Genomic DNA, 144,179 nt, shown 5'->3' on the forward strand with positions numbered 1-144,179 from the left:
AACAACTTCAGTTAGTTCAAAATGTGGCAGCAAGATTGGTTTCTGGGGCAACCTGGAGAGACCATATTATGCCTGTTTTGAAACAGTTACACTAGCTGCCAATATGTTTCCAGGCAAAATACAAAGTGCTGGTTATTACCTTTTAAAGCCCTAAACGGCTTAGGTCCAGGTTACCCCAGAAAGCGCCTTCTTCTGCAGGATCCCCACTGCACGTTAAGGTCATCTGAGGAGATCCGTCTCCAGTTACCACCGGTACGTCTGGTGGCGACTCAGAGGCGGGCCTTCTCTGTAGCTGCTCCTGGGCTGTGGAATGTACTCCCGGCAGAAATTTGTAATTTGATATCATTGCTTGTCCTTCAGGAGAGCCCTTAAAACCTATCTGTTTGGCCTGACCTTCCAGGGTTTTTAATGATTGACTAATTGTTTTAAAATTGTTGCCCTGATATCCAGGATTTTTAGCTGTACAATTGGTTTTATTGCATTTTAATAGTTTGATTTTAATTGTTTTGTTTTTATCGTGCTGTAAACCGCCCTGAGCCATTTTGGAAGGGCAGTATACAAATCAAATCAAATCAAATCAAATCAAATCAATCAATCAATAAATAAGGTTTGGCAGGAGGTGTTAAAAAGGGTGTTGGTCAGTCCCGCTTGGGACCCTCAAGACCTAACTATGAGCTGAGGGCAGGGGAGGAGACTGGTCCATCTCGATACTTACCTGTTATTATATTTTGATGAAAATATCCAATAAAGTATTTAAATCTTTAGCCTACTTTCCGGTAGGCTTATGAGATCACCCGGCATTCTGTGTGTGTGTCCGTGTGTCCCCCACTATAAACTTCACAACTCCTGGACCAATATGAACCAAATTGGGTACAGTTGTAGGGACATATAGGGACACTTCAACAGCATAGTTTATGATGATGTCATCCACCCCAGTCCAAGATGGCGGACATGTAAACTTTTGAGGCACAAGTGGGCTAACTTGTGAATCGCTTAACCAATTTGAACCAAATTTGCTACAGCTGTAGAGACACATAGGGATTCCCAAATGGCATAGTGAGTGATGATGTCATTTACTCCAATTCAAGATGGCGGTCATGTAAACATCTGAGGCACAGGCAGGCTAATTTGTGGACTGCCTAACCAATTTAAACCAAATTATGTACAGCTGCAGTGAGTGACACACAGGGACACCTCATTGGCATAGTTTGTAATGATGTCATCCACACCTATTCAAGATGATGGATGCGTGAACGTTTGAAGCTCAAGAGGGCTAACTTGTGAACCGCTTAACCTATTTGAACCAAATTTGCTACAGCTGTAGGGACACATAAGGACACCTCAATGGCATAGATTGTGACAATGTCATCCAACCCAATTCAAGATGGCAGACATGTAAACTTTAGAGGTGCAAGTGCACTAGCTTGTGGACTGTCTAACTGATTTGAACCAAATTTGCTACAGCTGTATGGACACATAGTGATGCCCCAATGGTATAGTTTGTGGTGATGTCATCCATCCCAATCCAAGATGGTGGATGTGTGAATTTTTGAGGTGCAAGTGTACTAACTTGAAGACTGTCTAGCCAATTTGAACCAAATTTGATACAACTGTAGTGAGTGACACACAGGGACACCTCAATGGTGTAGTTTGTAATAATGTCACCCACCCCGATCTAAGTGGTGGATGCATGAAAATTTGAGGCGCAAGAGATCTAACTTGTGGACCTTGATGTGAACCAAATTTAGTCCAGTTGTAGAGACAGTGAAAGGAAAGTAGGCTGATTAATTCTTACTAGAACAACTTGTTTTTTTAAAAAAATGTCTAAGCCCATAATCCTTCCCTCGACTCTCTTTCCCTTGATAGGCTAAACACACTGTTTGGGAGTAATCACATTGAACTCAATGGAACTTACTTCCAGGTAACATGCATAGAACTGAGTAAGCAGTTATTATTGTGCCACTGAAATCTTCTCCAGCTACTTTACACACAGCAGGCTTTACCCTGAGTTTACTGGGAGGCTTTACTGCGAACTTGAAGTTGTCCCCCAAAACCAACACAAATAGTGGATTTTTTTAAACCCCAGATATAAATCGGGCTACACTCTAAGTTGCTGTGAAAAACCTGAATTGTGTGTGAACTGCTCCCTGATAATTTGCAGGGACTTCAGGGTAAATCTGGCCGATATGTGAATGGAGCCCCTCAATTCTGGAGGAGATGTGAGTTAAAGAGCTTTAAAAGCCCTGTGTGAAAAACTTCCAGGGAGTTCTCCACACAGCAGGCTCTACTACCACAAAATTGCTGCAAGGTTTTACTGCTGCAATCTTAAATTTATCCCAAAAACCCGACACAAAAAGTGGATTTTTTTCACCCCGGATATAAATCAGGCTGCACTCTAATGTGCAGTGAAAAACCTGAATTATGTGAAGTGCTCTCCGATAGCTCGCAGGGACTTTGGGGTAAATCTGCACAATATGTGAATGCACACCCTATGTTCCGGAGGAGATGTGAGCTAAAGCGCTTTAAAAGCCTTGTGTGAAAAACTTCCTGGACAGATATGCTACCCATGCTCAGTGTTTCCAAGCTCGCTTGCTGCTGAGAACCGCAGCACCATTCCTCAGACACTGAGAACGGAACAGCCACCTTAACAGGGGCAGCCCTCCCATGAAGCCTGGTGAGGCGGTCGCCTCAGATGGAAGATTGGGGGCGGTGGTGCCCCTAAGGCTCTTGTGCTGCTGCTTTGGCTTCAGCTGCTTTTTCCCTGCTGCCACTGAAGCTCCCTTTTGTCTCCCTCACTAGTGGCTTCTAATTTTTAATATCACTTCCTCTTGCTCCATTCACCACCCTCTGCAAGCAGGGAGGGAAAACTAGAAGCAGCAGCTGAGAAACACAAGGATGAGCTTGAGCGGCGGAAGGGCCACCCTTTGCCCCAACAGGTAATGAGGAGGTACATGGGAGGGAGATGGGTGGGAAGGAAACTATTCCCTGGTGTGTCTGTGCACTGGGTGAAGGGGAAAGGTTAGTGCTTGAGTGGAAAGTCCAGAGAGGGGGAAAGGCTTGGGGGAGGAAGAGAAAAGAGAATGTAGGGACTTGGGATGGGGGCAGGAGGAGGAGGGAGAGGTCAGTGGGATTTTGAGGAGAATTGCTACTGTGAAGCCAGAGGTGGTGGTGATTTGGTCCAGTGCCTCACATGCTGGTTGAACTTGGGCTGGGTCTGCCAGTGTTCCCAGTAACGAGTTCCTGGGTGTTATTGACTACAACTCCCATAATCTTCATTTAAAGGCCATTTCAGCTTGGTATGCTGGGAGTTGTAGTCGACATTTGGGAATCCCTGTCACAGGGAGGGAACACTAGTCTGCACCTTACCTCCATACTGGAGGTGGTTTTTAAGACTCTCGGGCAGCAATCCTTATGTACACTTACTTGGGAGTCAATATAATTGAAATCAGTGGAACTGATTCCTGAATAACCAAGGATAGGATTGGGCTGCACATCCTGGAAGTAATATGGACACACTCTTTTGATTAAAATCCCTTGGGTTGACATTAGTTGTTCACATTCTAGAAGTTCATATTTTCTTACAATAAATGACATCCCAATAAGCAACAGTAAATATCACAGGAGTGATGAATGACTTATTATGTATCCGCCACAGTGAAGAATTAAATTAAAACAATACGCCTTCCATGCATATCACTGTGTCACTGTGATACCAGATAGGTGCATTTCCTTTGATGACGGGAAATTTGAGTTAAAAATTATGCAAAGGGGGAATTATTTAAGAAGATGCCCCAGCAAAATTACAGGGAAACTTGAGTTTGGCTTTTCCACGAGCATTTGCATATATATATACTGCAAACTTTCCTGGAAACTGGTTCTTTGAGTGGGGCTAGCTGGAGCTTTGAACTGGGGACTCTAGGAGCCAGACTAGCAGGCTTTACCTGCTGTCTTACTGTGATGGCTCCCCAGAGGAGGGAGCTGCTGACCTGCTTTAGGTGTTGGAAGTGAAGGACTTTGCGCTGTCTCTTGTCTCAATGACAGTGGAGGACTGACTAGTGAGTCAGAGGGCTAGAGGGTCAAGACATTGGTCATCCCTTCTCTACTGCTCTGACACTATCCCTTTGGAATGTAGATTGCTACTCTTAGGGACTAACTAACTTCCTTCCTGCTTTGCACTTCCTCTCTCTTCTCTTCCTGTTCCTTCTACCTTGCAACATGCAAGCTCCTCTCCCCTGCACCATGTGTGCAGAGATGCAGAATCCATCTGCATCCAGCTAGCTAGCTAGATTAGAGATCCTAACTCCTTACTTTCCTATCTAGAATGGAGTTCTTTAATAAATGCCATATATATTGATTTGAAACTATGAACTGGCTCCAAGTTACTTTACTCTCAGCATACACGCATGCCTAACCAAATTCCGCTGTGTTGCGCCTCTGTGCACTCTGCTATAATGAAAAGGGGCTTCTCGTACCAGAGAGAATTCCCAACGTTAGGAGCATAGGAAACTGCCTTATACTGTATCAGCAGAGGTGCTCTTACCCCCTGACCTTGGGGACCCGGTCCGTGGCCAAGGTCCAGGGGGGCCTCCAAAAGCCCAGTGGGGGGCCCTCTTGCTGCCACGTTGCCCCACAGCACTGATTCCGCAGTGCTGAAAACCGAAAAAAGTATTATAGCTGCACCATGTGTGTGGCCGGGGTGTGTGGCGGCGAGCCAAGTAGGCTTACCCCACCCCCGTGGCAGCATCGGTGGACGGAGTGGGAGCAGCCACTGGGCTCAACCATTTGGCCCAGTGGCCCTTAAAAACTGTGAGGACGCTCTGGCCAGTGCACTTGCTCAGAATAGTGTGTTGCAGGCTTGCATCAGCTCTCCAAGGTTTCAGGCAGGAGTCTTTCCCAGTCCTACCAGGAGATGCCAGGAGTTGAACTTGGGGCCTTCTGCATGCAATGCAGATCTTCGATCGCTGAGTTATGACCCCATCTACTGGTCTTAAGCAGTAACAGTGTAGACCAGGGATTCTCTACGTTGGGTCCCCAGATGTTATTGGACTTCAGCTCCCATAATCCCCACCCCCAATGGCCTTTGGTTAGAGATTATGGGAGCTGAAGTCCAATAACACCTGGGGACCCAACATTGAGAATCCCTGGTGTAGACAGCCAGGGGCAAAATAGCAGTTACCAATTCGGCAAGGATCAAGTCACTTAAGGAGCCAACGGAATCCTGCAGAGCCTTTGACTCTGGTTCTGGCCTAGTCCCCCAGTCTAGAGTACTCCTTGTTTTGATTGAGCTGCTTTCAGATCGTCTACCTGTGACCACTCACTGCACTGACCGTCCATCCTACCTACCTGCTTTCTCACAGTTTACTTTGAAGTAAATCCCACTGTGTTTCATGGAACTTACTACCTAGTACATGTGTGTAGGATGGGTACCTTAGTTGCTGCACTGTCCATCAGTTTACAGTCTGATCAGTTAAAAGTTGAAAAACCCATTTGTTTTTCACCCTGGCAATATGGGAATTGAAGATCCCTGTTCTATGTTAAGGTCAGCTTTGGAACCAGGTGCCGAAAGTAGAGGAATGGCTGAGGAAGGGGAGAGTCAAAGAGAGCACAGTGTGAGCAAGACCACCATAGTGAGTCACATGATAGCATCTTATTTATTTATTCTCTATGTAAACTGCCCTGAGCCATTTTTTGGAAGGGCAGTATAGAAATCGAATGAATGAATGAATGAATGAAGAGGACTGAGTCGAGGGGGAAACAGTGCCCAAGGCATGCCACTCCCCCACTCCCTGCCCTGGCCATGGTGATGTATTTTCTAGGACTAACTGCAACTTAAAGAGAACCCCACTGGATAAGACCAAAGGAGCATCTAGTCCTGCATCCTGTCAGCAGAAGTGGCCAGCCAAATGTTCCTGGGAAGGTTACGAGGAGGTCATGAATACAAATTTCTGGATCAGGAAGGAACAGGCATATAATTTGTGATCTGGAGCTTCCATTGAGCTGTCAGACATAATAACCATTGATAGACCCGTCCTCCATGGATGTGTCTAGTGGTCTAACTATGCCACATGCACACCAATAGGACAAAATCCTGATGGCCACTTCTAGGAGGGAAAAGCAACTTCAGGAGAGGGCAGTTCAAGATACTATGGAGCCTGAGGTGAGGCGCCAAGTGCTACCTTGCTCTATGCTAATCTTGTGGTAGTGAGCATGAATTGTCCCCTTTGCTAAGCAGGGTCTGCCCTCATTTGGATTTGGATGGGAGACTACATATGAGTGCTGTCTGCTGTAAGATTCCCTTTAGGGGATGGGGCCCTAGCTCAGTGGCGGAGCATCTGCGTGCATGCAGAAGGTCCCAGGCTCAGTCCCTGACTTCTGGGAGACACTCCTGCCTGCAGCTTTGGAGAGCGGCTGCCAGTCAGTGTAGACAATACAGAGCTAGATGGACCAAGGGTCTGACTCAGTATAAGGCAGTTTCCTATGTTCCGGTGGTGGAGGGGCAATCTTCTTTCAATACTGACCCTTGCGTTTTTTGAAAGGGGGCAGGGAGGAGTGGAGGGGACTGGCAGGCCCCTCGTCACTCCAAGTTATGCTTCTTGCAAACTTTGCAGGAAGCGTGGGGAGAGCTGCCGCTTGAAAAGCTTTCAGACATCAGATCAGCACTGACAAGCTGCTCCGATGGTGGCAGCAGGGGGCATCTTGCCTCCCTGCTGGCACTCTAATAATCTGCCACCTGAAGTGACCACCTCACTTTGCCTCATTAAAGAAGCACCCCTGCTTCAAGCGGAGGTGATATTCAGCAGAGAAGCAAGCAGCAGCTGAAACTGGTTGGGGAGGGAGAGAGGAGGGGTGTGCTTAACCCTTTCTCTGTCTGTTGCTTTTCGACTGCAGTCCCTTCTCTGCCCTCCCACAAAGCCACTTTTCACCCTGAAGGGTTTTTGTTTTTTTTAAAGGTTGATGTCCTGGAAAACCAGGATCCAAAGGTGGCAGCCCTAGTTGGTACCTTTTTCGTAGGCTAACTGTAAACTAGTGCCATCTTGACATTTTAATGCTGCTCCTTTCAGCCTTGTGATTTAATGAGGATCTGGTGTCAAAGTAGGCTCCATAAACCTCCTCGGGAGCTTCCTCATTCCGATGCTGCAGGTATAATTCATGCTCTGCCAGTCCTGAAGACAAGTGGCCTTTGGGAAACAAATTAGAGCCCATTATGCTAACGGAATCCGCCCCCCCCCCTTTCCCAAGCATTGTTGATCTGATGGTTCCCCACCCAGCTTTTAAGCCAGTAAAACAAGGCTGGCGGGCTGGGGTGACCTAAGAGTCCCAGAAGACTGGAATGTTTAGACTAAGTGTTTGAAGAAATTATGTGAATCACTCAATAAGCGCGTTCTCATGATTGGACAGTGCTAGTTTTGCCACCAAAAATTGGGAGCCAGAGCTGCGCACGCTCCTGTGAAACCCGGTAGAGTGTTAGTGCGATGGCTCTAATGTTGACTGGGTGCCACACCCTGCTGTAGGGATGTGCATGGAACTGGCGACTGCCAGTTCGAAGGTAGGTGTGTGTGTGTGTGTGTGTGTGCGTGCGTGCGCGCGCGCAAGCGTGCATATGTGCAGGGAGATGATACTTAAGTTGCATGGGGGATGGCGGGGGTGGGCTGGCTCCAAAGGCCTTTAGGTCCAGGCTCCAAAATTACCTAGGTGCACCTCTGACTCCTATTCTTACAGCAGTATGTAAGCTGGAAAGTCTTTGCTTCAAATCTCATTCTCAAATGAATTCCCTAGGTGGGCTTATGCAAGCTATTGCTTATCAGCCTCAGTCCCACATCTGCAATGTGGGTATAATGCCAACTTTGCAGGACAGTTGTAATGTACACACGTGGACAAATGTGTTGGTACCCCTCCACGATAAAAGGAGAACCCACAATTGTCTCTGAAATAACTTGAAACTAACAAAAGTAATTGACAAACATCATCGTTTATTCCGCATTTAACAAAAATCAGACTTTGCTTTAGAGTATTGATGCAACAGAATAATAACACAAATGAAAATGGCATGGACAAAAATGATGGGACTCTTAACCTAATATTTTGTTGCACAGCCTTTAGAGGCAATCACTGCAAACAAGCAATTCCTGTAACTCTCAGTGAGACTTCTGCACCTGTCAACAGGTAGTTTGGCCCACTCTTCCTGAGCAAACTGCTCCAGCTGTGTCAGGTTTGAAGGGTGCCTTCTCCAGACTGCATGTTTCAGTTCTTTCCATAGATGTTCAGTAGGATTCAAATCAGGGCTCATAGAAGGCCACTTCAAAATAGTCCAATGTTTTGTTCTTAGCCATTCTTGGGTGCTTTTAGCTGTGTGTTTTGGGTCATTATCCTGTTGGAGGATCCATGACCTGTGACTGAGACAGAGCTTTCTGACACTGAGCAGTATATTTTGCTCCAGAATGTTTTTTTTATAGTCTTGAGATTTCATTGTTCCCTGTACAAACTTAAGGCACCTTGTGCCAAATGCAGCAAAGCAGCCCCAAAACATAACCGAGCCTCCTCCATGTTTTACAGTAGGTATGGTGTTCTTTTTCTTAGAAAGCTTCATGTTTTCATCTGTGGACATAGAGCTGATGTGACTTGCCAAAAAGCTCCAGTTTTGTCTCATCTGTCTAAAGGACATTCTCCCAGAAGCATTGTGGCCTGTCAGTATTTTAGCAAATTCCTTTCTGTCTTTTTAATGTTTTTCTTTCAACAGTGGAGTCTTCCTGAGTCTTCTTCCATTGAGTCCACTCACTCAAAAAGTGATGGATGGTGCGATCAGACACTGATGGACCTTGACCTTGGAGTTCAGCTTGTATCTCTTGGGAAGTTGTCCTTGGCTTTTTGTCTGCCATTCTCACTATCCTTCTGCCCATTCTGGGGTTGATTTTCCTCTTGCAGCAGCATCCAGGGAGGTTGGCTACAGTCCCATGGAGCTTGAACTTCTTAATCATATTTGCAATTGTTGTCACAGGAACATCAAATTGCTTGGAGATGGGCTTATAGCCTTTGCCTTTAACATGCTTGTCTATAATTTTCTTTCTGATCTCCCCAGACAACTCTCTCCTTTGCTTTCTCTGGTCCATGTTCATTGTGGGACACATGATGATACCAAGCAGCAGAGTGACTACTTTTCTCCATTTAAATAGGCTGAATGACTGATTGCATGATTGGAGACGTGTGTGATACTAATTAAAGAAAACAGCTTATTTGAAAAATCACTCTAATCCAATTATTTATGATCTTTTCTAGGGGTACCAACAAATGTGTCCAGACCACTTTCGAATATCTTTGTAGAATAAGCCATACTTTATCTCTTTTCACACTTGCTTTGCTTTACTCGATGACATATCAAAGGCATGCAGGTATACATGGGACAATTGCTTTCCATTTAATTGCTTTCCAGGAGGCATACAACACTTTTTCAATGTGCTGTAAGAATACCAACAGATTTGTCCACGTGTGTATATGTGAAACGTTTTGATCAGTCCAAAGCCCTGTAAAAATGCTGAGTAGCAGTGTTTGGGATAGATGAGGTTTATGCTTCTAAATAAAAGGATGGTGAATTAATTTTTTAAAATGGCCTTAAAGACCAATCAAACAATACATGGATGTTTAAACATAATTGTATATATTGCATAAACTCTATGAAGGTGCCTTTTGAGGATCCTGATGGAAGGAGAAACTTCCCCTTAGTTCTGAGCTAGCTTTCTGTTTAGTAAATAAAAGCTTTACGATCAGGATTCTTGGATTCAAATCCCAGGATGTGGACTGAAGGCACACAATGCAGCAATTTTGCTGAAACGGTTCTGGGTCTGATCAATGCATGAATGGGAGATTCCTTGGGAATTCTGTTATACCTTCCTTGAGTTCTGTTGCTAAAAGTTGCATATTGGATATAAGTAAACCGAAGATATGAAGCTGCCTTCTATTGAGTCAGACCACTGGTGCAACTTCCTCCATGCTGTCTACACTGACTGGCAGCAGCTCTTTGGGGTTTCAGGCTGCGATCTTTCCTGTCTCTGCCTGAAGATGCCAGAGATTGAGCCTGAGATTTTCTGCATGCAAAACAGATGCCATCCCATTGAACTATGGCCTCTTCCTATAACTGACTTTGCACTGTCCATTTTCATTGCCAGTGGCCTTACTGTTCAAAGGAAAGCCATACCGTTTCATCTTGAAAGGCATATGATCTGGGTGCAAACTGAATGGAAAATCTGTGTTTTGTTGCACAAAGATGAGGGCACAAGCCATCAGTGCAGTTGCACAATAGAGGGTCTTTTGAAAGGGGAAAAAAAAACCCCAGTGCATAAATGTGAGGAAGTGGGGTTGCACTCCCCCATTAGTTATGAACCCGGCTGGGTGGCCTTGGGCATGTCTCTTAACCTCACTGCTTCCACAGGGCTGTAAGACTAAAATTCTGATCTCTGTGGAGAAAGAACAGAATGAAAACCGTGCCAGTGAGATAAACAAAAGCCCTGGTGTCTTTGCTTTTTGTTAGCTTCAACCATTAATCCAGGGTAATTATTCCTAATGGCTCCCCTGGTCTAATGTTGATCCAACTTGTACTTAACAGCAGCCCAGTGAAAAGAAGAACTCTCCAGATGTGACTTAGAACTTCCTTCTTGTCATTTAACCCTAATGCTATTTCCTGTAATTTAAGCCCATTCTGTTTTGTTTGCCCATTGGAAGCCACAAACGGTATACTTGTGTCTTACATTACAGCTGCCCTTCATGGATGGGAATCCCATTCTCCATGTTCCTGCCTCAGTGTTCTTTCCTAGAAGCTAAAGAGGCCAATTCTCTTGCCTTCTTTACTAATAGATTTGCTTTCTAAACTTGTTATTGACTCTCCTGCCTTCTTTTAAACCATCTCTGATTGATGTATGAACCTTGCTTTTTCCAGTTCTCTACTTGTAGCCCAGTACAATGTTGATTGTTTACTGATAGGTTTGTTAGATTACCATAGTGAGGACTCCCCCTAGAGTAGGGGTAGGCAACCTTGGCTCTCCAACTGTTGTTGAACTATGATTCCCATAATCCCCAGCCACAATAAATGGAGTTGTAATTCAACATCAGCAGGAGAACCAAGGTTGCCTAGTCCTGCTCTAGAAGGATGAGAGTAAACGTAGTTATAGGGGGTATTTTTACCCCTTTCCCCTATACCTGAGGTGTCCAGTAGGCACAAGTGAGCTCTCCTGGGTTCACTTCATATTAACTTGGCAATGATCTGGAACATAGGAAGCTGCCATACACTGAGTTGGACCATTGGTCTATCTAGCTCAGTATTGTCTTCACAGACTGGCAGCGGCTTCTCCAAGGTTGCAGGCAGGAATCTCTCTCAGCCCTATCTTGGAGAAGCCAGGGAGGGAACTTGGGACTTTCTGCTCTTCCCAGAGCGGCTCCATCCCCTGGGGGAATATCTTACAGTGCTCACAGATCAAGTCTTCCATTCATATGCAACCAGGACCCTGCTTAGCTAAGGGGACAAGGCATGCTTGCTACCCCAAGACCAGCTCTCCTCTCCATCTGCTTTCTTCCTGAGGAAACTGAGAATAAATTAGATCTTCTTCCAGGCTAATACAAGGCTTGGAAAAGTCCCCTCCTTTCCTACTAGCAATGCCCCCCCCAATATGCCTTTACTCAACCCTCCAGTAGTGAGCATATGGGGGTGGGGGGAGGTTCCTTGTGTATACCCCTGCGTTGCCCTGATGCATAGCACATTGGAGGTAAAGCATGAGGCATGAGGAGACTTTTTCTTCCCTCCATTTTCCTGATATGACTTGCCAGGTCTTCAACTTCTCTGAAAGCGACTCGTGGTGGTTGGTGGGAGTTGTCTCCTCTGGCATGTTGCATACTAGGGCCATGGAGTGGGGAAAGAATCCCATTCCTAACTCACTCCCTGCATTTCTCCTGTTGCCAGGAAGGTGAGTGAAGGGCGTGCTTTGTGAGCTGGGAGGGCTGATTGGGAGGGCTGGTAGGAGGGAGGCAAACCTTTTTGAGCTTGATTTCAAAAGTGAACCTCAGGGGGCTTTGGAAGTTTACCCTTACTTTGAAAGGGACTTTTTGAGCCCCCAGGTTTAATTTCTGAGCCTGAGTTGCAAATCAATACAATACAGTCATAGGAACATAGGAAGCCGCCATATACTGAGTCAGACCACTGGTCTATCTAGCTCAGTATTGTCTTCACAGACTGGCAGTGGCTTCTCTAAGGTTGCAGGCAGGAGTCGCTCTCAGCCCTACAATGGAGAAGCCAGGGAGGGAACTTGAAACCTTCTGCTCTTCCCAAAGCAGCTCCATCCCCTGAGGGGAATATCTTGCAGTGCTCACACATCATGTCTCCCATTCATATACAACCAGGGCAGACCCTGCTTAGCTAAGGGGACAAGTCATGCTTGCTATCACAAGACCAGCTCTCCTTTCACTTGGGGCCAGCAAGGGAGGCAATGTTTCACCACCCTTCTGCTTGCATGTTCTCAGTGCAGACTGTGGAACAAGACTGAGTCCCATTCAGGGAGTGTGGGTGGTGCTTAGGATAGCCACGTTATCCTGTCAGGGCTTCTTTCCTTTTTAACAGCTGACTGCTAGGCAGAAATTCAACAAAGCTTTCCCCATCTCTATGCTAGGTAAACATATACCTGCTGAACTACTGACAACCGCACAGCCTGACAACTGCGCAGCTGCTTAAGAGACGAGAATGATGACAGGAAAAAAAGATGGCAATTCTAATAGTGATGGCGGTGGTGTGGGGACAGCTCTCTACCTTCATTTTATATCATTTTCCCCTGCTTGGGGTATTTGGCTGCCTCTTTCTTTATTTCCTGCTTCTAAACCATCCCAGAAAACATAGACCACGATGACTCATCTCTGCTATAATTTAGTCTGTCTGACCTTGGAATAGTACAGGGCAAGGAGTTCCTTCCAGCTACTAGTAGATCAAGCCCATTAAAATGTATCTGGCTGAGAGATCCCTGCATGGATGCCATGCGCTCTCCATTTGGAAGCGGTTAGTGGTGCAAGGTCTACATTCTCTTTTGGCACCAGCTGAAGGGGAAATTGCCCTCATGGCTAATTGACCCCCCATCCCGCAAGCAAAACACATTTAAATCCAAATCTCAACTATGCATTTTATTTTATTTTATTCTTCCTCCCCTGGTGCTACCAAAACAACCTTTTAGTGCATAGACCTTCCTGCCTATCCAGGAGAAATGCTAAGTAGGTGAGATGATTATTGGGCCAACTTTTGTTGGTGTGAAGGCTCTGCATGCTTTGAAAAATGTGTATGAATGCTAGTCCTCTTGCTCTCTCGCTGTGGCTGAAATTTTGCTATTTTCATCTATAGAGAGTGCAAGGGAACTAACACATATACTGTCAGTCACTTTCAGTGCAATGCTGCACATGTTTACTCAGAAGTGTCCCACTGGCTGATATACAGGGCTAGAGTATCTATGTCTCGGAGGGTTGTGCAACCCTTAGGGACGTATTTTAGGGTGGCACAGAGGGCTTCCTGGAGAAGGGGAGCTTGTCAAAAATGGCCACTTCTCTACTGCACCAGTGCTGTTAGGCTGCTCTCCAGCTGCACTGGCACATCATTGCTCAATATGTCAACCACTGAGTTCAATGGGACTTAGTCCCAAGTAAGAGTGTATAGGATTTGGTGAACTAGATATTCTGTAAACAAATTACAGAAATCTCTATGAAACTTTCATGTCCACAAGATCCTGGGGTCTGCCTCACTATGGTATTTTTGCTTCTCTGAATGCACATCATGGGAAACATTGCTTAATTGGACTTGGACTTAATTCTGAGTGGCACCCAGGACCTGGTGCGTAATGTCAGTGTCATCAACCCTTTAGGGAACAGTGACCACAGTGCCATCAAATTCAGCATACATGCGGGGAGAGAATCACCAAGGAAGTCTAACACAGACATTTTGAATTTCAGAAGAGGAAACTTTTCCAAAATGAGGAGTATGGTGAAAAGAAAGCTGAAACAGAAAATCAGGAGAGTTACTTTTCTCCAGAGTGCATGGAGTTTACTCAAAACCACAATACTAGAAACCCAGTTAGATTGTATACCCAAAAGGAGGAAAGGTACCACTAAGTCCAGAAGAATGCCAGCATGGCGAAAGGGTACCGTCAAGGAAGCCATAAAAGGGAAGAAGACTTCCTTCTGAAATTGGAAGGACTGACCAAATGAAGAGAACAGAAAGGAACACAAACCCTGGCAAAAGAAATGCTAGGTGACCATAAGGGAGGCAAAAAGAGAGTTTGAGGAACTGAATTTAGCCAAAAGTATCAAGGGAATTTAGCCAAAAGTATTTATTTTTATTATTATATTATATTATATTATATTATATTATATTATATTATATTATATTATATTATATTATATTATTATATTATTATATTTTTTATTATATCAAAAGTATCAAGGGAATTTAGCCAAAAGTATTTATTTTTATTATTTAGCCAAAAGTATATTTCGCCAAAAGTATTTGAATTTAGCCAAAAGTATCAAGGGGAAAAACAAAAACATCTTTAAATACATCAGAAGCAGGAAACCTGCCAGGGAGGCGGTTGGACCATTAGACAATGAGGGAGTGAAAGGGATGATTAAGGAGGATATGGAGGTTGCAGAGAAGCTAAATGACTTCTTTGCATCTGTCTTCACAGCAGAGGATACTGAGTATATACCTGTTCCTGAACCAGGCTTTTTAGGGATGGAGGCTAAAGAACTGAGTCAGATAGAAGTGACAAGAGATGATGTTTTAAACTGTCTGGAAAAACTGAAAACTAACAAATCACCAGGGCCGGATGGCATCCATCCAGGAATCCTCAAAGAACTCAAATGTGAAATTGGCGACCTCCTTGCTAAAATATATAACTTATCCCTGAAATCAGGCTCTGTACCAGAGGACTGGAGAGTAGCAAATGTAACATCGATTTTCAAAAAGGGATCCAGGGGCGATCTGGGAAATTACATGCCAGTTAGCCTAACGTCCATTCCAGGCAAATTGATGGAAAGCATCCTCGAGGATAAAATTGTAAAGCACACAGAGAAAGAGGCCCTGCTGAGAGAACCAGCATGGCTTCCGCAAAGGGAAATCTTGCCTCACCAACCTTTTGGAGTTATTTGAGAGTGTCAACAAGTGTGTGGATCAAGGTGATCCAGTTGACATAGTCTACCTAGACTTCCAAAAAGCTTTTGACAAAGTTCCTCATCAAAGACTCCTGAGGAAACTTAGCGGTCATGGGATAAGGGGACAAGTACATGTGTGGATTGCTAACTGGTTGAAAGACAGGAAACAGAGGGTAGGTATAAATGGAGAGTTTTCACAGTGGAGGGAAGTAAGAAGTGGGGTCCGCCGGGGATCTGTACTGGGACCGGTGCTTTTTAATTTATTCATAAATGATCTAGAAGCAGGGGTAAGCAGCGAGGTGGCCAAATTTGCAGATGATACCAAACTCTTTCAGGTAGTAAAATCCAAAACGGATTGTGAAGAGCTCTAAAGGGGTCTCTCCAAACTGGGTGAGTGGGCGACAAAGTGGCAAATGCAGTTCAATGTTGGCAAGTGTAAAGTGATGCACATTGGGACGAAAAACCCCAACTTCAAGTATACGCTGATGGGATCTGAGCTGTTGGTGATTGACCAGGAGAGAGATCTTGGGGTTGTGGTAGGCAGCTCATTGAAAGTGTCAATTCAATGTGCGGCCGCTGTGAAAAAGGACAATTCCATGCTAGGGATCATTAGGAAGGGGATTGAAAATAAAACGGCTAATATTATAATGCCCTTATACAAAACTATAATGCCCTTATACAACACACTTGGAGTACTGCATACAATTCTGGTCACCACATCTAAAAAAGGACATTGTAGAACTGGAAAAGGTACAGAAGAGGGCAACCAATATGATCAGGGGCCTAGAGCACCTTTCTTATGAGGCAAGACTACAACACCTGCAGCTTTTTAGTTTAGAAAAAAGACAACTGCAGGGAGACATGATAGAGGTCTATAAAATCATGCATGGTGTGGAGAAAGTGGAGAGAGAGAAATTCTCCTCCCTCTCCCATAACACTAGAACCAGGGGTCATTCCATGAAATTGATTGCCGGGAAATCTAGGACCAACAAACAGAAGTACTTTTTCACACAATGCATAATACACTTGTGGAATTCTCTGCCACAAGATGTGGTGACAGCCAACTACCTGGATGGCTTTAAGAAGGGTTTGGATAACTTCATGGAGGAGAGGTCTATCAACAGCTACTAGTCGGAGGGCTGTGGGCCACCTTCAGCCTCAAAGGCAGGATGCCTCTGAGTACCAGTTGCAGGGGAGTGACAGCAGGAGGGAGGGCACGCCCTCAACTCCTGCCTGTGGCTTTCAGCGGCATCTGGTGGGCCACTGTGCAAAACAGGATGCTGGACTAGATGGGCATCCTTGGGCCTGATCCAGCAGGGCTGTTCTTATGTTCTTATGCTAGTCTTCCCCTCTCAACCCTTTCAGCCATCAGACTTAGTCTGGGTTCTTCTGTAGGCCCAGGTGGCAGAATTGGCAATCTGACCATGTATATAGATTATGGCTAAACTGATTGCATATAGACAGATATTGGATGAAAAACGTTGAAAAACCAAACTCTTGTGTGACAAATAGCCTTTTGAATAAGAAAATGAATGATCTAAACTGACAGTTTATGTATCTTTGGTTACTCCCGTTATCGCCATATGGCTTCGGACTGATGTCTGTAAGAAGGTAGAATTCAGCAGCCACTCTAGTGGCAGCTGTGGTGATATAAGATCATTTTTTGCTGCCTCAGCTCAAAGAATATATAGGAGTAAAGTATGTTTAGACAAGAAAGCATTATAAGGAACATAGTCTTATGATGGAACGATATGTCACGTGGTGTTCTGGGATTCTTTTTTTTCACTTTAAAAAATGCAGCTGCTGAAGTAGCAATTTGAAGCAGAAAACAAGCACAGGAGGAGAAATGATTCTTAACCCTTTCCCCTCATGCCATTTTTCAGCTGAAAACTACCTTTCCAACTCTTTAAAAACATAAAAAAAAAAAATCTTTCCCCGCAGGTGGCGGTGGTAGTGGGATTTTCCGCACAAAAATAATATGAGGAAAAGGGTAAAGAACCCTCCCGCACTGGTCTCGTGCTTCAAATTGCAGTCCTAGTGGCTGCACCATATAAAGGAGGCAGGGGAAGCCCACAAATCAAACATGGCACCACTCAGTTCTGGCCTCAATGCTTATTTGCATGTTTGGGGCATAGTTGTATGACTGTTCCCAATGTCAAGAAGATGTAATGTAGTACCAAGCACTGGGATAGCTGGGTTCAAATTCCTGCTCAGCCATGCCCTCTGGGTGACCTTGGGCAGTCATTGAGGTCGTTCTCACATCCAGCTCTACCAGGGCTCGTGCAGCCCTACCTGGTAGAGCTGGTCATGAGGAGGAGTGCTGGGATCAGTCCCGACCCCAGGGCTCCTCAGCTGGGTAGCTTAGGCTTGACACCTGAGCTAAAAGTGATGGAGGAGGGTCCGTGCGTACCGTTCTCCAGAGCCAGAGGGAGTTGCTGGGTGTCTGGCCTTTCAGTTTGGTCATGTGAACAACCTTATTATGACACAGCCGCACGTTTCACAAAATTATTGAGAGGATAAAATGGGCTAATAGCCTTATGTTCTCCACTGTGAACTTGGTGGAAAAGTCAGGTACAAACAAGAAAACTAAATCCGGCATGCCCTTGTAGCACTTGTCCTACTATTGCCCAGATGTACATAGATACTGGGAACATGATTATGCTGATTGGGATGAGTTAAAGTTGGTATTAAGCTGGTCACAGTCTGAAATAAAGAACTTGAATTGGAATAAGGGTCTCGCAGTCTTGTTGTCCTCTGCTCTCAGACATGCTAATCCACCTTTGCTTTGTAATATGTGTCTAACTGGGCTACCAGGTTGTGGCATTAGAGGTATGTGCCCTTGCCTGGGATGAAGATACAGCACTTGTCATGTTGTCAAGGAGGTATACTTTTATTGGACTAAGTGGACAAAAGGATGCTTATGCCATGCCATTGTACAGATCAACCTTCCTTGGAAATGAGCCGTATTGGCCGATTGTCAGTCTCGAATTGTCAACTCTGCTTCCTCCTAGGAGGGCCATTCAGCCTCAAGCAGGTTAGGTTGGGGCACAGGGAACAGATGGCAAAACAAAACAAAAAAGGCAACACTTACAGCTCCAGCAATCTTCTTTATTGTCAGTTCACAGTCCAGAGTTAGAGCTCACTCTGCCATTTACAGCTCTTATAGGTTCACCTCACCAGGGGACTTGTTTGCTATTTCTTCCCTTTTTCTTATCTCCTATACTTCTTCTTGGTTCTGTGGAATTACTTCACAGTGGTATAGCCTGGCTGTTGGGGTCAGGTCACCTTTTAAAGTCAGCTTCACAAGGATAACTTTCTGCTCCTCAACCTCCTGGTTCCCCTAGGCTGGGCCAACACCTCTATGGCTATAAAGTGTTTCCTTTTGGAGAGAGAATGTATGCAGGCAGACATACATACATTCATACATACGCCCTCTCTACTCTCCCTATTGATAATGAACTGGCTTCCTTATATACAGGTTTGTATGAGAGGTCCCAGACTATGAGAGACACCTATATCAGGTAGCAGTGATATAGGAAGATGCTGAAAGGCATCATCTCATACTGCATGGGAGCAGGCAATGGTAAACTAATCCTATATTCTACCAAAGACAACCACAGCGTTCTGTGGGCGCCAGGAGTCAACAGCAACTTGACAGCACACTTTGCCTTTATGAGAGGTCCTGACAAGCCATTCTATTCTTTAGGTGTGTGCCTGCAGTGGCAATCATCCTGCGAATACTTGGTGTGTCTCTTTCAGATATTAAAGGACCATGCTCTTTCCCTAGCTGGCTTGTCTCCCTACTTTCCCACAGTTCACCTCCAGGGGCTGCTGGCCCACAGGAATCCTCATCCAAGATGCTCAACATGGTTGTGTTTGTTACAAACTCTCTGTTGCCAGGGGAAGAAAAATAGCTGCAGCCTCTTCCAGATCCCCTTCTCTCACAGCAGCACCACAAATTCCTTCATCTCAGGAAAGTGTGTTGGAAGAGTATGGCCTCCATGCTTTCTCAAAGATTTTCTCTTCTCATCTCAGGCAGCAATGTTCCCAGCCATTCAAACTACTGTCCCTCTAGTTTAAAGATCTTCTCTGCCTTTTTCTACAACTTTTCTCTTTTCTTGTGAAAATCAAAAACCAAATTTGGCCTTAAAATTTAAAAAAAGATCTATCTATCTATCTATCTATCTATCTATCTATCTATCTATCTATCGATCTATGAACTGATTTGTCTACTTTCCTTTCACTATAATCTTAATTGTTTGATGTTTTAATTGTTTTAATAGTTTGGTGGTTTTTAATAGTTTTTTTTAACATTTTAAATTTTAAATGGTTGTAATGTTTTAACCTTTTCACTTGTTTTTATTGTTTTGTTGTAAACCACAAAGAGACTTGCATTTTGGGCAGTATATAAATATTTTAAATAAATAAATAAATTGCCATCCTAACAAGTTAGCCCATTTCAGCCTTAAAAATTCATACATCCACCATCTTGAATTGGGGTAGATGACATCGTCACAAACTACACCGTTGAGTTATCCCTAGGTGTCCCTACAACTGTACCAAATTTGGTCCAAATCAGTTCCTACTTGCACCTCAAATTTTCACTCATCTGCCATCTTAAATAGCTTTGGATGACATCATCACAAAGTATGTCACTGAGGTGTCCCAATTTGTCCCTACAGCTGTAGCAAATTTGGTTCAAATCAGTTAGGTGGTTCACAAGTTAGACCTCTTGTGCCTGAAACGTTCATGTGACCGCCATTTTGAATTTGGGTGGATGACATCATTACAAACTATGCCATTGAGGTGTCCCTTTGTGACACTCACTACAACTGCACTAAATTTGGTCCAAATCAATTAGGCAGTAGGGGTGTGCCAAACTGGCTCGATTCAAACGCTTCAATCATGAATTGGACTGGCAGCCAGTCCATGATCGAACTAAATCTGACCCGGTTCTGTATGTCAGGCCAACCTATTCCAGACATGAAGAGAAGAAAGAAGACTTAGTTATTATCAAGTAACTATGTGGGTTTTTTTTCCTCAGCACTGTTTAATATGCTTGCTGTGCTGCTGCTGCTGCTATGATGTATGACTATCTGGTTTTGCTGGATCTCATATGAACAAAGGCAAAACTTGGTTGCTTTCCTTCCTTGAGACTTGTTGAGGTTTGGTCTGTGAGATGATGTTGTGGTGAGAAATGGACAGTGGAGCTCAGCTCTCTCCTGTGTATAATATTTTCTTGGTGATTATTTGCTGTGAGATGAGCTCCATGTGTCCATTCTTGAGACTAACTAAGTTGTGCTCCACACTCACTGCTCTGGTCTGATGGTCTGCTCTGTCGGCAGTCTGCATTCTGCACTGCACACACAGTCAAAATGAGGCTGAAGAGGATGTTCTTCTATTTGAGCTCAGCTAATAGGCATGTTTGCAAAGGGTGCTGCTACCGTGCAATGGAGTCTTAATTGTGTGTAGGAAATCTTTAAAAGGTTTTTTAAAAAAATCTTCACTGACCCTAAGTTACAAAAAACCAACAACAACAAAAAACCAACCCGAAGCTGAGGGATATAAAACACATTTACACAAACACTCCACGTTCCCAGCAGCTCTTGCAGAAGAAGGAAGCAGCCTGTAATCCCCGTAAGCAAGCTGAAAAGGAAAAGAGAAGGAAGGAGATTTCCTTCTCCACACAGCAAGCCCACTAATGAGGCTGGGTGAGGCAGGCTGCCTCAGGCTGGGTGAAGGCAGTGGATTGCCCATCTGCTATCTCTACAGGTCTGCCACTTTGACCAGCCTGCCGCCTCCGGACCGACCCTCATGATGGTCTGCTACCTCATGCCTTTTTCCTCCTCCTCCTCCTCCTCTAAACCAGCTAGAAAGGAGCTGCTGTAGCTCAGCACTCTCCTCTTCTCCTCAGTGCCCTTCCTTCCATGCCTTTCCCTGGCCTCTGGCTTTTCAAACGTCAAAGTGGGAACAAAGTATTAGTAGTAGGAGGATGTGAAGAGTGATGGTGGCAGCTTGCACAGCAGGGTAAGATAAGGTGAGGGAAAATGTAGTAATGCCACCTGATTGGGTGGGAGGGAAGGAAGGGAGGACTGATAGGATAGAGGTGGGTATATAGGAAAGGCTGCTGGGACGAGTGATAGGGAAGTCCTATCAGGGTGGGCAGGGTTGCCAACTCTGGCTGAAGCAATTCCTAGAGGTTCTTTCCCCCAATATTTGCCCATAATGTCAACCCATTAAAATCTCCTGGATTGCTTTCCGTGGTCACCTGGAGATTGATGCTGTTTCCAGGAGACTCTGGGCAAGGGCTGCTGTGCTGGGGTGGGGAAGTGAGATGGGAGGGACCACGACCAGTATGGGAGGGTGGGGAAGGAGGATCTACTGGTGTGATGGAAAGTGCTGTGCACTTTGTGCACTGCTAAAAATATGTGTGAGAGAAGAATGCACCACCTCAGGCAGCAGCTGGGTGGGCCCTGCTCCTCCACACACACACATTTTGCTTCCAGAAGTGCTGCTACTAGGGGGTGGCATCACCAAAACTCTTCCTTGCAGTCAAATCACCCCAGACCGGGCTAACCAGAGCATTCAGTGGAAGAATCCTCGTTGTCCCTTCAGCCACCCAGCATTTCTCCTACTGAGACCTGTTACCGTTCTGCCCAAGATAGTGGTGCACTGAGTAACCTTGAATTCCTACATTTGTATAAGGGAGTGTAAGTGCTGACCTTGCCCCTGCCAATTCGCCAAGGCCTCAGACCAGAGGGAAGGGGAGGATTAGTGGGCCTTCTGCATTGTTTCCTGCATGAGCCCGCAGATACTGCAGGGCATACCCCTCTGGCCTGCACAATTGGTCACTCGCTTCCTGTCTTGCTGTACTCACACAACTAGTCTTGGTGGTGCTGGATCCTCTGGTGCAGAGGAGTCAGTCACTGTTTCACAAACCATTGCTGGCCTGCTGAGGAGACTGGGTGAGGCGGCCATCTCAGGCAGTAGATTGATGCAGGCGGCGGGTAAGAGGGTAAGAGTGAAGAAAGGGGGAACATCTGGAGTGGGGCAGAGGGGAGGCAGGGGCAAGAGTTAAACATTCTTGTGCACCATGGTGGGAGGAGGAAAGAGAAAAGCCAGGATGGGGAGAGAAGATTGGTGGAAAGGGGCTAGGCCAGGGCTGAACAACTTCAACCCTCCTGCAGATGCTGGCCTACAACTCCCATAATTCTTGACGATTGGTCACTGTGGCTGGGGAGGATGAAGGGAGTTGCAGTCCCCAAACAGCTGGAGGGCTGAAGTTGTGAAGCCCTGGAGTAGAGTGAAGCACTGGGTGGGTGAGGAGACCTGTCAGCATGAAGGGAGGGAAGAGCAGCACACTCCATGCACCACTGGGAAGATGAGGGAGGAGGAAGAGCCAGAGGTGTGGGCAGTGGTTCGCCGTCCCACCTTAGATGCTGGCAGGGCTTAAATCAGCCATGTTGGTCTTTGGGCTGGAAGAACAGGTGGTTCTTCCAATGCAGAGAGTGCAAAAGCTTTTCTGTCTCATAGGAGGACTTCACTTCTTGTCCATGAACAAAAATTCCTTGCACGTCTTGCAATGCTGGGAACGAGTGCTGTTAAAGAACTTGCTGTGAAAAGGGAAACTGTCTCTGAAGTCTTGAGGTATGGAGAGTGTCCTTTAGGTGGCAACAGGATAAAATGCAGGAGTGTCTGCCTACGCAGATCAGATGACAGAGATGATCGTTCCACATCCAGACACCTGAACTAAGCAACTTTTTCTTTGACGGATTGAACAGCTCCCTTCCTGCCCCCTTGCCACCATATATAACATAGTGAAAGGACGATCTGTCATCCTTTTTTCTGATGTGTTTCATATACATATTTAATATATTTTGCTGTTCGGCGATATATTAGACTGTATTACTTAGCCATAAAAATCTCCAGGAGACGTGCTCGTCACTGGTTTGGAAAATTACATTAGCAATATATATTCCATCTGTGTAGCGACTTGGCCCATTACAAATTTATGCCCTTAATAAATTTTGTTCTTGAAATGGAGTTGGTTTCATAGGGGAGGTTCATGCAGAATTGGGGTGGGGGGAGAGGGGTACTCTGAACAATAAACCAATAAATATTAAGCATCCCTCTCAAATTTGCTAATAAAACAAATTGATTACACATTTGCCATCTTAATTCTCGATCGGCGCAGGCACTAATTGCTTTCATGAAGAGCAACAAAACTTTCCCTTTTTTCCTTTTTTCAATTTTCAGGCTCTTCACCCCCATTTTAAATTAGTTCATTAAGAACATACATCTATTATTTATTGGTTTAATTTCCAAATATTGCCATGATACCAGGCCTAACGTGAGATTCTCAGGTCTGCACAGAAACGTGCTAACGATTTCATTAAGAGGACTAATTAATTAAAGATGAAGGGAAGCTGGTTCTCTCTTAACAGGGGAGAGGAGGGGTCAGGGAGAGGCAGCATCAAAGAAATCTCTTAATTGTGTGACATATTAAACTCCAAAAGGTTTCACCTTTTGCCCAGTTACATACCATTTCCAAGTTTTCAGTACTAAAAGCAGGCAGTGAAGAATCTGCAATTAGCAGTTGACATGAAGGGTATAACATGCCTAGGGATGCCACCCAAGGATACACTAGAGGCTTAAACTGGTTTAACAGCCCCCCCCCCCTTTCCAGGCAATTATAGTGCTTTGAGATTGAGGACCTAGAACAGAATTCTCAACACTTCCCTAAACTACACTCCACAGGATTCTTTGGGGAAAGCCATGGCAAGGGGGCATCAAAATGGTATACATTTGTAATAGAGATATCAGGCCTCTGCAAGTGATAGACTCCAGGTAGTTTGGTTTTTAGGATCAGAGAAGCTGAAGCTTGGTTCATATGGGCCAGAAGCAGGAGCGTTGTTCAAAACCTGGCAGGCCTCAAGAGCCACGGCTGTAATCAAGATCTAGGCACCTGGGCATCTCTCAGACTGAGGAGCAAGCATTGCAACCAGGCTTTGATAGGGATTGGCTCTTATGGTCAGCTGACTGGAAGCTTAAGCAGGTTGGTACTGCTGCTTCCATGGTACCTTTGAAGCACAATACTCCGCCTCTCGGGATTGCTGTGGAAACAGAGTGGTGGTGCAGGAAGCAGCTGGTAGTGCTGAAGTCTGACCATGGAAAGCTCCACTTTGGGATCCCCCTCTGACACCTTACAATCGATAGGGCCCACGTGAAGATTAAAACCTGCAGAGACAACACCCCTCTGCACCAGATACTGAGGGATTGGGCAAGATGTAAGGCGCTAATTGGGCATGGAATGGTAAAAATGTCAGAAGGATATGAATCATTACAACTGCAAAAATATCATGACTATGCAGATATAAAAAGCTTGTTGATGTCCGCGTTAAGTCAGTAAGATTCCACGGTGTGTGATGACCCTATGAAAGTTTCATCAAATGCATGGCAGATTCTAGTATGGCTGTCTGAATGCAGAAGGCATTGGATTCCTTATTTTCTTCATCCTAACCTAAAAACATCTGTGCTAAATAGGTTTTCCATTCCCAGAACAGGGAAGTGAAACAGAGATTCAAACATGTGTCGGAGGATAACCAGTGAGTATAACAGACATAATCTATAGTGAGTGTTCTATTTAAGTGATGGGCTGTAATTCTTTTGGTATTTTATTTTTTACTGGATTTCATTAAATTATCCAGGCTGGCATCCTGACTATGAAGCACACGTGCATTCTGCGGCATTCTGGACTAAAGCAGCATAGGTGCTTGCATGGAGGGCACAGTTTAAGCCAATCTCCCCTCCCCTATGAAGTACTATGTGCTGCCCTAAGCCTTGTCCCTGAGGGTTACACAGCCTTCAGGGACATATTTTAGGGTGACACAGAACACTTCAGAGGGAAGATTCGTGAAAATCACCCCCCATACAAGTGCCTGCACTGCTTTAGTTGAGAACGCAGTATGAGCCTCGCCACCCACCTCACCTTTGCTTGCCTCACCTCAAGCTTCCTGCCTCACCTTGCCTCATGCCTCGCTCACTTTGTGTCACTTCCAGCCTCGCCTAACCTCTGATGAGGCTGGAGGTGAGGCATGGAGGGAGGCTGGAGGTGAGGTGATGCAGAAGGCTTGGTCTGAGCCAGGGGCGGGGGGAGCAGCAGTGTCAGCACTCAGCAGCCATGCCTGGCTGGTAAGCTCTTCTAACTACTTCTTTCACTACCCTCCTGGCTGCCCTATAGAGGATCCCCCCACCCCTTTACTTGTAAAGTGGAATCCCCACCGGATTCCTCTTTACAAATATAGCCCCTTGATCTGCCAGACTGGTTCGGTGAAAAAGATTGGACCAGCTGGTCGGTTTGGGGACCACTGGTTCAGTTCTAATCCGGTCCAAATTTGAACCGAGCCACAATTTTAGGTTCGTGCACACCACAGTCTTCAGAGCAGTGGGGAAAGAAGCCATATCTAATTCTCCTTCTCAACTGCTAAGCTAATCAGGCAACCTTGTGTCTGTCCCCAAAAGCAAATTGATTTTTTTTAAAAAGTTTTTTCTTCCATTCCTTAAAACAAACTGTCTTTTTCAGAGAAGGCATGACTCTACCTCCCCTGCTAAGAGACACTAATTTCTGGTGCTAAGCTGGTAACTGCTGGTGATTGATTTGCAAAAAGGTACGGATTAACTTTTCATTTGAAAATGAAGCATGAGAATTATTCGGAGAACATTCTAAGAATACTTGGAAGTACAGTAGGATATTCTTGGGATTTCCTACCTCACATATTTGCCATGAGAATCATTCAAGAATACTTTGTGGCATATTTGTCCCAAGTCTAACTTTGGTATTATTTCCCACCCTCATCCAATGTGCCACACTTTGAGAAATCCTACAGTTTCTTCTCACCACAACCAGATGTTACTGTGGGGAACCTGGGCTTACAATAATAAATGATGAATAAAGTCTAATATCATCTTGGAACTCGTTATTTCAAAATATTGTGAAGGTTGACTGTCTCTGCATGCATGCACGCACGCACACAAACACAAACACACCTCTCAAGCCTGTGCATAATATGTTAGTTTAGGCATAATTGCCATATTCCATATTGGGTAATACCAGTGACATAGTGATGTAATATACTTTTTCGATTATGATACCATTGAAATTTTAGCAGCTGTCAATCTGTGCATGATTTTTTTCTAAATCTAAATCTTCTACACAATCATTACCATGTAAATAATTCCAAAGAACACAGGAACACAGGAAGCTGCCTTATACCGAGTCAGACCATTGGTCCATCTAGCTCAGTATTGTCTACACAGACTGGCAGTGGCTTCTACAAGGCTACAGGCAGGAATCTCTCTCAGCCCTATCTTGGAGATGCCAGGGAGGCAACTTGGGACCTTCTACATGCAAGCAGGCAGATGTTCTTCTCAGGTGGCCCCATCCCCTGAGGGGAATATCTTACAGTGCTCACACATGTAGTCTCCCATTCATATGCAAACAGGGGGGATGCTGCTTAGCAAAGGGGACAACTCATACTTCTACCACAGGACCAGCAATCCTTGATTTTGATGTTGTCTTCTGCCTTTCATTTCACAGTGTCACTTACCTTTGATAGTTTTTGCAAGTTGCCAAATGCTGTTTATCCACTCCCTAGTTGTAAGCAATTCTGAGCTGTTCCATTTGCGGAGGGGACAATGTTATTGTTTTTTCATCCATCAGTAAATATCCGATAAAGGAAAAATGTGATTTTGAAATGAAATGATTTTTTTAAAAAACCCTAAAAATAAGGGGTTGGTTGGTTTGTTTCCATTAGTGTAATTCACTGCATGGTGACCACAACCACCACCACAATGTGCATTGATGCAACTCATGATATGGTTGTCTCACATGTTGAGATGTACTAACACAGCGGATCCCCGTGACAAGCGTAACAAAGGAAGCAGCTCTTGGTGGAATTTGAGTGCCTGCTGCCTTGGACCAATCCAGCACTGGCCAGTTAGAAGATGGCTTGGATAGGGTGTCAATCCCATAGGGTGTCAATCCCAGTGATAGGGTGTTAATCCCAGGGTGTCAATCCTACCCTAAGGATAGGGTGTCAATCCCATAGGGTGTCAATCCCAGTGATAGGGTGTCAATCCCAGGGTGTCAATAGGGTGTCAATCCTACCCTAAGGATAGAGTGTCAATCCCATAGGGTGTCAATCCCAGTGATAGGGTATCAATCCCATGGTGTCAATAGGGTGTCAATCCTACCCTAAGGATAGGGTGTCAATCCCAGTGCCACTGGAGTGGGATGGAGTAGCATGCTATCTAGCTGTGTAACAACAAGAAGTGACTGAGGAATCTGAGCCCAAGCAGAAATGACTATTTTGTTGTAGCTATCAGCACGGGCTGAGGGGGGGGGGGCAGTTGCCGCCCCCCCCCTCCCGATTGAGCCAGTTTCCATTGAATTCAATGGAGCATTCTCCCAGGGAGGGCAGAATTGGATTGCTGGCTTTGGCTTTGCCCCCCACCCCAAAAGTCCTGCAGACACCCATGGCTGTCGGGAACAATCGTGTGGTTCTCATGTTACCACCACTGAAGCAGTGTGGCTGCACTGTTCTCTTTTCATGTTGCTGTGGTAGTGTTGAAATTTGCAGTGCTCATGTGAAAGGGGTTCCCCTAGTGCACATACCCACCTGTTTCTATGAGGGCAGAAGGCAAGAACTGGGCAGCTTGAGATGTCGGTAGCAAAGGAAAGAGAAGCTGGATGTTTTCATAGCTGTCCAGGAAGATGGAGCCTTGGGAGTAGTGGGGAGAGGGAAAGGGAGGCAGGGAGAGAAAGAGAAAGATGTCAAGGGCATGCTGTTTCCTTCTCAGGGGACTGATGTTACTTCAGCACTGTTTGGGTGCTTGCCTCCTCCCTTGCTCACTTTGGGTCTTTGTAAACAGAAGGGTGGGATCTAACCCTCATTTTCTGTCTCTAGTATCCTCTCCTCACAAGGAAACTGACATGGTAAAATGTTGCCCCTCTCTGGGATTCCCTCACCCTCAGAGGCGTATCTAGGGAAAATAGCGCCTAGGGCAAACACTGAAATTGCGCCCCCTGAAATTGCGCCCACTTTCCTGCTCTGAACCTGGATGCTAGGAACCTTTCCAGGGAGGATCCCCAAGAAGCCCTGTCAGAGATACTCCCCCCCCCTTTTAATTTATTCTTGGGGTGGGCAGGTGATTTGAAGCTTTAATCTTTCACATTTCAGATAAAAGATAAATCTGGGGGGGACTCTTTTTTTTAATCCCAGCATATCACAAAATGAGCAATGAATAAAACTTTAACTGGTGAAGGGAGAGGGTTTATTTATGAGTTTCAGCTGAAATTTGCTCGGCAAGAGCCCAGAGGGGGAAATTGGCACCGCATACAGATGAGTTGCTGGCCCAGCTTGATGGAGAGACAGGGCTATAAATTGTAACTGCCAGACCCTTCCCTTCCTCTCCTCTCCTCCCCTTCCCGTTCCTACATTTATTTTATTTTATTTTAGGCTTTATTTTATTTACATCACTCCTATTGATTCTCCAAGGAAATTAAGGTTCCCGGAGTCTCCGAGTAACTCAAGGCTATCGTTTTCCATTTGGGGATTTTAAACATCCCCAAAGGGGGGATGCTGATAAATCCACACCTTTGTACAGCAATATAAGCATTTTCCAGAGATTTCTGTGTTTGCTGTTCATTCTCTCGGAGCCGTTAGCATTTGAGATTTAGAAAACATACCAGCTAGAGGAGGGGAAATTTCCTCAACCATCACAGTTGTTGCCCTTGTTCTGAGTCTGGAGGTGGGGATAATACAGTGCTTTGTGTTCCCCCTTTCTAAGCAGTAGCTTTTAAAGACAATTTTTCTTTTGAGGAAAGCACACTGGAGACTTATGTTGTCTTCATAACCATCTCTTTATTCACAAGAGTACAAGCTGAGCTGGCAGTTCAGGGGTAAAGAAGCAAGCACACAGGCAGAACTGGTCCTAAAGTATCATCACTCTGAAATCAAATGGAAGCTTCTCAAGAATTCTGAGAGACAAAAACAGAATTAATTTCATTAATTTTGTACTGTTCAGACTAATTGGTACCACTACAGATTAAATTTTTTCTCTTTTGTAAACTGTTTTGAGATGTTTTTGTTGATGATAATTAACAACTATTATTATTATTATTATTATTATTATTATTATTATTATTATTACTACTACTACTACTACTACCCCTGCTAACTGGGCAAAGAGGCACCTTTTAACGTGGTGATTCTCTTTATTTAGCGGGAGGAGAGTAACTGGCCCTATACACCCCCAGCACAGGACCTCCAGTGACTGTTGCTGGTGTCTAAATAATGTTTCTTTTTAGATTGTGAGCCCTTTGGGGACAGGGACCCACCTTATCTTTCTAATTAATTCTCTTAGCCAGCCAGCATGGAGATGTGTTGTGGCAAGGCAATGCCGGCAAAGGAGGCACCTGATTGGCTGAGCTCTGTTTGGCCGGCGGAGGTGCCTGATTGGCTGGGCGTTGGCCCGCCTGATGTAAGGAGGGGCCGTCTCGGCTGCAGCCTGGGCTGGGAGGCGGGGAAAGACTGGCCCTGGCCTGGTGCCAGAGGGGTTGAGTGGGACATGAGTGCCCAGGATTTGGAACTCTTGTGACAGGCTGCGAGAGTTCCGAAATGAGGACTGAGGAGGAAAGGGGGAAGAAAGTGCCAGCAGTGGCTGCCGGCCAGCCGGCAGGTTGAGGAGGAGGGAGAGAAAGGTGGTGGCGGGGAGGGGGAGAGAAAGGCAGCGGGGGGTGGCGGGAGAGAAAGGCGGCAGCGGGAAGCAGGCAGGGGAAAGAAAGGCGGCGGCAGGCAGCAGGCAGGGGAGAGAAAGGCGGCGGCGGGCAGCGGGCGGGCGAGAGAAAGGCGGCGGCGGGCAGCGGGCGGGCGAGAGAAAGGCGGCGGCGGGCAGCGGGCGGGCTAGAGAAAGGCGGCGGCGGGCAGCGGGCCGGAGAGAGAAAGGTGGTGGTGGGCGGCAGGCCGGAGAGAGAAAGGCGGCGGCGGGCTGGAGAAAGAAAGGCGGCGGCGGGCGGCGGGCCGGAGAGAGAAAGGCAGCGGCGGGCAGCGGGCTGGAGAGAGAAAGGCGGCGGCGGGCAGCGGGCAAAGAACACACACAAAGAAATATAAATTCCTGACACAAAGCCTGACTAAACACTTTTTTCCTAGACTAAATTCCCAAAGCCAAAGCTCTGGCTTCTGTTCCCTTGAACTCACCAAACTCCTGATGAGAACCAAGCCTCCTGCATTCCTGTCTTACAAGAATCTACAGTCATCCTGCTGCAGCAAACTCCACTGCTGCATGTCCTCCTCCACAATCCCAGCACAGACTTCTTTTCTTCTTCCCAGAAATCCCAGCAACAGCTCTCAGATCCCACCTACCTGGTGTACTGATTGATTGAGCCCTGGAGTTCACCAGCCTATCAGTCAAGAGAAAGGTTCACTTCCTGTTAACTCTTTAGATGGTGGCGGAGACTGGTCACTACAGCCCATTCTCTAGGACACAACTGAGAAGAGTCAATGAAGACAGAAAGAGAATTAATTATGATTCAGAGTAGAAAAACCAAGTCCTGGACAGTGAGTTTCTAGTTCATCATTACTGTTCTATAATATTCATGAATTGCATATTTTCAGTATTGTTGGGATCCCTTTTGAATTTAATTTTTAATTTTAGGTTGGACTAATTTTCAGCCCACGGCCCCTACCTTTTGAAACAGAGCAAGCATGGAATTTATCTATCCTTATTCACCAATCCTATGCATATTTTAGATGAAGTGCCTGTAGTCTACCTATTGCAGGCTCCAGTCCAGGAGTCTATCCCTGAAGTTCTTGTGTCCCTTACCTAGTAGCCTGCTCAGTAGAGGCCCAGGTGTTGCTGGTGTCAGCCCAGCAAACACAGGCCTGCCTACTGCAGTGTTCAAGCATAAGGTATAAACCACCGGACTCTTAGAATTTGGCTCAGCAGCAAAAGGTGGTTCTAGTAGAGGGAGGGAGGGAGGGAGAGAGGGTGGAACTTCTCCTCACTAAAAGCTAAAATCTCCTTCTTCTAGGGCAAGGAAGAGATAGAGGCAGCAGGACTTGCTAAAGCAGGAGCGGGGAAGCCTCAGTAAAGGCTTGGGTCTCTAGCTTCCCTGGGAAGATACTGCAGTGAAGTTCAGAGACTTTTCATCTATTAACTGGGCAAAGAGGCATCTTTTAAAGTTGCGGTTCCCTTATATTTAGCAGGGGGAGAGCAACTACCCTTATCCTGTCCCAGTGCAGCATCCTTCCGGTGGCTGTTGCTGGTGTCTACCTTGTGTTTCTTTTTAGACTGTGAGCCCCTTGAGGACAGGGACTCAAAGTAAATACTTGCCTATTCATATAGGCCAATGGTTTTTACCAGTCCCTGTTTCTTCTTCTTCTTCTTCAATGCTTACGCATTAATGAAAGTTTGGTGTGTATACACATGTGAACAGTAGTATTTCTAACGTGCCAAGGGTGGAGACATAACTAGAGTTGTTCTTGCTTTTGCTGAATGGCTGGCTGATGTGTGTTTTGGGGTAGGTTGAGGTGGTTTTTTGTTCTTGGTGCAGCTTAGCTGGCTGAACGGATTGTGTTATAAAAACTCAGGGTTGCTGATTGTCTTCATAAGTGAAGGGGAACATAAGAACATAAGAACAGCCCTGCTGGATCAGGCCCAAGGCCCATCTAGTCCAGCATCCTGTTTCACACAGTGGCCCACCAGATGCCGCTGGAAGCCTACCGGGAGGAGTTGAGAGCATGCCCTCCCTCCTGCTGTTACTCCCCTGCAACTGGGACTCAGAGGCATCTTGCCTTTGAGGCTGGAGGTGGCCTATAGCCCTCCAACTAGTAGCCGATGGTAGACCTCTCCTCCATGATGTTATCCAAACCCCTCTTAAAACCATCCAGGTTGATGGCTGTCACCACATCTTGTGGCAGAGAATTCCACAAGTGGATTATGCGTTGTGTGAAAAATTACTTCCGTTTCTTGGTCCTAAATTTCTTGGCAATTTCCTGGGTAGTCCATTTCCTGAGATGACCCCTGGTTCTAGTGTTACAGGACGGGGGGGGGGGGGATTCTTCCTATCCACTTTCTCCACACCATGCATGATTTTATACACCTCCATCATGTCTTGACTTTTTTCTAAACTAAACAGCCCCAGGTGTTGTAGCCTTGCCTCATAAGGAAGGTGCTCTAAGCCCCCTGATCAGCTTGGTTGCCCTCTTCTGCACCTTTTCCAGTTCCAGAAGGAAGGTGTCTCCTTCTCCCCATTCCTGTTCCTTTCAAAGAGAGATACTTTTTTTAAAAAGCAACCGATATATTTATTATTTATTTATTATTTTTATTATTTACATTTATATCCCGCTCTTCCTCTAAGGAGCCCAGAACGGTGTACTACATACTTGTGTTTCTCCTTACAACAACCCTGTGAAGTAGGTTAGGCTGAAAGAGAAGTGACTGGCCCAGAGTCACCCAGCTAGTATCATGGCTGAATGGGGATTTGAACTCGGGTCTCCCCGGTCCTAGTCCAGCACTCTAACCACTACACCACGCTGGCTCCTGCTATTTTATTTTATTTTTTTAATTTTATTTTAACAAAATACATTTAATTCCGGCATGGGTGTCTGCAAGATTTTTTTCAGGGAAGGTGTCAAAAGTTGCAATCCTGTATCCACTTACCTGGGAGTAAGCCCCATTGAATTCAATGAGTCTGGCTCAAGATGGAGGGGGGCTGCCCCCCTTGCCCCACTTCAGACACACATGAATTCCTGCTATTCTGCTTTCTCTTTTTCTTGGTTCCCGCACCTGGTTGGACTGAATTCAGTGCGGGTTACTTCTGAGTAAATATATATGCAGGACCATATGGTTTTCTTATATTTGCACATTGTAAATTTGTCAGGAAATGTGTAACAATATATTATACACAAAATAAATCATTACAATGGGGGGGGTTGCATCACAGATTGGTTTTAGCATTGCTATCTGCACAGTTTGCAAGAAAAAAATCCTGATGTCTTGATTACTTTTAAGGCAATGTCTTGAAGACAAAGAGAGAGATCCATAACTGAATTCCATATGTTTCTATAACTTTTAATTTGATTAATAACTAATTATGAGACTTCTTTTTAAAAATCAAGTGTACATATGACTGCGACAAACTCAGATTGAATGTGATAGTTTATACCTTTCTTGTCTGCCCATTAAATAAGCAGAGATAAAAATCCACCTGAAAAATTTGCAACCTTTATCATGTCCTGACCACCCTGAGCCACCTCACCTTAAAAACACCTCTGGGGTCCCTGTCCAGAAGACAATCAGGCAGCCAACAGTTCCAGCCTTTGACGGGCATATGAAGCTGCCTGTAGCTAGCATATGAGATGTAAGTGGCGTGTTCAGAACTTGTACCATCTATTAGGTTTCTCATTTATTCCACTTTTGGAACTCAGCGATACACGGGCCTGAGGTTGCAGTCAATTCTCACTGTACGGAGCTGATTGAGACGTGACACAGATATGGTTTGAATTTGTTATGATCTAAAGCATGTTGCTCTTCAGTAGCAACCAATTCTACCTAGGCTTTAACCTTCAGTTTAGTTTCCTCCAGAGACCTCCTTGGAGAAAGACGTGAGAAGGAAATTACAATGGGAGCCAGATGCCGTGAGCAAACAAATGATTCTCTCCCCACCCCCCGCCCCATGCACACGGCCCTGTCTTCTCTTTTCTCCTCTCCTATTCCCATTTCCTTCTCCCTGTGTTGCCGCCACTGATCTATGCTAATCAGACCTCTTTGATCACGAGCTGCCTCTGTCTGGGCATCGAGCGGATTGTCACTTCCAATCTACTCCGAGTTTCAAAGGAACCTTCTGTGCTGCCACTGGGAAGGATGGAGGAGGCGGGTGAGGTGGAGGGACCTTCTTTGTAATGAGAATCTTTCCTTGTGCTATGCATGTGGCCCAAATGGGTCTTCAAGTCCACCATGCTCATGAATCTAAGCATGGATACCTTGGCTGACATATTGCGCAGCTCTCTATAAAGATGGGGATCTTTCATTTGAAACCCTGAAAAGCTGCTGCCAGTGATTGTAGACAGTAGTGAGCTAGACGGATTATTCATTTATTCATTCATTCGATTTCTATACCGCCCTTCCAAAAAATGGCTCAGGGCAGTTTACATAGAGACATAATAAATGAATAAGATGGATCTCACTGTATGCTCTGACTCAGAACAAGGCTGCTTCCTATGTAACTCATGACTGAACAGCTAGCAGTGCCCGGCACAGGCATGGGCCATGGACATAATTGGCCCACACTGGTGCTACCTAGGGTTGCCAGCAGTCCCTAGGTAGCATCTGGGATTGTTGGCTACCCTAACACAAACATTAACAGCCATTAACAAAAACATTATGAGAGGAGAGCTGGTCTTGTGGTAGCAAGTGTAGCTTGTCCCCTTAGCTAAGCAGGATCCACCCTGGTTGCATATGAAAGGGAGACTAGATGTGTGAGCACTCTAAGAGATTCCCCTCAGGGGATGAAGCCGCTCTGGAAAGAACAGAAGGTTCCAAGTTCCCTCCCTGGCGGCATCTCCAAGATAGGGCTGAGAGAGACTCCTGCCTGCAACCTTGGAGAATTGTCTGTGTAGACAATACCGAGCAAGATGGACCTATGGTCTGACTCAGTATATGGCAGCTTCCTATGTTCCTATTAACAGCCATCAATGACTGGCGAATTTAGCATAATCCAGATATCAGGATCATGAAAATCATGCAAGCGATGACAACTTGACAGGGTTCATATGTGAAACCTGCTTTTACTGTCTAACAACGCTTCTCATTCTCGAAAACAAAATGACATCACACCCAGTCTGGCTTACCATGGTTATATCAATAAACAGAGCAGAAGCAATCTAAGTTGTAGCCTATACCGTAATTGAAGTTGAAAGTGGTAAAAACACCGACAGCATACAGGCTCACAATTACTCCTGCATACTCCCTGCCTTGTGTCCCTTATTCAGGTCGTAGTGGGATGTTGGCAGCCCTGGTGCTACCAGAGGTGCCTCTGTACTGTGCTGACTCAGCTGTCTTCTGCCCCAACCATTGTAATACAACAACACCAGCCGACAAAGCATTGAGCCCCTGTCCTCTCCCTTGCTTGTTCCTGAGTGGCAACAGCTGCTTACTCGTCTACCTCTTCACAGCTGCCACTGAGCAAAGAGTGGTCTGGACTAGAACCTTTCTGCTTGAAGTAGTAGGTTCTTCTTCTTTTTTTTTTTTTTGCAAATAATTTTTTCACATTGCAAACTGCCCCCCTCCCCACACCCTACCAAGAATGTTCCCACTGGGAGGGGATTAAAAAATCCAGCATGCCCCCCTGTGGCCTGAAGTGGTACCATCTAGGATTCTACCTCTTTATTCTGCTGTAGATTCTTTCCAAGGAGCAATCTGCTTGTCTGAGCTGCAACGGAACATTTCCTCCACATCCGACAGGCCCGAGCAACTGTATTGAGCTGGCTGGTTTGTTTGTTTTTAAATGTCCTCTGGCACTCCAAAGGAATGCGATCAACTGAGCAAAGCAACTAGGCAGAAGACCTCCCCTTCCCCCCTACACACATTGTGCTGCAAGACAGTGCCTCAGGAGACACCTTGTGCAGGAGTAGCCTCAGAACACATGTACACAGGGCAGATCACTAAGCACTGTTTGCCACAGTGGTTAGGAAATACCTCCGTGTCCCTTTGAGGGCTTGTGAGTGTCATGCCCTCTCGCCTGAGGGCACAGAGGCACAGAATTTAATGACTGGTCAGAAAAATGTCATGTCTGCTCCATGGCACAGCAGACCTTCATGCCCACCCTGGACAGCACAAGTCGTCATTTTAAATATTTTAAATATCATAGTCGTCATTTTAAATATTTATACAGTGCTTTTACTAAGGCCTAGTTTGCACTGAGAGGCGTGAGAGGCCACTTCTAGGGTTGCCCAGTGTGACTAAATATTTCAGTGTTTCCGCCCAGTATTTTTTCCAACAAAGTTTGCAATAATCAACCAATCAATCATCTTTATTACGGTCAAAGACCAGCACAGGATATAGTACATATACAATGAACTAAAGCTCATTAAAATTAATATAAACTAGATAGATACACCTAAAATGCTGTACATCCATGGCTATAATTAACCTATAAAATAACTATAATTATTATCATTATGGTTATAATTATATTATGATTATGATTAGTGAAATACAACTCTTAAAACTGTGGGGTAATTAGTAAAATAAGATACAGCAGGCTAAGCCTAGAAGCTGTAGAGAGATTAACAGAGTAGAGATAAAACAGGAGTAAGTATACAACTATCTTTAAAAGTAGAGCATATACAATGAAATAAAAGTCATTAAAATTATTAAAAACCAGATAGATATACCGAAAAAGCTGTGAATCCAAGGCTATAATTAGCCTATATAATTATGATCCCTGTGGTTATGTTTATAGTGAACTACAACTGTAAAAAGTGTGGGGTAACTAATAAAATAGGATACTGCAGGCTAAGCCTAGAAGCTGTAGGGAGATTAATAGAGTATGGCTAAAACAGGAGTAAGTATACAACTATCTTTAAAAGTGGGGCATCTAAAAATATAAAATGGTTAAGATAACATATAAAAGCTACCTTGTGAGGTAGAGGAGCAAATCAAAATGATGCAATCAAGTAAAATGACCAATAGTTGAAAGTCTGCTGCAAGGGATATTAACTGGTGATCAGGACCCGGTGGATCTTGCACGGTGCCCCACAGAACCTGGCAGCATTGAACATGAAAGTCCGATTGTCATCTGAGAGCAGCATCTTGGTGTAGACTTGACTAGAGTGACCAGGGTATTTGAGAAGCAGGGGGCATATGAGCTTGTCACCACTGTCTTTATAAAAGGGGCATGAGAGGAGCACATGCTCTATGGTTTCCACCTCCCCAGAGTCACAAAGACAAAGCCTTTCCATGAGTGGAATCTTCTTGTATTTCCGGAGGGAAGGGCATGACACCGGGCAAGGGTGAATGCCCTTCTATGGCTTGATATTTCCAATTGTGCCAGCTATGCAGAGAGGGAGACGGTAAATCTACAACTATCCGGGGCCAGGAAGCCTGGCACTTTACTTAAATCTGCCTGGCATTCCATGTCCTCTGCTTGATTGCTGTTTTCGCCTTGTCCCAGCCCATAGCCAACAGAAGGGACAGGGAGAAGCCCAGATGCGCCACTTTGTTGAAGACAGCCTGTTTCCATGAGGACTGAAAGTTGTCCTGCAGAGTTAGCAGGGCCAGGCCCTGTGGACAAATGGCTAGTTTGAGCCAATGGTTGAGAACTGTCATCTAAACCTTAGCCTCCGCTTTTATCATGCCAATTTCCAGCCATAGAGTGGCATTGGAGACACAGCAAGGCACTTGTAAGGCCCCTCTCAAGAATTTAGATTGAACACATTCCAGATTGGATGGAGATCCTGGGTGGGTGCCATATAATAATTGTGCCAGTGACTTGGCTTCATATAGTTTGAGCGCTGCAGGTACATAATAGCTGCTTTGAGAACGAAGGAACCTCAAGATGGCAGTGGAGCTCCTCTGTGCCACTAGGGCAACATGTTCACAATGGGCTCTTCTTCAGCCAGAGGCATGAAGGACCACCCCCAGGTATGTAAAGCAGGCAACCTGATCAATTCTGTGTCCATCAATATTCCAATGGTCGGTCTTCTAGCGGAGGCCATAACCTTGGTTTATGGCCTTGGTTATGGCCTTGGTTTTTTGGTAGTTTATTACAAGTTGTTCTCTCTTGTAGTGCTCTGATAGTGTTGCCATCGCCCTTCTGAGGCCTAACAGTGTCCTCGATAGGATAGCAGCATCGTCTGCATAGAGTAAAATGGAGATGGCTCTTCCGGAAAACTTGGGACGGTGGAAGTCAGAGTTATTGAGGCAGCTCACCATGGCATTGATATAGAAGTTGAACAATAGTGGGGCCAGGATACATCCTTGTATAACTCCCTTCTGGGTTGATACAGGGTTCGTAAGGTGTCCTTGGGGGCTACATCTCACCTTGAGTGATGTGTCTGTGAAGGGCATGGATCAGATAAAGCAGGCGTTGATCAATTGAGGAGCATTCAAGCTTTTCCCATAGCTTAACTTGTCAAGTGCAGCCTTAAGGTCTATAAAGGCAGCAGAGAGGGAGGTAGATTTGTTAGAAGAGGACCTTTCAATGAGATGCTGGAGCACCAGGAATTGATCAGTTGTAGATCTGCCTTCCCTAAAGCCCACTTGTTTGTCTGTCAGCCTCTGTTCTTGCTCTAGCCAGTCCTTGAATGTATGTGCCTGGCATACAGCTTGCTGATGGTGTTGAGCAGGCTAGTGGGCCTATAATTGGCAGGGTCATCCCTTTGCCCTTTTTTGAATATGGCGAGGATGATCGCCCAACCCCAGTCCCTGGGGATGCAGCCCTGGCAGTCAATATGGGTAAATAACTAAGCCAGGACTGGGGCCCGCCACTCCAGGTTACTTTTTATAAGATCTATAGGGATGAGGTCTTCTCCTGGGACCTTTCCCGCTTTAGATTGTGAGACAAGGGACTCAACCTCCGCCACAGTGACCAGTGGCCAGCTGGGCAAGTCTTTTATATCCTCTGGAGAGGGACCAAAGTTTGCCGTTACGTCCTCGTATAGGCTCTGAAGGTGCAGTTCTCAGGTTGCTGGAGGGATGTGGGAATCTATTGGGGTTATGCCATTGTAGGAAGAGTTGGCCGTGATGCGCCAAAATGTGGAGGAGTCCTTATCTTTGGCTGCCTGGATAAGTCGTGACCAAGTGGCCCTCATGGCCTCTCTCATCTTGGTTGTCAATAGATGTTTATATTGTTTTTTGAGCTGTGAAAGATGTGAGAGGCCCTCTAAGGCATCTGCCCCAGTGCTAGCACTGTAGGAGAGGTAAGCGGATGTAAGGGCTTTCTTTGCTTCTATGCAAATCCTTACCGAACCAGGGTTTGGATGGATGCCTGGGTGGCTTTGAAGCATAGTCCACTTTCCTAACTAAATGCTGTTGGAGTTCATGTACTAACGCGTCATGCCTCTCCAAAGGGGCAAGATACGAATCCTTTGAAGTGAGGTCTCACTGGTAAGTCAGGAAGGGTTCTACTGCAAGCAATTCTTTTATTGTTTGATCAAGTGCCCATTTGGCATGTCATCTCCCCCGACCCTCTGATAAAATATTGGGAGTGTAGCAAGTCTCCAGGTGTAGCTGTTGGGCCAGGGGCGCCAGTTGGAGGAGGAGTGGGAAGTGGTCACTATCTACATGGGGCATGACTTCAAAGTTCACAACAAAGGGGAGCAGGTTACCGGTAACAGCAATATAGTTTATGGTGCTTGTTTTTGTACCAGATAGACATATAAATTCTCCTGGGTGATCACTTTCCGTTGAGCCATTTAGGATTTGAAGGTTAAGTCTGGCAGTTGTTTGTGCTAGGCAGAGCCCCGCAAAATTTGCTCTCTGATCCTTTGACAAGCGGGACAGGGGTAGGAGCTCAGATCCTGGGTGAGGGGTGGGTAGCTGACGTTGAGTAAATAGCAGTGGTCATCTGGTCCCATCCTAGCATTACAGTCACCTTCCATCCCCACCAGCACTTCAGGGTTGGCCAGCAGTAGATCATTTGTGTACTGCTCAAGCCCAGTCCATACAGAGCAAATTACAGGTTTCCGTTGCTGAGGTGGTAGAGATACATTAATTAACAGCAGCGAACTGGGACCAAAATGGATTGGCAAGGCCTTAGCATATTGTTTTAATGAGGTGAGGGGTGTCAGCATTACCTGTAGGGAGGTGGAGACAAGTATTGCCAAACCTCCTTTGAGCCTTCCACGCCCAGTCTCAGGTACCACCGCCAAAGAGAATGAGTGGAATTCATTGAGTGTAAGGTCGGCTGCTGTCCGATTATATCAAATTGTGAGATGAAGATGTTGCAGTCTGTGTCTCTGCAATGAACTCAGCCGGCAAGGTTCCATGATGTGAGCTTGATCCCATGCTGGTCTGGGGGATGTCACAAGGTCAGGGCAGTTTTGAGATTAGTGTGTTCATCAGCAGGTCCATTGGGGGGTTGCAGCTCATTCTGGGGTCTAGTGGGTAGAGAAGCCTCTGTTAGCACCCTTCCTGTTCTTCCAGGGGGCCCTGATGTGTCACTCTGGGAACCCGCTGACTCCTTCAATATCTGTCTGGTCTGCCTTCTCTGGGGCTCAACAGGGGGGCCATGTGAGCTCACTGTATCAGTTGGCTTGTCTAGCATGATCAGCATGCTATTGGGCTTAGAATGCCAGCAGTCCTGCTGGATCGTGAGTGTTTTGCCAGGATCATGCCCCTGCATTTGGCTGATCTCTGTGGGCTCCAGGAGACATTGCTGAGAGATGAGCCAGGGTGACTGATCCCTCTGCATGATCAGGCTGTCTGGAGCAATCAGTGCAATGAGATTGTCAAAGTGGGGATCGCTGGCATAAGGCAGTCCTAGACTGGGTGCTGGTGTGGCTCTGCTCCTCAGGGGAGAGGGACGTCATGCAGAGAGCCCAAGCTCCTTCTGAGCTGGAAAGATGGGGAGGGGTTGGGGCAGTGAGTTTTCTTTTGCGTCAGCCTGCATTCGATATGTCTCCTCTGCAAGTGGTAGAGTTAGCACATATGGGCCCTCTTTAGAGATAGGGACGTCCACATCTAGGAGGGCGGTGGCTGATGGTGAGGGTCCCATCCCCAGCACGAGCTGTCATACAGGAGGAATGGAGGGGCCAAAAGATTCAATCTCAAACTCATTATCTGAGGATATGAGATCATCAAAATGCACTGAAAGTTTTCTTTTGGGCTTTCTGGATGTATTTTTAGCCCCTTGGATCTCCATTTCACTCTCTGAGTCAGAGCTCAACACAGAAAGGGAGTCCTCTGTACAAGTTATGATCTCAGTTAGAGCCTTTGTATTATGCCGTGCTTCTGCTATTTTAATTTTTAATTCAGCAAGATCCTGGTAAATTGCCTTTATCTTGGGACTTGGTGTAGAAGGGTTAACTTGAGGTGAGCTTAAAAGACTGGGAGCTTTGACCAGGACAGGGGATTTATTGAAGCTTCTTCTAGAGCAGAGTGGTCTAACCCCCACATCCATAAACCAAGGCAATAAAAACTTAGATGATCAGTCAGCCTCGAGAGGAGTGAGGGGCTAGCAGCTGTTTTAAAAGTGAGAAAAAGTCTTTTGTAGCCAGCTCTAGAGGGAAGGTAGTGAAAATCTTTCAGTTCTATGGTGTCAAGTTGCATCATTAAAAGCTCCGATAACTAAGCCGGTATGCATTTCCTGTTTGCCCAAAGTAAGGAGCCCCTCCCAGGCAGCTCAATGAGGACTTGGTGTGGTTGCAGGACTCTATGATAACTTTGTCTGATGCCAGTATCTGGTTGACGTGGCATATATTGAACCCACACAATGGGGGCGGGGACAGGCTGGAGATTACAGTCTGTGTGTCAGCATTGCCCCGGTCTAAATTGTTCTAAGTCAAGCCTGAGTTTGTCCAACTTAGTAGAGATTTCATTCAGTTTAGATGTCATTGTAATTAAAGTCTGGGCTGTCAAAAGGCATGAATCACCAAGATAGTGAGTGAGGAGTTCCTGGGGGCCCCTTTTCTCCATTCCAGGGGTGTCTCCGGTCTGGTCGTTTTGCTGGATCGGAGGTATTTGGATTTATCTGTGGCTCCCCTGTGCCGTCCTTGTTGGGTTGTGTGGGGCGGGGTGCTTTCTGATTTATCGGTGGCCAGGGCTATAAATCTGTTCGTAGTATGTGGGATGGTACTCACGGTTTCCCTTTGCTTCGTTGGTGAAAGGAAGAGATCAAGTTTAAGCTGTTTTCCCCTCCTCTTTCTTCCAGATTGAGTTTGGACACCGTTTTCAGTCTCAGGGCTTTCTTTGTTATCCCTGCTTCATTTTTTCCCTTTTGAGGGCATGATGGATCGAGGGAGAGATGCCCTTGGAGGGAATTTTGTAGGGAGCCTTGTTAGGTAGCTGCTAGCTGATCGCCATCTTGGCTCCTCCCCAAAGTTTGCAATATTGAGCCATTAAAATCTCCAGGATTGCTTTCAGTCATTCTTGGAGATTGATGTGGATCCCCTAGACTTCAGGACAAGCTTGAAAGACTGACAACCCTACTTCAGATGGCAGGCTAGGGCTATGGGTCACAAGGCTGACATACTCTTGTGCAGTATGCCAGCCAACGTGTTCAATGAGGCCTACTCCCAGGTCAATATGTGTAGCATTGTAGCTTAAGTTCATGTTTTGGGATTGCAGGGGGAGGATTTGAGGAAGGTAACAGCACTTGCTGTTGCCTATTGGTACTGACAGAAACCCATTTAATCCTCAAGCATATTTTCAAAGCTGGACCAGTTAATTTGTTTGAACGCCAATGCCCTGTTCAAACATTATGCTCACTGCATGTATACAGCGTACGGACATATATATCTGTACACACATACAATTATTCACACATTACATTCAAAGCATATACCTGTACCCAGGTTCACTTTTTAAACAAACGCATGCACAACTCTTCACACAACCTCAATACTTGTGTACAGATGGTTGCATGCACGTACAATGTAATGCATGAATAAGACTCAGACATTTTCATTGTTGGTTTTTCTCTTATAAACAGAGTTCTCGTGGCAGCCAGTGAAGTAGCTCAGTAAGGCAAGGGTTCTCAGACTTGAATCTTCAGATGTTGGTGGGCTACAATTCCTGTCATCTCAGTCACAGGACTTCTCAACTCCATTTCAGAACCCCGGCACTAAGGGGAACTTCTGGCCATTGCTGCAGGCCAGTTGTGGGAGGGAGAGGAATTCCCACCCTTGCTGGCAACCACTGGGGGCAGCAGCCTCAGCACCATGTGAACATGGTTGATCACCTTCATTGATGTCAGCAGTGCATGCATGAGCCAGGAAACAGGACCCAGATAGCAACCACACAGTAGCACAGTGCTGACCGAAGTACCCCCAACTTCCATCTCCCCACAGTTATCAGTATAAGTGGGAATTTCCCTCCTTCTTTGGTAACAGCCAATAAGGTTGCTCACACGATTGCAGCTTAACTGGCCTGTGGAGGGTTGAAGGGAAGGCAGGAGCATTCCTGCCTTCCCCCAAGTGATGTAAGCCACTCTCAGACTTAGCAGTGCTGTGCGCCCACACGACCAGCATAGAGCAGCTCTGAGAGCGGCAAGGGAATGGTGGAGGAGCAGGCTGTGGCCTCCTGCATCCCTCAATGTGCCACACAAAGAGCGTGGTGCACTGGGGGACTTCCCTGTGAGTCAGGCACTCTAGGTGCCCAGCTCTGTGGCTGCTCAGGCTCACACATGACCAGGGACTGAGCTTACCTCAGTAAAAGCCTGGGGGTGGGGGGGACCTGGGCTACCCAGTGGGGCAGTGCCAGGATCATCCCCAATCCCAGTGTTTCACACAAACAGCCCTACTCCAGTAGGGCTACTACCTGGGCTTGAGCAGCCATACTAGGGTAGGGCTGCTCGTGTGAACTGCTTTAGTGTTTCCCTCTCGTGAACTGCTTCAGCAGAGTTTCTAAAACACTGTCCGTAAAAACTGTAAGCTGGTGGCAACATATAAGATTAACATATACTGCTTAGAACAGCCCTATGAGTAGACCACTGTTGTTATCCCTCTATTATGGATAGGAGATGTGAAGCTGAAGTCTTATTTGTTAGGTTTTTAAAAATCAATTTCCCTCCGGCCTCTCTGTAAACTCAAGGCAGCTTGCAGCATTAAAACCACACATCCATAAAACCATAAAAACAATAAAACCAGCATGGGCATCTTGAAATGTACACCAGAGCAAACAGTTATGAGATCAGCATTACCCTCGCTACCCCCATAGAACATCCTTGTAGGGATGTGCCCGAACCGTGGCTCAAAGTGTGATTCAAGCACCTTTTGGGAGCGGCGTGTGGGAGCTTTAAGAAAGAGGTGGGGGGCAGCACTTCCTGCTGGGGCAGCACTCGGCCCAAGTACCCCTGCACGGTGCCAGCATGTACATGCTGTCCATGCATGCGCGGGCACCATGTGCGTGGTCAGCAACACCATGCTGACCACACATATGGCACCCACACCTGCATGGACACCATGTGCATGCTGCCACAATGCGGGCGGGTGGGGGGGACTTGGGCCAAGCACCGCCTCAGCAGGAAGCTGCATGGGGTGGCAGAGAGCAGGTAAGGACCTGCTTTCCTCTTTCTTAAAGCTCCCCCCCCACAACTCCCAAAATGTGCTCAAACCACACTTCGAACTGTATTTGGGGCACATCCCAACTTCCTTGTGGGTATTGGAAGATCTTGTGGGTCTTGCACAATATCTCTGAAAGTTATAAGGGGTATGCAAGGACCTCTTTCCGGAGGACATTCCTCAGAGCAATAAGGAATGTTGCTTTGGGGGCAACAGCGGGCAAGACCCTGCTTTGACCTGGTTTCATCACCCCCAAGCCCAGCAAGGAGCAATTCCAAACTTGAGTTCTGGGTTTACAGAGCTGGGGCAAGCTGGAGAAAGATACAGAAGGCACTAGACTCAGGAAGAACCAGTTGACATTGTTGCCCTGTTCCCTTAAGGCTGGAAACTGTTCTAGCAACCAGGTGTTACAGATTTGGAAATGGAAATTGCATAAGAAAAGCCCTCTTGGATCAGACGAAAACATCCTGTTTCCAGCAGTGGCCAGTCAGTTGTTCCTGGAGAGCCGAGGAGTGGAATGTGAAGGCAATGGTTCCTTTGTTATTTGTCCTCCATCAACAGATCCTGAGATACGGAGTTCCATTAAGCTATCATGGTTAACAGCCATTGACAGATTAACACTCCATAGAGGCATCGAATCCTCATTTAATGCAATTTAAGCTCGCCGTCATTGCTGCATCTCCCGCAGCCAATATTAATTATATGCTGTGTGAAGAACTACCTGATTTGCGGAGAGCAGTTGCTATCTATAAGAAGTTGACTTATGCTGAGAGCCGGACCATTTGTCCTCCAAACTCAGTATTGTCTCTTCTACACACTGACCCAGCAGTAGGTTTTGGACAGGGGCCTTTCCTGGCCCTGCCTGGCAATGTCGGTTGAACCTGAGACCTTCGGTATGCACAGCTGGTGCTCTGCCACTAGCTACAGTCACCTCCCAAGAGTGAAGGCTGCCAACTGACTCTCTGAGGCCTCAGTGCAAGCTGGAGTGTGAATGTGTGAGTAAGTGAGTGGGTGCTGACTCTTAGACACTTCTAAGAGGTTCCTTTGCAGAACTCTGAGCACTCCTACAACCAGAAAGGCTACGGAACAGCTTTGGAGAGGGGAGCAGATGGCCCTTGAGTCATTCTAGAATCTGTCCTTCCCTTTAGGAATGTGCCTGAACTGCAGTTTGAAGCATGGTTGAAGCACCTTGAGGGAAATTAAAAAGGGCACTCTAAGAAAACGGAGAGCAAGTGCTTCCCTCTTTGCTGCCACCCCTCCCAGCTTCGGCTGCCCCTCCCGGCGCATGCTCTCAGAGGCTCCACATGCCATCAGCACACACATGGCATCCGTGGGCACCATTTGTGTGGTCAGCAGGGTGTTACATGTTGATGGCATGTGGGGCTTTGGGGGACATACACACACAACCCGGGAGGAGGGGAGGTGGAGAGCAGATAAGCACCTGCTCTCCATTTTCGTAGAGTTCCCTTTTTAATTTCCCTCAAGTTGTTCAAACTGCGCTTTGAACCATGGTTCGGGCACATCCCTGCTCCCCTTTCACAGCCTGAGGGGCACTGGCTGCCTCAATAAGGCAATGCTCCCGCATCATTTTAAACTGCTCCCTGGATCTGGCGGCTATGCTTTTCATAGAGTCCTGCGCTAGAAAGGCCAGGCAGAGCAGAGCTGCTACAGTTCTGAGGGCTGCTGCTCCATTGCTTGTGCACTGCATTTTGGGATACTGGAGGACCCAGCCTGGGTTTACAGCATGCCTCCCTGAGTGTGCAGCAGGTGGCAGCAGCCCAATCATGAGGAGACTGAGCAGGTAAGCCCAACTGAGTGTGAGTCAGAGGATGGGAATGTATCTCCCCTTCAGCCCACCCACCATTGATTGTGTGCATGCACAAGCCCATAGTGTTATATCTCCCTGTGTCAGGATTACCTGGAACTCAGGTTGCCTTCAGATTTGAAATTGAGGAAGAGGGGAGGAGATTCTGACAGATACAACTGTATTTTGGCAGTCCTGCCGCATATTTATCTGTTATCTGGCTTCATGCCCCAGTAAGTCGTAATTCTGTTCATATCACCTTACGAGCCACAGTAAATTATCCAAATGCATCGATGGTCATCATCAGCTTTGCAGTGGCTCTGTTGGAGAACTCGGGGCAGAATGCCAGCCTGGAGAGGAAAGCACTTTGGTATTTGGAAGTGGGGGAGAAAGGAGTGACTGATGGATTTGCAGAGGAAAATCTCAGCACTTCATTTTCCAAAGAAACTACATTACTCTCCAAATGTCATTTTCAATATTTGAAATGTCAATTTTTTTTTACTCTCCTAGCCAGGAGCTGAGGGCACCAAGGAAGCAGAAGAAGGGGGGCGGGGAGAGAGAGAATGAATTTCACATGTTGATTGGAAAGAACCAGCCACATCTTGGGCTAGCTTTTCAGGATTGTGTGCAGCACAAATCTAAGCAAGTTTGCTCAGAAGTAACACCTACTGAGTTCAATGGGATGTGCTCCCTAGCGAGGATTGTGCCTTTCAAAGAATATATTTTAAGTCTATAGCAAATCAGATATAAGAGGTTTGCCTTCCTTGGAGGCCTTCAGGAGAGCCTTAAAGACCCATCTTTTTAGCCTGGCTTTTAATGATATCTAGTTTTAATGTTATCTAGTTTTAATTGTAATTTTAATCTGCTTTTAATTTTTTTCCCATTGTTACATATTTTTAGTGTAAACTGTCCTGAACCACTTTAGGAAAGGTGGTATATAAATTGAATGAATAATAAATAAATAAATAAAATCATAATTTTAACTAATTGAATAAATATCAGATATAATCAAGAATCTTCCACATGTATTAGAATTATCTAAAGTTCTGAGAAGATTGTTTAAATAGTACTAATAGTATACAGGGCTGTGTGCATCCATGATGCCCTGAGTGGCTTAGAAATCTAGAGATCGGCACAAGGAAAACATGAAAGGAAGGGGAGGGAAATAAAAGCAGGGTAGGTAGGGAAATTTTTTTTATTTCATTTACAAGTCCTTAGACTTAGTTACAGAGTCCTTTAGCTTCCATATATATATATATATATATATATATATATATATATATATATATATATTCCTCTTTGTTTAGATGAGGCAAAGATTCATGCAAAGAGTATCTCATTCTAGTGCTTAATGTCTCATCAGCTTTTTGGTTTCAGTCCCATCATCACTATCATAATGAGGTGTAAGGGACCCAGCCAGCTCACGTGAGAGAAATTTTAGCTGAGACCTCTCCCTGTGCTTTGTGAGCTGACCCAGTCTTAAACTAACTAACAGAATCCTTGGTAGGTTGAATTTGCTGCCACCAACCACTCAAGTAATAGGGCTTTTCTGACCAAAGGGAGCGATAACCCCAGTCCCCTTTTTACTGTGCTAGCAGATACATATAAAATGTGGATACACATATATGAATGTTTAAGTGAGGAAATAGCAGTCCTTGGCAATCCTGTGTGTGTGTGTGTGTGTGTGTGTGTGTGTGTGTGTGTGTGTGAGAGAGAGAGAGAGAGAGAGAGAGAGAGAGAGAGAGAACGAACTAGGGGCTTCCTCTTGTCCCAGAGACAATCAGACACTCTGAGATAACTTTTAAACCAGGAAAAAAACCAATTTATTATTGTTTTCCACAAATAAGCATGTTCAGGATTTTAAAGTGTAACGGTTGCAAATGAGGTTTTCTCTTAATGGTTACAAAAAGGGTAGCTGGGTATACAACATACACAAGAAAAATAAAATAACACCTCTAACACAATTCTCACCAATACTTTTCCTAAATCTAATTCCAGAAGTCCCAACCCGGGCTTCTCCTTCCTCCTGGCACTCACCAGACCTTGGTGAAGCCAACCCTGCCATCCCTGGCCCTAGGACTGACAGAATTCACCCTGGGAGAGCTTTACAAAACTCCATTGCAACCCTCAGGGCACACCCTTCTCCCCAGAAGCCCCTGGGGAACACTTTAGGCCTGTCCATCTTTTTCTCAGATTGGGACTGGCTCAGGGTTCTAGCCTGCCAATCAGGGGAAAACAGCCTGTTGCACCATTAACCCAGTAGTTGCTGGCTGGCTGCTCACTACATGAAGGCTTACATGTACTTGGCCCAGCCTTGAGAAGACAGTGAGGCTATTCACACAATGAGAGAAAATCAGGCTAGCGGGGGCTAGCCTTATTTTCTCCCCTCGTGAGAACCACCGGGCTCAGATGCAAGCCCGGTGGTTCCTAAGCGGGTTACCCGCTTAAGTAGCCCAGTGCTAAAACCAGGTTTGCGGAGCGAGCACTGCGCAAACCTGGTTTTTATGATTGTGAGTTGCCGTGGCGTGGCTCCGCACCACAACAACTCATGAGGAGACCCCTGGAGGGGAGGTGAACTGCCACCTCCCGGCTCGGAGATCTCTCCAGCATGCCCTGCGCACTTGCGCAGGGCATGCTGGAGCTTCTGGGGGCCGCATGGCCCCCAATCCTCCCAGCCCCCACCGGCACCGTAACAGAACCGGCAGTAATGTGGGCGGCCGCTGCGGCTGCCTGGAGCAGATTGCCTGCTCGTGTACGGGGAGACCAGGCTAAGCCCGCTCTCCTCACTAACTCTCTCCAGGCGGCTCCCACTGATTGTGGGAACTGCCTCATTGCCTCCATTGGATCTCCCAAGTTGTGTTAGCACCCAAGATGGCAATGCAAATAGTGCCTCCTCTTTGAGTGTGCCCCTGGTCTCCTCAGATGTGCACCCAAAGACGTATGTTGCTGTGACCATTGAAGTTATTGGTTGACATTGCACTCCCTCTAGGTCACCTAAACACACCAGAAATTAGCTTTCTAGATCCACATCATTCCTGTGAATGTGTGGTGCTGTTGGCTGCCCTTTTAAAGATCCATAATGAAATGGCCTGGCTGTTGCATCACTGGATGCAATGGTAGGGGTGCGGCCATTGCATTACAGGCAAAGGAACATGGTGGCCACCAGCATGGGGTATCAAAGAGTTCTCTGAACTTCTGCCACTGCCACTAAGACCCATTTCCCAAACCCTTGGGTGGGCTTGCCTTAGCAGCAGCTGTGCTAGCAGCTCAGGGCACTCTTCGGCAGCCACAATCGTGACCTCTCTCTTTCCCCTCAGTGCCCAAGTTGGCCAGCTCCTAATGCCAGGCTTGATTGGCCCTACCTTCTCCCAGTGGGTGACCCGCTTGTAGACAGCTTGTGGCTATGGTGGGATGTTAGCACTGATGGAGATTTCTTCTGCCTGCTTCACCTCATGTGTTATTATACTTATCTTTAATCATACATGATAAGGAAGACATCACCACTAATAGATGATAAGGAAGACTTCTTTGGGAGTGTAGATGTATCCCCTCCCCCGCTTTTTATGCTCACAGCAACCCTGTGAAGTAGGTCAGGCTAAGAGGAAGTGGCAGGCTCAAACTCACCCAGTGAGTTTTATGGCTGAGTGAGGATTTGAACCCGGGTCTCCAGATCAAAGTCACTGTGCACCAGAGCAGCTAGATCTTCTCCCGTTCATGGGAGCTGCAGCTCTTCAGAGCCCAAAGACACAGTGCATCCCAGCTCCAGAGGGGGCTGCTGCTGTCGTGCTGCAAGGGTCAGCTCTGAAATGGGCACAAGTGGTTTGATTGTGGCCATCATCCACCTTGGGGTCCTTTGCACTGTGCCCATCTCCTCAAACATGAGACAGAAGATCGGGATGCCTGGTGTGGTAGGTGGAGGAACCTGCAGCTCTGGCCATGCTGGGCCATGGCCCTCCCCTTCTTGTTGGTGGCACTGACTGCAGTGCACAGGAAAGATCTGGTCAGAGCTGTCATCAGTACTCACTCCAAGGCACTTAATTGAAGTAAAACCTAAATTAATAAAGTTTAAATCTAGTACAATAAAACTTTAATGGAATTATGTTTATTAAATAAAACCTAACTTGATCAAGGCAATTAACTTAAATGCTCTCTATTTTCCTATACCTTTTCAGCAAACTCTAAAACCAACCCCAATGTAATAAAGGGATGCTGCTTTAAAAATGGCTGCTCTGCCATAGGGCACTGATTGCATTCACTTGAGGGTATCCAGCAGGACATGAAAACTTTAGGATTCATAATTGTTTTCTTTGCTGCCTGGCTGGATGGTGGTTGCATTTGCCTGACCCCCAAAACCTCACAAAAGTCAGCCTAAGACAAAGGGTCTCCAACTTGGGAGCCCCAGATGTTGCTCTAATACAACTCCCATCATCCCCAGCCACAATGGCCTCAGGGAGTTGTACTACAGCAACATCTGGAAACCAGTGTTCCCTCTAACAGGAATTCCCAGATGTTGTTGATTACAGTTCCCAGAATCCTCAGCTGCAATGGTTTTTGCTTGGGAATTCTGGGAGTTGTAGTCAACAACATCTGGGAATCCCTGTTAGAGGGAACACTGCTAGAAATCCAAGTTTGAGAATCCCTGAAGAAAGAGATGGTCATTGTCTTGATGAGATGGCTGTTGCTAACACAAGTAATGGGTCTGTAAAAATCAGGAATACAGTGGGGAGCCAAAAGGCAACACACTTCCAATAGATATAGATGTTCACACACAAGAATCAACCCCACTAGTGCATCCATGACAGGGAGCTGCTTGCTGGGAGAATTCCTGTACACCACTATCCAGGTGGGAGGGTTAGGTTAGACTAGGGGACAATGTAACATGCTTGCAAGCCAAACCCACCCCCACCCCCAAGCAATTAAACACCTGAGAATCCACCACACTAGCCTAACAGCTGGGTGGGAGCCATCTGAGATGTTTTTCCCACCATGAACATCACTCGAGCAAGTGGATCCTTCCTAATATCTCCATACTTCCCCACTCCCACGTTGTATTTTACTATTTTGTAACTATCACTCTCATGTGATTGTGTATTCCTGGGTGGTCTTGTTTGATTACACTTTACTTTGCATTTATACTGCATGTTATTAAAACAGCCTACTAGTTATCATTGTGCAACAGGTGCTTTACAAAGTAAATATTACAACAGTGAGAGGTGTCCATGGTCAGTGGCCATCGGAAGTAGCAAATTAAGCAGGGTTCTTGTTGGCTTTCTGCTTGGTTATGCACACCTTCCCCTCTTGTTGGTCTCCTAAGGACAATGTGCACCACCCTCTTCCTGAAGTCTGGGCAGCTGAAGTACAAGCAGGCATAGGGGAAGAAAGTCACAGGAACAGGCTCAGCAAGGGTCGGGTTTGTCGAACTGTGCTCTTCTGTGGGGATCTCATGGACTATGGGCTAGCCCTCCTGGGTCTCAGGTGCAATGTCTCCGAGACCCTTGCAATCCCTCTCCCCTGAACTTGCTAGAAAGTCCACCTTCTGTTACAAAGTTGAGACGAAACATCCGGTGTCCTTCATGCATATTATACACCCAAGTGCAGAGGCTTGGCATATTCTGGAAGAACAACCAGGAGACAGCAAACTCTTGCAAATTCTAATGTATGCAGAATGCGGCAGCATCCAATGAGGCACAGAGATTCTTCCTTCGTCCTGACCATATTGGAAATGCCTTAATCTTTTTTCATCAGACAGGCCTCTGTTTCTGCAGTGATTGATGCCATCGCTCAGGCTCTAAACCCTGCCGGGAGGATTTTGCCCTCCCACACCCCAATTTTCATATTTCTCCAGATCTCTCTTTTTAGCCTCTGTTTCTCTCCTTCACCCCCACCTCCTCTCATTCTGGCTCACAGAGTGAATCGCCAATTCTGCTCCTGTTATATCTTGGATTCTTTGCACGCATTCTAATGAACCAGAAACGAGCCCTGTTATGCCAAGTGAGCAGTCTGAGGAGCAGATGAGGGATGCAGAGTATTTTCCAGTCAGGTTTCTACACATGTACAATTGCTCAGATACCTTGCTCCATTCTGTCTAGAAAACCCAATCAAATAAATGTATAGGCAGGTGAGGAGGAAGATCTCTACCTCAGCATCTTTGCAACCTGTGGGAATCAAGTGCTGCAGTGCACCATTCATATCCATTCACACCACTGTTGCTCAGTTACATTGACTGTGCCTGTTTATCCTCAGCTGTTGTGCAACTGTCTGTGTCATTTTGAAGTAGCATGGATTTTGGGAGGGAGAGGAACATAGTGTTGTAGACATCTTCTCTGGATATGCAGCATATCCTTTTCCTGTGGAATTCTCTGCCACAAGATGTGGTGACAGCCAACAACCTGGATGACTTTAAGAGAGGCTTGGATAACTTCATGGAGGAGAGGTCTCTCAACAGCTCCTAGTCAGAGGGCTATAGGCCACCTCCAGCCTCTGAGGCAGGATGAGTACCAGTTGCAGAGGAGTAACAACAGGAGAGAAGGCATGCCCTCAACTCCTGCTCTAGGCTTCCAGTGGCATCTGGTGGGCCACTGTATGAAACAGGATGCTGGACTAGATGGGCCTTGAGCCTGATCCAGCAGGGCTGTTCTTATGTTCTCTCAAAAGGTCTTTCCAGGTGTCAATAAATTGTGGGATATCACCATGTTTTTGTGCAAGTTCCAGGCATTATTGTATTCCCTATACGTACACTGCAGCAAGCGTCTGTGCTCCCTCCTACTGCAATTTTACCCTCTTTATACACATACCAAGCAGGGACCTTGCATGATTTGCACAGCACCACCTACTGATCAATTTTTGTATTCTAAGAAGAACCCAGACTTTCCCCCAGTTCCCACGAAAGAAGAAATGAAAAGGGCGGGTTCTTCTCGGAATGCAAGAGCTGGCCAACAGTTGGAACTGTGGAAATTACGCAAGGTCCTTGTTTGGGGTTTGTACAGGAGGGTAAGAGATCATGCTAAGAAGGAGCACAATTGCTTGTTGCCGCATGTGTATGGGGAGTAAGATCATGCTTGAAACCTGCATGACAGTTCTTAAAATCCCGCAGTTTATTGCCATTTGGAAAGGCCCAGAGCTTGTATATAGGCCCAGTGCTTGTTTGCCAGTGGAAGAGGCTTGTACAACCGCCTTTGATGTCTGTTGCTGTTAGCTACTGAATGCATCCATACTGCTTGGGAGGGGGTTGGGGAGCAACAGTTTGGCAATTTAGAGTGTTGCTTGCCAAGGAGAGAGAAGTCTGGTTTTTGCTGCTGGCTAGAAAGGAGCCCGAGCGCAAAGATACAAAAGCACACTGTTTTGCTGGGGGGAACTGATGCTGCTTTACAGAGTAGCTTTCTGGATGTTTGCCTGCTCCCACTTGCTCTACAAGGAAATAACCAGATATTACAGGCATTACGCCATAAGTCCTCAGTACTCACTTTGTACAAGGGAACTGACTGTGAGACTTAACAGTGCCTGTAAATGTGGGGGAGCATGAAGCAATTCCGATATCCCAGGCTTCCTTCTAGAAATTTGGCATGGCTTACAAGGGGCTTCTGTTGATCTCCCACTGCGGCACTGATCAGGTCCACACGGACTTGCTTAGCTACAATACTGGCAGCTCCCAACCCACTCACGGGACCCCATTGCAGAAACAACTGCTGTGCTTTCATCTTATACTTCTGTAACCAGAAGTACTAGTGGCCCACATACTGCGCAGAGAAACAGGAATGGTAACAGATCCACCTGTAGTGCTGGGAGGATTTTGAAAAACACACCCCTGCTGCTGCGGGAGCAGTGTCTGTGTGTGTGTGCTCTGCTCTGCTCTGCTCTGCTCTTACTAACTTCAGCACAGTCTGCTCCACACAATCATATACTGATAATTCCATTATTTCCAATGCAGGAGTTAGTAGGAGAAGAACAGACACCCGCCTCCACAGCAGTGCAGGTATGTTTTTTAATTCCTTGCAGCAGCATAGATGGATCTGTGCCCGTTCCCATTTCTCTGCATTGTATGAGAGCCAATGTCGCTAAGAAATGGCCACATGTGATCTGGAATGAGGAGAGGTGACTGCCGCCACCGCCAGCACCTCTGTCCAAGTGGAGTCCACACCACAGCATACACCCGCTTTGCCTATATTGGCAGCTTTTGGTTTGGGGTTCATCATGGATGTTTACTTAGGGCTGGGTGCAACCAAAAAGGGTGCAACCAAAAAAAAACCATTTCAAACTGTAGTTCTTTCTCAGAGGCAATTGAAAACGTCGGTCATGCAATATTCATGAAATCGACATGATATTCCAAAAACTAATACAATTTAATTGCTAAATAGAAAGCTGGTGGTCCTTAAAACTTAAAGCTCATCAAAGTGTGTGTGTGTGTGTGTGTGTGTGTGTGTGTGTGTGTGTGTGTGTGTGTGTGGCAGGGGGTGGAGGTAGGGAGGGAGGTTGGTTGTACTTAGACATCACATGAAAATGGAGGTTGGCAAACCCACAGTTTCAGTTTTGAACTGGAAATCACACTGCAGACATTTGCTGAACCGTGGTCTGGTACCCTTCCAAGAGCGGGGAGCCTCTCACTGCTGCTCAGCTGTGAAGGCCAATCGCAGCAAGCTCCATGACCAGACTGTGGGCAAAACGTCAGCAGGTCAACGGAGTGGCCACGACCGGCCACGACCTTGAAGGTCGTGTGCCGAGCACAATCATACATTTTTTGAATGGTCCACCCACTCTCGACATTGAAAGGGCATTTAGATCCCTTTAAAAACCATGCCATGCCAGCACTTCCTCAGACAGCGATGGCGCCACCTACCCCTAAAGAGCCCTGCACCTCTCATGAGAGGGCCAGTCTACTGAGGAGGACCATGGTGTTGTAAACCCTAGGTCTCCCATCGGATTGCACACTCACGAGAATTGAGCAAATCCTAAAGGGACCCCACTTGTGTGGGGCCCCCAACTCCCCATGGTAAAAGAACAGGAGGGCTGCAATCCCCCCTTCCCTGTGAAGCCTTCCATGCACCCAAATGAGTTGGCGGGAGGAGCACCGGGTGCATGGACGGATCTTTAAACCCATTCAAAATTCCTGTGTTTGGACCAGCATGGCGCCGTATACAGATCTGCTGGTGTGGGGAATCATGGGAGATGGGAGCCCCAACTTCTCTGTGTGTGCAAACCTCTCTCTCTCTCTCTCTCTCTCTCTCTCTCTCTCTCTCTCATTGGTGCATTGGTCTTCTTCCCCCTCTTTTCTGGCATTGCACAGGGCATCACCCCTGCTGGGGATTTCAGTTCCCACTCCTGGTGAACGTATTGTTTGCTGTAAGCGGGTGACTTCCACAGACAGAAAAATAACCACCCTAAGCTCCAGCCTGGCATGTAATGGAAGGGTGAAGTCAGGTTTAACGAGGAAAGAGAGCTCCCAGAAGGCCCCTGGGCTGCAGGGTGAGCCTTCCTCCCATCCTTCCTTCCAGCTTCACAACTGAAATGACAGGTCTGTGTATCAGCAAATCAAATCCTTTCTGTTATTTTTGCCCCTCCCTCCATGCTTCAGGCAGCCTGTCCATAGAGGTTTAATTTTAACAGTGCAGCATGAATGTGCATGCTTATCTGTTCGTTCATTACCTTATTAATTAAAAAAGGAAACTTCTTTTTTTAAAAAAAAAAAAAACAACAGATGAAGGGACTGGAGAGAGAAGTTTCTTTGTGGGGCCAGCCAACCAGCACCATGGACAGTCAGCTTCTGCTGGTAGCTTGCAGAATTTGTGTCTGTGCTAGAGCTTCACCTGGGAGAGGAATAGGTGCTCCTAGATCAGCCCCATCACCCTATACACAGAACTCTGTCTTCTTCCAAAGTTACAGTCTGATGTCACTAGTTACTGTGAAAAATTCACCATGACACTCCACATTTTGGTGGGACAGTGTTATTAACTTAATAACACTTAAATGAAACTCTAGCACTTACCTTTTCTGTTTTAATAGAACATAGGAAGCTGCTTCATAGTGAGTCAGACCATTGATCCATCTGGCTCAGTATTATCAGCACTGACTGGCAGCAGCTCCCCAAGGTTCCAGGTTTCCCCAGCCCTACCGAGAAATGCCAGGACTTGAACCTGCATGTAAAGCCAATGAGCTATAGCCCCTCCCCACTCACTGGAGAGGTCGGCCAGATGTCAAGTTATTAGTTATCTTCTCAAGTTATTAGTATCTTCTGTGAAATAATTGCAACGCTTAAGAATCATTCTGCTCCACTTATATAGAAGCTAATAGCAGGGATGTGGCCAGATCCTTTCTTAAAGTTGGCAAAAATGTAAAGTGCACAAACATACTCCTACACACACACACACACACACACACACACACATTGTATGAACACAAAGCTCTCTAAAAGTATGGGTGGAAACCATGTTGCTCGCCCTCAAGAGCACAGACATTGAAATTGTTATATGTGGTTTTCTTTTGGAAGGAGGGCTTTCAGCACATACAAACCCTAGAAAATGAATATATACACTCTGCACTGTTGACTATCCCTGTACTGTATGAAAGTCACCAGCTTCTGGTTCTCAATTTGCCACCAATCATTAAACTGCTGCATCATTGAAAGTGTCTGCAGAGCATTCCCCACCTCCCCCGGGAAGCAACAACAAATCCTGTTGATGGCAGAGACTTATTAGGTTGTTTGCAGCCAGCCACAGTTCCCTCCATGGCCCACCAGGGAACTTCGCTTTCCCAGAAAGCAAAGCCTTTGTGGTAATTGGGAGTTATTTATGGCAGGCAAGTGGTTAAAAGCATCATGAAACAGCCAGCTTTTAAAATAAACCCCAAATGAAGAAAAACCTGTCTGCGTTGTGAAATCCATCATTCTGGATGATGGTAACTTCTTCCATCCCACCCTCTCTTCTCTGCAATTCTCCATTGCTCCGGAGCACATGTTTTTCCTTGGAAGTCACAGAGCCTGTCAGCAGCGTTGGTAAGACGAATGTAAGAACAGAGACTGTCACTCAAAGAAGCGGGTGGGAGAGGGTACTTAACCCTTTTGCAGGGAGTCAACCACTTATCTGCTCCAAATTTCCTCCCCCTTAGCTGTTTCCTTCCTCATGTATATGTTTACCTTTAGATGACATGGTCAGAGTGACTAATGCTAGACAGGAAGCTGTTCACATGATCATTCTTTGGGTAGGACACATGTCCTACCCAGCTTCAGGAGTTGCGCGTGCTCCCAATTTTTGATCACGTGCAAGTAAATACCTAGGCAGGAGAAGATGGAAGTGATCATATGGGAGCTTCTCACTGCATAGGACAGCTTTTCCTCCTACGTCATTAAGCAGCTGGGTAGAGGGGCTGGGTAGGACAGTTGTCATCCAACGCAGTGTGAGGCTCCAACAAAATCACTTTGCCCTCCTCCTGCCTAGGTTTTTACTCGCACTCCATCAAAAATTGGAAGTGTGCACAGCTCCTGGAGCTAGGTAGGACACTTGTCCTACCCAGTGTTTGGCTCTAAGAATGATCCTAGGAATTTCCTGCCACATTTTCCACTAAGATATTACGATGGGCTGCATGAGAGTGGCAAGATCATTGTCATTCTGCAGAGGGCCCAGCTAAAAAATCAATCACAGCTGGTCAAACGGCACTCCTTTGGCCATCTGAGCATCTAGGGCCCTCTGGGACATATTTTCGGAAGGCATAGAGGGCTGCAGAAGGAATGGAGGGTTGGCAAAAATGGTCCCTCCTAAGCGGCACATGCAAAATGTTATTTGACATGTGCAGTGTTAGTCAGGATGTCATCCAATGAAGTCCCAGGAGAATGTGAGAATGTAGAGACCGACTCTCTGGGCATTATGATATGGAATCATTTTAATACTGAAGTTATTAGAAAATTAGACTTCAAAAGATTTCTATACAAATGTATATAAATATGATAGATAGAAAGATGTTTTAAAAGGTAGTCAGGATTGCATGCACACACACACTCTCTCTCCAGATATGTGGCCTGGTGTTACAACACTTCCTTTCAGGATGGTTCAGAAGGTGGGACTCTTAGATCTATCGCCCCTTATGGATGTCCAAAGATTGGCCAGGACATTGAGATCAGCAGGTGCATCTTTTGGAGCGCCCTTACACCAGCCGAGCAGACAATGTTTGTGTAATTTGGGGTGGATTTCGCAACTTTCTGGTATGATTTCAGCTGCTGGCACCCATATTCTCTCCAGCCCCCTCCCCCCCCGCCGCCACTATAAATAGTGAATGAAAATGAAATGGCAGCTGCTTTTGCCTTTGGCTTTGTTGCTTGTCTTTCTGCCCCCTCTATGCCTTGATTGTTTTGTGAGTAGTTCGGGGACCCTGTCTGCTCAGCATTCATTCCCTGTCGTGGGCTGTCAGGCATAGGAGAGTGTTTGGGGGACAAGTTATAAATTGAATGCATTTCAATCTGCAGGCAAGAGAAAGCAATAGCCGAGGCCTCCCAGAGAATAGAGGAATTATGGCCACTAAGCACATGTTGCAATATGTGGCCCAAAGAAGGAATGACTTGAAGCCCCATGGTTAAAATGTCCTGGCTTGTCATCAGGCTGCCCCATGAAAATGGGCACCTTCTCCTTTTTGACCATTACTCATAATGGCAAGGAATGGGGGTTCAGCAGACCTCTGAATCTCAAAAGGGGACCCCGAAGTCTCCATTTAACCCCATTTGAACTTCAACCTATTGGCAAGAATGCTCCAAGCACTAGGCCTTGCTCTCCCAAATTCTCTTTTCCTCTGTATTAAATTCTGCTCATAATTGCATCTGGCACTGGCCCACTATCATGATCTGTGATGTTCCGGTAGGGAAGGGGCTTCCCTCCATTAAGCAGGGACGCAGGGCTGTAATATCTGCAGCACTTAGACTTAATTGGGTGGAAAATGAAGAAAAAAGAGCAAGTCTGGTGACACTGTCAATCTGGCAGAATTAAGATGCATCACAGTCTTTTCCCCTCCCTCCTGCGGGAGCGAGGCACAATGTGCAATGTCGTCAGTGCAAGTTGTTTTGGGAATACAAGAGCTCAGCCCAGAAGAGGGAGAATCGCTGAGCTCCTTTCCTGCTACGTATCTGGCAACATACAGTAGGTCATTCCTTTCTCTAGGTCCCCTCTGCTGCAGGGGCCAGGGGAGGTGGGATATCTGGAGGGTAGGGGGAGAAGAGACTAGCTTCTACCCTTGTCAGAGGACTTGGCAGGAATCCAACTGATATCCAACTGATTCTAAAGATTCCGGTAGCTGATAGGGCTTGGTCATGGGTGGAAAATGAAGGGGGAAAGAGCAAACCTGGTGGCGCAGTCAATCTGGCTGAATCATGAAACAGATCAGGGGGACAGGTTTACATAGGGCATGAGAGCAATCCCCACAGCTGCTGCTCTCAAGGAACCACATAGCCTGCATCCCTTGGCTCAATAAACCTGTGGGAGAAAAGAGGATGGGATGATGCCAAAGTCTCCTCTCAGCTTTCAATCACTGACATATTGCGCAATGTTCCATCTGCCTTTTAACAGAATGTGCACACAGTCGTGCAATACATAACAATTGTGCAAAGCACATTATTTTTAATGGCTGTCCATCGCGCAACTGTGTTCGTGCAATTCCTGTGTCTTGCACAAGTGTGCTCTTACATAAGTGCACACACATTCTCTTAAAAGGCAGATGGAATGTGGCACAGTATGTCAGCTACCCCATGTATCCAGCAGAAACTGAGGTCATTCACACAAACAAAAACTGTTCTACCTGGGTTTGGGAGCTGGGTGTGCTCCCAATTTTTGGTTGTGTGCAGGAGGAAAAGCTACCCAGGTTTCCCTCCTACCTTGCTTCCACACAACCAACAACTGGGAACACAGAGCTCCCAAACCCAGGTAGAACACAGTTTTTGATTGTATGAATAACCTCACTGTAGCCTATTGGGGTGAGTTAGCTTGTAAATCTTGGCTTACCTGGTCCCTTATGATGATCCATGATTATGACATGCTGAGGCCCTGTGCTATGTCATAAAAGCTTAAAAGGCAATCTCTCTCTCTCTCTCTCTCTCTCTCTCTCTCTCTCTCTCTCTCTCTCTCTCTCTCTCTCTCTGGTGGTCCTTGGCTGGCGGTATGTGGCAAACCCTTCCCTCACCAATCCCACCAAGGAGAGCAGCGGAGTGCAAGAATGCAACCACATCAGCACCTTCTGTCTCTCTGGCTCTGAGGGGAAGGGGTGGCTAACCACACACACACACACACACATACACACACACACGGCCACTACAGGAGAAAGGGAAGGGAGGAAATAAAGGAGACTGGGTGGGCAGGTAAGGAAGTTGAGGAGGTGAAAGCGCACGAGGTGGAGAGGAGAGAGCGAGTAGAAAGTGCCCGCACATGAGAAAGCTGAGCCTCAAGCATGTCTGTGGAGCAGGCGGCAAGCGGCAGCCCTGACTACTCTGTGTCACATTGAGGCGAGGCAGCAGGCCATGCGGCAGCTGGAAAAGCGGGCCTGGGGGCGCCTGCCCACTTTCCCACGGGGGCAGCAGGCCTACTGGGGGTGGCTGGGGTGACAGTGGTGGGCCCTCAGCCCAGGAGGGGCTCTGACATGGCTTGGAGGGGGCGGGCAGGCGGGCAGGCAGCCTCCACCTGCTCTTTCTGTCTCCCCCACCCTGGCCGGTCTCTTGCCACCTCCCCTGACATTAAATCCCTGGGCCTGACAGCCAGGCTGACTGTCCGCATGAGGGGAGGGGGAGGGGGAGATGCTGTTCAGTCGGCGGGGGGGGGAGAGCCCTGACAGGTACCCCATCCCTGGGGCAGAGGAGGGGGGGATAGACGGCTCGATTCTGCTGCTGGGGCTGGTGGGGGGGGGGATCCTGACAGACCTAGCCTCACCCTGACGTTGCCTGCCCATTTGCCAGCCTCCCTCCCTGTCTGGGCAAGGGTGGCTGGCCAGGCTGGGAGAATGAGGTGGCGTGGAGGAGCTCCAGCCAGGCCTTTCTGTGATATGGTGAGAGAGGCATGGAGAAGCTGGAGCTGGGCTGCAGGTGGGCAGGCAGGGTGGGAGACCCCCGGGCCTGACAGCTAGGCTGCTGCCTGCCCGCATGGGGATGAGGAGAGGAAGAGGATAAGGAAGTGTTGATAGGGTGGGGGGAGCCCTGATAGGCACCCCATCCCTGAGGTGGTGGAGGAGGAGGGGAGGATAGAAGGCTTGGCCCTGCTGCTGGGGTTGGTGGGGGGGTCCTGACAGCCAGATCTTTTGCAGGGGAGGGTCCTGATTGGCACCCTTCTCCCTGTTTCTAATAGGAACACTTATGAGACTGAACAATAAAGCAGGGGCTGTGGCGGTGGCGGCTAGTACAATAAAGTACTAGCCCACAGATGCTCTGTGCGGGAAAGCTAGTAAAAACAATAAAGCTTTATTTTTACTTGGCGAAGATGCCACGAAAAAACTAATAATCTAACAAAAAGAGTGATGTTGCAGAAAGCATATTTGCATTAGAAATACCAGTAAATGGAAATGCATTATGCAAAACTTGCATTTTAGTCCTTTTTCTTTGTATTCATAATGTGAAGCTGTGCGCTGCAACTTACGTAGCTTGTGCCTAAACCCAGCACTGCTTGTGGTGATACAGATATGAATACGATACGGATACGACGGATATTTATATACTGCTTTTCAACAAACGTCCCCAAAGGGGTTTTCACAGAAAGGAATAAATAAATTAAAATGTCTCCCTATCCCCAAAGGGCTCAGAATCTAAAAAAGAAACATAAGATAGACCCCAGCAACAGCCCGGAGGGATGCTGTGCTGGGGATGGATAGGGCCACCCTGCTTATGGTGAGTGAGAATCACTTCCACAGAGGAAATCTGCCACAAATGGGAAAGATAAGTCTGTGTGGGTTGGCAGAATAACAACACATTGAGGCTGTTCACATGTGCAGCCTAGCCCAGGACATGGCAGCTCTGCCTGGGATAGCCTGCAAGTGTGAAGTGCCAGGATCAAGCCCACTCCTGGTGCTGTTTCCACCCCAAGCCCGAGTTTTAAACCTTGTGTTTAGCCGAGGGACTGGAGATTAAATGGTCAATCTCTGCTGGGTTAAATGGCTTCTCTCTGGCCCGACACTATTTCCGGCAACAAGCTGGGGGTGGGATGGAGGGAGTGGCTGTGCCAAGCGCGGTGGATGAGAAAAGCCGCCATGCCCCGAGGCATCCTGGGATGCGGAGGGGGGAGTCCTCCCTCTCCCAGCATCTCCTTTCACCGTGCCATGCCTCCACATGGTCAACATGGTGGCAGAGCAAGTAGCAAGATGCTTCAGTTGCCTCTCTCTGCTGCTCACGACAGGCTGCCTATGCTTAGTCCTGATTGAATCTTGTATGAAATTACCCATATCTTGCTACTTGTCAGAACAGGATTTTCTGTGGGCAGAGATCAATGTAAAAGAAATATCTACATTGTTTTATTTTTTAATAAATAATAAAAATTATATATATAAAACTCGAAAAATTAGAATATCGTGCAAAAGTTCATTAATTTCAGTAATGCAAATTAAAAGGTGAAACTGATATATGAGATAGACACATTACATGCAAAGCGAGATAAGTCAAGCCTTAATTTGTTATAATTGTGATGATCATGGCGTACAGCTCATGAGAACCCCAAATCCACAATCCCAGAAAATTAGAATATTACATGAAACCAATAAAACAAGGATTGTAAATAGAACAGTATCGGACCTCTGAAAAGTATAAGCATGCATATGTATTCAGTACTTGGTTTGGGCCCCTTTTGCAGCAATTACTGCCTCAATGTGGCGTGGCATGGATGCTATCAGCCTGTGACACTGCTGAGGTGTTATGGAAGACCAGGATGCTTCAATAGCGGCCTTCAGCTCTTCTGCATTGTTTGGTCTCATGTCTCTCATCCTTCTCTTGGCAATGCCCCATAGATTCTCTATGGGGTTCAGGTCAGGCGAGTTTGCTGGCCAATCAAGCACAGTAATCCCATGGTCATTGAACCAGGTTTTGATACTTTTGGCAGTGTGGGCAGGTGCCAAGTCCTGCTGGAAAATGAAGTCAGCATCCCCATACAGCTTGTCTGCGGAAGGAAGCATGAAGTGCTCCAAAATCTCCTGATAGACGGCTGCATTGACCCTGGACTTAATGAAGCACAGTGGACCAACACCAGCAGATGACATGGCTCCCCAAATCAACACAGACTGTGGAAACTTCACACTGGACTTCAAGCATCTTGCATTGTGTGCCTCTCCATTCTTCCTCCAGACCCTGGGTCCTTGGTTTCCAAATGAGATGCAAAAGTTGCTCTCATCAGAAAAGAGGACTTTGGACCACTGAGCAACAGACCAGTTCTTTTTTCCTTGAGCCCGGGTAAGACGCTTCTGACGTTGTTTGTTGTTCAGGAGCGGCTTGACAAGAGGAATACGACATTTGAAGCCCATGTCCAGGATCCGTCTGTGTGTGGTGGCTCTTGATGCACTAACTCCAGCCTCAGTCCACTCCTTGTGAAAGTCCCCAACACTTTTGAATGGCCTTTTCCTGACAATCCTCTCCAGGCTGCGGTCATCCCTGCTGCTTGTGCACCTTTTTCTTCCACACTTTTCCCTTCCACATAACTTTCTATTAATGTGCTTTGATACAGCACTTTGGGAACATCCAACTTCTTTTGCAATTACCTTTTGAGGCTTTCCCTCCTTATGGAGGGTGTCAATGATGGTTTTCTGCACAACTGTCAAGTCAGCAGTCTTTCCCATGATTGTGATTCCTAATGAACCAGACTGAGAGACCATTTAAAGGCTCAGGAACCCTTTGCAGGTGTTATGGATTGATTAGCTGATTGGAGTGGGACACCTGGCGCCTAGACTGTTGAACCTTTTCACAATATTCTAATTTTCTGGGATTGTGGATTTGGGGTTCTCAAGAGCTGTACGGCATGATCATCACAATTATAACAAATTAAGGCTTGACTTATCTCGCTTTGCATGTAATGCGTCTATCTCATATATCAGTTTCACCTTTTAATTTGCATTACTGTAATTAATGAACTTTTGCACGATATTCTAATTTTTCAAGTTTCACTTGTATATATATACACCAGTTCTGCTCTCTCTCCCTTCCCCATTTGATAGCGGCGGGGAATAAAGAAACAGGTCTTAGAGATACTGCAAGGTATTAGAGATATTTCTTTTAATATTTTCCTCCTCCTCCTCCTCCTCCTTGTGTGGGCACATGGCAAAGGGACTACCACCACTGTTCATCTGTGGAGGAAGGCAGGTGAGCTCCAGCCTTCTCCCCAGCCCTGGGGAGCATGTGGTTGAGGTTGTATCCACAACCTCAGAGTTGTTCTTCTGCTTTCCAGGCCTCCAAACCTTGAGGTGATGTTAGTGAAGGCCTGGCCAGGCCCCACATTCGAATTCTTGTCCCGTGGGTGCTAGTACATAAAGCAGCCTTCTTGGCAGAGATTAGTTAATCCAGAAGCCAGACAGATTGCTGTGCCCAGAGCAGGAAGGACGCTGGATATCAGGTGTGATGGCTCTAATCTGGGTACCATGTCTGTGATCCAGAAGGCTGCCAGGCAGATTAGCACGTGCAACCCTCTATCGATTCAGGTCAGACAAGTGCGCTGTACAGGCAGCAGATGAGCAGGGATGTGTTTTATTTATAACAATGCAGAGGGCGGGAGAAGCCAGCAACAGATGAAAGGGGCTTTTCACACATTTCAGGATCACCTTGGAGATTTCCACAAGGTTTCCGTGATTTGGAATCCTGGCTCCAAGCTCTCATCCTGCAGATCGAGGAAGTGGTATTTGGAGCAACAAATGCCCTCATCCCCTTCCCAGGGATTTTTGTTCCAACTTGCAGATTTGTATCCTGTGCATTAGCATTCTGTTTCTTCCATAGCCATGGCACCAGCATGGCCTGGGTGGAACACTCCTTTCTTCTTTTCCTGACTTGCCGTCATTCAGAGTTAAGGTAATGCATGTGGCATTGGAAAAGACCCAACCATCCCCAAATCAGACATGAAACATGAGCTGAAGTGCTGAACCTGTATATCTGCCCATAATGCAGACTCATATTTGGACCCAACTCCTACTCTGTCTGCCACCACAACATTTCTGGTCTGTCTCTTGTCTCCTTCTCTTAGGCCTTACCGTATCCCATCATCTGCCCAGAATATCCGCATTTCAAACATGCTGCACATCTCTAGTGCATTTGAAATGGTGGTGGTCCAGGAAGACAGGAACCAGTGTGGTTCCGAACCACAGTGACGTAGTAAGAATAAAGCTGTGACAGTAGAGAAGAGTTAGGCGTTACCAGTATTTACCATTTTTGTGATCAAATGCTAATGTATCCTGCTTTAAAAGCCAGTGCTGGACAAATTATTGCTGAGTAAATTAGCACAATGTTCGGCAGATGGAGAAAACCCTTCAGCAGCATGTGAAGGACGGGGGGGGGGTGAGGTGCAATTTGGGCAGCGGTTTTTGGTCTGAGAACAAGGGTGTGTTAATGGAGAGCTGGTCTTGTGGTAGCAAGCATGACTTGACCCCATAGCTAAGCAGGATCTGCCCTGGTTGCATATGAATGGGAGACTTGATGTGTGAGCACTGCAAGATATTCGTTAAGGGATGGAGCCACTCTGGGAAGAGCAGAAGGTTTCAAGTTCCCTCTCTGGCTTCTTCAAGAGAGGGCTGAGAGAGACTCCTGCCTGCAACCTTGGAGAAGCCGCTGCCAGTCTGTGAAGACAATACTGAGCTAGATAGACCAATGGTCTGACTCAGTATATGGCAGTTTCCTATGTTCCTAATGGTCTGAGTCCAAATGCCCTCCAATCTCACGGCCCATTCACAGGTGGTGAAAGCTGCGGGACCACTGCGGCCATGAGGGTGTGTGTGAAAAAGAGGAGCCTTACTAGTGCTTCTCTTGTAGCTGGTGGCCACCATCTTTTCTCCCCCACAATCCCCTCAGGTGCAGCACTATATCATGGTAGTTGCTATTTTTACCCACAATTCCTCTTGAAACTATGTTAGCAACATAGTTAAGGGGATTGTGGGAAGAAAATTGATGACAGCCACTATTGCCACTTCCAGAGGGGAGAGCCCCTGCTGTGAAATAAGTGGCAATCAAATAAGGTAAGTGGCACGGGTGTTTCCACCAACTCTCCCCACACAAATTCAAGCCACTCTTCCGTTTCAGCCCTAGTTTCAAAAACACAAGAATCCCTCTTCCCCTCTGAGACAGGTTGGCAAATATGTTAACAATATGAGGAAGGGCCTTCAGGCTATGTCATCACATGGCCTGCTGTGGGCAAATAATAGATGAGCTTGTGTTGAACAACGGTACCAAGAAGGCACGCAAGGGAAGACAAGCAGAGGAGTTGTAATTCAGGACTGACAGGTGGAAAGCATCCAAGGTAAGACTCATCAGCATAACACTGGTTGGCGAGACAAACGTGGATTAGAATGTTAATATGCTGGCCTTTCTTAATATTGATTCACCCGTGTGTATTTTGAGAGTGTGGAATTTATGTTGCAATCACAAGTCCTTTTCAAAGTTCTTTAATTATCACTTTGAAATCTTCCCCTAGTGCCCATTGGCACTATTCATATGTTGCATTTCCTTATGCATTCAGTGTCATGATTTCAGTGACACTTTAAACTTTAAGTGGCATCCCCTCACTTGGATACTGGCCCACGTCTCTGATGTTGTTTAACATCTACATGAAACCGCTGGGAGAGATCATCCAGAGATTTGGTGCAGGGTTTTATCAGTATGCTGATGACACCCAAATCATTTCTCCATGTCAACGTCATCAGGAGAAGGCATAACCTCCCTAAATGCCTGCCTGGAGACAGTGATGGGCTGGATGAGAGGCAACAAACTGAGACTGAATCCAGATAAGATGGAAGTAGGGATGTGCGTTTCGTTTCGGATACAAAACGTTTTGTGCACAAAACAGGCCATTTCGGCTGTTTTGTAGCCAAAACAAAACACACAATGCTCAAAACAGAAAATTTTGTAGCCAAAACAAAACGTCCCTGTTTAGGATACAAAACTTTTTGTTGTTTCGGCTGTTTTGGAACTCCATTTTGCAATTGCAAAAAGTCTTGCTCCTTCAGTCTCCATTTTGAGTTTTGACATCTGTTTGAATTTCCAGCCCTTCCAGCCCACAGATTGGCCAGCGAAAGCATTAGCTGATCTGCTGGCAATTGCCTCCTTATTCCTTTTAAGCAAATTTAAGGGTAAATTTTACCCTCACTGGCTAGTGGGGCAGTGGTGCATTTACCCTCATTGGCCAGTGGGGCAGTGTGCATTTTATTGTTGTTGTTTCACACTGTTGTGTGTATGTGGATGTGCATGACCTTTGGAAATCTGCCTGATTTTCTTCCAAAGCTCTGCTGTTGTTGATGTGTGATGTTGATGTTATTTGGGGTGGATTTGGGGCAGAAAGGAGGCTTCAGGTGGTAGTGCCCCAATGGGTGCCTGCTGCCACCCAGATTCCAAAGGAATTGGGGAAAGGGCTTATTTTTAAAGAATTTTTGAAGTTGACATGTCTTTGGGGCAGATTCGGGGTAGAAAGGGGGCCTGAGGGGCAAAACAGTGGGTTGGGTGGCAGTGCCCCAAGGGGTGCCTGCCACAACCCAGATTCCAAAGGGCAAAGGGCTGATTTCTTAGGAATTATTGAAGTTTACGCTTCTTTAAGGTTTCCCCCCCCCCAGGGAATAATGGAGGTTTCAGCAGTCCCATAACTCCACCTGGGGGGTACTGGCGTGGCTGGGAGCAAGTGGTGGTGTAGTACACATAGGGTGCCAACCAACCCCATGGGTTGCTAACCCATGGGGTGCTGGGTTCTGTTGTTTCTGAGGTGTTCTGAGTGTAGATTATCTGGTAGCATATGAGATTTTCAACGACAAACCATGAATCCACTCTCATATGCTACCAGAGAATCTGAATCTACACTCAAAACATCTCAGAAACAACAGAACCCAGTACCCCATGGGTTAGCAACCCATGTGGGTAGTTGGCACCCTATGTGCTCTACACCACCACTCGCTCTGGGCCACCCTGGTGCCCCCTCAAGTGCAGTTATGGGGCAGGAATTATGGAGGTCCATCATTCCCTATGGGGAAGACCTTTACAGACGCACAAACTCCATTACATCTTTAAAAATTAGCCCTCTGCCCAATTCCTTTGAAATACTTCTGGCAGCTTCCTTGCCCCCACTGGACACTACCACCCACCCTACTCTGCTCTGGGCCGCCCCTTTCCCCCCAACATGAAGCTGTACTTTTGCTGAAACCTCCATTCTTCCCATTGGGAAAAATCCTATACTTCAAAAATTCACCCAAAATCAGCCCTTTGCCCAATTCCTCTGAAACTTGGGTGGTAGTTTCCACCCATCGGGCACTACCACCCCCACCCACTAGTTTTCCCCTGAGGCCATTTTTTAAAATCCAAAACGTTTCGGATTTTGATTTTGCAATTTCGAATAAAAAACAAAATTGGGGTGTTTCGGATTGGCTGATTTCGAACAAAGAACAAAATGGGGGTGTTTCGGATTCGGGCCAAAAACAAAACAGAAAAAAATACAAAACGCACAACCCTAGATGGAAGTACTTATTGTGTGGGGTCGGAACTCAGGAGATGATTTTGATCTGCCTGTTCTGGATGGGGTCACACTTCCCCAGAAGGAATAGGTACGCAGCCTGGGGGTGTTTCTGGACACAAAACTCTCCCTGGTGTCCCAGATTGAGGCAGCGGCCAAAGGTGCCTTTTATCAGCTTCAGCTGATATGCCAGCTACATTCAATTCTTGGGATAAATGACCTCAGAACAGTAGTACATCTGCTGGTCACCTCCAGACTTGACTACCTCAATGTGCTCTATGTAGGGCAGCCTTTGAACATAGTCCAGAAACTGCAGTTAGTCCAGAATGTGGTGGCCAGATTGGTCTCTGGGTCATCTCAGAGAGACCATATCACTCCTATCTTAAAACATGTACACTGGCTGCCGGTAAGTTTCTGGACAGAGTACAATGTTTTGGTTATCCTCTATAATAAAGTGCCTGGGTGTGCGCCCATGTCCTTCGGTGTCTGAACCCTGTCTCCCTCGGCCGTTCTGGGCATGCGCAGAGCGGCCGAGGGAGAAACAGCCGCAGGCACCAGGCAGCCATGTTGGGACTGGGAGGAGGAGACAGGGCCAGGAGGGGAAATCACGGGGGGACAGAGGCGGCCTGGCCGGAGACTGGGGCAGGGAATAGAGATGGTGGTGGGCCCGGCCTGGCCGCCGAGGCCACAGGAGACCGGCGGGCCGAGAAGAAGCCAGACAGGACGGACAGGACCAAGGGAGAAACGGCCGCAGGCACCAGGCGGCCATGTTGGGGCTGGGACCGGATGGGCTGCAGGGAGGGCAGAGGCGGCAGCGGCGGAACCGGCCCTGCCGCGGCGGGGCGGCGGGGAGGCAATGGCAGCGGCGACTGGGGCCCATGGCGGCGGCTGCGGCAGGGCGACGGGTGGTGGTTGCGGGGCTGGCCCGGCAGCAGGCGGGCAGCCCGCAGTGGGCCCCGATACCAGGGCAGAAGGTGGGAATGGGGGGAGCGGTGGCTGTCCGCCGGACTGGCACCCGCGCCGCAGCCTCACCCAGAAATTGTCCTTGAACAGCGTCTCCTGCATGGCGGCGGCAGCTCCTGCAAGGGCGGCGACCCTCCCCAGGTGCAAAAGCGCAGCAAGCGAAGAGGGAGCCGCTGAGGCTGCAGCGGCTCTCAAGAGGCGCCGCTGGCCGCCCCAGCCAAGTTCCTCTATTCTTTTTAGCGCCTTTGGCTGCCTACGTCCGCTGGGCCCTAAAGCCCTCCATTTCCCCAATAGCAGCCAACTTTTAAAAATGCAGGGGGAGGGGAGGGGGAGGGCAAGGGGCGGGGGCAGGGGGAGGGGGAAGGGCAAGAGGGAGTGGGGCAGGGGGGAGGGGCAAGAGGGAGTGGGGCAGGGGGAGGGGGAAGAGCAAGAGGGAGTGGGACAGGGGGAGGGGGAGGGGCAAGAGGGAGTGGGGCAGGGGCAAGGGGGAGGGGCAAGAGGGAGTGGGGCAGGGGCAAGGGGGAGGGGCAAGAGGGAGTGGGGCAGGGGGAGGGGAGGGCAAGAGGGAGTCGGTCAGGGGGGAGGGGGAAGGGCAAGAGGGAGTGGGTCAGGGGGGCAAGAGGGAGTGGGGTGGGGGAGAGGTGGAAGGGCAAGTGGGAGTGGGGCAAGTGGGAGTGGGGCAGGGGAGGGCAGGAGGGACTGGGGCAGGAGGCTGAGAGGGAGGGGAGGGTGAGAGAGAGGGGAGGGAGGGGGAGGGAGGGCAAGAGATTGGGGTGGGAGGGAGGGGAAGAGAGGCAAGAGTGTGGGGCCAGAGGAGGCGGTGGGCCTGGCCGGGTGGAGGAGGACACGGTGTGGCCGAGGCGGCGGTGGAGCCACGGCCTCGGCCAGAGGAGGCGGTGGGCCTGGCCGGGTGGAGGCGGCGGCGGAGGTATGGAGGAGGAGGAGGCTGGCCCCAAAGGTCTACTAGCGCCCGTTATTTTAACGGGCTTAAAAATACTAGTAACCTATAAAGCCCTAAACAGCATGGGCCCTGGGTATTTAAAAGAATGTCTTCTTTGCTATGAACTACACCACCCATTGAGATCATCTGGAGAGGTTCGTCTGCAGTTGCCACCGGCTCGTCTGGTGGCTACTCGGGGACGGGCCTTCTCCATTGCTGCCCCAAGGCTTTGGAACGCTCTCTCTGCTGAAATAAGAGCCTCCCCATCTTTTAAAGCTTTTAAAAGGGCAGTCTAGACACATTTGTTCACCCAGGCTTTAATTAGATACTGTTTTAATTGTGCTTTAATAGTTTTAACTTTTAAATTTTAATTGTTACAATGTTTTAATCTTTTACTGGCTGTTTTTATTGTTTTGTAAAACACCCAGAGAACCTGCGTTTTGGGCAGTATAGAAATGTATTAAATAAAATAATAGAAATTAAAAAAGTAAAAATTATCACCCTGCAACCGGACTTGGGTGTGAAACCACAGGTATTCCTCTAGCTTGCCTTCCCCTCTCTACCCTTTGCCACCATTCGCTGTTCAAACTGACTTTCCAGGGAGGGAGTCCCCTGCTAACTGAGCAAAGAGGCACCTTTTAAAGTGGTGATTCTCTTTATTGGGTAGGGAGAGAGCAACGGGCCCTATCCAGCCCCAGCACAGCATCCCTCCAGTGGCTAGGGAAGTGCACAGAACCGGTTCAGAGGCCCTTTATGGGCCTCCACAATGGTATGAAAGACTGGCAGTTCAGCTGGTTCACAGGTGGGGGGAATCTCTTTAAGGATGAGGGAGGATGCTCTTACCCCTCCCGCCGCATCCCCCCCTCCGGCCCTGCCTTTTAAAATTGTCTGGCGGGGCAGCAGCGTACCTCCTTGCCACCCCGGTGCCTCCTCACTCCGGAAGTGACCAGAAGTTGCCGCTGTGCATGTGCACATCGCAACATGCACACACATTTGAAAAGGCAGTGCCAGTGGGGGAATTGTAAGAGTACCCACCCCTGTCCTTAAAGAGATTCCCCACCACCACCACCACCTTCAAACCATCAGGCTTCAGTTCTGTGCACATCACTACCAGTGGCTGCTGCTGGTGTCTATCTTATGTTTCTTTTTTAGATTGTGAGCCCGTGGGGGTCAGAGAGCCATCTTTATTTATATCTGTGCAAACCCCTTTGGGAACTTTTGTTGAAAAGCGGAATATAAATATTTGTTGTATTCATAAAGTGTTGGTTTCCCTGGAGAGCAGAGAGGAGGGGACAGTGAAGGAGAGTGAAATGGACAAGGCTTTTCCCTGACTGTATCAGTTTCAACAATGAGCAGGAGGAGGAGTGTGTGAAAGCAATCTGCATGGTGAAGTTAACCAAGATTTTCCCCAAACTTGTCAGTTTCATCTGTTTCATCCATATCAGAAGTAGAAGCCACAGGAAGAAGAGGCTAAAATGTGGAAAATCATCCCCAAATTTTTAGGGGGGGAAAGGTGGGGAAATATGTTATGTACACCCACAGTTTGATGTAACAGGCTTATTGGAAGAGAATAGTCCTGACAACTTATCTAAAGGGGCCAGTCATCTGTCATACTGATCTGATGATCTGTACATTTTTGGAGTCACTTGTTTTTTGTAGTTAGAGGATTGTTTTATGTCTTTAATGTTTGCAATTCGTATTTTATGGTGTTTCTGTTGTACACTGCTTTGAATGCTGTTGTGAAAGAAAATGCAACCTTTAGAAATAAATATAAGGGTCAAAAACCACATGTTTGTAGGGACACATAATAAAGAGCCATACTTCTAAATGGAAGTGGCTATTTTTCTTAAAATAAAATAATACTAATAAAATACAGATGGTGGAGGGGAAGGGATATGCCAGTGGGGAAGAGAAAGATAACTCGTTTCTCCTGTACCTTTCCTCCCTATAAATCTCCCTGAAGTGGAAATTTGAAGGAATAGCTGCTTTGGTAGCAAATTGCTTGGGTGGGGGGCAGATTTTTGGTGGAGAAACTACACATGAGGAAATATTTAACCTCCTCCTCCCCACATGTTAAGGTCCCAAGTAGGATCATCCCACCATGGCTGTTTAAGAAAAGGAGTGTTTCCAGCTGGAAGCATGCCCCCTTGTTGCACATTCCCAATAACCGTGGTGATTCTCTATTTAGCAGGGGGAGAGTAACTGGCCCTATCCACCCCCAGCACAGTACCTCCAGTAACTGTTGCTGGTGTCTATCTTGTGTTTTTTAGAATATGAGCCCTTTGGGGACAGGGAGCCATCTTAATTGTTTATTATTTCTCTGTGTAAACCGCCCTGAGCCATTTTTGGAAGGGCAGTATAGAAATCAAATTATTATTGTTATTGTTATTATTATTATTAACAACAACAACAACAACAACACTGTCCGTATATTCAGTAGCGATATAGCAATGGAGTTTGGACTAGACAAGTGTGCTGCATTAATAATGAAAAGAGGAGAAATAACAAAAACAAAAGGAATAGAACTGCCCAATGGAAGCAAGATCAAGAACCTGGAAGAGAAAGAACATTACAAATACTTGGGCATTCTCCAGGCTGATAACATTGCACACACTGAAGTTAAAAGAAAAATGGGAAGTGAATACATCAGGAGAGTTTGAAAAATCCTCAAGTCCAAACTCAATGGCGGGAACACCATACAAGCCATAAACACCTGGGCTATACCTGTTATTAGATACACCGCAGGAATAATAGACTGGACCCAGGCAGAGCTAGAGATGCTAGGTTGTAAGACCAGGAAAATCATGACCATCAATCATGCTCTGCACCCCCGCAGTGATGTCGATAGGCTATACCTCCCTCGCAGCTCAGGTGGAAGAGGAATACTGCAAGTCCATCAAACAGTAGAGGAGGAGAAAAGAGGCCTTGAAGAATATATAAGGGACAGTGAAGAAGATGCACTTCAAATGGTCAATAACGCGAAACTATTCCACACCAATGAAACAAAGCAGGCCTACAAGAAAGAACAAGTCAAGAACCGAGCAGAAAAATGGAAAAATAAGCCCCTGCATGGTCAATATTTGCACAATATACGTGGAAAATCAGACATCACCAAGACCTTGCAATGGCTTAAGAATGGCTACTTGAAGAAAGAAACAGAGGGTTTAATACTGGCTGTGCAAGAACAGGCAGTAAGAACAAATGCAATAAGAGCAAAAGTCGAAAAATCCACAACAAACAGCAAGTGCTGCCTTTGTAAAGAAACAGATGAAACAGTGGACCACCGTTAATCAGCTGTTGTAAAAAGATTGCACAGACTGACTACAAACAAAGGCATGACAAGGTAGCAGGGATGATACACTGGAACATCTGCAAAAAATACAAGCTACCTGTAGCCAAGAATTGGTGGGACCATCAAATTGAAAAAGTTGAAGAAAATGAAGATGTAAAAATATTATGGGACTTCCGACTACAAACAGACAAACATCTGCCACACAATACACCAGATATAACTGTAGTCGAGAAGAAAGAAAAACAAGTCAAAATAATCGACATAGCAATACCTGGGGATAGCAGAATAGAAGAAAAAGAAATAGAAGAAACCACCAAATACAAAGATCTACAAATTGAAATTGAAAGGCTGTGGCAGAAAAAGACCAAAATAATCCCAGTGGTAATTGGCGCCCTGCGTGCAGTTCCAAAAGACCTTGAAGAGCACCTCAACACCATAGGGGCCACAGAAATCACCATCAGCCAATTACAAAAAGCAACTTTACTGGGAACAGCCTATATTCTGCGACGATATCTATAACAATTGACAATCAAATGCAGCCACCCCAGGTCCTTGGGAAGGACTCGATGTCTGGATAAAACAAACCAGTCAATAACACCTGTCTGACTGTGTAAACAAGAAGATAATAGCAATAATAAATAATAATAAATAAGAAGCTGTGATGTGTGTGTGTGTGTGGGGGGGGGGGGTGCTTACAGGAAAACAACAAACATTTATATACCACTTTTCAACCAAAGTTCCCAAAGTAGTTTACATAGATATAAGAAATATAAGCTAGACACCAGCAACAGCCCCTGGGGGGATGCTGTGCTGGGACTGGATAAGGCCAATTGCTCTCCCCCTGCTCAATAAAGAGAAGTACTACTAAAAAGTTGCCTCTTTGCTCAGTTTGCAGGTGGCCGCCTGTTTTTATGCCTGGTAAAGCCTAAGCATCTGTCAGGAACAAAAATCATAACCTGAGCTGTTGTTCATCTTGCCTGTCCATATCCTTCTTATCCTCTTGAGGGAGAGAGTAACATTTTTAGGAAACCTTATTCCAGAGTAGACAACACCCGTTGCAATTAAGGGATATTTAGTATAAGTATGCTTTAGATCTATCAAAGCAATGAGTATGCTTTAGATGTATCTGTCCTCCTGTGATGTGATATCTGGCAGAGCAGGACCGGCAGTGAGAATCCTGGGACTGCATTAAGGTAGCCTGTTGCATGAGTGAATAAAGACAAGGTCCACATGATACAAAGCACAGCTGGGTTGGGGGCAGCTCTGATTAATCCCTGGATATTGTGTTTGACTTTCCTTTATAGACCATGCAAGGCTGTGCAGCATCTGGCCAAGCCTGTTAGGGCAGGCTAAGGGGACAAATCACTTCAAGCAATTAGCAACAAGGCTGGCTGTGGATGTGACACAAGGAATGACGCAAAATCTATTGGTGTGGGGCCGGTCGTCTCAACAGTTTAGTGACAATCTCACCAAAGAACGATTTTCTGTCTAATTTAGTCTTATCATCCAACTGTGTCCCGTGTCCTCCATCCCAAGAACAAACTGAGCAAGGTTTCCTGGATGAGGGGGCCAACATTTGATTGAGGTTTTGGGGACAAAAGGCAATGCTGAGATGGAGTCTAAAGAAGGTGCAGTCCCTGCTGGAAACTCCCAATGAAAGGAGGGCTAGAAGCAGGAGTGTTGGCATTGGCCACATACTGGAGCTATTCACATGACCACAAGGATGGGCAGGAGGCAGGGGCGTAGCAACGTTGGAGGGGGCCCAGAGACAAGATTTTAAAATGGGCCCCTCACTAATATACACACACAAACACACTTCACAATATATAGTGCACTCACACTCACATCCCCATTATGAATACGGTGAAAATCTAGTTCACATTGAATCTAGTTTTTTTTACTCTCTGCTCCTGCCAATCTCCAAGAGACTCAACATAATCCATAGGGGGTGCAACATGGGCGGGTGGGGAGTCATGTGATGTGCCTCTGGGGGGCCCCTCGAGGCAGTGGGGCCCCAAGACGACTGCCTCCCCTTGCCTAATGGTAGTTACGCCCCTGGCAGGAGGTGTGCATGGGGGAAGGCTTGGTCAACTCACCTTCCTCCCAAATGAGCGACTGTTGTTGGAACTGTTCCGGGGTGATTGGCAAGAACACTTCTAGCTTATATTTTAGGCTTGTGGGAGGGAATTCGCTATTTTGAATGGAGCAGTCCCACCTTCATAATAATTTGTTCAAAGTTTAGGCAGCAGAAAGAACTGAACAGAGAGGTTGATGTTCAAAGACAAAGTAAGGTTTCATTTGAGGGTGTAGGGGCACAGCAGAATAAGAGGGTTGATCAAAGCAGTATTACTACTAAAATACGTTACAGAGATTAACCAGATAACTTACAAAGAGGCAATTTAGCTTGGTGTTCAAATTAGATGAACTCCAGGCTGGCTAGAGGAAGAAGGCTGTAGAGAAACAGGTTTTTGGATTTAAGAGCGAGCAAGGGTAGGGAGAGGCCCAGAAGGGTGCAGTGGTTATCATACAACCTCTTCCTTCCATTTAGTGGTGATTGGACCCTCGTGACTCAGGTGCAATCGAAGGACCTCTTTCCTCAGGAACGGACTGGGAGCCGGCAGTGGAGGACTGAACTCTGTTCGGGTGTTAAGACAGCAAGGGTAAATCCCAAGGGTGTCTGTTCTCATGTAGCCAGCTTCTCGTAGCAGTGAGGCATGCTGGACAGATTGGGCCAGAGAGGAAGGCCAATCTGGCGGCTGAGAGGAGGAATGGCGTGACAAGAAGACACAGCCAGATGTTGTGGCTGGTGTCAGGTCAATTGCCCAAACAGTGGGTGACTCCAAGGTGTAGAGACCAAATGAAGCACACCGGTTCATCAAACCAGGATCAGTTATAGCCCAAAATGTGCCAGGAGGTGAAATGCTCATTTCTTCTCCTTCCTGAGGCAAGGAATTTCTGTGGATCTCAAAAGAATCCATTGTCTTCATTGGGTGTGCTAGCTTAGGCACAGTAGCTTGAATAGGTCAAGAGCAACCTGTTATGTAAATAGACTGAATGGACATGCAAGGATTTATCTGTCAGGTCGGAAGGACCCAGGAAACGAATCAGTATTTTTAATGGGCTCATCTCCTGAGTTCCTATGGCCCATCAGCCTCTTTTGTTGGGGAGAAGAGTAGTGTTCACAGTGCCGTATCTGCTTTCCTACTGAGGTGATTAGTTTTAGCTTGTTTGAGGCAGCCATAAATGGGGAGTAAACAGGGTCAGTCTCTGTGCAGAGAGACCTTGAAGTGGAGTTAACTCGGCAGATAACTCTGGTCTGCTTAGACATTCCCAACAGAGGGAAAGGCATGAGGCTAATCCCCTTTCAATTTGCTTGATAGTTGGTGAACCTGGGGGCGGTTGTCCCACTGCCTGCTAAATGACCTGTCCCTATATACTGACAAGCTGTGAGCCCATAGTCACATGAGGCTCCTGAGCATGTTAAGAGTGGGAGCTACAAGCCTGTAGTCCTAGACATGAGCAGAGAGGCTTCTGGGAGTCCACAGAGCAGCAATGCTGGCAACACGACGAAATGTTGCTGGGAGCGTAGACCGCACCCCCAGATGATTCACACACTGCACCATACAGCGCAGAGCTCTAGAGACCAGGGCCACATGTCCTTGCCCCCGGATATCCCATAATGCACTGTGCGATGTGCATGGTGCATTAGGTGACCCCCCCCAGGAGATGGGTGCTCCAGGCACCCATCTCTGTGTCCACTCAAGCTGAACGAACGTAACCCAAGCAAACACATGATCCCAGAGCCTGGGTTAAGGGCACACTTGAGAACAGCCTCACCATTTCATATCCGCCCCCCTTCTCTGAGTGGGAGGAAGTCAGGGACCAGCTATTTAAGATAGGTTCCAGAGGGATAACTGGGACTGTTTTTCCTGCAACAGAGATTTGTTTATTACTCCCCTGAGGGGAGTAAAAGGATTTTTTTTTAATGAAGCTTGCAAACACCCCCCCCCCGAACATTTGGGGGGTGTTAGGTCCAGGGTTGGACCGAACAGATGGTGGTTCAGTTCGACCCCAAACGGTTGAATTGAACTGGTTCTATGTCGAACATGTTCATTGTCAAACCTGTTTGCACAGCCCTACTTCATTGAGCTTACTTGTGAGTAAAAGACATAGGATCACACTGTAACAATCTTGTGGCACCTTAAAGACTAACAGACTTATTGTGGCACAAACTTTCATGGACTAGGGCCCACTTTGTCAGTTATTGACCTATGGATCATTCTTATCTCTAGTCTAAGAAGCACTGACCCCAATTCTAAATGAGCTTCATTTGTTCTTAGTAATATCAGCATGTAGTCTAACATTATTGGCTATGTAGCATCATGACACCATTACATTCATAATGTGATCCCTGACTGGCTGGAACTATTCTGGGAGATTAAAGAAACCTTAATCAAGGGCAAATAGCACCAGGCGGCGGCAGCAAGGGGAAACAATGAACAGATTGGCTGCGGTGGGGATGGGGAGTAAATGAGTCTGATAACAAATGATTGGGGAGAATATTCCCCCCCACACACACACCCCCGCACACCGATTGGGGTTTTTCCTCTGAAAATTGAAATTTGGTGTAGCCCTAGTTATTATAACCATTCATAAAGGCTGCCAGCATCCCAATAGGGAAATTTACCTGCCTTCCAGGCAATTGGGTTTTACTTCAATTTTATTTTTTAACAGTTTACCTGTAAAAATGGTCCTTTAACCCACTAGCTTAAAAAGTCCAGAGCCATTTCACATTCTATGAGTAGACAAAAAGCAATTCAGGTGACAGTTAAACACATCAAGATTAATGAGAATATCAGAGCAAGATACAATACTTGGCGATAAGGAAAAAGAAAGAAAAGGATTGCATATCTCTTTCTGACTAATCTTTTCCCTGGGCCCTCCCAGATGAAGGGCTTTTTGCTCCTATTTCCATGAGTTTCCACACTGAACCATTTGCAGAAGAGAAATGGAGCATTCACACATGCAGTCATACTTACAGATTCCCTTTTTATGTGGAAGAAAGGTAGGAGGAAAAGCTACCCAGGTTTTCTTCCTACTTTGTTTACACACAACTGAAAATTGGGAGCACACATAAGGCAGAACACAATTTTTGATTGTGTGAATGATCTCACTATATTATTCTGAAAACAACTCAACATGTGTGACCTTATGAGGAACATGAGGAAGAGTTTTGAAAGTCTCAGTTTGAAGCCTACTCTGAGAAGAGCAGAAGCAGATTCAAGGAGGTAAGCAAGCTTTTCTATACAAAACAACAACAAGCCTTTTCCCTTCAAACAAACAGGAGGAGGGGAGATTTTGAGGGGCTGGTTTCTCTTGAAAGGAGAAGTCCCTCTGTGTGTGTGTGTGTGTGTGTGTGTGTGTGTGTGTGTGTGTGTGTGTTTCTTGCCAGGGCTAGCATCTGCCAGAGTTAGCATTTGTCAGGGCTTGCTTTGGGGACTCTGTGGCATTTAGTTGTTGTTTCTCTCTGCCTGGAGGGGGACAGAGGGAGGAGTCAGCTAGGGTTGTAGTGAGTGGTGGGAGGGACCACATTCCTGTGAGCTACATTCCTGTTTCAGTTTGAAGCCTGCTCTCTATGTAAGAGGTGAAGGCTTGAGGAATTAGTGAACAGGGATAGGAAACAAGGCATTGGAGTTTTGTGGGGAAGTGTGCGGAGGAGCCTAAAATGTGTCCCCCTTAATAACAAGAAGCCCAGTAGAAAGAGAAGGTAAGTACCACTCCCTACTTCATATACCCGAGAAAGGAAGTTTGAACAGTTAAATAGCTGACCAATACAGCTAAGACCTAACTTCTAATAAACAATCTCTAAATACTGGAAACAGCCAACAAAACCAACTATGAAGATAGAAAGCCAGCAGGGGAAGGGGCACTTCCCAGTGTATTGCACAGAGTGTCACATGTATGACCATTTGCTCCATGGGCAGAAGTTATAGGAACATAAGAAGCTGCCATATACTGAGTCAGACCATAGGTCCATCTAGCTCAGTATTGTCTACACAGACTGGCAGCAGCTTCTCCAAGGTTGCAGGCAGGAATCTCTCTCAGCCCTATCTTGGAGATGCTGCCAAGGAGGCAACTTGGAAACCTTCTGCTCTTCCCAGAACGGCTCCATCCCCTGAGGGGAATATCTCACAGTGCTCACACTTATAGTCTCCCATTCATATGCAACCAAGGTAGACCCTGCTTAGCTAAGGGGACAAGTCATGCTTGCTACCACAAGACCAGCTCTCTTCTCCTCAGGGGTGTGTGCTTGGTGCAAGGAGCTCCTGACTCTCAGGGAACATGTTTGTTCCCTTGAGACCAAAGTGGCAGATCTGGAGAATGAGAGACAGAGAGGCATGCAGACAAGACCTTCAGGGATGTGGTAGAGGCATCCCACTCTTTTAAAAAAAAATTTAATTTTTTTTTGACATCTTATACTTTACATACATCTTTCCCCATTTACCACACCCCAACCCCGAGCCCAACCTTCCCTCCCCTAGCCAGCCGAGGCATCCCACTCTAAGGCTGATAGCTCCTCTGCTGTCAGGGAGAATGAAGGTCTCAGGGAAGGAGGACATCATACTGAGGAAAAGGGAAATGCTCCTTTAGAATGGACCACTTCTTTGGATGATGAGCCTATATCCTCTCACACAGGGGATACTCCTCCGGGGTGGGGTGGAGGCCTTGTAGTGGGTGATTCAATCAGAGGAATAGAGATATGGGTCTGTGACCCACATGTAGACCACACAGTAACTTGACTGCCTGGTGCAAAGGTTGCAGACATCACATGGCATCTTTATAGGATGTTAGGCAGTGCTGGGGAGGAGCCAGCTGTCATGGTGCATGTCAGCACCAAGGATTTTGGGAAATATAGTTGGGAGGTCCTGGAAGTCAAATTTAGGCTGATAGGTAGCATATTGAAGTCCAGGACCCCCAAGGTAGCATTCTCAGAAATGCTACCTGTTCCACACACACAGGGTCAGTGAGACAGGCAGAGCTGAGGGGTCTCAATGTGTGGATGAGACTTTGGTGCCAGGAAGAGGGGTTTCGATAAGTTAGGCACTGGGGCATACATTTTGGGGCAAGCAAATCCTGTACAAAAGGGACAGGCTGCACTTGAAGCAAGGTGGAACCAGACTGCTGGCACTTAAAATAAAAAAGGACGCAGAGCAGCTTTTAAAATGACACCTGGGGAATAACCGATAGGAGCTGGACAGTATCCAGTTCGGCAAATGGCATTCCTTAAGGTGCGAGGGTGTAAATGATTCAGATAAAACAGAAGGGGACAGAGTAGAACCACATAAAGAGCAGACAGAAGGCTGTGCTAGCTGGTCCAAGAGATCAAAGAGCCAAAAGAAAGATAGCATACACCAGGTAAAGGATTCAGCATATAGGTGCATATATGCCAATGCCAGAAGCCTCCGAGCCAAGATGGGTGAGCTGCAGTATTTGGTTGCTAATGAAGAAATAGATATAGTGGGCATAACAGAAACGTGGATAACAGTGACACGGTTAACCCTGGCTATAAACGCTATAGAAAGAACAGGGAGGGGCCCCTTGGAGGTACAGTAGCACTGTATGTTAAAGAAGGGATAGAATCTAACAAGCTAGAAAACCTAGGAGGACCGGAGTCCTCCACAGAAACCCTGTGGGTGACAATACAAGGCCTGAAAGGGAACGTGCTACTGGCGACGTGCTATCGCCCTCCAGATCAAAATGCTGACAGTGACTGGGAGTTGCAGAAGGAAATCAGGGAGGCATCAAGGAGAGGCCAGGCAATAATAATGGGTGACTTCAATTACCCACACATAGACTGGGCAAATTCACAGTCAAGTAATGACAAAGAGATCAAATTTCTAGATATGCTGAATGACTGTGCCCTGGAACAGTTGGTCATGAAACCAACCAGAGAGAAGGTGACCTTGGACTTAATCCAGAGTGGCATCCAGGGCCTGGTGTGTGCTGTGAGTGTCGTGGACCCTTTAGGGAACAGTGACCATAGTGCGATCAGATTCAGCATACATGCGGGGAGAGAATCACCAAGGAAGTCTAACACAGACACTTTTAATTTAAGAGGAGGAAACTTCTCTAAAATGATGAGTTTAATTATTTTATCTTATTTATTTATTATTTCTCTGTGTAAACCACCCTGAGCCATTTTTGGAAGGATGTTATAGCAATCAATCAACCAACCAACCAACCAACCAACCAATCAATCAAATAAATAAATAATGAAAACTGAAAGGGAAAATCAGGAGAGTCACATCACTCCAGAAGGCATGGTTAGGGGTATGTCCGAACCGGTCTGGAGACCATTCTAAAGGCCTCCGAACTGTCCGGACCGGTTCGGACCTGGCCGGTCCGGGTCCGGGTGGGGGGTCTTCCTTTAAGGGCGGGAGGGCTTGCTTACCCCTTCCAAAATTGGAAGTCCTACCCAAATGAAGAGAACAGAAAGGAACACAAACTCTGGCAAAAGAAATGCAAGGTGACAATAAGAGAGGCGAAAGGAGAGTTTGAGGAACTTTTAGCTAAAAGCATCAAGGGGAATAACAAAAACTTCTTTAAATACATCAGGAGCAGGAAACCTGCCAGGGATGGACCCTTAGACAATGAGGAAATGAAAGGGATTATTAAAGTAGGATATGGAGGTTGCAGAGAAACTAAATGAGTTTTTTGCATCTGTCTTTATGGCTGAGGATACTGAGCATATACCTATTCCTGAACCAGACTTCTCAGGGATGGAGGCTAAAGAACCAAGTCAGACAGAGGTGGCAAGAGATGATGTTTTAAACTGTCTGGAAAAACTGAAAACTAGCAAATAGCCAGGGCCAGATGGCATCCATCCAAGAGTCCTTAAATAACTCAAATGTGAAATTGCTGACCTCCTTCTAATATATATATAACTTATCCCTACAATCAGGCTCTGTAGCCAATGTAATATCAATTTTCAAAAATGGACCCAGGGGCGATATGGGAAATGTCAGGCCGGTTAGCTTAACGTCTGTTCCAGGCAAATTGATGGAAAGCATTCTCAAGGATAAGATTGTAAAGCTCATAGAAGAACAGGTCCTGCTGGGGGAGAACCAGTATCGCTTCTGCAAAGGTAAATCTTGCCTTACCAACCTTTTGAAGTTCTTTGAGAGTGTCAACAAGTGTGTGGAACAAGGTGATCCAGTTTATATAGTATACCTGGATTTCCTCATCAAAGACTCTTGAAAAAACTTAGCTGTGATGAGATAAGGGGACAAGTACATGTGTGAATTGGTAACTGGTTGAAGGACAGGAAACAGAGGGTAGGGATAAATGGAGAGTTTTCACAATGGAGGGAAGTAAGAAGTGAGGTCCCCCAGGGATCTGTACTCGGACTGGTGCTTTTTAATGTATTCATAAATGATCTAGAAGTAGGGGTAAGCAGTGAGTTGGCAAAAATAGTGAAATCCAAAGCAGATTGTGAGAAGCTCCAAAAGGATCTCTCCAAACTGGGTGAGTGGGTGAAGAGGCAAATGCGGTTCAATGTTGGCAACTGTAAAGTGATGCATATTGGAGTGGAAAACCCCAACCACATCAGAGTTCTCTCTCATTTGTTTCATCTGTGTGCAGAATGAGTTTTATTCTGGGTGGCAGTATTGAGGCATTGTGTGTGTGCATGTGCATTCAGAGGACCTTCCTGATTTAACCTGAGTAGGATCTAAAATTAACTGAGCAGACATAAAAAAAATGTGTGAGCATGTGCACACGGACATGCCTTAGGGGTAACACTGCTTCACATATATGCTGATGGGATCTGAGCTGTCAGTGACTGACCAGGAGAGGGATCCTGGGGTCGTAGTGGTCAGCTCGTTGAAAGTGTTGACTCAATGTGCGGCAGCTGTGAAAAAGTCCAATTCCGTGCTAGGGATCATTAGGAAGGGGATTGAAAATAAAACTGCTAATATTATAAAGCCTTTATACAAAACTATGGTGTGGCCACACCTGGAGTACTGCGTACAGTTCTGTTCACCACATCTAAAAAAAGACATTGTAGAACTGGAAAAGGTGCAGAAGAGGGCAATCAAGATGATCAGGGGCCTGGAGCACCTTCCTTATGAGGCAAGGCTACACTTGGGGCTTTTTAGTTTAGAAAAAAGACGACTGCGAGGTGACATGATAGAGGTCTATAAAATCATGCATAGTGTGGAGAAAGTGGAGAGAGAGAAATTTTACCTCCTCTCACATAACACTAGAACTAGGGGAAACCCCATGAAATTGATTGCCAGGAAATCTAGGATCAACAAACAGAAGTACTTTTTCACCCAACACATAATCAACTTGTGGAATTCTCTGCCACAAGATGTGGTGACAGCCAACAGCCTGGATGGCTTTAAGAGGGGTTTGGATAACTTCATGGAGGAGAGGTCTATCATCGGCTGCTAGTTGTGAGGGCTAAAGGCCACCTCCAGCCTCAAGGGCAGGATGCCTCCGAGTACCAGTTGCAGAGGAATAACAGCATGAGAGAGGGCCTGCCCTCAACTCCTGCCTGTAGGCTTCCAGTGGGCCACTGTGGCTGTTCTTATGTTTGTGTGAAACAGGATGCTGGACTAGATGGGCCTTGGACCTGATCCAGCAGGGCCATTCTTATGAAAGTAACCCTCCAGAACCTTTAAAACCAGACTGAAGCCACTTCTAGGTATATGGATTTTATTAAGAAACAAAAGTTGCGCAGAGAATAAGGAATTAGGGAAACTGGAAGTAAAGAAAGGCTCACAAAAAATACAAAAACATTAACTAACTAACTAGCACTGAGTTTTACCTTAGTCTAGCAGTAGGTAGATCCTTGGCTGAGAGAGCATTATCTCGGCAGCTTTTCCCGTTCTGAACACTAGTAGCAGCTGGTGACATGGTGCCTGGTTGCTGGCGACTTACGACTGTACTGGTGACAAAATGGTGGGGTTATTGGCCTCTATTTTATATTGATTAAAGAGGAGGAAGGCTTTCCCACTCTTCCAGAGACAGACAGCTCTGGGATCCAATGAAAAGAAAAGAGCCAGCACATCTCTGATGCAAGGCAGGCCTTAGGCGAATCCAGGGTTGAGGTTTTCCCTCCAAACAGGTGCAGGCCTCTCACCACCACAGGCACCCCCATGGGGCTTCCCTGACAGTGGCAGCACTACCCCCCACCCCACCAAAAAAGTTGAGGAGGCACAGAAGGGGCATAGTGCATTCCAGGGTGAGTGATCAGCCCTACATGTTGTTGTTATTATTATCATCATCATTATTATTATTATTACATTTATATCCCGCTCTTCCTCCAAGGAGCCCAGAGCGGTGTACTACATACTTGAGTTTCTCTTTCACAACAACCCTGTGAAGTAGGTTAGGCTGAGAGAGAAGTGACTGGCCCAGAGTCACATCCAGCTAGTATCATGGCTGAATGGGGATTTGAACTCGGGTCTCCCAGGTCCTAGTCCAGCACTCTAACCACTACACCACGCTGGCTGTCTATCATCTCTAAAATTATCTCTAAAATGTTAGGTTTCTGAAACAGAAATGGGGGCAGCTGAGGGGGGGCAACTACTTTTCTGAGGGCGTGCTTACACACTCTTGCACGCCCCCCCCCCCAGAGCCACACCTGCTCCTTGCTGCCTTTCCTCACCCCATTGGGTATGCTTTCATTTCCCCCTCCTTTCTCCACTGGGGGGACCTCTCCTCTTCCCCATCCCCCCCCCCGACGTGAACTAGGAATGATCCCACCACCACTGCCTGGCTCGATGGCATAATTGGAGAGTACTCACATTCTGCCACTGCTGCCTCAGGTGTGTGTACTGAGCACACCTGCCCTCAGGTGGTGGTGGGGTGTTGTCACTTTGTCCTTTTCTCAGGCAACAACATGTTTTGGGCTACCCCTGTCAAGAGCCCTCTTCACACATTCTATTCAACACAGGTACAATCTGTGTACAGTGTACACATGTACAGATTTGTATGTATAGTTATTCACACAGTGAGGTGGTTCACGTGACCAAAATGGGCTGCTGCCCACCGCCCCCTGATGATCAGAGCTGTCACGTGGGCTCTGCTGCTCTTTGCCCACATGACTGGTATGGTGGCAGACCCAGACTCCCAAAGACTCCCAACTCCTCCTGCATCCCACAGTGCTCTCCACCCAAGGCAGATTTAGCTGCAGACCTTGGGGATTAGGTCTATGGCCTCCTGTCTCGGGGGCCCTCCAAATGTTCTGGGGGGCCTCCCCAGAGCCCCACCGCTATGCCGCCCCTGCCCCGCGTCTGCTGCACCACTTAAATCTTTTTTTATAAAAAAACTTTTAATCATCCACTTCTGCATGGCCGGGATGGCCACTCAAGGGGAGACCAAGGCAGGGGAAATGGAGGCAGTGGCAAGAGGAGGCACAGAAGGGGCTCTCTGCGCATGAGGCCCCCAAATGGCCAGAAATGGCCTGATCTGTCATTTGGGAGGCAGGCAGGCAGGCTCAGAGAGGGAGTTTTTGCCACCGCCTCCATCTGCCCCCGCATTGGCCTCCCCTCGAGTGGCTGTCCCTGCTATGCAGCGGCGGACGGTTAAAAGTTTAAAAAAAGAGATTAACTTGCCCTCCAAGCCCTAGGAGCACCCCTGCTCTCCACGAGTAGTGGAGAGGTAGCCCGTGACAGTGCAGTTCAGCAGCATGCCTCTCCCGGGCCTTGCTTTTGCCAGCACGATATGGCTACCATTTCCCTCCTACCTCACTTTGCACCTGGGTAGCAGATCTGGGCTACCCAAGTCTGGAGCAGCTGGGTCGGGAGGCCTCCTGGTGGCCCAGAGAACATGAGCTGCCTGGGTTAACTCTCTCCTACCCAGGTAGCTTGTGTTGTGAGAATGGGCTCATTCTGTTCCATGCCCATTCAGTCATATACTTCCTATCTAGAACCTGTGTTTGAAAGGGGACTTGTCCCCAGGTTCACTTTCAAAATTAACATATGTACAGTCATTCATACAAACACCTCAATGAACAATAAAATGTCTGTGTTCCTCCCTGCCTCATCGGAAGCAACCATCTCTTTTTCCTCTACCAAACTCCAAGTCCTTGAGTGTTTCCATCTTGATCCCCTACTTGCTGACTGAGTACCTGAAATGCCAAAGAGGAAGGCAGAGAATGAGAGGGCACCAAAGCCAGCAATTAAAAGCTATTTATAGCAGTTGAGAGACAGGAGCTAATGAGCAAGTGGGAAGTAGGGGGGGGGGAGTATGCTAATAAAATAGAGATTCAATCAACACCCAAAGTGTACTGGCAGCATGTTCCTTTAGCTGCCTGTCAGAGGCACACCCACATCACAGGGAAGCCGAGACCTCAGAAAACTGCCTGATAACCTTGCAAGCTTGTGAACCACTCTCCCCATCTGTACTGTGTATTCATCAGCTAGTGCCTGTTCTAATGTGTGTGCATATTTATGCCTTCATTTTGATACAGCCCTCCGTCCCAAGACCCCAGGGAAGTAAGCAACAATTTAAAAACAACAAACTAATAAAATAATAATATTTTTTTAATTAAAAAAACACTCAAAACCAACAAATACGACCAGTTAAAAGGAAATCAAGAGGAGAGCTACACATTGGCCAAAGGCTTGACTAAAAGGATAGTCTCTGAAAGACTGGCAGTGAGGGAGCCATGCAGATCTCATCTGAAAGCAAGTTCTCCAGAGATTCAACATATAGGGGCGATTCTCACGATCACCCTGGGCACGTGGGGAGGATGCGAGAGGAAGGCTTCCTTCACCTTACTCTCCCCCCAGATGGCCAAGCAGGTCCTCTTCTGCGCACCCACAGGGACAGCCCTGCTCCGTGAAGCATGGAGCCGGGGGAAAGGATCTGGGGCCGGAACTAGTTGTTCTGGCCTCCAGGTATCCCTCAATGCAGTGTGTAGCACATGCGTTGCATTGGAGATTTCCCCCCTCCGGGCACTCTATGCACCCCTCTCTGTGATTCCTTGGGCTGCACGCAGCCCCAGAAATCACACGATTCCTGGTAACTGGGTTAAAGATGCAAGAACACCCTTAACCTCAGCCAAAAGCTGGGTTTATTAAGGGGGTGAGGCGGGAGGCAGGAGTGGATTAATGCAGAGGCAGAGGAGGCAGCTGCCTATGGTGGCAAAATTTGAGGAGCGGTGGCGGCGGCAGTAGCTCCGGTGAGTGGGGGCAAGGAGAAAGTTCCCCCTTTTGCTTTGATTTTTAAAAAAGCCACAGCAGCAGTAGCTGTGGGGGGGGGGGGGGGCGGAGACCAGGCAAGAGGAAAGTCCCTCCTTTTGCCCCCTAAAGATCGCTGGTGGCAGGATGGGGCGTGGTAGTGGCTGGCTTCAGGGAGGGTGGGGAGGGCAAGGAGGGGAGAGTCACAGTGTGCCCCTTTTTTTAACATCTAAGCATGCTGTGTGAGTGGCAGCAGCAAGCTCCTTCCTCCTCCCCTCCTGCTAGGTGACTGAACGGCCACCGGGCTCTGCTCTCTGCAGCCCATTTCCGGCTTTCCTCCCACTTTTTGCCTATGGGCAGCAAAAAGGTTAATCTGCCCCTGGCAGGAGAGAAGTATAGGGATCTGCGGGGATCCCACCACTTCTCATGACTAGCCTAACCCTGCTTGGGGCAGCCCAGGCAGGGTTAGACTGGGCTTGAGAAAAGCCTCCTTGATTATTAAACGGTGGTCTCGGAGGGTGGAAAAAAATGTGAGGGAAATGCTGAAAAGCCAAAGGTGTCTTTGAAGATTCTGTCATGTGCCAAAGAGATAACCCAAAAGGCAGCTTGCCTCTTTGGCAATGTAAGTGGCATGGTGGCAAGCTTGGAGAAACACCCAGCTGCATCAAACTGCATGAAATGTTCATGCTGGATAGATTTGGTTTAATGTAAAGGTAGACTTTGAACTTCCCTGTGCATAGCAAAACAAAATACGGAGAAATAAATAAAGAGTTGTGATCTGCTAGGGAGGTTTTGCTTAGCAATTCTTCTTTCCATGGGATAAGCACTGTGAGAATGGAGAGTAAGGCCTGTTCAGCAGTAGCTGGCGCTGCCCTCCTGTAAGTCCTCTGTGCTTGAATTTTAAGGGAAAACGTAGTAAGACTCACTAAAATCCTCAAACCCAACACCCTGACTCCCTCCCAAATTTTAGCTAACTCTTGTCCCTCTCTCACCTTCTAAAAGAGCTATCACAAAATGTAGCAGGATGAGGCTGGCTGGACCCTAATTGGCCCTCCTGCAATTCGAGGATTGATTTCCATTCCAAAGGAAACCTGTCTGGTCTCTACTTGATCTATCTTCTGTCACCAGCTAAAATCACTTTTGTTTCTCTAGGCATTTGCAGGTGATGGTGGTTGACTACTGCAAATTAACTTCATGCTCTTTCACTGTAATTCACAAAGAGCCATTTTTAAATTTGTTGACTATGGTCCTGGATGTGATTATCTCCCACATGGATTTTCCCAGCCAATAAGATCTTTCAGAGGCTCTCTTGTGCATCCTGCTGCCATCTGAAGCTTGGCTGTTGGTGATTTATGAGAGTCTTCTCTGTGGTAGCCCCAGCCCCTTGGAACTCAGCGCCCCCTGATCATTGACTCCTCCTCTCCCTGTCAAATATTAGGCAGAGACTTCAAATGTATGCTCAATATTTAGCTTCTGCTACTCATTAGCCATTGTTTTCCTGCCATTTAGTAACTCTGTGGTTTTATTGCTGCGTTATTATGTTGACTTTATTGCTGCACTGCTGTGTTTGTGTATTTTATTGTGGTTTTCAATTTGTTACTGTAAGCCACCTTGAGTTCTCCTTTGGAAAAAAAGGCATAACATATAGCTTTAAAACAAAGTTTTAAACTCAATATTATCCTGGTATGTTGTACATCACTTTGATCACTCTGGGTGAGTGGAAAAGCACATGACAGTGCTATGATTAAAATAAAATACCTGGAAGGAGCTTCATCAAACCACATGGGATGGACATTTATAAATATCTGTTTCTGTTCTATAGAGAAATATGGAGACAATCCCATCCTTCCTTTGTACATGGCAATGCAGAGCTCTCTGTTGGCACTCCATCTTGTAACTGTAATTGTTTCATCGCTTTTTAAAATCTGACTTTATGATTATTTGGTTGTGTGCATTTTATTCTGAATTATGAAAACTGCCTTCAAATGTTTATGAAAGGCAGGACAATTTTTCACATCATACATACAGACAAGGGAGAATAATAGGGGGGAGAGGCAGCACGGGCAAGAGGAGTTGCTGTTGCAGATCAGTCTACACTGGGAGGGAAAGAAAGGAGACAAGAAACAGCCAAGTCATTTTTAAGGCTTGTCTCAATCAATCAAATCTTTATTATGGTCTTTGACCAGCATAAAGTAGGTTACATTGGAGCATCATAAAAACAGCATAGAAATGATGTTGGAATCTTAAAATCTCAGAATCTCTTAACATCTATGTTTTAAAATCTTAAAATCACAAAATTAAAATCCTAAAATCTCAAATTTTTCTATTGCCTTGTATTGTATTGCCTTAGGATGACTGTGGCCAGTCTTGGGGAAGGGAAGAATCTCATTTATCCTGAGATCTTTGCTACCATAGCATCAAGTACTAGGCATGATTGTCTTTTTGTCTGCCAGTCACGGTTATTTCATCTTATTTACATCTATTAGGCCTGTGCAGCCTAAAAAATGTCAGATCTCATCCAATCCAATCCAGTCTGCCCAGAAAATTTGTTGTGAGGGCTGATATGGCTTCCCAAAATTGTCAGGTACTGGATCAGAAATCTGACATTCCCTGACATTCATGCCATCAGCTGAGAGGTGGCTTGCTGGCCATTTAACTTGGGTCTGACTGGCATGTCAGAACTCTGACAAAATTCCACCATGTCAGAAGGGATTTTAATCAGAGTTCTGACTGTCAGGGGTCCCTCTTGTAGTGGTGGTACTACTTCCAGTAATGCCCCACAGAGGGCTTATTGGGTCCAAAATGCCTGTTGGACTGACACAACAGCACAGCTCTCAAATCTATAACCCACTTTTCCTCCAAGGAGCCCAGAGTGGCATACAGTTATGTTTATCCTCACAACAACTCTGTGAGGTAGGTTAGGCTGAGAGAGAAGTGACTGGCCTAGAGTCACCCAGTGAGTTTCATGGCTGAATAGGGACTTGAGCTTGGGTGTCCTCCAAGGCTGTCCTTAGAGAGCCCTGGCGGGGTTCAGGGCCCGGGGCAAATCAGCCAGTTAGTTTTAATGGGGGTTAAAAGCGTGGGGTGGTCACCCTGCTTGCCATGCCCTAAGGACAGCCCTGGTATCCTCAGTCCTAGTTCAGCACTCTAACCATTACACCATGCTGTCTCTCAGAATTTATTTATTTGTTTATTTATATTCCACTTTTATGTACTAATGTTCAAAGTGGCTTACACTATTTAAACACAAATGATCAAAACAAAATCAAGGAACAAGCAATTCTTTAAAGAAAAGCTGGTTAATGACCATAGCAACAGTGGGGTGGGGGTGGGGACCAGCAGTTAACAAAATCAAGCAATACTAGTGTTGCCATGCCCCCCCAGAGTTCCAGGTATCATCTGGATTTTAAGCATCTCACCTGGATTGCTTAGCCCACCTGGATTCGCCTGCTTTCATTAAAAAAGAAGAAGAAGAAGAAGCGCTAAGCTCCAGCCCTTGTAGAAGCGGAATTATGGAGCAAAATGTGCAGTCACTATTCTGCTCAACCACTGGACTTGGATTAAGAGAGGAAGAGCACAGAAGGCTAGCTGGGAGGGTTTCACTTCAACAAGTACAGTAATCTCCTGAGAAATGTTGTCTTCTTTGTTATCAGCAGGAGTTCTCTATCAGGCAGTTGAGAGGATAGCTTGCTTTTGATGTGAATCACTACCTGCCCAGGCTGTGTACTGTAATGTATAAGGACTTTTTTGGCTTTACATTCAATGCATGCCTACTTAGAAGTAAGCACTGCTGGTTTCAATCAGATCTTCTCTCAAATAAGTGTGTACAGAATTGCAGCCTTCATTAAAAAGCTGTGCATTTTTTTGTTCTATTGGTGCTGTTGATATGTCAAGGAAAATGGTCAGGCAAAGATATCTTTCCACAACCACCGTTGGTAGATTCCAGAGCAAATACAAGTCAACTGGAAAGTGCAGCTGCTAATTCGTATATGCAAATTATTTTCAAGCCAATTTACATAATATCCAAATTAGGCACCTGGATTTGGAGAGCCAGAATATGGCAACCCTAAGCAAAACCCAAGATAAATAAAATATTTGTTTTTCACCTGGTGCCTAAAAGACAGCAATGCGGGCACCAAGCCAATATCTCTGGGAAGGCTGCTCCACAAATGCGACATCACTATAGAAAAGGTTGGCCTTAGGGGTGCTTTGGGGAGTCACTCAGCACACCTTTTCTAATGTAGAGAGGTGCTGAGTTGAGCTTGGTGACTTGCTGTTCATTGAATATACTGTACTAACCTTTGGGAAGGGGGCACTGAAAGCACTCCTTGCCCAGGGTCCTGTTTATCCTAGGCCTGGCACCGCCCATCCACCTAACCCCAGAAGCTATGGGTACCTGGGGCAGGATCCTCAATAGTTAACTAAGTGAGCAGAAGGCTTACATGAAAAAAAGAGGACCTTCACTAGATGAAACGAATAACTGTTTCTAGTAGAGATATGCACAAATCGAGATTTGTGCACTGATTTGAAGGACAGTTCGGTCACCTTTAAAAGTGAGGAGAGCAGGTCCGTATCTGCTCCTCCTCCACTCAGCTTCCCGCTGCGGTGGCGTGCCCCCTCCCCAGCACCCCTCATATGGTGGCACAGCTGCAGCATGCACATGGCCTCTGTGTGTGCACAGCGGCCATTTGCGTGGTCACACAAACGGCTGCCACACATACATGGAATCAATATGCATGCTGCCTCCATGCCACCTCTGTGTGAGGGGTGCTGGGGGGTACACCACCACAGCAGGAAGCTGAGTGGAGTGGCAGAGGAGCAGGTATGGACCTGCTCTCCTCACATTTAAAGGTGCCCAAACTGTCCTTCGAATCAGTGAATGAATCTCGATTCATGTTCCTTCCTAGTTTCTAGGTGTTCATCTCTAGGCCAAGAAACGTGGAACTGCTGCTCTGAAGTGAATCCCTGGCTTGGTGACTGAAAATGTCGACCCGATGTATGGCAGCTGTAAAGAAGGTTAATTCTATGGTAGGGATCATTAGGAAAGGGACTGAAAATAAAACTGCCAATATTGCCATGTCCTCCTTATATAAATCGATGGTGCCACCACACTTGGAAGAATGTGTACAGTTCTGGTCATAGCACCTTAAAAAGGATATTGTAGAGCTAGAAAAGGTGCAGAGAAAGGCAACCAAAGTGATCAAGGGGTTGGAGCGACCCCCATATGAGGAAAGACTACAACATTAGAGCATAGGTAAAGGTGGATAAGGGGGGGCATGATAAAGTTGTATAGAGTTATGCATGGTGTGGATCAAGTGGATAGGGAGACATTTTTCTCCCTCTTTCATAATATTAGAACCCAGAGTCATCCACTGCAGCTAAGTACTGCAAGATTCAGGGAAGACAAAAGGAAGTATTTCTTTACACAGCGTGTAGTAAATGGAAATTGCTACCAATTTCATCACCAAATGTGGTGATGGCCACCAATCTATAGATGGTTTTAAAAGGGTATTGGACACATGCCTGGAGGACAGGGCTATCAAGGGCTGCTAGCTTGGATAGGTGTGTGTGTGTGTGTGAATAGGAGCAGGAAGGGCATGCCTCTGAACACCAGGTGCTATGGAATACCAACAGGAGGTAGTTGCCCTCTTTTCCCCACTTGTGGGCTTCCCAGATTTACCTGATTGGCCACTGTATGAAGCAGGACACAGGACTAGATGGACCTCTGACCTGATCCAGCAGGATTTTCTTATGATTTTATGTGGCACACGGGCTCTCTCCCCACATGCTCTCTCTCCTTTGGATATCCTCTTTGTAATTGCCTCCTCCTGCCCAGTCAAACAGATCACAGAAACCTACATATTTAATCAACATATCAAATTCAACCTCCATCTTTCTAACCTGTATTCTATCTCCCACAGTCCCCGTCTCAAAGTCAAAGCATTTTTAAAAATATCCGCTTGATCAATCTTCATTATTGAATCTCTGAATCTGGAAGCCTCAGAAGATAAGATACAGCATTTCGTGACAATTGTTGGATTAATCCGTCCTTGGTCTGGAGCAGCTACAGTCAAAGGAGCTGGATAATGTGAGTGAGGAATGGCAAAGGTATTTATCATTATTACCAGCAGACATCAGGTCAGGAGGGGTCCATATAACAGACATGTAGGATTGGAAGGCTCCTTGAGAGGTTATGAAGTCTATCTTCCTGCAGACAGAGGAAATTAAGTTTCATCCATCCTCAAAAATGTTGTATATGGAATCACGGGCATTGCTAGGTACTCAAAAGAGCTGGGGCCAGAGCCCACACTTGATAATTAAACTCAATCATGCCCCTCAAGAATAACTACATCTGACTTCTCCCCAAAGGGAAACTAGGATGATACATGTGTTGTCTTGGGGCAAAAGCATCTGTTTTGTCCCCAGCACAGGACATTTTAGGGAGGAGACAAAGACAAGAAGTGATTGTTGCTGCTGGAACAGCAGCAGCAGAGGCAACCACCCACCCACCCTCATTTGAGAAGGATGTGGCTGTTGAGATTTGGGGCTCTGAATCATTCGGGGGGGTGGGGAAGCCCCATAGGCCACCTCCTAATGATGTCCCTGCATGGAATTCTATACAAAATGTGGTAGATAGTTGAAGTGGAGGGACAGAATTCCAATTATTCTCTATTTGGGACCTGTTAAAGTCATCCACACAACCACTTGGGAGGGCTGGGGGATAAGCAGGATCCTACCTACCTTTCCCCACATGACCAGGGTTCCCTCTGGGCTTTGCCATGCTGCACACCCACATGATTGCTGCTGCGGTGAGCAGTGTGGCGATCTGAAGCTGAGGAGCGAAGTCTGGCCACCAGGAACCCCAGAATGCACTGCGTGAGTAGCACAGTGCATGGGGGGAATGCCTACTGCCAGGATGCTCCATCTTCCAGGACCTGTGGTTGAGCTTGTCTACATGACCGGGCAGTGCAGCTGGAGGACATACGTGCTCCCTCCAACCTCAGTTTTAGCCTGGGTATATATCCTAGGCTACTGAGCAGAGAAGCACCAAGATCGCAAGTGATCCCAGGGGTTCTCATGGCCAGCCTTACCTAAGTAGGGCAGTTCTAGCCCAGGTAGGACAGTCATGAGAACAACCTTGTTATTGATTAAAATATATCCACATTGCCCATTGGTATTAATATTTGAGGCAGAAGAGCTAGTGAGTAATGGTATGTATGAAACACAGTCTTTCTTTCTTTCTTTCTTTCTTTCTTTCTTTCTTTCTTTCTTTCTTTCTTTCTTTGATTGATCGATTGATATACCACCCTTCTGAAATGGCTCAGGGCAGTTTACAATTAAAACAAGCCTCTAAAACAATAAAAAGCTAAAACAAATTAAAAACAATATAGCAACAATTAACAATTTAAAAACATTTTAAAACAACAATTAAACAGTTTACAGTAATTAAAAGCCCCAAAATTGGGTTAAAATTTAAAAACCCTGGAAAGCCAGGCCAAATAAATACATTTTAAGGGCTCTCCTGAAGGCTAATAGAGAATTCAAATTACGGATTTCCGCAGGGAGCGCATTCCACAGCCCTGGAGCAGCTATAGAGAAGGCCCGCCTCTGAGTCGCCACCAGACGAACTGGTGGTAACTGGAGACGAACCTCCTCAGATGACCTTAATGTGCGGTGGGGATCACGCAGAAGAAGGCGCTCTCTAAGGTAACTCGGACCTAAGCCGTTCAGGGCTTTAAAGGTAATCACCAGCACTTTGTATTTTGCCCGGAAACATATCGGCAGCCAGTGCAATTGTTTCAAAATAGGTGTAATATGGTCTCTCCGGGTTACCCCAGAGACTAATCTGGCTGCCGCATTCTGAACTAATTGAAGTTTCCGAACTACGTACAAAGGCAGCCCCACATAGAGTGCATTGCAATAGTCAAGCCGGGAGGTTACCAGCTGGTGCACCACTGTTTTGAGGTCATCCTCCTCAAGGAATGGACACAGCTGTTGAATCAGCCGAAGCTGATAGAAAGCACTCCTGGCCATGGCCTCCACCTGAGAAACCAGGGTGAGGCCTGGGTCCAGGAGTACTCCCAAGCTGCGCACCTGCTTCTTCTGGGGGAGTGTAACCCCATCCAGCATAGGGAGTTCTAACTCACTCCTCAGATTCTGAGCCCCCACAATGAGCACCTCCGTCTTGCTTGGATTCAGCTTCAATTTGTTCTCCCTCATCCAGCCCATTACTGCCTGTAGGCAGGCATTTAAGAGTGAGTGCCATTTCCTGAAGATGAAAAGGAGAAGTAGATTTGGGTGTCATCAGCATACTAATAACACCCAGCACCAATCTCCTGATGACCTCACACAGCGGTTTCATGTAGATGTTAAAAAGCATTGGTGACAGAATGGAGCCCTGAGGGACTCCAAATAATAGCTCCTGCTTTGAGGAGTGACTGTCACCAAGCTCCACCATCTGGGATCTACCCGAGAGATAGGAACTGAACCACTGCAGAGCAGTGCCCCCTATTCCCAACTTCTCCAGGTGACCCAGAAGGATACCATGGTCAATGGTATCGAACGCCGCCGAGAGATCCAAGAGGACCAACAGAGTCACACTTCCTCTGTCGATTCCCCGGTAAAGGTCATCCATCAGGCCGACCAAGGCTGTCTCAACCCCATAGCCCGTTCTAAAGCCAGTTTGAAATGGGTCTAGATAATCAGTTTCCTCCAAAACTGCCTGGAGCTGGTTAGCCACCACCCTCTCGATTACCTTGCCCAGCCAGGGGAGATTGGAGCTTGGCCTATAACTATCTATCGCTGAGGGATCCAGGGTAGGCTTCTTAAGAAGAGGTCTAACTATTGCCTCCTTCAAACAAGGAGGCACCCTACCCTCCCCCAGTGATGCATTTATGATATTAACTAGGCCATCTCCAACCATCTCTCCGCTAGATCGAAGCAGCCAGGTCAGGCAAGGATCCAGAGAACAAGTGGTAGGCCGTACCGCTCCAAGCAGCTTGTCCACGTCATCAGGAGTCACAGATTGAAACTGATCCAACCTAATAGGGGTGTGCACGGAACCGCAGAGCTGCGGTCCGGCACTGTGGGGTGGGTTCCTTTAAGGGCGGGAGGGTTTACTTACCCCCCCGCCACTTGCCCCCGTCCAGCGCGCGTATTTAATGTAATAATTGGGGCAGCAGGATACTTCCCTGCTGCCCCTTGTCCCTCTGCAATGCCGCCAGCTTTGACTCACAGTTTTGAAAATAAATTACTGCTGCCCAGTGCCAATAATGAAGCTGAAGAAGAAGCCGGCCTCCACTTCGGCGCCTCTCCGCCCGGCGGCTCCCCCAGGAGCCGCCGCCGCCTCCCAGCAGCCACTGAGAGCGGCTCTGCCATGGAGGATGCGCCGCGGCGCCGCGGCAACCCTCACTTCCGGCTACCATGCGACTTTCCCCCACATACAGAGTGGCTGCATTCTGCCACTCTGTATGCGGGGGAAGTCGCATGGAAGCCGGAAGTGAGGGTTGCATCACTTCCGGCTTCCATGCGACTTCCCCCGCATACAGAGTGGCAGAATGCAGCCACTCTGTATGTGGGGGAAAGTCGCATGGTAGCCGGAAGTGAGGGTTTGCCGCGGCGCCGCGGCGCGTCCTCCATGGCAGAGCCGCTCTCAGTGGCTGCTGGGAGGTGGCGGCGGCTCCTGGGGGAGCCGCCGGGAGGAGAGGCGCTGAAGTGGAGGCCGGCTTCTTCTTCAGCTTCATTATTGGCACTGGGCAGCAGTAATTTATTTTCAAAACTGTGAGTCAAAGCTGGCGGCATTGCAGAGGGACAAGGGGCAGCAGGGAAGTATCCTGCTGCCCCAATTATTACATTAAATACGCACGCTGGACGGGGGCAAGTGGCGGGGGGGTAAGTAAACCCTCCCCGCCCTTAAAGGAACCCCCCCACCCGGACCCGGACCAGCCAGATCCGAACCGGTCTGGAAAGTCCGGAGGCCTTTACAATGGCTTCCAGACCGGTTCGGACACACCCCTACAACCTAACACTGCAAGAGGGATTGCTGGATACCTCCCTCACAGACTCTGCAGAAATAGTGGAGTCCAAGTCGGCCCGAATACAGGATATTTTATTTGCAAAGAACCCACTAAAGGCGTCACAGCAGAGTGTCTCCGGGAGCTGATTTGAGGCAGAAGGAGCAGAAATTATACTCCTCACCACCCAGGATAACTCTGCCGTGCGTGAGCCCGCAGACACAATGCGCGCCGACCAAAAATGCTTTTTTGCTGCGCGCACTGCCATTGCATAGGTCCAAGTGGGTTCTATGCTGCATCCTGTCAGATTCGAGCTGAGTTCTCCTCCACTTGCGTTCCAGTCGCCTACCAAGCCGCTTCATCCCCCACAACTCCTCCGTGTACCAGGGGGCCATCTTAGAAGCAGGCCTGGAGGGATGCTTAGGAGCGATAATATCTACTGCCCTGGTGAGTTCTCTATTCCATGTTCCCACCAGGGTGTCGACAGAATCACCGGCCGCACCAACATCAAAACCCTCCAAGGCCTTTTGGAAACCTACTGGGTCCAGCAGCCTTTTTGGGCGGACCATCCTAATCGGTCCATCACCCCTGCAGGGGTGGATTGTGACCGTGATACCAACCTTAACCAGGTAGTGATCCGTCCATGACAATGGGGTAACCACCGGATTCCCCACCCACGGAACACCCCCCTGATCTGAACAGAAGACCAAATCCAGTGTGTGGCCAGCAACATGAGTTGGTTCAAAAATTAATTGGGATAGGCCCACAGTTGTCATGGCCGCTATGAACTCCTGAGCCGCACCAGACAAGCCAGTCCCAAAGTGGATATTGAAGTCCCCCAGCACCAAAAGCCTGGGGGACTCCAACACCAACTCCGTGACCAGCTCCGTCAGCTCAGTTAGGGAGTCAGTTGGGCAGCGGGGTGAACGGTACACCAACAGAATCCCCAATCTATCCCTAGTTCCCAGCCTCAAGAATACACACTCAATATAGGTCAACTGTCTCACAGGGGCCCTGGTAAGGGAGATAGTATTTTTATGGACCACAGCCACTCCACCCCACTGCCCACTTCCCCTAACCTGCTCCACAACAGAATAACCTGGAGGGAGAAGCTGAGCCCACACTGGGCCACTCGCTTCCCCCAACCAGGTCTCAGTTATAGATGCCAGGTCAGCTCCCTCATCCACGATTAAATCATGAACAATTTCGGTCTTATTTTGAACTGACCTGGCATTACAAAGGAGCAAGGTCAGGCTCTGTGGGTAGTTGGTGGGTAGTAGGCTCCCCAAGGCCTGAGAGTTGTCAGAACAGTTGGAAGTAGAAATAGTTACTAAATTACTAATTTCTCTTCCCCTGTAACGGCCAGCTGTTCTGCCAGCGCCAATTCTTCTGTTCCCCACCGCTACAGCAATAGCTGCCCCAAGGCTGCCAGGCGCGCCCCCTGCATCATCATCCTCAGGAAAGCCCAAACACATCTCAGCAACTAGGCCTGGCACAACTCAGGGCAATAAAAACAGCACTTGTCCCAAAAACTCCACCCACCCACAAAAGAACCATCCCCCAGCCCTCAACTCCACCCCCGAAGGCCCATCCCCAAAGGCTGGCCCCCTTTGGCAGCCGGCTTCGGCGGCCGCCTACAGGCAGGCCGCTGGCCACGCCGCCGGCCACGCCTCCAGCATGTCTTCAGCAGTATTTATGTCTCTAAAGCTTCCCAACAGCCCCCTCTGCCACAAAGGACTGTTGGCCGACACAGGTGTTGGTTGTCAGGCTTTCTGAAGACAGCAGGCTGGCAGGCAGCTCCTCGTCAGGGCAAGATGGAAAACAAACCCAGAGGGGCCAGATGTAGAATCCGAGTGGTGGAGGGGGGAGGGAGGGAGGAAACAGCAGCCGGACCCTCGAACCTTTCTCCCCCTCGTCCCCAGGATGTATCCAGGATGTATCCACATGATCTTACACGTGTTTACTTAGAAGTAAATCCCACTAAGTTCACTGGCATTTATGCCCCAGTAAGCATGTGGGAAGTAGATTTCTATAGGACACAAAGCCCTATTTCCTCTTGGTTGTGCACGCATTTGGCATTCATCAATACACATGACCAGTCACTCATGATCAATACCCTCAGCTTCCCCCTTCTGGCCTTTCATTCCTGTGGAGCATGCTTCTGCTCCTCTTTTCCTAGACCTACTACTTCCTCTGCCTCACATTAGATCTCTCCTCTATCCTTCTTATCTTACCCTTGTTCCAGTGGAGAATTCTTATTTGCTTCCCGGAGGCGTTCTTAGCCATGGACCTTGGGGATTTGGTCCATGGCCTCCTGCTACCAGGGGCCTTCCAAATGTTGTGGCGGGGGGCTCCCCAGAGCCCCGCTGCTGCCGGCAGTGGGATGGGGCATGGCTGCTGTGAGGGCAGGGGGCAAGGAGAAAGTCCCCCCTTTTATGTAAAAAAAACCCCATCACCACTGTGCAATGATGACACTACTTGTAGGGAGGTGGGGTGAGGAGGGGAGAGCCCATTTACCTAAAGAGTTTCCATGACCCAAGAAGGGTGGGATGGGACGTGGCAATGGTGGCTGCTGCGGGAGGGGGGCGAGGTGGTGAGAGCTCCACCTTTTACTGGGATGGGGGGGCTAGCTCCTTCCAGCTCCCCTCCCTTCTTCCAAGGGACTGCACAGCCCATTTCCGGCTTTCCTTCACGTGGAGAAAGCAGAGAGGTGATAGGCTTGTGCAGAGAAGTGTGGGGCTAAACAGTTTTATAGGACTGGAGATGAGGGGAGTGAAGGCCACAAGATTATTATTTTTTTATAATAAAAAATAAGAAGCTAGTTTTATAACTCAATTTCTTCTCCCCACAAAATCATCCTCTTATATGGCATGCCAGTATAAGGGAAGTTATTTTTACTTGATTTTTCTCTGCCTTAAAAAAAAAAAAAAAGGTCAGGAGAAAGCAACTGTGTGGAGAAGGGAGGTGAATAGTGCTTATTTCCTGCTGTTTGGGGCTTTTGCCCTAGTAACAGCTAAGAAGAATTTATATCAGGGCTAGTGAAATCTGCCCCTCCACCTTCACCTGCCCCACCTCTGGAAATAGAAATCTTTTGAAAATAAAGAGCAACCATTCTTATATTTGAATGGTTTTTATCTCACGTCTCTGATGTAGATTGGGTCCGTTCTTTCACATAGGCTTTAAGTGCTTGGCAGTTTTAGTGTTGCTGCTTCTATATAACAATGGCCTCTTGCTTTGTTTTGTTTTCTTTTGTTTTACCATCCTTATACATACCTTCCAACATGTCCCTAGAATGGGAAAATAGGGACACATTGGCAGGTATGCTCATATGATAGGTAAAGTCGCACCAATTGGGTGTTTGCCAATCATGCCTAACAGTCCTGGGCCCTCTGACCCTTACAAGGAACTTAGCAAGGAACTCCTGTTTATGAGGTACAAGGTTGGAGGGTTGTAAAAGCCATATAGGAGCACTGAGGCCTAACAGTTCTGAGGTAAAATGAAGGAAGAGGCCACTGTCACAGCCAGGGAGCCAAAGCTTATGTGACTGAATCTGTTTCCCTATCCACATCAGAGACATAAGGAATCACTCAAGTGTAATAATGGTTGCCTATATTTTCAAGATATTTCTCATTCCCTGGGGGCAGATTTCACCAGCCCTGACAGAAACAGAAGACCTTGTTGTCTTCATTCCCCTCATCTACACTCCAACATCTTCATTACTAGCAAAGAAATTTGTGATCATGCAGGAATCTACAAATGGCAGATTTCTTGAATTTCCTTTTATAAATCCCCTTTCAGTCATTTTTAATAATCACAAAACCAATCCACACAACTAAGTTTGTCCTCCCACACATATCAGAAGGCTGCAGGGAGACTGAGCAGCATTGATGTCATAATCACCTCAGCCAATGAGAGAAGCATTTTGGTTCTGCCAAGGAAATGTGAATCTTTAAACAGGTTTTTTCAATCAATTACTTCACATAGGACTGGGGGGGGGGGGGGAATCACAACACTACCTGTCAGCTGCTTAATGAAATAATACTACAAAAAATGTGATATGAGATTTAGGAGACATCCTCATTCTTCCTTAAATTATTGTTCCCTACATGACTCTTCCTTCCTCCTTAGGCTTCTTTCTCTTCTACTTACTCTTTCCTCAAGCTCCGGTTTCTTGGCCTGCCTGCTACATACTCTGCTCTGAAGCCTTAGTTCTGGGCCCTCTGCCCCTGAGCTCCCTCTGCTGTACAACCTATCTATGATGTCAGCATCTCTCAGCCAATGAGACCTCTGCTTTTTAGCCTCATTGTGACATCAGCACAATCCAGGTATGAGAAGTTTGATCAGTACCACCCAAAGCAATTAAGTCCCTTAACATATTTATAACACAGATCCTTGAGAATTAATTTATAGCATAATCCTCCCATGATTGGGTTCTATGAGGAAGTGTATCCACAGAGGCCATAACAGAGATGTGTTTTCCCTCCTCTTCTTGACTGTGTATGCATCTGGCACTCACCAATACACTCGGTCATTATCTGTAATAGGAGCCAACTACCATATCCTTCTGAAAGATCCAATGGCTTTCAGGACTACACATTACATTAAAAACAGACACACACAACACCTACTGGATCAGACCAAAGGCCTATCTAGTCCAGCATCCTGTTTCTCACAGATGCCTTTGGGAGATTTACAAGAAGGAGATGAAGGCATACTCCTCTCCCAACATTGCTCCCCTACAACTGGTATTCAGAGGCATACTACCTCTGAATCTGGAGGTAAAGAAAAGGAGGGGTCAGGTCTGAGATCCAAACTACACACCCCTCAGAGCAGCTCTTTAATCACCCAGCCAACATTCAAATGACTCAGGCACAGTAATAGACACATTACTGTCTATTATCACATGACAAACATAGCATGGGTCTCTGGGACACTGCTGTTGCCAAGGTAAGCCTCAATAGGGCTGGGTGGTTTGAAATTCCTAACACACACACACATGTCGATGCCATCCCCATTCATGGATGTGGCCAGAGAGTTGTAAAGAAGTAATTTTGAATTAAATGGGGAAATTGGTAGTTGGACTCTAATAAGGGGAGTGGCTGGATTCTCTCAGCTGAAACCAGAGCCCTATCTGGAAAGTAGCTGAGATATAAATGTCTGTATATTATTATGCAGTTGAAGAGAAAGCAAAAGAAACAATAATATTACTTTTTTGAAGTGGTTCCGTGCCATGACCAAAACCTACTGAGGAGATACATTATATGGTTAAAGAAGAAGTTTAAGCTCATAGATATTTTAGAGGGTAGCAAAGGGAAGGGGATTTTGTCACAGCCAGTGACAGTTCAACTTGCTCAGTTGTCTTTTTCTTCCACCCTCCCTATCCACGAATAGATGAAGCCCATCTAGAGACCCCTGAGATAGTGCAGAGGACCCTGAAGGATAGGGAGGGCAGGAGAGGATAATGAGGGAGTTGCCACTCAGAGGTTGGGTACTGTCTAGGAACAAAGGACCTGGCTATGGGTTCTTGGCCATGGCCTAGCTTGGCTGACCCTGATGCCAGCCCTACTTATTTCACAGATTTTAAAAAAGTTAAAGGCTGCAGGAAAGGCTAGTGCTGCAATTACTGGATCTGCTCATGTAGCCCATGGCATTGCACCAGGGGGCTGATTGCTGGTTCTGAAGCTAGTCTGCAAGGCCATTCAATCATACACCGGAGCCTGTAATCAGACACAGAAGCCATGGGTGTGGTGAGCTGAGAAAGACGAAAATGATAAAAACAGCAAAAAGGGAACCCTAAAATGAGGGAACTGCAGGGTGCTTACTCTGGCTGGATCAAGCCAGAGAACTGAGCCGAGAACTGTCCTGGGTATAATCTTTGTCCACTGATGAAAAAGTAATATATTATCCAGGGGTTTGCTTGCCGGCAAAAGAAATGGAAAATGTTGAGAGAAAATGCAGGGTCTTGGGGCTTTTTCTTGCGTCCTCTTTTACTCTCCTACTTCCATTCTTCCCTTCCCCTTCCCCATCTGCCTTGAGACTAAGGGATGGAATAGAGATGGGTGTGGGGGAGCTTTCTTTGAGTATTCATCTTGTTTGAAGTCTTGTCAGTGGGGACTGTGCTTGTGTGTCCTGGTTAATTTATACACAGGGACAGTTGGGGGGGGTGTTATTTTTGGAAAAGAAAATGACCATTAGAATGACAAGTTTTAGGGGAGATCTGTGTCAATGGTGCTTCAGAATGATCTGGTGTCAGCTTCATTCCGGAGCCCTTCATACAGAAGAAGGACCAAGACAGCCAGCTGAGAGTGACATTGAAAATGGACTGAAGTTCTGAAGCTTTTGCACAAGGTTCAGGTTCAAAGAGAGGCACTGTAGATCTGGGGTTCTCAGTCTTGGGTCCCCAGATATTGTTGGACTACAACTCCCATCATCCATGGTCATTGTGGCTTCAGATGATGGGTGTTGTAGTACAACAACATCTAGGGAGCCAGGTCTGGAAACCCCAGCTGTTGATTATTTCTCAGAGAGAGCTATGAACTTTGATTGGAGTGCCTCTTCCCAAAACACTGGGAGTCGTGCAGGTTTCATCAGTAAACCTGACACTTCTGATCTGAACTTCTCAGTGAAGAAAGTGAATGATTGAGTCAGAGGCAGAGAAGCAAGGAAGAGTGTATTCTTCAAGACCGGGTTAAGTGAATAATTGGTCTGAACCTGCCCCCTTCCACCCCCATATATTTATATCTTGCTCTTGCATGGAGTTCACAGTGGCCTCACATCCATGGGACTGATCAGGACTATACCTGCTTGCTTGCTTATTCATCCGCCCATTTATTTAGTAGACTTGTGTCCTGCTTCACAACCAGAATTCCCCCAAGTGACTCTGAATATAAACAAAATGCAAATGGATACATTAAAAAAAAAAAACGTAGACACAAAAACTAAACTAAACCAGCCCAGCTGCAGCAGCTACTACTGCTGCATCTGCTACTGTCTTTATCGGCCGCCCCTCTCCTGGATTTCTTCCCACAGGGCAAATTGGTCTTTGGTGGTCCTGTAGCAGGAAAGGACTGGATCTTTTATAGTAGTGAGGGAACATCACTCCAGCCTCCTCCACCAGCCTGAGGACCAAGTTTGGCTCAATGGGAGGTTGTACCCACTGCCTCCCAGCCAGAATGTCACTGCAAGAGAAAGACCAGCCTGGCCCCATCCATTGGCCAAAGAAGGAGCAGCTATAAATACCTCACTTTCCCCTTCCCTGCCACAAAGAACTCTCTGCTTCAATGGCCAGTTGCTCTATGGTAGCAAGAGGGCAGCCATTCTGGCTTCTGCTATCAGCCAGAGGCCGAAGTCAAGGCTTCACAAGCCCTTCGACCATTGTGGCTGGGGATGATGGGAGTTGTAGTCAACATCTGGGGACCCACATTTGAGAAGCCCTGGTCTAAAGCATGCTGGGTAGGGTTTTGCACTGTTTTACTCTGTTGTAAAGCCACTTAAAGGTACCATGGGGAAATGACTTGCCTAGCGAGCAAGAAGTTGCTGGTTTGAATCCCCACTGGTATGTTTCCCAGAATATGAGAAACACCTATATTGGGCAGCAGCAATATAGGAAGGTACTGAAAGGCATCATCTCACACTGTGCAGGAGGAGGCATTGGTAAATCCCTCCTACCAAGAAAACCACATTGCTCTGTGGTCGCCAAGAGTAGACACCAACCTGAGGGCACAACTTTACTTTAGGGGTGTGCAAACAGATTCAATCATTTGGGGTTGAACCGAACCATCCCCTGTTCAGTCCGACCCCAGACCAAACACCTCCCAACTGTTCGGGGGGTTTGCAGACATTTTTTTTTTAAAAAAAATTTTTTATTACTTACCCCCTCTGGAGGAGTTGTTGGAGGTGGTGGTGGGGTGTGTGTGTCTGCGGAGGTTCTCCCTCCCCCCGCTGGCCTCCCTTGATCCCCATATGGGCCAGCCGGCTCTTTGGACCATTCGGGCCTTACCCCTCTGGTGTACGGCCATTTTGGAGGCCGCCACGCCTGCGCAATTGGCCTCTATGTGGCCTGGGTCACACAGAGGCCAATTGTGCAGGTGTGGCAGCCTCCAAAATGGCCACCGCACCAGAGGGGAAAGGCCCAAACAGGCCAAAGAGTTGGTTGGTATGGGCATCAAGGGAGGCTGGCAGGGGGGAGGGGGAACCTCCGCAGATGCCACACACCCCCGCCACCTCTAACAACTCCCCCAGAAGGTGTAAGTAAGATTTTGTGAACCCCCCTCCCGGACCAGTCCAAACCGAACCAGGGGGGTTCGAAGGGGTGACTGACCAAACTGTCCTGGTCTGGATCCAGACTCAAACTGACCCAGACCAGCTGGTTCTGTGCACACCACTGTTACTTTACTTACTCTGTTGTAAGCAGCCTTGCAGATCATTTGATCAAATGGCAGGCTACAAATCTATGAAAGTAAACCATTGCTGGAAGGTCTGTTTCTTAAGGGCCTTAATAATTTCTGCTGCCAAGCTTCACCTATAGCAATTAGGCATTGGTTACCCCCACCCCTATCAAGGAGATGTCTGTCTGTCTGATGCCCCACATTTCGAATGTAAACTCTCTGGGACAGGCTTCCTCTCTGAGTCTACACAATGCTTCTGTGGCAACACTTTATAAAAAGTGGCTTAATTTACATATAAATCACCTAAGGTGGACAAGAAGCCTCCGAGGGATTTTAATCAGACATTGTGACTGGCTGTGATGGGAAGCAGCAAATCTTGCCAGAATCATTAGGAGTTTCATTATAAAAAAAGGGGGGAAAGACAAGGAGAAGATTAAGAGTATGTGTCTAGCAGGAATAGCTCAGGTCTTCCCAATCCATCAGTCCCTGTGCATATGAGCCAAAGCAGCTCCATCCTAGACAGCAGAGATAAGTATGGTGGGTTCCTAATGAGACACAGAAGGTACTGATTCGTCTCCTCTGCAGGTGAGCTGAAAAAGACACATTAGGTTGCGAGAGCAGGCCTAACCACCAAATAGAGGGGGACTCGTGCACTGGTCCTTTGGAGGGCACCACTGCAGAAACTCCAATTCCTGCAATGGGATATTTTCATGACTGGGAGAAGTGATGGGATAGGAAGCAGTGGAGGCAGCAGAGAGGAGATAGACTCAACTGCTTTCAAGCTGAAAGAGGCAAAGAGCAAGTCTTGTGGTAGTGATCATGCATTGGCTTCTTTGCTAAGCAGGGTTCACCTTGATTTGCATTTGGATGGGTGACTACATGTGAGCACTCTCTGCTGTAAGATATTTCCCTTAGGGAATGGGTCTGTAACCCAGTAGGAGAGTGTCTGCATAAGGTCCCACTTTCAATCCCTGGCATCTCCAGGTAGGGCTGGGAAAGCTCTCTCCTGAAACTTTGGAGAGCTACCCAGCCAGTCAGTGTAGACAATACTGAGCTAGCTGGACCAATGGTCTGGCTGACTGGCTCAGCATAAGGCAGCTTCCTATGTTCATATTAGGAAGGCAAATGTGGAGAGTTATGGCTTCTTGCTGCTCAGGGCAGTGACCAAGCCTGACCTCAAAGCAATTGCCTCATTGGGCAGTGACATGGCCTCTTGCTGTTGAGAAGATTCGTTGCTGCTTTTCCTGTAGTTTCCCTTTGGGGCCAGAGCTTAGAAGTGTTCTACACAATGCAAGCAGAATACTCAGTTGACATGTCCTAGGTTCAGGCCTTGCTGTGGAGTCAAGGCCCTACAGACTCTTGAAAGAGGCCAACTCAAGGAGAGCATCAGATACAAAGGAAAAGCAATCAATAGGTTCAGAAAAGTACTTCATGTCCAGCAAAAGCAGGCCCATTGTCATCTGAGCCAGCTCTTCAACAGAGGAATTAGTTCTATATTTTGTGACTTTCAGTGTCTTGATCACTGTGACTGAGTGGCCAGGGCCTGGACAAAAGAATGCTCTGTTCCTTAATGACTGCGGATGGTTTCCTGAATGGGCAATTCACCTGCAGGAGGTAGGATCTGAGGCAACTACTTTGCAGCTGTGAGTGTCTGAAATACAGCCATTTTAAAAAAAATTTGGAGGGAGGGAGGCAGAAGAGTGTTTTGCAGCTGAAGCTAGCTGAAAAACGGGTGCAACCATAGAGAGGTTATACAAATTGCTCTCTAGATTACACAGCCTGACAAATGAAGACACAAGAAATGAACTATGGCAATAAAGTGCCACAACTTTATTGATTACACTTAAAGTGGAAGGCAATGGTCTTTCCACCCCCATATTGTGTGGTAACTAGGGACTTGCCACCAGTGGTGCAAGCCCAGCCTAAGATGCCATGAGCATCACACCTTGGCTCCAGGCAGCCCCATTGCCCTAAGGTGGAAAGTGCCCTTGCAAGCCGAACGAATATCAGGCTTCTGCCCGAAGCATCATCCTCCCAAAGCCGTCAAGCCTTTCAGAGAGGCAATGCTTCAACAGATTAAAGCAAGTCCAAGCCAGAACTCCCTGAACCATGCAGCATCTAGGGGCTGATCAGGGCTCCTTTTTGCCAGACGCATGCCTAAGGTGCTCATCAGCCCTACACTGTTCTGATAATCCACACTGTACCTGCCACAGCATGGGCTTAGCCTAGCTTGACCCCTCACACCTTTCAACAACCCTGCAAAATAGCAGCCAATCAGAGGCATATCTAGGGGAAATAGCGCCTAGGGCAAGCACTGAAATTGCGCCCCCGTCCAAACATCCAACACCCATCTTTCAGATAATTTTACTATAATATCAGCTGAAAAATACAAGTCAAGCTCGTTAATCTTTTAATATTTCAAAAACTATTTAGCAGTGGATATAGCCAGACCAAAAAATGCTGGAAAACTACAAATATCAGTATGCTGGGGCTCATGAAACACCCATATACTGTGTGGAGGTGTACTTAGAAAACTAAACAGAAGTGCCTGTCTAATTCTCTACTATTCATTGTAGCATCACTATTACATAAGTTTTAAAAATCAATGGAGAATTTGACTTTTTCCAGATACTCTGAAAATAATTAAAGGATATGCAGAGTAAACTGTGTTTACTTGGAATATATTCTAGTATTTCAGAAAGACAGTTAAAATGAGAGAAAGAGAGCAAGAAACTCCCAGTGGCCTTAATACTTTGGATTTCACACTGATTCAAAGACAAGCTCACCATTAATAGCCATATTATTAAGACATCACATTTAACTCAATTATTACAAGAAGCAAAGAGCAAATGAATACAATCCTAGCTCATAAGCTTCAGCTCAGTATTCACAAGCTCTGATTCTCTGTAAATAGTGCCAAACTGAATATGTGTACACTGACATATTATGTTAAATAAAAAAAATTACCTGTAGCCCCTTTGGGGGGCTTCCTAAAGGCTATGGGGGGGGTCTGTAAAGGTCCCAGGCTGGTTTTTGGACCTGTTTGGGCCAGCAAAGATCGGTGTGCTGGCCATTTTGGAGGCTGCTAGGCATGCTCAAATGGCCTCTTTGAGGCCTTGCAAGGTCTACGGCCTCACAGGGACCATTTGAACATGTGCAGTGGCCATTTTTAAATATATATATATATATATATATATATATATATATATATATATATATATATATAAATGGCCACCAAAAACAAAATGGCCATGGCCTAAGGCCTCACAGAGGCCATTTGAGCATGTGTGGTGGTCATTTTGTTTTTGGTGGCCATTTTATTTTTAAAAAATAATTTTTAAAAATGGCGCCCCCCTTTAAGTGGCACCCGGGGCACGTGCCCTGCCTGCCCCACCCCTAGATACGCCTCTGGCCCTGTGGAGTCTGGAGAAGGGTGTGGCATCCCTACTGTAGGGCTTTCATTCCCTTCAGGAGGCAGTAAGGATGAGAAGGGTCCAGGCTTGTCAGATCCCAGTGGACCTGAGAGGACAAGGCAGGGAGAGCTGCAAGAAACAGCTCCAGGGAGACAACTGAGTTGGGTCTGGCAGGAACAGGAAGCAAGTTCAGGAAGGGGTGGGGTGGGGCTGGAAGTAGGCTTTAAGCCCTGTCAGTTCTGCACTGGGGTATTTAAGGACAAGGCAACTGATGAGGAGGAGCTGCTTCTGAGTATAGGAGACAGGAGTTCTCTAGGTGAGGCAACTGGCTGAATGTAGCAAGTCAGGAGGAGGACTCAGGTGACAAACTAATCTCCTCCCCTGGCTTTTCCTGAGGCTGACCTTTTTTTTTTTTTTTTGGTGCTGACCCAGTCATTCTGGAGTCCCAGAAGGGCTAGGAGCCCACCCTCTCTCCTGGGAGTCAAACAGTTATGGTCAGAGCAGGGATCCTGATCCATTTTGTAGTGGGTAGGAAAAGAGGGTCGGTGGTTGGACAGCCTCTTCTTTAGGGGAAAGAGAAGTAGAATATGCAGATGATCTCTGCCTTGAATGTCCTACCAAAGAGGAGCTGCTCTGGTAAAAAGAAGGTACAACATGACATTGGAGTTCATATATTGCTTGCCAGTGAAAAGGTTCTTAAAGTGGTTTACAGAGAAAAATAAATAGTAAATAAATGAGATGGTTCCCTGTCACAAAAGGGATCACAATCTAAAAAGAAACACACAGCAGCAATTTGCCACTGGGAAGGATGTCCTGCTGAGCTGAATAGAGATAATGGCCCTCCCCCTGCTAAAAAGGAGAGAACAACCACTTCAAAAAGGTCCATCTTTGTCCAATTAGCAGGGGAGTCATCATGTCCAGCATTTCCCAAATCCTGCTCTGATTCATTGGTTGCTTCTTGCAGAGGCCATGGAAATATTGAATGCAAAGGCGTTGTGTCACCCATTTTTCACCAAATGTTACACCAGAGAGATTCATGGGAGGAGAGAGACATGAATGGCCAGCAACCACATATCCCCTTCGAATGTGTAGTTAGGCCTTAATAGCTTACAGAGAAAATTGTGGAATGACAGTGACCTATTTTTCAACAGCTTGTTTGGAACCACTAGCTGAAACAGAGTTGGAAAATCCAGGTGCTCGATGCATGCCAATCAAATCTGAATGTCTGCTAATGAATATTCAAAATAGAACATGTATCTTTCCAGATGTTCAAGGAAAGGCAACTGGGTTCAGCACAGTGGAGCCACATTCATTTGCATTTTAGAAAAACGTGCAGGTGCAGCAGCGGGGATAGCTGTGATAGAGCTTCAATCTGACATGCCAAAGGCCCCAGATGCAATTTCTGTTACATTCAGGCACAGAAATCTGCGGAAAGCCACTCTACTGGTCAATGTAGACCAGGGATTCTCAAACTTGGGTCCTCAGGTGTTATTGGACTTCAACTCCCATAATCCCCAGCCTCAGTGGCCTTTGGTTGGGGATTATGGGAGTTGAAGTCCAATAACACCTGAGGACCCAAGTTTGAGAATCACTGATGTAGACCAATGGCAGCTGGGGGTAATGGGAGTTATAGTCCAACAACAGCTGGAGAACCTCAGGTTGGCCACTCTTGGTATAAACAATCCTAAACTCGATTAACTGACCAGTGCTCTGACTTGATAGAAGGCAAATCCACAAGTTCATTTTTTTGGAAGCATCTGTGAATCCTCACTTGTTGCCTGCACACCTCTACCCAGAGAAGGAGTTTTGTACCTCCACACCCTTTGATCCTCAGGTGAGCCTCTGCTCACCTGAGTAGAGCAGAGTGGTAAATGGTTTACCATTTACCAAACAACATCACAGTCAGCACCTGGCAGAGCCTTTTCTGAAGTGGCACCCACTGTCTGGAACTCCTGAACATAGGATGGCTCCCTCCCTGTGTATCTGTTACCATGAACTTAAGAAAGCTTTTGCAGGGATCCATTGAGTTTGGATAGACCTGCTGCTGATGGGGTTATTCTCATTTTAGCTGAGTCATCGTAGTTGTTTTCTGACTTTTTAGCAAGAAGTTTGGTAAGAACTAATTTCCCTTTCACTATAATCCTAATTGATAATTACCATCTTTACAAGTTAGCCCACTTGCACCTCAAACATTTACAGATATGCCATCTTGAATTGGGGTGGATGACATCATCACAAACTATGCCGTTGAAGTGTCCCCATGTGTCCCTACAACTGTACCAAATTTGGTTAAAATCAGTCCAGGCATTGCGAAGTTGATAGGAGGAACACACACATGCATGCTTGCGTGCATGTACTTCCATGTGCATGCACACACACAAACATAAGAACAGCCCTACTGGATCAGGCCCATGGCCCATCTAGTCCAGCATCTTGTTTCACACAGTGGCCCACCGGAAGTGGCCCACAGTGGCCCACTGGAAGCCTACAGGCAGGAGTTGTGGGCACGCCCTCTCTCCTGCTGTTACTCCCCTGCAACTCGTATTCAGAGGCATCCTGCCTTTGAGGATGGAGGTGGCCTATAGCCCTCCAACAATAGCCGTTAATAGACCTCTCCTCCAAGTAGTTAACCAAACCCCTCTTAAAGCCATCCTGGTTGTTAGCTGTCACCACACCTTATGGCAGAGAAATCCACAAGTTGATTATGCATTTTGTGAAAAAGTACTTCTGTTTGTTGGTCCTAAATTTCCTGGCAATCAATTTCATGGGACGATCCCTGGTTCTAATGTTACACAGAGCTGGGTGATCTCATAAGCTTACTCTCCTTAAGGGAACTAGGCTTAAAAAGTGTATTTGAAGTGTATGTTGGCTTTTAACTGTCTTGTATATTGCTATGAGTGCCAATTGGGCAAAAAAACATGTGGTATACATGTATGTATGAAACTAACATCTGGAGACATCCCAAGCCAGAGTTGAAGTGCTAATGAAAAAAAAATATATATATGAATGAATGCCACCATTTCTGGTGCAATAATCATAGCACCTTGTCGGTCTCTGCTGTGACTTCCACCAGGATGCCTTGGGGGACTAATAGCAAGATATTAGTCTAGTGCTCTTACTTCTCAGTCTATTTTCCTTCCTCCCATTGTGCTGCAGCCTCCTATTTTCTCCTATATAAGAGAGTTTTAAATGCAATGACATTGCTCTCTAAGTTTCAGAGCAGCAAGAAGGCAAAGGAATGAAGCATACCCCACACCTCACTGATAACAGAGGACAGAAACTTTGATTGGGGAGAATTTCAATTACTGCTGTATTGATTGGTGAGACAAGGAACAAATGTTGCAGCAGGCAAGGAGTAGCAGCTGCCTCCTTAGGCCCTGATGTACAGTTGGTCCCTATCTGATCTTAGGAAAATAAGTTTGGAGTCCTGACCCCTAGGAATCAGGAAAGACTGAAGCCTCCATGAGATGCAGGGTGTTGTTCTGAGCTGCTGTACAGTATGGGGAACAAGGTATGCATTTTCCATAGGGGTGCTAATGGAGCAGCTGGAGTGATGATATTGTGAGATCCAGCTGCTTAGGGTTGGTTTGCATGTATCATTTGAGGACTGTATCATCCAGTGGTGACTTACACTGTACTTGTGAATGGGCCACTGCAGATATAATGCAATAGGTAGAACTTCCATATCATCATCACATGAACATAGGAGACTGCCTTATACCACCTAACTCAGTATTGTCTACACAGCTCTGCATCTGCTGCAATTTTGGGGAGATTGTGAGAGATGTCTTTTCCAGCACTACCTGGAGATGCCAGGGATTGAATCCATGATCTTCTGCATGCAAAGCAAGAGCTCTACCACTGAGCTACAGCCCAATCCATCAATCATGACAAGTACAAGACTAGAGCTGGTCCATACATATAGCTGTGAATCAGCAAATGTTGAAAACTCAAGTGATGTATGCAGGGGCATATCTAGGGTAGGGCAGGCAGGGCACGTGCCCTGGGTGCCACTTGAAGGGGGGTGCCATTTTTTAAAATGAAAATTTTTTTAATGGCCACTGAAAACAAAATGGCCACCACGCATGCTCAAATGGCCTCTGCAAGGCCCTAGTATCTGGGAAAAGTCAAATTCTCCATTTATTTTTAAAACTTATGTAATAGTGATGCTACAATGCATAGTAGAGAATTAGACAGGCACTTCTGTTTAGTTTTCCAAGTACACCTCCACATAGTATTTGGGTATTTAATGAGCCCCAGCATACTGAAATTTGTAGTTTTCGAGCATTTTTTGGTCTGGTTACATCCCCTGCTAAATAGTTTTTGAAATATTAAAAGATTAACGAGCTTGACTTGTATTTTTCAGCTGATATTATGGTAAAGTTATCTGAAAGATGGGTGTCAGATGTTTGGACAGGGAGTGCAATTTCAGTGCTTGCCCTAGGCACTATTTTCCCTAGATACACCTCTGGATGTATGTGCATGGAAACCAGTCCTTTGAAATGTAAGAGACAGTTGTAACATTCATTGTCTGAGGTGGTACAATCTTCTCACAGAACAGTGCCATCTCTGCTTTCACATAGTGAAATTTTCCTTGTGTCAATTCTGATAACAGGAAAATATATATGAGATATTTGGAGTACGGTCTTTTGACTTGAGTCTTCTCTTTCCTCACTGCATCCCTTAGAGCAGTGGTTCCCAACCTGGCTTCCTCCAGAGGTTGCTGAACTACAACTCTCAGCATCCCCAGCCATAATAAACTGTCGCTGGGTATGCTGGGAGTTGTAGTTCAGCAACATCTGGATGGACCCAGGCTGGGAACTACTGCCTTAAAGTATACACATATGGACAAATGCGTTGGTACTCCTCCATGAAAAAGAAGAACCCACAATTGTCTCTGAAATAACTTGAAACTGAAAAAAGTAATTGGCAACCATCATTGTTTATTCCGCATTTAACAAAAATCAGACTTTGCTTTAGAGTGTTGATGCAACAGAATAGTTCAAATAATAACACAAATGAAAATGGCATGGACAAAAATGATGGGACTCTTAACCTAATATTTTGTTGCACAATCTTTAGAGGCAATCACTGCAAACAAGCAATTCCTGTAGCTCTCAGTGAGACTTCTGCACCTCTCAACAGGTAGTTTGGCCTACTCTTCCTGAGCAAACTGCTCCAGCTGCGTCAGGTTTGAAAGGTGCTTTTTCCAGACTACATGTTTCAGTTCTTTCCATAGATGTTCAATAGGATTCAAATCAGGGCTCATAGAAGGTCACTTCAGAATAGTCCAATGTTTTGTCCTTAGCCATTCTTGAATGCTTTTAGCTGTGTATTTTGTGTCATTATCCTGTTGGAGGATCCATGACCTGCAACTGAGACAGAGCTTTCTGACACTGAGCAGTACGTTTCACTGCAGAATATCTTGATAGTCTTGGGATATCATTGTTCCCTGCACAGACTCAAGGCACCACGTGCCAAATGCAGCAAAGCAGCCCCAAAACATAACCGAGCCTCCTCCATGTTTCACAGTAGGTATGGTGTTCTTTTTGAAAGCTTCATTTTTTTGTCTGTAGACATAGAGCTGATGTGACTTGCCAAAAAGCTCCAATTTTGTTTCATCTGTCCGAAGGACATTCTCCCAGAAGCATTGTGGCTTGTCAATATGCATTTTAGCAAATTCCATTCTGGCTTTTCTATGTGTTTTTTTTCAACAGTGGAGTCTTCCTGGGTCTTCTTCCATTGAGCCCACTGTCACTCAAAAAGCAACGGATGGTGCGATCAGCCACTGATGGACCTTGACCTTGGAGTTCAGCTTGTATCTCTTTGGAAGTTGTCCTTGGCTTTTTGTCTACCATTCTCACTATCCTTCTGCCCATTCTGGAGTTGATTTTCCTCTTGCAGCTGCATCCAGGGAGGTTGGCTATAGTCCCATGGAGCTGGAACTTCTTAATAATATTTGCAACTGTTGTCACAGGAATATCAAACTGCTTGGAGATGGTCTTATGGCCTTTGCCTTTAACATGCTTGTCTATAATTTTCTTTCTAATCTCCTCAGACAACTCTCTCCTTTGCTTTCTCTGGTCCATGTTCATGTTGTTTTCTCTGGGACACACAATGATACCAAACAGCAGAGTGACTACTTTTCTCCATTTAAATAGGCTGAATGACTGATTGCACGATTGGAGACGTGTGTGATGAAATGAAAGAAAACAGCTTATTTGAAAAATCACTCTAATCTAATTATTTATTATCTTTTCTAGGGGTATCAACAAATGTTTCCAGGCCACTTTAGAATATCTTTGTAGAATAAGCAATATTATATCTCTTTTCATACTTGCTTTGCTTTACTTGATGACATATCAAAGGCATGCAGGTATATGGGACAATTGCTTTTCATTTAATCGCTTTTCTGGAAGCCTACAATACGTTTTCAATGAGCTCTAAGGGTACCAACAAATTTGTCCATGTATGTACATTCCTAAAACAAGTAGTTCCAGAGCTCATCCCTGCCTGGAAGTCCTACCCTCTCTGACCTAGAAATCTTTACTCAGAATTCTAGAAGTGTGAGTATATGAGCGTAATTTGGCCTACATATGCAGCAGAATGAAGTGGTGAAGTCCTGGATGATCAAATATATGGTACCATTTTAGACTGCAGGTATGGGGAAATCACATTTTTGAATGCTTCTTTACATGAAAAGAAAAGTTTCCTGCAAGTAGTAAAATAAGACAGCAGGAAGTTTGCTATGAGGGGCTAGAACCTTCTCTCTGATATGCTACCTTTTAGAAACACTTGCTGGAAGCTGTTTTTGTTTTGTTTTTGGTAATGTGGGGGGGAAATTCAGAAATGGCATTCCTCACCTATAGCCTGAGTGGTATAGTCCATTCTACCACTTCAGGACTCTACCATCTCATTCTGTTACATGTGCAGACTAGGGTATGTTTAGAGGAGGTGGCTTTACTGCTCAGGAAAGTTTACTCTGTATATACTCAGAAACACTCTCTTCTTTAAAACCTCTTTGTCCGTGCCAGGGCTAAGATTTAGCACTGGTAAGAGAGTTTGGACTTGAGATCACAAGTTCCAGGATTAAGCACTGGTTCGCCTCCTCAGATTATGAGTAAGTATCATAGCTTGCTGTTAGGATTGGAAAGTGTGTGTGTGTGTGTGTGTGTGTTGTGTGTGTGTGAAGAAAGAATGCTCAGTAGGAAGAGGTCATGGTAACACTTCCTCTTCCAGCAAAACACTGTGATTCAACACAAGATACTTAAAGGTTCTTCATGATGAGCCTAGCATTGGCCTCTCAGTGGCTTTTCAGACACCAGACTATACAATATATATGTGCCCTACTTGTGAAGGGCACACTTGCGTGCCAATACACAGTAGCCAGGAAGGTGCACCGCTGATCTGGATACTTCCCAAGCCATGCCGATTCTTCCTCAGCAAGGCTGGTTCTCCTATAGGAAACGGAAAGATTGTGTCGTTGAGTCAGTGTCAACCCCTGTCTTGGCAACCACAGAGCCATGTGGTACCATACACAGGTAAAACATGGTGTGTGTGTGTGGGGGGGGCACATTGATTTGTAATGAATGAAAAACTAAAATGAACTAGGCCCATTTGTTTCATTTATTCCTCATAAAGAAATGAATGACAGAGCTACAAATGAGCGCTGAATATCATACATTAAGCACCACTCACCAGAACTGCAGCATCTACGTGGTTTGGGTTGACTCGCTAGATTAATCAACTTGGGCTACAGCTGATTGATCAGGAAGGATTATAATTGGCAAGGCTGAGAATTAAAGGTGCCCTTCTTTATTTCCCAGAATTCTGTTCTGGTTCTGGTGTGTGTCCCTGTTAACAGGGAACAAACACAAAAATATTAAAGCTGCCCTTTCCTTCTTGCAATGAGTAATAGCTGTTCTTTATATCTCCAAAATGTGATTACATTGAAGTTTCAGTAATACACACATTTATTTAAATCTAATTGATCAGTCAGTGAATCCATGAAAGGGAGATGATTCATCCAGTAGAAATGTTTTCCTTCGCCACTATACATGTGGCTGCTGCATGGAGATGCCACGACCACACAGGTGCTGTTGTTTGCAGCTGCTTCCAGGAGGGGGCCATCCTGTGTCATTCTTCCCCTTGGCTCCTCTTGGGAGAAGTGATCAGGGGGTGGGGATCATGTTGCAATTTCACTACCTCTCCAAATTCCTGGATTGATTCTGGCTGAAATACAACCCCATTGATCCAGGTAGTAAAATCTCTCATGGAAATTGGTCTGCGGCCTCGCTCTCCCCTTTACAAGGGCAAGGGTTCCTCTGTGGCAAAATTGGCAGGATGCCTTCATTGGCATTTTAGATCTGTCCCACTGAGGGGCCTGCTGTGCATCTTTGCACAAGTTCTTCAAAGATGGAAAGAGATTCATTGAATCGGAGAAACTGAAGAAAGCAGCAATGGTCCTGGGACAGGCCCAGTTGGGAGGCACCTGTGCTAATCGCTTACTCTCTAGCTTGCCTTATGGGGAAGCTTTATGGACACCTTTTAGAAAATGTTAGTGCGCACACATGTGCACAAAAATGGCCATTCTTCACTTCCACCCCCACCCCACCAGATCTCTAGAAGCTAAATGTCTGCAGTAAAGGGGAAATGTATCTTAGCTAACGTCTAGATGTACACTTTAAGCAAAACCACAAATGAACACTCTGGTGTTCAACCACATGACTAGGCTCAGACTATGGGTAAGTTCAGCCAAATACAAAATGCCAGCACGCTGCTTCCTTTTTTCCACCATTACTCCTCTTCATAACACCCAAGGGTGCAAAAAATGTTCAGAACTCTTAGGAATCTATTATATACGTTGAAGAATGTGTTTGTACATCTGTTTGTACATAAATAACATCCCGTACTTCCCAATAACCTACAGGCACCAAGTTTTGTGTACACAACCCTGCCATGGAAATTAGCTGAATGCACTGTTTTTTACACTGGAATATGCTTGCTGGATAATTTTTTTTAAATTAAGAATTAATTCTATCATACTTTCCAATTATCTAAAGATACCAAATTTTGCATGAACAATCCTGCCACTTAAATTAGCTGACTGCACCAATAGTTTAAACTGGAATATGCTGGGGCGGGGGGAGAGAGAATTATTTTTAATAGATTTTTAGAAGAAATGCTTAATATAATAATCAGATTTTAATTGTTATTGTTCTCAACAGATTTTTAACACTCAATAATCTGATCAATAACTCCAAAATGATATCATGCCCAAGAGAAGCAGAAGATCTTTCTCAGATTCAAATTTACCATGACTCAAATTTTCCATATATGGTAACTATTCAATAAAATGAATAATGTTTGAAGTTGAAATTCTACAAATTTCAAACTATTTCAAACAATACAATAACATATATTGAATGTCTTTAAATTCCCTATAAGTATAATCTACACAAAATGACTTTGCCTGGTCAACAATGTTCCTCACCTGCTAGTCAGCTATATTTTCTAGGATGATACTTGGAACCTTTTAGGCCAATCCCTCCCTCTTTCAGTAGGTCACAACTTGGCATGTTGGTATTGTATCTGCACTTTTGCACACTTGCCTAGATCTGGTTTTAAACTGAAGATCCCTTACATCTCCCCATAATTTGGGCACATAAAGTAGAATTGGATCTGGAAGACCCAGGTTCAAGTTCTGCCTCTACAGTGGAGTTACTGTATGGCATCAGGCAAGTCTCTCCTCTCTAACTTTAGTCCCTCACCCCTAAACTGGGAATTAGAACTTAAGAAGAACGCTGCTGGATCAGACCAAAGGCCCATCTAGTCCAGCATCTTGCTTCCTGGGTCTGAGCCCACAATCAGAGGAAAACATGAAGACATCCTGCTGTTGCACCATCCCGTAACTTCTTCTGTGTCACTGCCCACAGCCTTGAAACATGAAGTTTGATTGAGGCAGCATAGCTGTGGATAGCCCTGTCCTCCACGAATGTTTCTACATGTTGAAAGACATCTAAGCAAATGCCTATCATATATTGTGCGAGGGAATACCATCTATTAATTATGAGTTATGACAGGGATTCTCAAACTTAGGTCCCCAGTTGTTGGACTACAGCTCTCATTATCCCCAGCCCCAATGGCCTGTGGTCATTGGGGCTGGGGATGATGGGAGTTGTAGTCCAGCACAATCTGGAGACCCAAGTTGGAGAACCCCTGTGTTATGTGAAGAATTACTTTCATTTGACTGTCCTGGGTCTCCTGCCAATCATTTTCACTGGGTGACTCTGAGTCTAGTTTTATAAGGGAGAGAAAAATCTCTCTACTTGCCTTCTCCACACTGTGCATCATTATATAAACTTCACTTCTGTCTTGTGCCTCTTAGTAACCTTTTTAGCGAAATTAAAAAGCCCCAGCCAGCTTTCCTCACAGTAGGGAAGGTGTTCCAGCCCCTTGATCATTTTGGTTGCCTTTTTCTGCACCTTTTCCAAATCTATAATTTCCTTCTCAAGATGGGGGGGAAAACAAAACTGCACCATAGATGTATACGAAGACATTATGACACGAACTGTTTTATTTTCAATCTCTCTCCTAGTAATCCTTGGTGTGAAATTTGCCTTTTTTTTCCAGGCTGCAAGAGAGCTGATATTTTCATTGTGCTATTCACCGTGACCCCAAGATCTCATTCCTGGTTTGTTGCTGCCAGTTCAGACTTCATCAGTGTATATGTGAAGGCAGGGGATATCTAGGGGAAGGACATCCAACGAATGTTGTGCTAGTGGAACTTAGAAAGGTGCCCCCATGCAAGAAGATTGGGTAGTCGAGCTGATGCTCAAAGCTGCTCAGTCTCTTGGTCTGCTTGCACAACAAGGATAGTGGTTAGCTTTGCATCACCCCCTGCCACATATATGGACGGAGGAAAAGGTTTCATTGCAAGTTGGACAAGCGCACCTGTTGTGTCAATGCAACACTAGTGCAGAAAGCAAGTGCCCCACCCACTGGAAGTAACTAGCACACAATTTGTGCGCTGGTGCAACATGTTTGCATTAGTGCAGCATCAGACTGGATGTCAGCCAGGATCTTTTGCCCTACTGCATAATTTCTTTGCACTTATTTACATGAAACCTCATTTGCCATTTTGCCTCCTATTTTTCATCGAATTTGGAGATATATTTTGGATCTCTTCAGATTCTGCTTGGAATTCTGCTGTGATGTCATCTGCAGACTTGGTCACTTCACTTTTCACCCAACTCCAGTCATTAATAAGCTCCAGTCTTAATACAGATCCTGGCTCACATTATTTAGCGCAACTGTATATAAGCCTAGTACAAAAAATATTGTATGCAAAAAATATTGTTGCACAGGAGTAAGCCCATTGGAAATAGTGGGCTTACTCTCCTGTAATGGCATTTCACAATTTTTATGTTTGTGCAACTTGCACAGCTCGCATGCCCACAATGGTAGAGGCTCACATACTATTTGCACTGTATGTGAGCCCCTTACAGGATCTCACTACTGACATTTGTCCATATGATTACTGTCCATTTACTTCTAGTCTCTAAGGATGTGCATGAACCTGTTTGGCGTTCCATTCAAGGAATGCTGAACAGGTTTGGAACCCCTGCATTTAAACCGGTTTGAATGTGGGGGTGGGGGTAACTTTAAAGCATGGGGAGGCTGCTCTTACCTCCCCTACCATGTTTCCCCCTCTGGTGCTGCTTTAAAAAATGTTGGCGCAGGGTGGCTGTATACCCTCTTGCTGCCCCAGTCAGTGTAAAACCAGAAGTATGTGCACATCACTTTTATGCTGACCGTGGTGGTAAGAAGGTACGCAGCCATCTCGTGCCAGCATTTTTTAAAGCATTACCACAGGGGGGGGGGGCGCGGCAGGGGAGGTAAGAGCACCCTCCCTGCTCCTTAAAGTCACCCCCCAGCCTCCTGGGTGTGCATGGAACCGAATGGTGCACATCCCTACTAGCCTCTACTTCCTGTGTAAGCAGTCACTAGTCTAGGAGAGGATCCATCCCTTTATCCCATGACTTTTGTTTATCCAGGGACCTTTGCTGAAGGAGTTTGTCCAAAGATTTTTGGAAGTCCCCATATATGATGAAATATATGATCACCCTCCTGATGCTTGTTGATACTCCCAGAGGATTCTAAAAGGTTGGTGAGGCAGAACTTCTCTATGCAGAAGCCATGCTGATTCTTCCTCAGCAAGGCTTGATCTTCTGTTGGGAGCTACTCCATAGCTCAAACATGAGAGTGTGCATGGTTTTGTAATGAATGAAAAGTTGAAATGAACTGGGCCCATTTGTTTCATTTATTCCTAGTAAAGAAATGAATGCTAGTACCACAAATGAGTGCTGAATGCCCTGCATTCATTCATCACTCATTTATTTCACTCAAAGCGATTGATAGGAACATAGGAAGCTGCCTTCTATGGAGTCAGACCATTGGCCCATCTAGCTTAGTATTGTCTACACAATTCCCACAATCCCTGGCTATTGGCCACTGTGGCTGGGGATTAGGGGAATTGCAGTTCAAAAACAGCTGGGGGCCCTAAGTTGAGCAGGCCTGGTCTACCCAGACTAGCAGTGGCTTCTCCAAGGTTGCAGGCAGGAGTCTCTCTCAGCCTTATCTTGGAGATGCCAGGAAGGGAGCTCGGAACTTCAACCTTCTGCATGCAAACAAGCAGGTGCTCTTCCCAGAGCAGCCCCATCCTCTAAGGGGACTATCTTACACATGTAGTCTCCCATGCAAATGCGAACTAGGGCAGACCCTGCTTAGCAAAGGGAACAATTTATGCCTGGGACCTCAAGACCAGTCATAATAGGCCAGATGGTGGCTATGAGGAGGGAGGGAGAGAACAGGGAAACCGGCTGCAGGAAGGGAAACTGCCGCTGGTGGCAGCTCCCACCCCACAGAGGATACCCCTCTTCAGAGGGATAATAGGATGGAAAACACAGAAAGTGTCGACAACAGAAGAGCAGCTGCATCTCCCACTGAAAGTAATGGGAAATGAAAGTGCATGGGAATAACAAATGAAATGATAATGAAACAAATGTGATTGCAATACATGAATAATTAAATGAATGGGAGTTTAATAACAAAAATGGATAACGAAGGCAAACATATTATTGTGTGCTCGTAATAAAACACCTTAAGCAGATGGAAAATGCTATGTGGGAACTAGTACTCGCTGTTACACATGGGCCCTTTGACGTGCTTGTTGCCAAAGCTTCATCCTCCCCTCCCCTGTTATGCTGCTTCCTTTTTCTCGCCATCTTATCTCCCTCCTCTTCCTCCGGGCTCTCCCATTGTTCTTTCCTCCCCCAAGCTTCTTACCTTCCCCTTTTCTTCCCCCTTTGACTGCTTTTCTCTCTCCTCCTCCTCCTCTTTTCTTTTCCTCCTTCTACATCCCCACCCCCTTCTTGCTTTCCTCTCTCCTTGGCACGTAGCAGTGCATGCCCCTCTAAGGGTCAGGAGAGACTGTTTTCAGCTCATGTGTAGGGCTGCTTGGCACTGCCAGTCTCCCACTTGGAATGTGGATTCTGTCCGGTGCCTGCAGGAGCTGCAGGCTGAGCTCTCACCACAACGCTGTATTGAAGAGAGAGAGAGAGAAAATCACTTCTGGGAACTGTAGGAAGGGATTATTTCTCTAGCAAGATGCTAAAAAGATAAAGAACTGATGATTTCTTTTGCTCCAGCACAATCTGTTGGGTGATTGATTTAGCAAGAAGGCAATACTCTTGTGTAGTGATATTCTTTATGATCAGAGCTGTCCAACTCCCATTTTTCATTTTGAACTGTTTGTTTACATCACATAGATGAGATTTTTACTTGTTCATTGTGGTGGCTTCTTTTTTACAGTACATTCCTAAAATGTCATAACGGTATATATTGTGATAAAGGAACCAGAACAGGTAATTGGGAAGTGTTGCTCAAAAGTAAAAATCCTCTTTTTCTTATGCCATTTTTATTTGTTTGTTTGTCTGTTTGTTTTGGAGAAACTGAAAATTTTTGCAAGCATGCATGATGTAAGTTACTTGAAAAGTCTATTTCAATCTTAGGCAGCAACTCCTCAGTTTGACTTCAGAGAGTGCCCCTAAGATAACAAAAATGAAAGACTACAGCTGGCAAAATGTATAAAGTATTGTACAAGTCTGATGAACTATCCCTTTCCCAAGCGAATGCAAAGAAAACTTAAGCAACAATATAGTGTCCCCTCTTTGCAAACACTGAACCTGAAGGACCCTTGCCTGCACACAGCGCCACCTATGGGCACAGCTGACCTCTACAACTTAGCCATTTGAGTTTTACTGCCGCTCCTTCACTCTGCACTGTGAGAGGGAGGGTATTGTGTTCTCTTTCACTCCCCCACAACTAATGATTTGTTGCCATATGTGACCAGACTACTGAATTCCAGTACCCTTGCATATAGCAAACATTTATAAATATTTAAATTGCAGCTATTCTATAAATACAACCAGATCCATTGTGAGTAAACATTTTATGAAACTTACCCAAGTACTTGTAAATGGTCAGCTTAAACACTGGTCAGTGCAGGGCAAAGCACATTAAGAGCAGCAGATGGAGAAAGGCCTTGCAATGTCTGGTCAAAGTCTGGGACTTGGGAAAAGAATGTCAATGTCCCTTAATGGCTAGCAGGTGAGCTTTAATGGGAGCTATAAAGGAAATCTCTCTGGGATGTTCTGAATGGAGATCCCTTCAGAGCTTGGCTATTCAGAGATGCAGGGACATATGATAGTCTTCTTGTCAACCAGGCAGAGTTGTTTGTGGCTACTTGCAATCTGAATGGACAACCCATATTTGTGTCTTCAGTTTGTCTGCACTTTGGTGAAACCAGTGGATTACAGGAAGTTAGACACTGTTTGGTCATTATATGATGATCTAGAGGATCACTCAAACATCAGGAAGGATCTTTGGCGGCCAGGAAGGGACCGCCATTCATTGCTCTAGAACAGGAAGGAGAACAGCTCCATCACCAGCCAGGTGTGCCCCACTCCTCCCCCTCCAGCCACAGCATCACCAAGTCATCCACCTCTTCAGACTGGACCTAGATGTCCCATGGCACCAATATCCGCAGCACTTTCCCACAAGTGTGAGATTGGTGTGACACTGGCCTGCAGATTGGTGTGGCACTGGCCTGCACCTCCCGCATGCTCTCTCATGAAACTATCCTTCTGCCCCAAAGCCACAGCCGAACCACCTCTAATCTCTTCAGCAAACTCACGTCGACACTCACGTGGAGGGTCACAGACAAACGTGAGAGAGTCAGGGGACCTGCGCTCACAAGTTGCAATCTACCTTGGAATCCAAAGGAAACAGAACCCATCTTATTTATTTATTATTTCTCTGTGTAAACTGCCCTGAGCCATTTTTGGAAGGGCGGTATAGAAATCAGATAGATAGATAGGTAGATAGATAGATAGATAGAACCCCGGCTGCTCCGATTTACCTGGAATGTGAAGAGATGTACCTTCTCATTCTAGAACCCTTCAGCTAAGCAGTGTTGCAGCTTCTGGGTGAGACAGAGACACACTGGGAGAAAAGCTGAGATAGAGGGCTTAGAACTGAAGCACTTTGGGGTGCAAGGTTTCTCTCGGTGGTGTTGTTAGGGTTGCCAGATCTCAGGTTTTCAGCCTGAGGTTTCAGAGGGCCACCACAAGGTTTCCAGGTAGAATAGCAAGATCTCAGGTTTTGTCCCGAGACTCAGGTCAAATCTCAGGCTGTCCTGGGATTTTAGAAGGCAGTCTTCAGCCTAAGGCCCAGGTTTTGCAGGGCTCGGTCTCTGGAACAGAAGAAGCAATATACTTGGCAGAATCATAGTCTGGGCCAAAGATGCGAAGATGTTTTACGTTCTGCAACTGTCCAATGTACTTTTCCAACATCATGTCCTAAGAATGTGGCTTATTCAGCACATGCTAAATTTTGTCTGATACCAGTTCCTTCATCAATCACTGTTTCAATTTGCTACCCTTGGGGGATGCCTTGTTAAAATGTTGTTGGTGTGAGTTGCTAGAGTTGTTGACAGTGTCCAGCATTTAGCACCCTCTTCAGGGCCTTTAGAAGTTAAATCTTAGAATGTGTTGGTGTGTCTAGTGCACGTGTATGCAAATGCATACATATGTACATTAGGTCACCATGCTGTCCAGCACCTGCTGTTTCACAGTCTGGTAAAGTTTATTTTGATAAAACATTATAGAGGAATTGTGGTTCAATTTATCCATCAGAATATACAGCCCCTTTAAATCAGAGTGGTACAAGTGATTGCAAAGTAAAAAGTACCGCAAGTGGAACAGAACTTACTGCAATGTGAAATTGTGTGTGTGTGTGTGTGTGTGTAGAAACTCTGATTGGCTGGATTCAGATGTACAAGATAACCACAGTTAACCATGACCAAGGTTACAATTTCTAACTCCAATTCGAAGCCGAACTGGAGTTTCAGGAGAGGGAAGCCCCTCCCTGCTGCTCGGCCTCAAAGTCTGATCTCAGCCAGTTCCGCCGCCAGACCATGGGCAAAGCGTCACCATGCCACTGGCTGGGCCATGATTGGCTACAATCTCCAGGGGAACATGTCGAGCACGATCGTGCATTTTCAGAGGACTCCTGCTCTCAACAGGGGAGGGACATGGAAAGCCCTTTAAATGCCCTGCAATACCAGTGCTGCTTCTGCCAGCCATGGCGCTACCACCCGCCCCCCCCCAAGTTGCTTCACCCCCACAAAAGCACTGGACTCAAATTTCCAATGGGTTTGGTAGCCTGAGGGTGTGTGTGTGTGGGGGGGTGGAATTCCACTTTCAGTGCAGGAGGGGAGGGGAGAACCCACATTCGCTAGAACGGGATATGCAGATGGACAGGGCAAAGGATACTGGGGGGTCTGCCCCACCATGACCAGGGAAGATGTCATGAAGGGAGGCCCCTGCAGAGGAGTCCAGCCGGATCCATCACAAACCTGCTGCAAGCAGCTTGCTGCCCCGGGGGCTCACAATTTCATGAGAAGTCCAGTCTACTGGGGATATGCCTGTGCCTTCTAAGGCACTATCCCCACCAACTGACTGCAAGCTCACAACCTCATCTGCCCACTTAACTACCAGGGTATCCAAGGGGGCCCCACTCTAGTGGTGCAGAGTGGGCCAGCAGGACAGTACATTCACTCAAGTTTAGAAAGCCTTGGTCCGGTCTGTCTGCACACTGTATGCAGATAAGCAAGCAAGGGGAATTGCAGGAGAGGGCACTTTCCTCTGCTCCGCTGACCCCAGGGTAGCTAGGTCACCTGCAGGGGCCGCTGGTGACTATGCACCTGTGCATAGATGTGAATGGCCAGGCAGGGGGCTGGTTTCCAAGGCACCTCAGCCACCGTCCCTAGGAGCAGGAAAGCAATCTCAAGGATACCCCCACCCACCTCCTTCCAATATACAGCAACACAGCCCTACTAGGAGCACCCATGGCCTGACACTCTCATGAGCGGGCATATTCCACGTGGACATTTCCTTGCCATACTCATGACCATGAGTAACCAGGGCCTTGCTCATGAGTAACTAGGAGTTTCAAATCCCCACCCCCACCCGTGGGGGAAGTGGCTGGGCCCCACTTCCCCACCCTTTCTTTGTAAAAAATAGAACAGATCCCCTGAAACCTCCCCACCCTCTTCCCCTGTGCAGACTTTAATGCACCCAAAGGCCATCTAGACACTCCCTTTTCCTTTGCCTGGGCACATGTGCAGTGTTGAAGAAGGGGTAGACACCGACACAAACCTTTGCACCTATTCAAAACTCCCGGGTCCCAGTCTGTCCTCATGCCATATGTAGATCTACAGGCACGGTGATTGATGGGAGAGGGGAGCACCCTTTCTCCAGCCACCCCCAGACAGCAGGATGGCCATCCCAGGGCGGTGGCAAGGGTACATATGGACACCTGGGCTGGCGGGCTGGCAAGGGGCACAGTTTCACAACAGTTTGTCTGCAGTCCCCAAGACAAGGAAATTGGTCTTCAGGGTAGCATTCCCTGTGACTGCCATCTAGAAAACATCCTTATTCAGAACACCCATGGCATGATGTTCTAGTGAGGGAGGTATTCATGCAAGAAGGGGATGTTTTGCCGTCTGGCCTCATTGCAGATTTGTCCAGGCAATTCTCCCCCTTGATGGTCCTTCTCATGAGATGTCTGGGGGTGTCCCCACGGCCTTTCACTCTCATACCTGGCCATTGAGCCCTGGGTCATGTGACTTGATCCTTGAAAAAGGATCTCAGTTGACCCAAGACTGACCAAGTGACAGCACAGGCAGGACACCCCATCACAGCACCCCCTTCCCCAACTTTTCCATGAAAAGAATAGAATGTGGCGGCTCAGAAATCCCTTCTTGGGGGCTGCCTTTCAAAGCCTGTCAATAGCACTGCCACACAAACTATTTGCATGGATGGTGCGGGCTGCAGAGCAGACCCTTCAAGCCACTCGAAATTCCTGGGTCAGGACTGGCGTTGAGATGTATGTAGATCAGTCACCGTGGGGAATCCTGGGTGAGGGGAGCTGGCATTTCCAGCGATCTATGCCAAGCCACATGGGTGTGGTGGGCAGAGAAAATTATGCATATGTGCTGTGAGGCAACCTGACAGCCAGAGGTAGTGTTTTTAATCCTGCTGCCCACCAGCCACCAAGACCAGGAAAGGTGTGGCACTGGGGTATCCGTCCCTGGGGTTTACAGGGACAGTATCCTGGCAGGGTGACTGCAGCCCTCCGGCCTGCATGCATGCCTCAATGGCTCATCACTCTCATGAGAGAGTGGTCCTGGTCTGTATTGGCAGGTCAATATCTAGATGTGAGCACAGGGAAACTCTGATCATGAGGGTTAATATCTAGATGTAACCCAGGATGGTTCTTCTCGTGAGTACAGCCAATATTGCATGCGTGCACCCAAGGGAAAGGGGCTGGGGCCCCCTTCCTCACCATTTCTGTGTATAAAATAGAACTTGGTTGCTCCAGCTTCCCTGGCTGGGTCTGCCTTTTGTGCTCCCCTCCCAGATCCATGATGGGGTGCCCTGCTTGTGCTGCCACTTGGAGTGTTTGTGCTGGTGAACATACATGCCTGTTGCTCCCTTCTTGGGGAGCAAAGCACTGAGTGCCCATCCTGTCATCCCATGCCCTCACCCTGCCACTTGCCAGGTGGGGGAAAGAAGGGGCAGAGTGGGAATTGGGGGTGCCCCAAAGTGGCTGTGCGGCTTGACAGGCTGTCCAGTCTGGGATGGGGCGTGGCAGCATCCCTGTAGCCTGGAAACTCCCTAGCTGCATGGCTGACAGGAGGGGTGTGGCCTGTTTTCTGAGTAGCTGCCAGTGAGAAGTGCCTAAAGCATGGAGCAGTCACATCCTTGGGCAGGTCTGTGCCTCCACCTCTATGATCGGGGTTTGGAAATGGGTGTGAACCCATGGTTATAACAGAGTCTACAGTCAGGCATAACGCTTCAGCGGCCAAACTGCATTTGTCAGTGCTGAAGCTTAGAGAAAACCAAAGGTTCCAATTGGAGTTTGATGGGGCAAAACGGAGTTAGCTTTCGGCCCGTAACCACGGTTTCACGCTTACAGTGTACATGTGAACCCAGTATGATTCTCAGTATGGGAACTGGAGCATTACATGCCCCTATCTTCATTTGTGAAATGTTGGAGTATATTATTCATTATTTGTTGTTTATTTGTTACATTTATATACCACCCCATATACCACAGCTCTAGGTGGTACACAACACCAAAAATAAAACCTTCAAATCAGTCCTTTAAAAAGTACAGAACAATTTAAATACAACATAAAACCATTAACAAAACAGTTTAAAAACCTTGGAAGACCAGGCCAAACAGATAAGTTTTAAGGGCTCTCCTGAAGGCCAAGGCCAACAATGAACTCAAACTACGGATTTCTGCCAAGAGTGCATTCCACAGCCCAGGAGCAGCTACAGAGAAGGCCTGCATCTGAGTCGCCACCAGACATACCAGTCATAACTGCAGACAGACCTCCTCAAATGACTTTAATGTGCAGTGGGGATCTTGCAGAAGAAGGCACTCTTTAAGATAACCTGGACTTTGTATTTTGCCCAGAAACATATCAGCAGCCAATGCAACTGTTTTAAAACAGGCATAACTCCGGGTTACCCCAGAGACCAATCTGACTGCCGCATTTTGAACTAACTGAAGTTTCCGAACTATGTACAAAGGCAGCCCCATGTAGAGCGCATTGCAATTGTCAAACCTGGAGGTTACCAGCTGATGCACCACTGTTTTGAGGCCATCCTCTCCAAGGAATTGACACAGCTGTCAAATCAGCTGAAGCTGGTAGAAAGCACTCCTGGCCATAGCCTCCACCAGAGATTCCAGGGTGAAGCCTGGATCCAGAAGTATCCCCAAGCTGTGTAATTTTCAGGTGAGTGTAACCCCACCCAGCACAGGAAGATCTCATCCCTCAAATTCTGAGTCCCTACAATGAGCACCTCTGTCTTGCTTGAATTCAGTTTCAACTTGTTATCCCTCATCCAGCCCATTACTGCCTATAGGCAGGCATTTTGGGAATGAATGCCATTTCCTGATGATGAAGATGACAAGGAGAAGTAGATTTGGATGCCATCAGTATAATGATAACACCCAGCACCAAATCTCCTGATGACCTCACCCAGTGGCGTCATGTAGATATTAAAAAGCATTGGTGACAGAATGGTTAAGTGATTCAGACAAATGCAGCAGCAATTCCATCTTCACTAACACTGCTACATTTGAATCTTGTATTTTGGAGTTTTGCAGCAGTCTCTGTGCCTGTAATGCTATCATTTCCAAATACTACTTGGAAAAGTATTGCATCATTCTGAAAAAGCAAATGGCCAACATCCAGACTAATTTTCTGTGGATGTGCCAGGTTTTTCTATCATATGAGCAGGGAAGGACAATTTTCACTGATCACTCCCCCCATCTTTCCCTCTGCAGCTATGTGCACCTCCTGAAACAGTTTCCCTGAGGGTCCCTCAGCAGCATATTGGGAGGCATGTGGCTACAGAGGGAAGAGGAAATTGCCAAAAATTGCCCCGCCTCCCTTGCCCAGCAGGAAAACCTAGCACATTTGCAGAAGGTTACTCTGGAAGGCTGCCAATTTTTCAATTCTCCCACTAGAAAAAATCTTCCTGGGGGCTCACACTTTTTTTTATATCTTCCTTGAAAAATTCCACCCATTTACCATGGAATTCTGCCCAGTAACCAATGGGTATTGTTTTTTTAAGGGCTGTCAATAGTTGACAGCCTTGTAACATTAGTGGGCCCTGCTTCTTGAACTACTACGACAGATATTTATATACTGCTTTTCAACAAAAGTTCCCAAAGTGCTTTACATAGAGAAATAGGAATTAATGAATGAAATTAATTAGTTATAAACAAACAAACAAACCTCAGGCTCTGAGATGCCTCCAGCTCAGCATGGCAGATACTCCTGGAGGCAGTGAAGAAGTTGCGGGGTCTGGAGAATAGAGGGCAATCATGGCGAAAGTTGCTAAGGAGTTGAGAATGTTGGGGAGTGGCAGTTAAGATGGAGAAGGGCCAGGAGAATGGAGGGCCTTCCTGGCGACAGTTGCTAAGGAGAAGAGAATGTTGGGGGGTGGCAGTTAAGATGGAGAAGGGCCAGGAGAATGGAGGACCTTCCTAGCGAAAGTTGCTAAGGAGAAGAGAATGTTGGGGAGTGGCAGTTAAGATGGAGAAGGGCCAGGAGAATGGAGGGCCTTCCTGGTGAAAGTTGCTAAGGAGAAGAGAATGTTGGGGAGTGGCAGTTAAGATGGAGAAGGGCCAGGAGAATGGAGGGCCTTCCTGGTGAAAGTTGCTAAGGAGAAGAGAATGTTGGGGGGTGGCAGTTAAGATGGAGAAGGGCCAGGAGAATGGAGGGCCTTCCTGGTGAAAGTTGCTAAGGAGTTGAGAATGTTGGGGAGTGGCAGTTAAGATGGAGAAGGGCCAGGAGAATGGAGGGCCTTCCTGGCGACAGTTGCTAAGGAGAAGAGAATGTTGGGGGGTGGCAGTTAAGATGGAGAAGGGCCAGGAGAATGGAGGACCTTCCTAGCGAAAGTTGCTAAGGAGAAGAGAATGTTGGGGGGTGGCAGTTAAGATGGAGAAGGGCCAGGAGAATGGAGGACCTTCCTAGCGAAAGTTGCTAAGGAGAAGAGAATGTTGGGGGGTGGCAGTTAAGATGGAGAAGGGCCAGGAGAATGGAGGGCCTTCCTGGTGAAAGTTGCTAAGGAGAAGAGAATGTTGGGGAGTGGCAGTTAAGATGGAGAAGGGCCAGGAGAATGGAGGGCCTTCCTGGTGAAAGTTGCTAAGGAGAAGAGAATGTTGGGGAGTGGCAGTTAAGATGGAGAAGGGCCAGGAGAATGGAGGGCCTTCCTGGTGAAAGTTGCTAAGGAGAAGAGAATGTTGGGGAGTGGCAGTTAAGATGGAGAAGGGCCAGGAGAATGGAGGGCCTTCCTGGTGAAAGTTGCTAAGGAGAAGAGAATGTTGGGGAGTGGCAGTTAAGATGGAGAAGGGCCAGGAGAATGGAGGGTCTTCCTGGCGACAGTTGCTAAGGAGAAGAGAATGTTGGGGGGTGGCAGTTAAGATGGAGAGTGGTCAGGAGAATGGAGGGCCTTCCTGGCGAAAGTTGCTAAGGAGATGAGAATGTTGGGGGGTGGCAGTTAAGATGGAGAAGGGCCAGGAGAATGGAGGGCGTTCCTGGCAACAGTTGCTAAGGAGATGAGAATGTTGGGGAGTGGCAGTTAAGATGGAGAGTGGTCAGGAGAATGGAGGGCCTTCCTGGCGAAAGTTGCTATGGAGAAGAGAATGCTGGGGAGTGGCAGTTAAGATGGAGAAGGGCCAGGAAAATGGAGGGCGTTCCTGGCGAAAGTTGCTAAGGAGAAGAGAATGTTGGGGACTGGCAGTTAAGATGGAGAAGGGCCAGGAGAATGGAGGGCCTTCCTGGCGAAAGTTGCTAAGGAGAAGAGAATGTTGGGGGGTGGCAGTTAAGATGGAGAAGGGCCAGGAGAATGGAGGGCCTTCCTGGCGAAAGTTGCTATGGAGAAGAGAATGCTGGGGAGTGGCAGTTAAGATGGAGAAGGGCCAGGAAAATGGAGGGCCTTCCTGGCGAAAGTTGCTAAGGAGAAGAGAATGTTGGGGGGTGGCAGTTAAGATGGAGAAGGGCCAGGAGAATGGAGGGCGTTCCTGGCGACAGTTGCTAAGGAGAAGAGAATGTTGGGGGGTGGCAGTTAAGATGGAGAAGGGCCAGGAGAATGGAGGGCGTTCCTGGCGACAGTTGCTAAGGAGAAGAGAATGTTGGGGGGTGGCAGTTAAGATAGAGAGTGGTCAGGAGAATGGAGGACCTTCCTGGCGAAAGTTGCTAAGGAGAAGAGAATGTTGGGGAGTGGCAGTTAAGATGGAGAAGGGCCAGGAGAATGGAGGGCCTTCCTGGCGAAAGTTGCTAAGGAGAAGAGAATGTTGGGGGGTGGCAGTTAAGATGGAGAAGGGCCAGGAGAATGGAGGGCGTTCCTGGCGACAGTTGCTAAGGAGAAGAGAATGTTGGGGGGTGGCAGTTAAGATAGAGAGTGGTCAGGAGAATGGAGGACCTTCCTGGCGAAAGTTGCTAAGGAGAAGAGAATGTTGGGGAGTGGCAGTTAAGATGGAGAAGGGCCAGGGGAATGGAGGGCGTTCCTGGCGACAGTTGCTAAGGAGATGAGAATGTTGGGGGGTGGCAGTTAAGATGGAGAGTGGTCAGGAGAATGGAGGGCCTTCCTGGTGAAAGTTGCTAAGGAGAAGAGAATGTTGGGGAGTGGCAGTTAAGATGGAGAAGGGCCAGGAGAATGGAGGGCCTTCCTGGTGAAAGTTGCTAAGGAGAAGAGAATGTTGGGGAGTGGCAGTTAAGATGGAGAAGGGCCAGGAGAATGGAGGGCCTTCCTGGTGAAAGTTGCTAAGGAGAAGAGAATGTTGGGGAGTGGCAGTTAAGATGGAGAAGGGCCAGGAGAATGGAGGGCCTTCCTGGTGAAAGTTGCTAAGGAGAAGAGAATGTTGGGGAGTGGCAGTTAAGATGGAGAAGGGCCAGGAGAATGGAGGGCATTCCTGGTGAAAGTTGCTAAGGAGAAGAGAATGTTGGGGAGTGGCAGTTAAGATGGAGAAGGGCCAGGGGAATGGAGGGCCTTCCTGGTGACAGTTGCTAAGGAGATGAGAATGATGGGGAGTGGCAGTTAAGAAGGGGAGGACAGGAAGGGGGAAGGTGGGGGAAAGGAGGGGAAAAAATGAAGAGGACCAGAGAGTGGGATTGGCAAGTGGAGGTAAGGAGCAGGTAGACTGGAGACCAAGGATGACAGGACTTGAACTTCATGGGATGGAATGGCAGTGAGGAGCAGGGGCTCCAGCAGCCTGCAACACTGACCATAATTGTGGGCTTGTCAGCAGGGGCGTATCTAGGGGTAGGGCAGGCAGGGCACGTGCCCCGGTCGCCACTTGAAGTGGGGGTGCCATTTTGTAAAATTATTTTTTTTAAAAAAAATGGCTGCCAAAAACAAAATGGCCACCGTGCATGCTCAAATGGCCTCTGTGAGGCTCTAGGTCATGCCAGGCTTTGCAGAGCCTATTTGAGCATGCGCAGTGGCCATTTTGTTTTCAGTGGCCTTTTTTTTTTAAAAAAAGATTATTTTTAAAAACGGCCACTGCACATGTTCAAATGATCCCTGCGAGGCCCTAGAGGCCAGCGGGGTGAGGGGGAATCTTTGCAACTGCCCCCCAGCCTTTAGGAAGCCACCCAAATGGGCTACGGGTAAAAATAATAATAATTATAATATAATATAAGACACTGTACACATATTCAGATTGGCACTATGTACAGAGAATCAGGGTTTGTGAATACTGAGCTGACGCTTAAGAGCTAGGATTGTATTCATTTGCTCTTACTTTGCTTCTTGTGATAAGTGAGTTAAATGTGATGTCTTGCTAATATGGCTATTAATGGTGAGTTTGTCTTTGAATCAGTGTGAAACCCTTAATATTAAGGCCCACTGGGAGTTTCTTGCTCTCTTTCTCTCATTTTAACTGTATTTCTGAAAGACTAGAATATATTCCAAGCAGTGACACAGTTTACTCTGCATATCCTTTTTACAGCGTATCTGGGAAAAGTCAAATTCTCCATTGATTTTTAAAACTTATGTAATGGTGATGCTACAATGCATAGTAGAGAATTAGACAGGCACTTCTGTTTAGTTTTCCAAGTACATCTCCACATAGTATTTGGGTATTTCATGAGCCCCAGCATACTGAAATTTGTAGTTTTCCAGCATTTTTTGGTCTGGCTACGTCCACTGCTAAATAGTTTTTGAAATATTAAAAGATTAAAGAGCTTGACTTGTATTTTTGAGCTGATATTATGGTAAAGTTATCTGAAAGATGCGTGTCAGATGTTTGGACAGGGGGCGCAATTTCAGTGTTTGCCCTAGGCGCTATTTTCCGTAGATACGCCTCTGCTTGTCAGCTTGTTGGGCCATCCGGGCAACACCATGGCAACTAACAGGACTCCTTGTGTGGCACATTGGAAAGTGGGGAGAAAACTATTGTACTGGGGAATTGTAGATATTTGTTTCTATTTACTGCTATTCCTTTGCTTATTTTTATAAAAAGGCGCTTGAAGCTGAAGTTTTTGTTCTTGGTTCTTCCATCTCTTCTCCCATCAGTGGACTGTGGCTTGTATTGGCCACACCAGCAACCCTAGTGGCTTCCTTGGAGGAGTGCATAGGCTGCTTGCCTCCAGGTGTCCAACCTGTACATTTGTGTTGTATTCTGTCTAGCAAACTTTTATGTTTTGTTAATTAGAAGTTTGTCCTAGTGGGGATCCTGCAGAGCATGTGGGGTGTGTGTGTGTGGAGGGGTGGAGTTAGAAGGGAAAGGGATGGAAAGGAGAAGCGGGGGAAATGTAGCTGTTTCTGAATAAAACATAGTTAAACATAAGATTGCTTTGTGTTTGCAAAGGAATTGGCTATAACACAGTTGGTAAATAAACCAAATACTATGAAGGAGTCATAGGTCTCCAGTGATCTCTCCTCCAAAGGAGTCAAATTTAGGTAGCATTGCCCAGGAAGTTCCCAGTGCTCAGGGAGTGGGGGTGGGGGGGAGCATGTAGCAATAAGAAGCTGTGGATATATTGTGTCTATCAGACAGATTTGTAATTATGTACTTAATTTGCATGAATCTGATGTTCTGTGCAAAATTTGCAATGCTTTATTTATACACAATTATGTTAGTTTACTGCAGCTTAAAAACCAAAATTCAACAACTTGGACGCCCAGATTCTGAAATTCACTGGGAGAAGCAGCGTACATTATGCATATTACACCACTTATGTAAATGATATTGGATTATTTGCACTAAGAATTGAATCAAATTTGATTTATTAGACATAAACTCCTTTGCAGCATCGGCACAAGTGATAGCCTATTTGAGATCTCAATATCTCTCAGTGGGCTAAATATGCTATCTACTACACTGCAGTCAGAGAGAAGGACAAATGAGACTTGGGGGAGTATGTAGGTGCTGAGATGTGGGGCTGACACTCATCAAAAGGGATAGGTTGGGGCTATGGAAATGAAGAGTGCAAAGAGGGCTTTTGCTGGGTGCTTCTACACTAACTACTTCATCTATTAGTGAGTTGATACAGTTCACTCACTCCTTTATTCCTCCTCACTTCCAAATGACATTCATCCTAAATCACCGCTTCCCTATTTTTTTGTTGCCCCATTTTTCAAGCGCCAATATATTTTGATTTTTGAAAAGGTTTTATTTATTTATTTATTTATTTATTTATTTATTTATTTATTTATTTATTTATTGTTAGATTTGTATACCATCTTTCATTAAAACAATCCCAAGGCAGTTCACACAAAAATTAAAAAGTTTTTTTTATTAAAAAAAATAAAAATGACACTATTAAAATATTAAGCTAAAATATAAAAACAAATCTGACTAAAAAGATTTAAAATACAAGCATAAGAACTGTACAAAATACAAAGAAGCAGTAGTAGAAATAATCATATAAAGCCTGGGTTAATACGGAAAGATTTAACATGCTTTCTAAAAACTGTGATGGAGACGGAGGAGCGGATACCCACTGGGAGAGCATTCCAGAGTCTGGGGGCAGCAACAGAGAAGGCCCTGGCTCGAGTGCACAACAGCCAAGCCTCCCTCATTTTCGGCACCTGGAGCAGAGCCCACTCAGATGACATCATCAAGTGGGCAGCAACCCTCAGGAGCAGGTGGTCCCTCAAGTATCCTGGGCCCAAACCATTAAGGGCTTTAAAGGTCAAAACCAGCACCTTGAATTGTACCCAGAAACAAACTAGTAGCCAGTGCAGCTCTTTCAAAATGGGTGTGATGTGATCCCAGTGGGCAGCTCCAGATAAAATCCTAGCTGCTGCATTTTGCACTAGCTGCAGTTTCTGAATATCAAGGGCAGCCCCATGTAGTGTGTGTTACAGTAATCCAGCCATGAAATGACTAAGGCATGGATAACCATGGCCAGATCTGCCTTCTTGAGAAAGGGATATAGCTGGCGCACTAGCTGAAGCTGTGCAAAGGCACCCTTGGCCACCACCTCCAACTGAGCTTCCAAAAGCAGAGCTGGGTCCAGCAATACCCCCAAGCTGAATACTTGCTCCTTCAAGGGGAGTGCAACCTCATCCAGAATTGGTAAAATCTCCTCATTCCGATTGGCTCTCCTACTGACCAACAGTACCTCCATCTTGTCCGGATTCAGTCTCAGTTTATTAGCCCACATCCAACCCATCACAGCCTCCAGACCCTGATTCAGGACATCCACCACCTCCCTAGGATCAGGTGACAAGGAGAGACAGAGCTGAGTGTCATCTGCATATTGCTGACAAATCAGTCCAAGTCTCTGGATGACCTCTCCCAGTGGTTTCATGTAGATGTTAAACAGCATGGGGGACAACACCAAACCCTGTGGGACCCCACAGGCCAATGGAGCCGAGCAATAGTCCCCCAGTACCACCTTCTGGACCCTCCCTCCGAGAAAGGACCAGAGCCACTCCGAAGCAGTACCTCTGATTCCCATACTTGAGAGGCGGTCCAGAAGGATACCATGGTCAATGGTATCAAATGCCGCCGAACCAACAGGTCCAGCAGAACCAACAGGGACACTCTCCCCCTGTCTAGTTCCCGGCATAGGTCATCCTCTAGAGCAACCAAGGCAGTTGTGTTGTTTTGCCACAAAACAACAAAAATAATTGCTGCACAATTCTTTGAGCTGTGTACAGACTGTAGCACTACTGTCTCATCTGGGGTGGAGGAGCAGTCCACAGGTATCCTGGGAGGAAGATCCACACATAAAAGGAAGGATGGGAGAATGGGTTGAGTCTTTTCAGAGAACAAGAGGTATTCAGGTGGTTGCCAGAATGGCTTAGAAGCATCCATAAGTAGTCCTTACGGATGGCAACAAATTCATGGAGGACTGGTCTGTTAATGGCTACTAGTCTTGATGGCCATAGGCTACCTCCAGGTTCAGAGGCAGGAATGCCAGTTGCAAGAGAGCAATAAGATAAATGGCATGCCTTCATCTCCTGCTTGTGGACTTCCCAGAGGCATCTAGTGGGACACTGTGGGAAACAGGATGCTGGACTAGATAGGCCTTGGGCCTGTTCCAGCGAGACTCTTATGCGGTCCAAAACAGGTAGGACCCAAGTTCTGGGGCAGTGTACCTGGATCAGAGGGACCAGCGGCATGTGTGTATTCAAAGCCAGGCAGGGGTCAAGATGAATCTAGGCAGAAATCAGGAAAAGGGAGCAGGCACTGAGCCAGAGAGTCCAGACATTGAGTCAAATTGCTGGAACTGAGGAGCAAGCTCTAAGGTATTGGCCCTTACAGGTCGGCTGACTGGATGCTCAGGCAGGCTGGTTCTGCAGCCTAGATGGTGCTTTTGAACCACAGAGCTCAGTCTGACAGGCTTCTTGTGGAAACAGAGTGCTGGTGGCTCAAGAAGTCGAGTACTGGAACCTGACTGTTGGGAATCTTGGCTGGAGACACACACGGCACCTTGCAGTGTTTGAAGGTGGCAGCACTGGAGATGTGATGCACATCTCCCCACAGGAGATGTGGGGAGCAAGGGTGGCTCCAGAGGGAGGGGCAAGGGGGCAAGCACCGACCACAAAGTAGTTGCCCCCAAACTGCCCCCCCATTTCTATTGTAGAAATCTAATATTTGGGACAGCTGGCCCACCCAGAAATTCTCCTCCTGTGACCCTCATTTTCTCTCTCTTGTGCTGCCACTGGTGGAGGAGGCAAGACCCGTGGAGCTATTTAAAGATGAGGGCAAATACTTTATGTTCCAGGTGGGAAGTCAAGGGAAACCAGTGGAGGGGCTTCTCTAGAAGCAGTTCCCACCACCCAAGTTGCTTTCCCTTCCAGGTGACTCAAGGTACAATATGGCTTGAATTTCCTCCCACAGGAGTGACTTGTTGAGCCAACAGTCCTCCGGGATCAGAAGAATCAAGTGTTTCGGGGGGGGGGGCACTCTCCAAGACTGGGCTCGGGATGGCATGGCTTCTGCTCCCCCCCCCCAGATGAAAAGGCACTTTTGTGCAACTAGGTGACTGCTCTTACTCTTTGACTGCAAAAGCGATGGGTGTGTGAGAGGCATCTGGTGTCTGAATGTGTTCCAGATGGCATTGTGCAAAACCATGGCCTGATTTGTGGCCAATCGGAGAGCGATGGCTGACTATTCAACATGGAGAGCGAGCGAGAGAGCGCCGCACTTTGAACATGCTGTGCTCCCATCATCAAATTTTAAATGCCTGCTGACCCTTGTCATAGAAAAGCTTTTTGACACATGGAAGTGGCGTCATGGGCTGCAGCGAGCATTACCTTGGGCTGGCTTGGCTATGCATTTGGCCGGATTAGCCATTCTGAGCGATTCAACAGAGCACACGCAGCAGTGCAATGCCATTAAGGAGTGGGAGCACTTCACCTAAGTGCCGCTCCCAGATTACTGGATTCTAGGTCAGAAGGAACAATTGAGGTCATCTAGGCTGACAGGTGTGCTGTGTAGCTGGAACAAATGCTGGTGAGTGGATCGCTTTCTGAAACATTTTAAAGGTGGAAATACCACTCAGGTCCTCCGCTTCCAAAGGAATCAACTTCTTATCCTGCAACAAGCATCATTTTTGGGGTATGCAAAGTGACCTTAGGTTCATTCACACATTATATTCAACACTTGTACAAGTGTGCAGTACACAGGTACAGATCTATACACAGGTACAGTCATTCACATGTTATGCTGAATGCGGGTACAGAAGTACACTTCCGATCTGTATTGTGCATTTGAAGGGCCTGTATCCAAGTCCACTTTTTAAATGAACACCCATTCACACAAACACATGTACCAAGTGTCCAGACATCTGTACACTCATCCAGCATAATGTCTGAATTGGGCTCTTCTCTCATTATTCTTGTATCGTTTGCTAGCTAAAGGGTCTTGGCCTTTGATAGCTGGTGGCTGCTCGGCTGAACACCCCCTAGCTCCTAATGAAACCCATTCAATGTAGCCAGCAGAGACCAAAGACACTTTTTTTTTGGTAGCTAGCAGTAGTAAGCAAGAAGGATCACTTAGGGGAGCTCTAAGGGCATGCTTGCTTGGAGGGAACTGATGCTGTTGGTCTGGGTGTTTTTCTGCCTAGTATTACAATAACACCATAAATCTTCCGTTCTCTTTCCTCACAAGCAAGCTGATCATGTAAAAAGTTGCTCCTGCAGCTATTTGTCATTCAGGGAGAACAGAGGAAGAAAACGTCTACAAAGCTCTGATTTGCTTACTTAGGACTTTCTGTGGTCCCCCTTCCAGGCACTCACAGGTCAACACCTGTTTAGCTCCAAAGATGCTACAGACCATTGGAATCAGACCAATGGATTGGATGGAAAGCTGGGCTTTAATATATGGGATGTGTATCCTATATATTATGGGGTGTGTGTGTGTGTGTGTGTGTGTGTGTGTGTGTGTGTGTGTGTGTGTGTGCTGTTTTACATCTCACTTGCCAAGGATCTCTGATATGGCCTTGGGACCATCTTGAATACATAAGCTCAGCTTCCCTATTGTGGCCCTGGAGTAAAAGTGACATACTTGAATGGACCTTCAGATGCTTTAATAATCAGTCACGACGATGACATAGATTTCTGTGAATCCATCCTCTCAAGATGTCCCAGCATTTTCTCAATAATGACTCAAGAGTGTCCAGAGAGGATTTGTAGGCAGATGGCATCTGCCTTGGTTCTCCTTCTGGCTTTGCCTCATTCTTGAGCAGAGTTTCTTGCGTACTCTGAATATTTCATCTGGAAAGAGAAAAATTGGGTTTGATTTCCGATGGGTTGGGGCAGCTCTGCTACTCGTGTGCAATTAAAAGAAATGACTTGAACTCTCGCCAAGATGCTGACGGCACAGATGGCAGCTGAGCCCAGCCCTGACAAGCCACTGAGAATGTCTGGAGTGTACAACAGAATCCTCTTGGCTTTGCTCATGGGAGAGAGCGAGCAGCTGACACACACTCACGAAGGAGCTTGGCAATCCCCAAGCTGGCCTTAGAGCAGGAAGAGCCAGTTTGCAGCCTAACTCGGTACATCTTCCACCTTTTCAGACCCAAGACCCACATACAACATGAGACCTCCTTATCTAAGTATTGCTACTATACATATCCACCTTTTTCTATTTCTCTCTGCCTGGATTCCTTCCCTATTCCGCCCGCACATGCACACACCCATCATTAACTCTCAGTCTGCATGCTGGAAGAACACGTTTCTCCTGCTAACTAAGCAAAGAGGCAGCTTTTAAAAGTAGTGATTTTCTTTACTGAGCAGGGGGAGAGCAACTGGCCCTATCGAACCCCAGCACAGCATCCCTCCAGTGGCTGTTGCTGGTGGATATCTTATGTTTCTTTTTTAGATTGTGAGCCCTTTGGGGACAGGGAGCCGTGTGTGTGTGTGTGTGTGTGTGTGTGTGTGTGTGTGTGTGTGTACCACTATGAGAACTTTTGTTGAAAAGCAACATATAAATATTCATTGTATTTGTATTTTAGTGGGATTCATTTTTAGGGTGTGCAACCTGTGCAGCCTCACTGGACATCGTGCTTTCACGGATGCTGCATGGGTTCAGGTTTCCCCCAAGGCAATCTCCATCCCAGTGACATTAGAGTGCCACCAAAAAAAGGGTAATTAATAAAGGACTTCAAAGTTCCCATGTGTCCCAAAGTATTTACTTACCATGGAGCCTGCCCTCTGTGTCTCTGTATGAGCAGTTCATGGTTCTGGTATTGCCTCCTTCTAACTAGTCTCCACGGCATCTGCTCCACTTTGTATTTGGTGCAGCTGGAACATTGGATTGCTCCTGTCCTGATACAGCAGCACAGCAGAATTACCTGCTCACAGAAGAGACCCTCTGCTGTGTCTGCAGGAACCTTTGCTCTGGGCTTCCCAGAACAGTGACTCAAGAAGAAATACAGGGTTGGTAGTTCTCCGTCTGGCATCTCTAAAATTAAACCTTTTCTGGGTGTAAAAGTGAAATGTGACTTCATTGTTAATTCAGGGGGAAATAAAGTGTGTTTTGGCTATCGGATGTATGGAAAGCAACAGCTTACGTAAAGAAAACAAAAAATGGTGATAGTGTCACTGCTGTGACTCATCTAAGGTCCAGGAGGATTTTCAGACAGCAGGCTTTACCACAAGTTTACTGAGAGGCTTTACTGCAAACTCGTTTGTCCCCAAAACTCGACACAAATAGTGGATTTTTTTTTTACCCTGGATATACATCAGGCTATATTCTAAAGCACAGTGAAAAACCTGAATCGTGTGTGAAGTGCTCCCTGATAGCTTGCAGTGACTTTGGGGTAAATCTGGCTGATATGTGAAAGCACACTCTTCATTCTGGAGGAGATGTGAGCTAAATGCCTTGTGTGAAAAATGCCCAGGTGTGACAAAGCTGATGGTCACAATAACCTGCCAATTGAAGGGGGTGGGTAACAGCTCAATAGCAAATGAGATGCTTTGCATGCAGAAGGCCCCAGATGCAGTCCCTGGTATCTCCAGACTTGAGCTGGGAAAAATCTTTGGCTGAAACTTTGGAGAGCTACTGTCAGTCAGTGCAGATAATATTACTGAGTTAGGTCGACCAGTGGTTGGTATAAGGCAGCTTCAGACGCTGATATGAAGCCCAGTGGCCTTGATGAAATCATGCTTGGCTCACAGGAGCTTCCTTATAATGAGCAAGCACAAGGCCCAGTTATCACTTGCTTTGAAGTGATGCTTAGTAATGAGTACAGTTTCCTGAAAATCTCAGCCTTTGATTGAGGAAGGAAGCAAGTTTCTAGTCCTGATGGATGCAAAGATGAATTTGGAAGTATGCCTGCTGCTAGCATCTCAAACTCTAGCCCAGATTTTCTACTGATTTGGGAGGCAGGTCTGCCATTCCCTGCATTGCTCCTTGTTCTTCCTGAGAATTAGCAGAACCAGAATAAGTTATGCAGAATCGCAACAATGCCGAATAAATGATGCAAAACCAGATAAATTATGGAAATGTGCATAATCTACACTGTTTGGGAATTCAGTTTCTTTTGGTGCAAAATTTGGATCACCTTGTACATTAGTTCCACTTAGTTTGTTTTGCACATCGTACTACACACCGTCCTGCACATGGCACACACAGGCATGCGTGCTCAGAACGCCGTGCTGTCTTACCCTGGTCATTTGACCGAACCATCTAAAAAATGCTATTCTACTCTAGAACTGGTACAGAGGGACAGCCTTCCCTTCTGACTTCCTGAAGTCAGGACAGCTTGCAGAAAAGAGATGTCTGGGAGCTGCTGGAGCAGCGATCTGCTGAAGAGGTATCTGCTGAAGTGTCCCTGTTTTATCTTCCTCCTTTTGCAGTTTCTATAGCAACAGCACTACAATACCTCCTTACAGAGTGTCATCTCACTGATCTCATTAGAGACCAAAAACTTTCAAGCCAATATTTGCCAACAAGTAAGTGTGGGAAGAAGAGAGAGAGAAACTGAGGGAGGGAGAGGTGGGGAG

The 144,179-nt window shown here is 46.6% G+C and overlaps 2 long non-coding RNA genes across 4 annotated transcripts; one reads left to right on the top strand and one right to left on the bottom strand.

The window, feature by feature from the left end:
- Positions 1 to 27,858: 27,858 nt before the first annotated feature.
- On the bottom strand, positions 27,859 to 85,280 carry LOC128347091 (uncharacterized). 2 transcript variants are annotated; one of them, XR_008317384.1, is made up of 3 exons: positions 84,891 to 85,280; positions 30,585 to 30,709; positions 27,859 to 27,941 (listed from the first exon to the last, which is right to left on the bottom strand). It is a non-coding gene; the product is annotated as an uncharacterized LOC128347091 (long non-coding RNA). The 2 variants fall into 2 exon arrangements; XR_008317385.1 differs by lacking the exon at positions 27,859 to 27,941 and adding an exon at positions 29,067 to 29,200.
- LOC128347092 (uncharacterized) lies at positions 84,975 to 116,287 on the top strand. Of its 2 annotated transcripts, XR_008317387.1 has the most exons (5): positions 84,975 to 85,307; positions 93,159 to 93,279; positions 94,173 to 94,339; positions 108,163 to 108,265; positions 115,782 to 116,287. It is a non-coding gene; the product is annotated as an uncharacterized LOC128347092 (long non-coding RNA). The 2 variants fall into 2 exon arrangements; XR_008317386.1 differs by lacking the exon at positions 108,163 to 108,265.
- The last annotated feature ends 27,892 nt before the right edge of the window (positions 116,288 to 144,179 follow it).

Source organism: Hemicordylus capensis, chromosome 2 (assembly GCF_027244095.1).
Source record: "Hemicordylus capensis ecotype Gifberg chromosome 2, rHemCap1.1.pri, whole genome shotgun sequence".
In the NCBI taxonomy this organism is placed as follows: Eukaryota; Metazoa; Chordata; class Lepidosauria; order Squamata; family Cordylidae; genus Hemicordylus; species Hemicordylus capensis.